Source organism: Chelonoidis abingdonii, chromosome 2, assembly GCF_003597395.2.
Source record: "Chelonoidis abingdonii isolate Lonesome George chromosome 2, CheloAbing_2.0, whole genome shotgun sequence".
Taxonomy (NCBI): domain Eukaryota; kingdom Metazoa; phylum Chordata; order Testudines; family Testudinidae; genus Chelonoidis; species Chelonoidis abingdonii.
The window spans coordinates 12832603-12976292 of NC_133770.1; the positions used below are offsets into that span (position 1 = coordinate 12832603).

The 143690-nt window shown below is 48.9% G+C and overlaps 4 protein-coding genes across 4 annotated transcripts in view; 3 read left to right on the forward strand and 1 right to left on the reverse strand.

The window, feature by feature from the left end:
* Positions 1-5916, forward strand: part of LOC116833243 (uncharacterized) — an 8807-nt gene extending 2891 nt beyond the window's left edge. The window contains 1 exon segment of the mRNA XM_032794643.2: positions 267-5916. Coding sequence (XP_032650534.2) covers positions 684-2642 — 1959 coding nt within the window. The 5' untranslated portion in view covers positions 267-683 and the 3' untranslated portion in view covers positions 2643-5916.
* Positions 5917-26009: 20093 nt separating this feature from the next.
* On the forward strand, positions 26010-28489 carry LOC116833244 (uncharacterized). Its single transcript, XM_032794644.2, has one exon. It carries the CDS (start codon positions 26270-26272, stop codon positions 27485-27487), a length of 1218 nt encoding a protein of 405 aa, XP_032650535.1. The 5' UTR covers positions 26010-26269; the 3' UTR covers positions 27488-28489.
* Positions 28490-34370: 5881 nt separating this feature from the next.
* LOC116833242 (uncharacterized) lies at positions 34371-51290 on the forward strand. The gene is given in 2 exon segments (XM_075062171.1): positions 34371-34622; positions 43087-51290. A coding segment is annotated over 1 exon segment (2739 nt). The 5' UTR covers positions 34371-34622; positions 43087-43217; the 3' UTR covers positions 45957-51290.
* Positions 51291-75463: 24173 nt separating this feature from the next.
* GARS1 (glycyl-tRNA synthetase 1) lies at positions 75464-109890 on the reverse strand. The gene is made up of 16 exons (XM_075062172.1): positions 109762-109890; positions 105415-105517; positions 102557-102698; positions 101229-101317; positions 99611-99687; positions 97410-97555; positions 96119-96268; positions 93194-93356; positions 91173-91337; positions 87783-87891; positions 86686-86830; positions 83741-83826; positions 81131-81240; positions 79883-79976; positions 78466-78656; positions 75464-75795 (listed from the first exon to the last, which is right to left on the reverse strand). The coding sequence occupies exons 1-16, from the start codon at positions 109819-109821 to the stop codon at positions 75655-75657; spliced, it is 1971 nt and encodes a 656-aa protein (XP_074918273.1). The 5' UTR covers positions 109822-109890; the 3' UTR covers positions 75464-75654.
* Positions 109891-143690: the final 33800 nt, after the last annotated feature.

Below are 143690 nucleotides of genomic sequence, written 5' to 3' on the forward strand. Positions count from 1 at the left end.
GGATTATTCTTACTGTAACTCACTGGTGAGTGTGTGTTACACATCCCTCTTGGTGCCTGATCCACAGAGGAGAGGAATCTGTTTCAGCTGCACCTCCAGAGCCTTTGCTCTTTAATGTAAGCTGTAGTAGCTCAGGCTTTTAGCTCTAGAGGTTCCTGGTTCAGTCCCTGGTGTGTCAGCCAAGATGGCAGCCATCACATTAGCACAAGCAGTGTTATCAGTAACACATGGAATAATATCTGGACTTTCTTTTTGCTTTAATCCAGCATGTTGAACCTCCAGGACTGACTGAAGTGTACAACGAGAACAGGAGCCCCATCGCAATGATCAGGGAAAGGAAGTTCTGAATGTTAAGAGAATAGCCCTGCTGTTGGGTTGAACGAAAAAACTCCATGAGAAAAATACAACCCAAGGAAGAACCAGAGCCATCCAGTTAGCTGCACGACCCTTGGCCACTCAGTATCTGTGCTGCATGTTGTCAACCTCTCCTCCTGGTCAGCAGAGCAACCAGAGCCCATCAGCTGCAGTTTGACTATTGCATCATTGACTTTTTTATAACCACCCCTTGCCAACCTTCCAACCATCCCTCCCCATCCCCTCCACTGGCTCCCTAGCAGCTGCCTGGCCTACCAGAGAGAAGCCAGACACAGAAGAATCACATTCACGTGCTGTGTGGCGCCACCATGAAAGACCCTGCAAAGCGCGCGGCCCAGAAGACGCATATGTGCCCAGAGTGTGGGAAATCCTTCAGCAAGAAGGGAAATCTGAAGAGACACCAGAGGATCCACACAGCAGAGGAGCTCTACCCGTGCGGTGAGTGCGGGAGGCGCTTCACCACGAGGGGACACCTTACCACCCACCAGAGCATCCACACCGGAGAGAGGCCTTTCCAGTGTGACGAGTGTGGACGGTGCTTCCGGCTGGAGATATGCCTGGCTGCCCATCAGAAGACACACACCAAAGGCGGGCCCTATATCTGTGTCCACTGTGGGAAGAGCCTGAGCACACGCATCTACTTCAGCATCCACATGAGAACCCACAAGGAAAAGCGGCCATACGCCTGCACCGAGTGTGGGAAGAGCTTTGTGAAGAAGGGGACGCTGACGGCACACAAGGAGATACACAAACGGGATAAGCCTTTCAAGTGCTCCGACTGCAGCCGATGCTTTGGCCAGAGCGCAACACTGGTGGCTCACCAGAAAATCCATCTCCGCGGGGGGCCATTCATTTGCACCGAGTGCGGGAAAAGTTTGAGCACCAAGAGGTATTTTAATGTCCACCAGAGGAACCACGCAAAGCAGAGGCTACAGGAAGCCACTAGGCAAGTAAATGGCATGCCTCTCCGGGTCATCCAGATTAAAGAGGAACCGGACGTGGCCTTCAAACAGGAGGATAGTTTTAGCCTGGGGAAGAACGTTACAATACCAGGAGCTCACTCAGAGGACGGACCCCAGGAAGGTACTGATTGTGGAACCCAATCCAACCCAAAGATCCTTGTTAGCACTCCGTGGGGAATCCAGACTAAGGAGGAACCAGACATATACCCCGAACATGAGAGAAACATTACAGTAGCTGACCAGAACTTTTACATCAAGGAAGAACCACAGGCCAGCCCCGGCTATGACAACCAATTCAATCCAAAGATGCCTCTCTTTCCTCCATGGGGAATCCAGGCTACAAAGGAAGCTGGGGTGGACAACGAACACCAGAGGGTTGTCACTATGATCGGCAATCATGCAGCATGCCAGAAACCCCACATCAAGGAAGAACCACAGGAGAGCACCGACCACGGAAGCAACTTCAGTCAAAAGACATCTCTTGGCACCATCCAGAGGATCCAGATTAAAGAGGGAGCCGGGGCGGATGGTGAACATGGGGAAAGCTGCAGCCCAAAGAAAAAACATAGAAAACGCCAGAGAACCAGCGAAGAGGGGACTCCTGGTGCATGTACCGAGAGCCGAGCAAACACAAAATGCAAGAAAAATCCCTTGACGAAGGACAGTCCCAAAGCGGAGAGGATATTTCCATGTCCCGAGTGTGGGAAAAGCTTCAACCAGAAGTCAAATCTTACTAGGCATCGGAAGATCCACACCAGTGAGGGCCCTTATAAGTGAAACGAATGCGGGGAGAGTTTCCGGATGAACAGGAAGCTCATCAGGCATCAGAGGATCCACATGAGCGAGCCCTTTAAATGCACCGAGTGTGGAAAAAGTTTCACCCAGAGGTCAAACCTTGTGAGGCACCAGCGGATCCACACCAGGGAGGAGCCATACAAATGTCCCGAATGCGAGAAGACCTTCAATCAGAAGGCCAACCTCTTCAGGCACCAGACGATCCACATCAGGATGGGACCATGCAAATGCACCAAGTGTGGGAAATGCTTCACTCAGAAGAAAAACCTTATTAGACACCAGACGCTGCACTCCAGAGGCGGGGCTTATAAATGCACGGTGTGTGGGAAACGGTACAGACTGAAGAAATATCTGAGGAGGCACCAGAAAATCCATATGAGGGAGGGACCCACCGGGCGTGCAAAACGGGGGGAAAAACTGGGGGTACCAATGAGCATTAGCAACCACCCCCAGACCCACCCAGAACAAAGAGAGCTCCCGGCTGTGAAAAGTGAGGAGAGCAACCTCTAGCCACAGAGCAAAGCCCACAAAGGAAGGTGATAAGCATGGACCAAATTCTGCAGTCTTTAGTGGAGCAAACTCCTACTGTAAACAGGAGGAGGCAGTGTGGCTGGGATTCAGGAGACCTGCGTCCAGTTCCTGGGTCTGTCACTTGGGCAAGTCAGTTTCCCTCCCCATGCCTCAGTTTCCTCATCTGTAAAATGGGGTTAAGGATACTGACCTTCTTGGTAAAGAGCAAGGTAGTATTATTATTAACCAGAGATTTGCTCCACTGAAGAATGCGGAGTTTAGCCCAATCAGCCTCAACTCTTAAACAGGCTGAATGTATTCAGGTGCAAAGTATTGATTTTGATTGTACCATTTTGCTTCTGGAAGAGAAGTGGGGAATGTATCTGCTGAGTCTGGCTCTGAGAAATGTGCATCGCCCACGTAGTTCTAACACGGACATCGCTCCCATCGATATCAGAGGTCAGCTCTGGGACTGAAACTCAGGATGAAATGCAGCAGACGTAAAGGCCAGCATTTTCAAACCGGGGTGGGGGTGGGGGTGAGATTAGGCTGCAGAAAGAAAGATGTCTCAGGCTGGGTACCTAACGTGGAGATACTCAAACTCTATGGCCACTTTTGAAAATTTGGCTGGCAGTGAGCAAATGCTGCTCTCCCAGTATATCTACACTGAAGTTGGATGTGTACTTTCCAGCCTGGGTAGATGTACACACACTAGCTTTGAGAGAATAGGAGTCCCCTGCCAGCTGGGAGACCAGCCAGAGACTCCATGAAACACACAGTTCTCTTAATCCCAGAAGAAACACTACTGGACAATCCCTGCACTTGTTCAGTACCAACCAGGTCCTTCCTAGTTCAAAGACAAGGCCTGGCTGAAAGTTAATACATGAGCAGGGACAGGTGGTCACAATGAGGTGGGGAAGAGTCACAGGAGTTAGTGACACACCAGCCACATAATGCAATGAGACTAAAGGCTTGTCTACACTTGAAATGCTACAGTACTCCCATTGGCATAAGTGATCCATATCCCCGAGAGGCGCTAGCTAGGTCAACGGAAGGTAGTGCTGTCTACACCAGGGGTTAGGGCAGCATAACTATGTTGCTCAGGAGGGGTTTTTTTCACACCCCTGAAGGATGTAGCTAGGTCGACCTTATTTTTTGGGGTAGATTGCGGCTGAGCTAGCATGCTAACCACAGCAGTGTAGCCACAACAACATGGATCTCAGAGAGGGTTGTGCTCTGGTGGTTAGCTCGTGCTGCCGGCCACTTCCTAAAAATATTGCTGTAGCTCAGTCAGAGCTAGCACATGCACACACCTCCCCGAGCTGGAGCTGACACCTTCGCTGCAGTGTAGACATCCCCTCGGCCATATCCATGAGAAGCTGGTACCTGAGCGTAAGCGAGAGCGGCCATCTCGGTCTAGCATCTTGCTATATCTGTGACTAGAGGAAATAGAAGATGCTCCAGAAGCATCAATAGCTTCAGCAGCTCAGGATAGGTGCTCTTTCGTACTATTTTTTTTTCCCCAGAAAGTGATGGTGAAGGTCACTACAGGATTTTGAATTTATTGGGCATTATTTAGGGATTAAAGAAAGAAGCAATCAAAATCTCTGGGACAGGCTGCACCCCTTCTGACTGGGGCTTCCATGGACTAGAAGAACAGAAGCCCTTTATCCTTTAGATAGGTCTAGTTTCATTGTGTTGTGTGATGAGAGCTGCGAAGTGGCTTGGGGGCAAGTAACAGAGTTCACCACTCTTTCTTGCTCTTTGCTACTTGTTATAATGGTGTGTATTCCTCAGACTATGGGATCTTTAATGTGGCTGGCAGGGGTCACCACTGGATCTTGAAGAACATTGGCAAACCAGAGATCTGGAGGGAGCCTGAGACCACCACAGCCAGACACTCTGCCCAACCAACCCAGAGTGCTCTCAGCAACGTTGCTTATGTGACTGAAGTGAACACAGCAGCTGAGGGACGTGCACTAAGGATCACTGCGTAGCTGGAATTCTTCTAGGAGTAGAGTCAAGTCAAGTAGTGGTCAGTTATTAGGCATTAGTTCTACAGCTTGATTTTGTATATGAAAAGCTTCTCCTTCATCTCATCATCCCAAGAGAGGTTGCACACGATGGGCTTTGATTTACCCCCATGGCATAGGTGTTACAGCGATCATTGAGCCCAAGGGCGAGGAGTCATGTCTGGGCAGGAATGGGGGTGGCTGCGGAGGGAAGGACAATTTTAATCTCTGCCTGGGGTCTCCATAGGAACCACACTGGAGGAGATGGCCTAGGAAATAAGCTGAATCAGTCCATCTCCTGGATGGTAGTGCCCAGTCCCTTGGGACTCGATCCACTCCTGGTAGACTGTCAACCTAGTACCCGGTGGAACGCAGGCAATGAATCTAGGACAATATACTAGGTCTCACAGTGAGGAATATTCCAGAGCTCCTCACTTGAGGGCCCAAGTGTGTAACCAAGAGAAGAATTATTTATCCTCCCATTCTTTGGATGTAATCGTTTTCTTCTCCTTAGACTAGTTTTGTGGCCTAGAGATTTACCCCGGAGGAAGCAGCTATGTTTGAGGATTTTGTTTTGTATGTCGATACTTCTTTTATCAAGATACATAGAACAATAAACTGCCCTCAATCCATCTACTCTGCTTTCCCAGGCATCACTGGGCATTGCACCATGGACCGAGGGCAGCAGCCAGACCTCAGCTCATGGGGGAAACCAATACTGACAGATTATACAGTCTCCTCAATAAAGTAAGTATTTTAAAAAACCAAACAAAAATCAAGCCTCCATTCTGCTTTGTACCACTGGTCCCTAATTGCAGAATTGGACTGCCCCGTGGCCCCAGCACATGAATATTTGAGTTAAATGAATTTCTGGTGTCAATGATACATTGCCCTGTATTGTTCTTCTTGCATACTGCAATGCTTTGTGATAGCCTGTGTTATGTAAGACTCATCCATTGCAGAGCTAAAGATCTGGGGGAATTCTGCGCTCTAAAAAGGCATTTTCCAAGCTGTATAATGCTGTCATTTGGTTGTGCTGACATTTCCATAGCCTGACTCAGCAGCCAGTGGACAGGACAAAACTTGACAGAGAACATGGTGGACTTATGGAAGTGCTGCTGCTGTGGCCTGGCTAAAGCATTGGGCTGGGACTCAGCTGACATAGGTTCTGTTCCTAGCTCTGCCCTTACTCTGCTTGGAGAACTTGGGCAAGTCACATCGCTGCTCTGTGCCTCAGTTTTCCTGCTCTGTAAAATGGGGATAAATGTATAAAGCACTTATATAGCACTTCTCACTACTAGATCTCTAAGAGCAGAGCTAAGTATTAGTATACTGGTACTTCTCCAGGACTTCATGGCGGCCTCTCTGTGGATATATCCCCCAGGAGGGAGTAGAATCAAGGACCAGTGCTCACTGTGGCATTGCACTCGTCGGGCGCTCCAGAGAGGTAGGCCAAGGGGACATCCCATGAGTAGCAAGCACTCTGCCAATGGGAGTACAGGTCCGGGGGAATCAGGTCAGGAGCCAGCACTGTACTACGTGGCAGTTCCATTCCCTGGGCATCTCCAGGATCTGCAGGAATGAGCAATCCCACTCTCTATCCACTCTGTGCCCTCTCCAAGGATTGCTTCCTGGGTCCTGCAGCCGGTCAGCCTCAGAGCCCCTCTCACAGCAGAGACACACATGGCAGCTGCTGCTGGCACTGGGTGCTTGCCCCATTGTATTCTGACCTCCTGCCCTTGAGCTTAATGGGCTATAGGCCCTCAGTGAGGCCTGGCTGGTTTGTCAGGGGAAAAGTCACAAAACTGCAGGGAACACAAATGCAAAAAGTCACACCACTTAATAAAATTGCCTTCATTCTGCAACAAAACCACTTTACTAAAATCCCGCTCACGCTCCCCTCCCCTCCCCTCCAGCACTGAAGGCAGACAAAGGCAAATGCACAGCGCAGTGAGTGAGAAGAGGCTGTGGGTGTGACTGTGCTCTCTAGGGTCAAAGGTGGGGCTGACGCTGCTGGAGTCCAGGCCCTTACGGCAGAGTAAAACGAGGGGTAAGGAGGAGGAGAAGAATCAAGCCAGCTGACTTCTAAAAAGAAACCTCCGAGTAGGGTGACCAGATGTCCCGATTTTATAGGGACAGTCCTGATTTTGGGGTCTTTTTCTTATATAGGCTTCTATTACTCCCTACCCCCTTTTTCACATTTGCTGCCTGGTCACCTTACTCTGGCAGTCCCATGTTTGGCCATGTTACCTCATGGCTGCACTGCCTTATCGTCAGCCGCGTGGCACATTCATCGCTCCCCTCGGTTTCAGTTGGCTGCTCGGCCCTTGAATCAGACCCATTGGTACCAATGGGCCTAAGGGATAGGCCACAAGCATCTGGAAAGGAAGCAGATCATGGCAAGAGCATTTGGGTGGGGGGGGTCTGGATGGAGGAGAGAGGCCTGATACCTTTCATCTCCGGCTAGGGTGACCAGACAGCAAGTGTGAAAAATCGGGACAGGAGGTGGGGGGTAATAGGTTCCTACATACGACAGCCCCAAATATCAGGACTGTCTCATAAAATCAGGACATCTGGTCACCAGAGCCTGCTCTAGGTGTTTTGCTGCCCCAAGCAAAGGAGAAGGAAAAAAAAAAAACACACCTCCAAGAGAGCAAGTATTGAAGCAAAAAAAAATAAAAAGTCTGGAATGCCGCCCCTGAAATTGTGCCACCCCAAGCACGTTCTTGGTTTGCTGGTGCCCAGAGCTGGCCCTGCTGGTCATCCTATCTCTGGGGGAACCCTACGTGTTTCACATGCTCTAAACACCAAGCAGCACTATCATACGCTCACCTTACTGCTGGAAGTTCTGGCAACTGGCTGGCACACAGGACGTGACATAAGGAAGGAGGGAAAATTTAGGCCAAGGACACCAGGGCAAACATCTGCTCTTACAAAAAGTCCCCTGGGATGTTTACCGCCCACGTGAAGCACTGGTGGTTCCATAAGGTCTGATCCGAAAAAGCCAAGCCCAGTAGACTGCACGGAACTCAACTCCTGAAGGATGGAATTGATCCTACCATGACCAGTGGCTCAGGAGTTGCTCCAGTGAAGTCAGTGGGACTGGACCAGTGCTTAATTTGTGCTAGGGCTGAGCCCCGGCCCCTCTGGGCTTGGCTGTTCAGAGCCCCGGACCCCGCTGGGCTTGGCTGTGTCAGTTATGAAAGTAAAAAATTTGCTTGAGCCCCGGCACCTAATTGTTTGAGTCCTGGCATCTCTTCCATTACAGATTAAACACTGGTCTGCAGCACCAGCACAAAAGCTGGGTGAGCCGAGAATCAGGCACTACAGTTGCAGCATCAGCTGCTTCGGCTACTAAAATGTCTCCTCCAGTTTACTGCAGGTGAAGTGATTGTGCCACCGATTTACTAGTCCGCATAGGGTTATGTTAGTCCCATTGAACATTTTACTGAACAGGATCACAAGAAAAAAATCCTCCTTTCCCAATTGTAGGAGCCATTCAATGAACAAAGGACAAGGCTAAGGGCACACTGATCTTCCCTCATGCAGCAGGCTAGATGGCATTCATTGCTTTGTTTCTGAGCAGCAGTAATCGCAGGCCATGGAATCCTTTGGAGGAAGGACTTCCTCCCCCAGCAGCACATTGCACAAAGCAGTTTCTTACTTCCCATCCCCTCCTCCCTCTTCCCAGCCAGCTTTTGTCTCTCCGATTTCTATTTTGCTCCCTCCTCCTCTAGCTTCGACTACAGCACTGAAGCAGACTTTCCCTGAGTCCGCAGAGCAGGCCATAGGAGATGACCAGACGGAAGAAGAATAGTAAGATCCAGAGATCTGGATTTCATTATCTGTCAAGTGACAGCTGAGTAGCCACGCTTTCCTCTGGTTAATGCTAAAGGGAAGAGAAATATGCTTGCAGCAGTGTTTGCTCGGGTAAGACATTTTCCATTCAGCTGCCTGTGTGTTTGCTGCCTCTGGCTAAGAGACGCTGGCGGGTGAACACGGAAAGCATCTTCTGTCAGGAAAATAACTGCTGTGTTTTAAGTTAAGGAACGATCTCGTTCCATGTCTACTGGGATTTTCTTTCACGTTGACATCTCCATAAGAAAGGTACCAGTGCAGGTGGTTAGGCTAGGAAGAGCATCTCTAGCAATTCCTTAATGATCTGTGCTCAGCTTGGGGAGAATTTGGCAACTAAAAATTGTGCTGACCTGACCTGACCGGATCTGACCTGACGCAGCACGTTCATTTTGCTGCTTTGCAAACGGCGGAGGACACAAACAATACCAAAGACTGTTTATTCCAAATGAACCCTTACAGAGCTGACTTGTGCTAACACAAGCTGCTTCTATACCTTAAAACTACAGCTGCGTTGCACAGCTAGATACTCCTGACAGTGTGTCATTGGACATGTATGCACAGTCCAGGCTCTTAATCCCGGTTGTGGCAAACGGTTCAATCGTTTCTGTTACCTGGGTGGATATTATGCAGTTGAATCTTTCCAATTTGAGCATGCTCCTGCATGTTGGGTTCCCAGAAGAACATGGGATGTGTGTAAGCATAGATCCAAGCATATCTAACTTTGAATGTGCTGTGCCACTAGTTTCCAGCTCATCTTTATGGCTCCTTTATTGGTTCATAAATTACAAAGCCATGCTGATCTCCTAGTCTGCCTTCCTGCATAACACGCGTGTGACAGGAGAGTGCTCTTCTACCATTCTGGCACCTCCTAATAGCCCATCTGAGGATTAGCTACTACAGGGTCTGGTGCCCTGTCCTGGTGATCCTCAGCCCATCATCCCACTCACTCACTCCAGGCTTCTCTCATGCTCACGGAGCCGCAGCATTTTCCTCTTCATGGCTTATCCCTTCTGCCAAGTCATATTGAAGTTCCCCCACTTCTGGGGTGTTATCAAAGTCTCCTTCCAAACTGTCCCCAGCTGTCCCCAAACAGGCTGCCCCTAGTGTGCCATTCCCACAGTGGGTGGTAGGGGAACCCAGGCCTGCTCTTTGCACTGGGTTCCAAACCAGGGACCTCGACCCAGCAGCTCAGGGCTTTATTCCCTCAGCCCTCACTGCTCCTTCCCTGGGCTGCTTCCTACACTGCCTATTCTAGGCTCCTACTCTCCCTTCTCATATCAGGAAGTGCAACTACAGGCCTTCTCTCTGTTGCCAACTCCCTGGCTTTCTAGATAGAGCCCTGCATGGATATAAAAATGTGTATCTGCATCCAACCTGTGAGCCGCAAAAATTGTCTGCGGACAACTGCAGATTTGCAGGGCTCTACTTACCATGGCCGGGCTGAGGCACCCCCCACCAGAACCCGGTCAGGGAGAGCTGCGTGGGTAGCTATGGGAAGTCCGCACAGAGTCATGGACCCTCCACTTGCCCTCAGCCAGGCGGGGAGTCTGGGGGGACAGAGACATGACTGGGGGCTGCCCTCAGTCCTCCTCTGCACCGCGGGCAGATGGAGGGTCAGCTGCGGCTCCCCACGCCTCTCCGACTGGGCTCCACACTGGCCTAGCCTGGGTGTGGGGGTGGACCCGTGGAGCTTCCCGGGGGGCTGCTCAGGCCCCCAACGCAGGGCAGGGAGGGACCCAGGCTCCTCACAGCTGCCAGCAGGGCTCTCCAGCTCTGGCTAGGGGTAGCGGGGGTGGAGGATGTCAGCTCAGAGCCACAGTCCGGCCACAGTAAGGGCCGGGTGGGCAACTCTGAGGAGCCACAGCCGACCCTCCATCTGCCCTGGGTGGGGGCTCCGAGCACCTCCCGGCCCATGTCCCTGCCCCCCAGACCTCCCACCCAGGACAGCTGGAGGGTCTGCGCCGCAGTTCCTCACGGCTGCCTGCCTGGCTCTTATCCACAAAGATGGTCCCTGGATATAAAACAGATATTCTTGGATTTGCAGGGCTCTGTTTTTAGATGCCCTTCCTGATTCTGCCCAGGTGAGCTTCAGCCCCAATTAAGCCTCATTGTGTCTTAGGTCCCCGTGGGCGCAGCCTCTTGCTAATTGGCCTCTCTTGCCTATAGCAACACCCACCCCAGGGCCAGTGTGGGGCGTGTGCCCCATCACAACACGCCATAGAATTTCACCCCATGGTCCCTTCATCTAGCCCAACTCTCTGTGATTGAACTAGAGTATATCTTTTAGAAAGACCTCCCTCCATCCAATCTTGATTGATAGACTCCAAGTGAGGGTGAAATTACTGCAGCCCTTGGGCCAATGGTTAATTACCCGCCCTGAGAAAAATGTTCATCTTATTTCCAGTTGGTTAAAGTACTGGAGTAAAATGTATTACAAATTGCTGATGGAATGGAGTCCATGTGCAATCAGACTTTAGAATTTTGGAGGCTATAAAAAAAGGAAGGAGATTGGAGAGGCGACCTTACCCTTAGCACCCAGGAGCCCCAGTCACGGATCAGGACCCCACTGTGCTAAGCTTTGAACAAACACAGACCCAAAAGATAGTCCCTGCCCCACAGAGCTCGCAAGCTATGTGCAACAGCACTTTGCACTTTCTAACCCCCTTTCTGGGATGGCCTTTAACAGTAATACATTAAGCTCATCAACGGGTAGGGAATTATTATGCCGATTTCCCACATGGATAATAAATTGAGCCACAGAGAGAGGGGACCAAACATGTCCATACTTGGACAACTAGTCAGCATGGTAGAATTGGAACTGCAGTCTTGGTTCATCTCTCTTAGTTCCTTCTTCTAGCCATCAGCCAAACAAACACGCTCTGCCTTGAGCAGTATTTATACACAGCATCTGAAGACGTGATGGCTGCATAATTCACCCCCCAGGGATTTATCTGCACCCAGCTTTTGTCCTTTCCTTAACTGTACTTTTTTGATATTTATTTTTTGGCAAAGGTATTTAGATGCCTGCATTTTTCTAAGAGGACAATGCCTGATTTCCTTGGAAAATCCCAAACTAAATATAAAACCCCAGCTCTCCAGGGGAGGAATAAATTAATGACATGACCCACCCCCACTGCTTCCAGAGTGTAATATTCCCCATGCTGATATTCAGGGCCGGCTGCAGGCCCCAGTGTGCCAAGCGCGTGCTTGGGGCGGTGAAATTGCTAGAGCTGACCCTGCTGATATTCACACACCATCAATATGAACACTCCAATGTCATTCTAGTTGGTGCAGTGGCACCAGCATTACCGTTGCCCGAATGGTGTATTACGTACCTGGCCAGACATTACATTTAGAAAGGGTCTCACTCTCCCCCATGCAGACTTTCGTTTGTAAATATCTCAAAAGTATTTTTCCCCTCTTACATTTGTAATGTGTTTTGCATGTGGTGGGAAAGTAGCTGCTCAATAGCCCTGACGAAGGATGGGAGAGAAAAGAGAGAGAAAGGTGGATTCCTATCCACTGAGAACTTGACTCAGATCACCCAGGCCCTGATCAGGCCTCAGAATAGCAATAGATAGCTCAGTGGTTTGAGCATTAGCTGCCTAAATCCAGAGTTGTGAATTCAATCCTTGAGGGGTTCCATGCAGAGAACTGGGGTAAAAATTTGTCTGGGGATTGGTCCTGCTTTGAGGTCCCTTCCAACACTGATATTCTGTGGGGGAGGGATAGCTCAGTGGTTTGAGTATTGGCCTGCTAAACCCAGGGTTGTGAGTTCAATTCTTGAGGGGGCTACTTAGGGATCTGGGGCAAAAACTGGTCCTGCTAGTGAAGGCAGGGGGCTGGACTCAATGATCTTTCAGTTCTAGGAGATAGGTAATAATTGGAGATATACCAAATAGACATTAGGTGGTGACTGTTTAATCCTCATAGATACAGAGACCCACAGGTTCCACTGTTCTTTATAAGCGACTCCTGTCCCAGACCTGACAAACTCACTACACCCAATACTCCATTTTCATGGTATTTACCCATAAAGGATAGCATGTGAGGTCTCTATGGAAAGCTTGTAACTTATTGATGCTCATAATTACCATGAGATATGTGGCAGGGTAATATTTAAGGAACAACGTAACTACATTGAAAATGATGCCCTTATGGTCTTGGGGTAAAAGTGAGTCGCCAGGGAATTGTAGGCTTTGATGATGGCCCATGCAAGCCAGAGGGAGTTGTCACCTTTCCCTGGCTAGCCAATTATGTCAGGTATTGCTCCATTGTCCACCACTGCACCAACCCAAAAGAGCCAGCAAATAAACATCAAAGACAAACTATAAACATGGAAACCACTTGGCAGTGAAATGGAAGGACAGGGCACTGAGGGGATCTCTGGTGAATAAAGACAAGAGGCAGATTCAGTATATCACAGGGTGGAGGAAGACCCTCTGGACCCATTCACTGAGGAGGTACTTTGATCTGTGGTGGTGCGTCATGCAAGACTGGTCCCAATGCTGCAAGAGGCTTTGTGGTGGGAATCTACTTTATTAGACAGAAAAGGTGATGAGTCATAAACGCAGGCCCTAATTCACGTTTGATGGTTTTGTTTCATATGTAACCCTTTGTTTCCATTGTTTCTGTTTGAATCTCTGTTCTTTCTTCAGTAAATTCCCTCATGTTTTACTATCACTCGAGTGCTGTGTGTGATGCATGCATGGTAATCTAGGGTAAAACTGATTAAGTGGAGTACATTCTGGGAATGGAGGATCTGGGATTTCTGTGGGTAGCCAGTGGCTGGACACCATGGGGGGACACTTTGAAGGGATTCAGGGACAGGGGTGCATCTCCAGGAGTGCAAAGCAGTGCTGGAGATGAGTGCCTGAGTGGCTGACAGGCCAGTTGTTTTAGGGAGCTAATGCCCAGCTAACATAGGCAAGACTCTCTCACGCTGCAGGCCGATGGCAACAAGGTGACTTACAAACCCTCGGTGGCCCGAAAAGCATCAGAACCTCCCCTACTAAAATCTGATGGGCTAGGATTTAGGGTGGGATTTTCAACAGCCTTCAGCACTGGCCTCACTCTGCTCCCAGGGGAGTCAGCGGGAGCTCTCCCATCAACTGCAAGGGGCATAGAGTAAGGCCAATGCTCAGTGCTTTTGAAAATCTCTGTGTAGCAATCATGCCAGGCACCAGCCTTTGAACTAAAGCAAGATTTCCTTTTCTGTGCAGCATGTGACCGTGGCACAAACAAAGAGGAACAAAACAGGAACAGCCCAAGGAAGGACCAGGCCATAAATTAAAGAGAGCAAAGACAATGCTTCCAAGGGTTTTAACAAACCAACTGCAACTTCCCCTTGGCTCAGGGAAAACCGCGAAGGAAGGAAACACACCAGACTGGGGAAGGAGTGAGAGGAGTGGTGCCAAACTCAGCAGGGAGAATTGGAATAAACCTGGACCTGATGTGAGAAGAGTCATTACCATGGAGAGCTCTCTAGTACCTACCTCGCAGAGACTGTACAAATGTCCTGAGTGCAGGAAAAGGTTCAGGAAGACTCCCCTGGAGAGCCACATGGGAGAGAGGCCATTCGTGTGTAATGACTGCAGGAAAGGATTCATCGAGAAGATAACCCTCACTGTCCAGCCAAGGCCCCAGATGGGCAAGAGACCTTACACCTCCTTGCAGTGAGGGAGGTGCTTCAGCCAGAAGATCACTCTGGTCACCCACCAGAAGATCCACTCCGGGACAGCGCCCTACATCTGCACTGACTGCGGGAAGAGCGTCATCGCCAACAGGAGCATGCCACACACAGGAGGAGGTACATGGGCAAGCAGCTGTAAGTCCGCGCCCAGTATGGGAAGAGCTTCACCTGGAAGGAGAACTTCACGATGCACCAGAGGAGCCACACAGGCCAGAGGCCCTATGGCTGCAGGGAGCACTTTGTGCACAAAAAGAGCCTTAAGACACATCAGCTGGTCCAGCTTCAGGAGACTTCTCCATAGATGCAGCAGCCAGTGTGGGAAGTGGTTTGTTAAGGTCTCCCTGGCCATGCCCCAGAGGATACACCAGGACGAACAGCCCTACATGTGCCCCAGATAAAGCGAAAGCTTCCTGCATAAAAAAAACCCTCAAGGTGCACCAGGGATTGCCATGGGAGACAGGCCACACCAACACCCCAGCCGGCTCTTATGCCACTGTCGAGAATCCACATGAAAGAGCTGGATGCACATGATGGCATGAAGGCTCAGCTCAGTGAGGGTGAGTCCCACAGCACTGAGAACAACTTCAGTCCCACCATAGCAGGAATCCACCCAGCAGGAGGCTCCTACGTATGCACTGAGCATGGGGAACGGTTCCAGACTGCTGAAAACCTCGCAGCCCACCAGACAGCTCACCCAGCCAGGAGGCCACATGAGATCAGGGACTGTGGAGTTACTCGGGTCAAGCAGTAGCTCAGCCAATCAAGTGGTGCACTGGGGAAAATCACTGGCCAAGAACGGGGAAGGGCTGGCTCTCACAGGAAGTCGTTAGACCTGGAAGAAAGCCCAGGTGGGGAAGAGGGTGTACATGTGCACCAGCATGGGGAGAAGTTCACCTCACCAGACATGCACTGACCCACAGGCAGGACAGGCCCCACGAAGGCAGCACCTGCAGTGAAGGCTTTGTTGAGAGGTCACGGCTCATGATACACCAGCAGAGCCACACTGCCGAGACACCTGATTGGTGCAACGTGCGAGAGAAGAGCTTCAACCAGACAATGAACATCACTCCAGTGCAGCCTGCCCAGGAGAGGCCTTTTTCCTGTCTTCAGTGTGGGAGGGGCTCACAGAAGGACTGCATGGGCGAACTGCCACCCCCGGCTGCCGAATAAAGGAAGAGCTTCAGTTAGGAGATGACCAGAGGCTCCATACTAGGGCAGAGGCTGTTCATACGCACGGACCCCTTGGGGAGTCTAAAGACACCCAGCAGCCCAACAGAGGGCGAGGCCTCACATAGGTCTGGCGTGTGGGAGAAGCGTCGCTCAGAAATCGAGCTTCAAGAGGCACCAAGAGTGCAGTATCAAGTAGTGATGACAAAGATCATTGCCATTGTTTCTGATGTCCTGCAGAGCCTGGTTGCTCTGGTGAGATCCCTCCCAGGGGGTTAGGATGCATTGTAGCAGAGATCTCTGCAATGGACATCCCCCCTTTGGGCTCTCATCAAAGCAGCAAGTTACTCAGTGTGAAATTGCACTGTGCCGTGATTTCCACTGCATATGAACCAGATAACTGAGACCCAGTACAGAACTAGGGACCTCCACAGGGCATTGGTATTTTGTATCTGTGAGGTTTTCCTGAACTCCTATAATAAAATGTAACATATTTCTCTCAGCGTCTGCTGCTTAAATATGGTGTAAATACAATGTAAAATTAACATGGCACACATTCAATGGATTAAAGACTGGCTAACTGATAGGTCTCAAAATAAAATTGTAAATGGGGAATCATCATCAAGTGGGCTTGTTTCCAGTGGGGTCCCGCAGTGATCGGTTTTTGGCCCTATGCTACTTAACATTTTTATCAATGAGCTGGAATTAAACATAAATTCATCACTGGTGAAGTTTGCAGAGGATATAAAAATTGGGGGAGTGGTAAATAATGAAAAGTGATCTTGATTGCTTGGTAAACTGGGCACAAGCAAATAATATGCATTTTAATATGACTAAATAGAAATGTCTCTAGCTAGGAACAACGAATGTAGGCCATTCTTACAGGATGGAGCAACTCTCTCCTGGGAAGCAGTGACAATGAAAAAGATTTGAGGGTCATGGTGGATAATCATAGAATCACAGAAGATTAGGGTTAGAAGAGCCCTCAGGAGGTCATCTCGTCCAATCCCCTGCTCAAAGCAGGACCAACACCAACTAAATCATCCCAGCCAAGGCTTTGTCAAGCTGGGCCTTAAAAATCTCTAAGGATGGAGATTCCACCACCTCCCTAGGGAACCCATTTCAGTGCTTCACCACCCTCCTAGTGAAATAGTTTTTTCCTAATATCCAACCTAGACTTCTCGCACTGCAACTTGAGACCATTACTCCTTTTTCTGTCATCTGCCACCACTGAGAACAGCCAAGCTCCATCCTCTTTGGCACTCCCCTTCAGGTAGTGAAGGCCGCTATCAAATCCCCCCTCACTCGTCTCTTTTGCAGACTAAATAACCCCAATTCCCTCAGCCTCTCCTCGTAAGTCATGTGCCCCAGCCCCTAATCATTTTCCTTGCTCTCCGCTGGACTCTCTCCAATTTGTTCACATCCCTTCTGTAGTGGGGGGCCCAAAACTGGACACAATACTCCAGGTGTGGCCTCACCAGTGCTGAATAGAGGGCAATCTTCGTGTCCCTTGATCTGCTGGCAATGCTCCTACTAATACAGCCCAATATGCCATTAGCCTTCTTGGCAACAAGGGCACACTGCTGACTCATATCCAGCTTCTGGTCCACTGTAATCCCCAGGTCCTTTTCAGCTGAACATGAGCTCCCAATGCAACATGGTGACCAAAGAAGCTAATATGATCCCGGGATGCATAAACAGTGGAAACTCGAGTAGAAGTTGAGAGGTTAATTCACTTCTGTATTTGGCTCAGGTGCTGGAATAGTGTCCAGTTCTGATGCCCACCATTCAAGAAGGAAGTTGACAAATTTGAGAGGGTTCAGAGAAGAGCCACAAACACGTTTAAAGGATTAGAAAACATGCCCTATCGTGATTGAGTTAATTGAGTCTATCCAAGAGAAGGTTAAGAGATGATTTGATCACAGTCTATAAGTATCTATATGGCAACAAATATTTAATAATGGGCTCTTCAGTATAGCAGAAAATGATCTAACACAATCCAATGGTTGGTAGTTGACGCTAGACAAATTCAGACTAGAGATAAGACACACATTTTTTACAGTGAGAGTAATTAACCATTGGAACAATTTACCAAAGGTTGTGATGGAGTCTCCATCACCGACCACTTTTGAATCAAGATTGGGTGTTTTCCTAAAAGATCTGCCGTAGGAATTATTTGGGGGATGTTCTCTGGCATCTGTTATACAGGAGGTCAGACTAGATGACCACAGTGGTCCCTTCGTGCCTTGGAATATACAACTCCATGGATGCAGGTACAACACATCGGCCTCAACCCAGTGAAATCAGTGGGACTATCCAGGAGCATAATATTAGAGCTGGTCAAAAAATTAAATGTCCATCCCATGGAAAATGCTGTTCTTTCAACATTTATTTTCATCCTGAATTGGGATGAAGAGCCAAAACATCATGTTTTCACAGAATGAAAAGTTCCAAAAAAATTCAGCTTGGAAGCCTCAAAATGCAACATTTCAACATTGTCAACTGAAACAAAGTATCAACTCGGAATATTTCATTGTAAATGGGCATTTTGAAAGGAAACACTGCCATTCATTTTGAAATGCTGTCTCGGAAACATCAAAAAGTTTCATTGAAAAACATTCATGTTTTCCTTCAGAAGAGTTTGATTTCAGCTAAGTCACATTTTGCAAAATATACACATGCTCACACAAACCAAAACCTTTGAAAATGTTTGACCAGCTCCACTTCCAGTTTAGCCCATGCCTAAGTGTTTTTCTGGATTGGGTCCACATAGGCAAAGAAGTACAAGGAGGAGAAATAGACCAGACTGAAACAGAAGGAGCCACATGGACAAGCAGCTGTTCTTTGCATTAAGGGCTTCTTGAATTCCACCACCTCTACCTTGGCCATTTCTTCTGCCTCTCTCTTTTCCTGTCCCTTTCTGCATATAACAGTCCTAAGTAGTACTAATCCTTCAGGGATCCATCCAAAACAATTGACATTTTATCTTCTGAGCCATCCATTTAACATGGTGATGGGCCTTCCACATTTTGTCCTGTGGGATTTTGTCTAATCACACTCCTCAGTAGACACCGACTGTCCTGGTATCACTTTGGGACAGGAGAATATCCCTGAGTCCCTTTAAAAGAATTTAATTGATTCCCCCATTCTTACCCACACCCTCACTCCCTTCACATCAGGTTCTCCATCTGAGCACCAACAAGAAGAGAGAGGAACTGGGTCAGGGAATATTTACATGGATAAGATGGGTGACTTGGCAAGAGTTTGAGGGCGGGACTTAGGGAAAAAGTGTTCAGTGGTGAGCTAGTCAGTGGTCAAACTCCCCCTGGCTGCAGAGCTTAGCCAGCACCGAGTGCTTTTGAAAATCCAACTGTAAGTATTGAGCAGAAGATCAGTTTGAAGGTTACATTAGTTCTGTGCTAGGAATCAGACTAGAATGAAACAAACCAGAGAGAGGCCGAAGACTAAAATAACAGAATGAGATAAGTGCATACACTGAATGAACATGAATTAATGTGTGGAGAGCCCCCAAGCCCCCAGCACGCCTGGTTAAGTCAATGACAGCTGTTATGCAGGTAGGTGTCAGTATCTGAAAGCTCTCAATAAGGACACAACTGTCAATGGTACTGAGTAGGAGAAGATTTTGGGGGTACAGATTGAAAATGAGTGCAGGAGATATTAGGGCCAATTAACAATCTTACCACTGAACTTTCCTGTGATTTTCGTGTTTTAGTTTTTTCAATGAAAAGTCAAAATTATACTGAAGGGTGGAGAAAGAGTGAAGCCATTTTCTAACCAGCTCAATATACATATACACACACAGGCAATTTTCATTCCATCCCTCCAAAAAGATACATAATATGCCTTATGTGTTGTGACAAAGTTTCTCCTCTACCTTGGTGGCGCCTGCTCTTATTGGTGGATTTGCTCGCCTCAGAGATCTTCCCCTCTGGTGGAACTCAGTGTGGGTCAACTCCTCCCGTGTCTGATCAGGAGTTGGGAGGTTTGGGGAGGAACCCCGGCCCGCCCCCCACTCCAGGTTCCAGCCCAGGGCCTTGTGGATCGCAGCTGTTTATAGTGTCTCCTGTAACAGCTGTGTGACAGCTACAACTCCCTGGGCTACTTCCCCATGGCCTCCTCCAAACACCTTCTTTATCCTCACCACAGGACCTTCCACGCTTGTCCTCCTCAGTCCTCCAGCAGTACACTCTCTCACTCACAGCTCCTTGAGCCTCTTGCTCCCAGCTCCTCACACACGCACCACAAACTGAAGTGAGCTCCTCTTTAAACCCGTCTGCCCTGATTAGCCTGCCTTAATTGATTCTAGCAGCTTCTTCATTGGCTGCAGGTGTTCTAATCAGCCTGTCTGCCTTAATTGTTTCCAGAAAACTCCTGATTGTTCTGGAACCTTCTGTTACCTTAACCAGGGAAAGGGGACCTACTTAACCTAGGGCTAATATATCTGCCTTCTATCACTCTCCTGTAGGGGAGGTCCTTTAGAAGAGCCCGCCCACCTTCTGGATACCAATAGGATCACTCTCCTGTAGCCATTTTGCCTGCCCCTGTCCCAGTGTAAAATACATGCACTAAAGCCACTACATTTATTATTAATATAATGAATAGTTCCTCCCATGCAGCATTACCTGGTGTGAGAGTTAGGGAAGTTGGTGGAATATTTTCCAGTGTTTTAATTGTTGCCCATAAGGGGGTTCCCTCTCTCATCTCCTCTGCTTCCTGACCCCTCTCTCTCAAACACACTCTCTCACTCTTTCAAACCCGGCATTCAAATATTATCATGAACTGTGCAGCAATTCGTTATGTGCAGCCCAGTACTTCCATTCTATTTCCATTGTGTACCTGTACTGTGTGCTGCTGAGATTTGCAGAGGGGCAGTTGTTTTCCTGTTTTGCTGGGACTCCCTGCCTGGCTACATCGCTGTGCCTCAGTTTCCCTTCTTTGAGGAAAGCCAGCTCCACCCAGTGGCTGCATGTAAAATGAGCAACTCCCCTCCCAGGGTCATGCCCCCATACAGAGCATTCACCCTCCACCTCACATCCCGGCTCTCCCTGAGATTTCGCAGCCTCCAGAATTCACCAGCTTGTCCCACCAGAGCCTCTAACTGATCTCTCTTCCCTGGCTCATCACAACCCCCTTGGCTTTCCCTGTCCTCACACCAAAGCCTTGTCTATTATGGCTTTCCCTGCCAGTTCAGCTTTCTGCTGCCCTGCAGTGCGGCACCTCCCTCCACTGCTTTAACTAGTCCCAACAGGCAGGCCCCTGGCTCCTCCTAAATGCCCTTGCACTGATTGCAGCCAGCTGCCGCTCTTCCAAGGCCAAAAATATTAACTCCTTCCTGCCAGGCTAGGGATGGCGTCCGCACACTCCGGCAGGCACAAAGGGCCTGCAAATTGTGGCTCTGCATTTGCAGATCACACTAACTTGCAAGCTGGCTGACCAGCTCTGCCCTCCAAGCTGACAGCAACAAGAACAAAGATTCTGTCCCAAGCTAAAATGTTAGCCCCAATCAGGAGCTACATTTTGTTCCTGATGAACATCCCAGCAGGTAGCCCTAACAGCAGCAGCATAAGAATTAAGGAGAAGATGGAAAACAAAGTTTGTTGGCGTGATTAAGTAGCTGGACCGGGACTTTGTTTATTATACATCTTCAATGTATAGGTCAACCACATGCAGCCTGACCAACTTCTCCACCTCGCTGCCTTGCCACATGCCCCCAGAATAAAGGAAAAGTGTTCCTGGAAAAAATTCTCCCTAAGGCTCTGCAGTAGCTGCTCTTTATTCTCCTTAATTACAGCCCCAGGGACACTGCTTCCCTTGAGGTCATGCTAAATGTTCCGCCCAAGGGAGTAAATAACTGTATTCAAAGCAGGTGACTCATTTTAAAAAGAAACATTAGTCATTGTTTGCTGCTCACTCAGGAGGACTACAACTCCCAGCAAGGCACTGGAAATCCCCTAGAATAGGAGCTGTGCAGCTAATGCCCAGGGTGACCTAATATTGATTGCATCCTCAGGAGAACTGATGGGGCTGGCCATGCCAGGGTGCGTAGGCTCTGCCCGTATGCCAGCTGTCTTCCAAATCCACCAGCATTTCCCGGCCTCTTTCTCTCCCCCTGCCCTGCTGGCTTTGTTTCTCTGCCTTGTGTTTTACCCTTTCCCCGGTAGCTTTTAGAGCCCTGACACAGACTTCCTGTGAGTCAGCACAGCAGACATTTGGAGGAGAATAACTGATGGGCAGAGCCACAGTGTGTTCGGGTGACAAAAAGCGAGTGGTCTGGACTCTGAGTTAGTTGCCAAGTTACCTCTGACCGAAAAATCCTCATCTGACTAATTCTTAGAGAACAAAGGTAAATGCCGGAAGGGGATGCTTTCCCGCAGCTAAGATAGCATCAGTGAATGTCTTTTGTGTCTGTATATGGTCCACGTTTCATCACTGGAGACAGACTAAACTAGGAAGAAGTGAAAGATTGATACGTGGAAATATTTCTTGAAAATTTCTGATCAACTTAATATTATATTTCTCGCAGTTATTGATGTTGAATCTCCCTTTGATCAGAATCAAATATGTATTCTTTTGGGTGCCACCTGCTTGTTTCTTTAAACCCAAGCACTGGGGACAATATGATCACAGCTGATAAATTTACAAGGTATACAGGGATATTTGCTGATGAGAGGAATGGGACCAAAATCTTTTATGTTTGAAGGTCCTTTTATTTAACAGCTGACATGTCAAAGTTGCTCCATGTCAAAGAAAATAATTGTCTGTGTTTAATTTTAAAAACTGTACGAAAATAACAGGCCCAAACTGACTTGATGAGGCCATGTGTTGAGGCTCATATCCTGGTTGTGTGTGCGCGTGTAGGTGTGTGAGTGTATTTATCTTAGAGCATCAACTCCTTATCTGATGCTGGGGCACAGAGCAGTTTCTCTCTGATGGCAGCACTCAGCCCGGTTACATTCTTTTACACTATTTATTTAACTTGCCATCTTAAGTCTATTGCCACTGCACTAGATCATCAGTGCATTGAATATGCAAAGTCTTATTGTTAATGATGGGTATCTGTTGGATAATTCATAAGGTCCCTGATCCAGAAAAGCACTTAAGCATATGCTTAACATTAAGCACAGGAGTCCCATTGGCTTCAATAGAGCTGCTCACATGCTTAGGGTTTATCTACATGGGAAACTGACCAGAAGAACTACAGCTGTATAATTATGTCTATTATACCAGCATAATGTCACTTTTATTCCAGAATAGGAGTGTCCATAAAAGGAGTTATACTGACCTAGCTATAAGGGTATAAATATACTGCTACCATTCTGCTAATTTCCCCAGGTAAACCAGTCTTTAAAGTTTAGCATGTGCTTTGCTGAATCAGAGCCATATAGACTATGAACAATGGTTATGTCTGTGAAAATGTCAGCCAGGCAAAGTGTTCGTAGGTGTTTGGATTTTAAAGCAAGACTAATTTTTTATGCCAGCATCACAATACATTGTTGTGCTTTAAGTCATCCTCATTCTTTATTAATTATTACCGATTGTCATTATCATCAGCTCTCTTCCGCAGCTGTCACCGAGTTGTCCCTTCAGGCCTGGATCCTGAAATCACTGGGGCTTCTCGTGGGAATAAAGTTAAGACCGGCCATGTGTGTTTGCAGGACTGGGTCCTAACTCTTCACCCAGAAACTTCACTATGGCCCAAGAGTGCTGCAGCTTGTAAAAGCAGGGCAACATCCTTTTAAGCTGTGTGTGAACCCTCCAGTGGTGCTGACTGTGTCCTTGGTGTTAGAAGGTGCCTGAAACCAGCCAGAGCAGCAATGTGTACATAGCCATGCCTGGCACATTTAGTAAAAATAGTTACTTGGGTCTCACCTGTGCCCTTATGGTGTCTTCATATTATTGTTGTACAAAGAGCAAAGGTCAGAGCAAGTATTCAGTGCAGTGCAAATCTATGTTATACCAGCTTCCACTGGTTCCTAGGGGCCAGATGCAGCCAGGAATCAGCAAGGAACAGGGCACCCAGGCCATTCCCTCTTTCCTCTGGCCATGCCTCCATACTCATCCTCCCTTGTCTGGCTACACTGGTTTGAAGGCCAGAATGCATCAGAGGTGCAGTGCAAAGTGGCCTCACCACACCTTGGGGCAGGGGTCGGCAACCTTTCAGAAGTGCTGTGCCGAGTCTTCGTTTATTCACTCTGATTTAAGCTTCTGTGTGCCAGTAATACATTTTAACGTTTTTAGAAGGTCTCTTTCTATAAGTCTATAATATATAACTAAACTATGTTGTCTGTAAAGTAAATAAGGTTTTTTAAATGTTTAAGAAGCTTCATTTAAAATTAAATTAAAATGCAGAGCCCCCAAACGGGTGTCCAGGACCCGGGCAGTGTGAGTGCCACTGAAAATCAGCTCACGTGCCGCCTTCGGCACCTGTGCCATAGGTTGCCTACCCCTGCCTCAGGGGCTGGCCATGCTCCGTCCCATTTAAGTGCCCATCTGCACTGCGCTGTATTCTAATATGTGCATTTCTTGGTTCTCCAGCAGTGTTAGGGAACAGTGTTTTAGTCCTTAGGCAGATCAAGCCTAGTTTAAAGCACTTTTCCTTCAAATGGTTAGTCAACCCTATTTCCACCCCATTGAAAACAGATGGCTTAGTGGCCATTTCTTTTTGTAGTGCAACGAGACTGTCATAAACAGATAGCTAAGGGTTAACGTCTCTTTCACCTGTAAAGGGTTAACAAACAGTGACCTGCAACACCTGACCAGAGAACCAATCAGGAGACAAAATATTTTCAAATCTGGGTGGAGGGAAGCTTGGGTGTGTGTTCTTTGTTCTGTCTGCTGTTCTCTCTAGGTTCTGAGAGTGACCACACGTACCTACAGGCTCTCTAATCTTCTATTCCAATTTTGTAAGTACAAAGGTAGAAAGGTGGTATAGTCTTTTTAATTGTTTTTTTTTATTTGCAAATGTGTAGTTTTCTGGAAGTATTTTAAATTGTATTTCTGTTGGAGGAGGCTTTTTCTCCAGTTTCTATAAGCTGAAAGACCCTGTAATATCACATCTTCAAATTACAGAGATTTCTTACTTTTTCTTTATTTTATTAAAAGCTTTTTCTTTTAAAATACCTAATTGATTTTTTTCCTCTGGTTCAGGCCGAGGTATTGAGTCTGTACTCACCAGGGAAGTGGTGGGAGACAGGGAGAAAGAAGGGAGGGGGAGAGGGGGAATCCCTTTGTTTAGATTCACGGAGCTTGAATCTGTATTGCCTCTGGGTGGGGAAGAGGGGAGGGGTAGAGGTGAAAAGCCTCTGTTTTATGATTCAAGAAGTTTGAATCACAGTATCCTCCAGGGTAACCCAGGGAGGGAAAGCCTAGGAAAGGCACTGGTGAGGGAAAGAGTTTACTTTCCTTGTGTTAAGATCCAGGCGGTCTGGATCTTGGGGGTCCCCAGGGAAGGTTTTGGGGAGTCCAGAGTTTATCAGGCACTCAAAGTCCTGATTGGTGGCAGCATATCAGATCTAAGCTGGTAATTAAACTTAGAGGAATTCATGCTAGTACCCCATCTTTGGACCCTAAAGTTCAGATTGGGAATAGAATACTATGACAGACACCCTCAAAGTCAATAGGCTGAATTCATCCTTGACGTGAGTTTGACTTTAACCATTTCCAAAGGATGTGATTTAAAATGGGTGAACAAAGTAGACTGCAAGGTTGCTTTTTGGCATGAGTAACTGGTTGCACACTTCCACATGTACCAGGGTTTTGCTAGAGAGAGGGAAGAAACCGGATGTGGCGGAGTCTGTTACAATCTCTCATGCTGCTCTCATCAGATCACCAGGTCAGAGCAGGAACAACAAGAGATGGAAACAGGCTATGAAAACAAGCAGCCCTAACAACTGAAAATGAAATAAATGACAAAACTTTATTGTAATAATGATGGGCAATATCCTTGTTTGAATGGGAATTAGGGAAAGGGGAAGGCTGGTGGGTAGGCGAAAGGCAACAGAAGCTGTTCTCTCTGTGGCTGATTCTGGACTCACATCGGTTTCACATCAGTGTAACTCCAGGACCTCCTCTGGAGTTACTCCTGATTTTTCTTCACTAGTAAACACTGATGTCGTGGCAGAGGAATATGGACCTGTGGTTACAGTAATGGGCTGGGGTTTCAGCCTCAGCTCCCAGTTCTGCCACACACCAGCGGTGTGACTCGTGACTCCATTGAAGCCAAACCCCATTAACTTCAGTAGGGCTGCAATTTCATCCTTCAATCTTTCTGTGCCTCTGTTGTCTATCTGCCACATAGGGATAGTGATATTGCCTTTCTCCAACCCTCGGTCTGGGTTGTCCAGCTCACAGATAGGGAAGCAGAGGTACCTGGAGCATGAATTAACTGCCACGGTCACAAGCAAGCCAATGGCCAAGATGGCCCCCTCAGGACCAGAAGTCCTGAGACTTAGTCCCCTGCTCTAAGCTTTACATAACAATGCCCGCAGTCCCTGGGCTTCAACTTAGCTGTGATCATTCCAAGATTTTCTCCAAAATTAACAGCCCTGACTATGGCCTTTCTTCTGTCATCAGCCTCTGAACTAATGCCTGATTGTATTTGATTGTTCATCCAGCAGATGAAAGCCCAACGGTTTCAAATAAGGAGAAGCATCCGCAGGAGAGGACTAAAAACAGGAGCCCCCTCAGGAAACAAAATGAGGAAGGAGAAGTGGGAGTACGCCGAGGCAAGGTAGAAATCTTCATGAGTCAGGATAAAGCCAAGAAAGTAAAACGTAGCCGGAAACAGATGCGACACATCCATTCCCTGAGAATGAAGCTTCCATAACATCCCAGCAGCCTGGTCCGCCAGGGCAGCCTGGGAGCAGAGCAGCGGTACAATGGAAATCCTTAAACTAGACGCACCAGAGAGACGGGGGCCATGCACTGAATATGGGGAAAGCACTGATCAGATGGTAGATCTGGCAGCCCAACGGAGAGCCCAGCATGGCAAGCATGATGGAGATGAGAAAAGTACCATGCAGCCGGGAGAGAGAGCACGTGAGTCTGTCAAATGTGGGAAATGCTTTGTCAAGAAGGGGAATCTCACAGCCCGTCAGAGATCTCACAGGAGACAGGGCCCTGAGGAAGCCAGTGAGTGTGAGGGAAATCCAGCAGCAACAGGAGATCTCACAGCCCATCAGAGACCTCTCAGGAGACAAGGCCCACAGGAACCCAATGAGTGTGAGGGAAATCTGACAGGAGATCTCGTAAGACACAAGACAAGCACCACAAAAGCAGAACCATCCCTTGGCGTGGAAGTTGAGGAAAGCCACCAGGGAGCGCTCTGCACCCCAAGGGGAGGCCTGAGGAGAAAGCGGACTCACACGTGCTCTGAATGTGGGAAGAAGTTCAGCAAGAAAGGTAACCTCACCAAGCATCAGCGCACCCACCGGGACGAGCAGCTGTTCAAGTGCAACCAGTGCCAGAAGAGTTTCTTTGTGAGGTCCCAGCTCTCTCAGCATGAGAGGATCCACACGGGGGAGCGGCCGTACAAGTGCACCGAGTGTGGCAAGCGCTTCACCCAGAAGTCCAACATCATCATCCACCAGAGGATCCACACGGGGGAGCGGCCCTTTAAATGCGCTGACTGTGGGAAGAGCTTCATCGACAAGTCGCAGCTCATCACGCACCGTCGGACCCACACGGGGGAGCGACCCTTCGCATGCAGCGAGTGTGGGAAGGGGTTCCGGCAGAAGATCACCCTGATCACGCACCAGAGAATCCACACCAGGGAGGAGCCCTACACCTGTCCTCAGTGCAGCAAGAGCTTCAGCCAGAAGGCCAACCTCATGAGGCACCAGCTGATCCACACACGGGAGGGGCCATACATATGCACCGAGTGCGGGGAGAGCTACAGTGCCATCAGGCACCTGAAGAGACACCAGTTGAGCCACGCCGGGGAAAGGCCCCACGTGTGCACCAAATGTGGGAAGAACTTCACCCGCAAATCAAGCCTCAACAGGCACCAAGAGATCCATGCCAATGACAGGCCATATGCAGTGGTGGCAGCAGAAAACCTCACCATAGTCTATGAGATAATGCAGGTCCCCCTCTAGCAGTAGGAGTGGGGTGGGGGATGTTGAGTTGCAGTGAAAATTTGCTCCGTGTCACCTGTAGGAGGTGCTCAGAAGCTCCCTGGAGGCTGCTTTCTCTCTTCAGTTGCAATGGAGTCTAAAATACCTGAAAATCTAGCAGAGGACAAAGAGCATGGGCTGGGTCCTTGCCGCTGTTTTAATTTGTGTTTATCTTGCACGGTAATAAATAATCAGTCTGTGCATTGCTTTTGGAGGGAGAGTTAGAGGAGAAGGAGGTAAGAGAAGCACTGTCCCTCCCTCTGAAGGAATCAAGATGACCCTCTGCAGTCTGTAGAAAACACGTTGGTCCCTAGACACCATGGCTGCATGAGACACAAAGATGGGGGTCAGGCCTGGGGTGACTAAATATTCAGCCTCATGCCATGGCTCCTACCCAGAGTTACAGTCTGAGCACACAGCCTCTTCTCTGCATTGGCAGAAAGGTTCTTGAGCACTTTCCCACCAAGGCTTCCTTGGTGGAGGAAGGAGGGTGTCTTTGTTTAATATATCGTGTTAGCTTCTGGGCTCACGTAGCTGGTTTTCTCTTGCCGTCCTTGTTCTTGCTCTCATTTCCCACATCGCCCACACCTGCCCCAAACCCTATTGTTCAGGCCACTCTCCAGATGTGTCTGAAAATAGCCCTCCTTCATACAGCTCCCCAGTGGATGTCCAGGCCTCATTAGCGTGTGCTGTCTGCTGATTGACATATGCTAATATGCGCCTAGTGGATGTTTCTGCTTAGCCCTGAGCACCCAAGAAATTTGCATGGGCCCTTCTGAAAACCCCACAGAGCACTGGGTACAAGGCAGGTCCAAAACCCACCTTAAGAAATCCCTTAATCACCCTAAATCCTACCGGAGTCCCTTGGATGGGGCCCCAAATGGCTATTGGCAACTGCCCTGGCTTTTGAAAATTGTCCAGTGCTCCTTAGCAAGAAAGCTGGGATTGGAACTCTGCAACTGGTAGCATGAATTAGATGGGGATTGGTCCTGCTTTGAGCAGGGGGTTGGACTAGACACCTCCTGAGGTCCCTTCCAACCCTGAGATTTCACTAGTCCTCACTGTAGTGCCAGTTAGAGCCAGTTATCACTAAAGCTGTCCTCTCTTTGCATTAAAATGCCTTGCTTGCAGGTCGCACAAGATCAGCGATTTGGCTTCCATGCACTGATTTAGGAACCAAAATGTTGTTAGGGTAGCTGAGAGAGACTGATGGTCACACAGCGATTTTCCAGCTGATCCTTCCATCAGGTTACACTGTATGCTTCCATTCCTTTTGGCAACCCTTAAACCTCTCCCACAGCCAGCTTTGTGCAAACCTCTGCTCGTGCAACTCCACTTGCAAAAGAAAGGGGCTTTTCTAATAAACATTCCCAGGTTACTGTTTTAGGCCTTGTCAAGCTGTGTTGTGTGAACAATACTAATATAACAACAGCAGCCGTGTTAGTCTGTATCCGCAAAAAGAATAGGAGTGCTTGCAGCACCTTAGAGACTAACAAATTTATTTGGGCACAAGCTTTTGTGGGCTCAGCCCACTTCATTGGATGCATAGAATGGAACATATAGTAAGGAGATATATATACATACAGAGAACATGAAAAGGTGGGAATCCCTCTACCCACTCTAAGAGGCTAATTACTTAAGATAAGCAATTATCAGCAGGAGAAAAAAACTTTTGTAGTGATAATCAAGATAGCCCATTTCAGACAGCTTGACAAGGTGTGAGGATACTTACCATGGGGGAATAGATTCAGTGTGTATAATGGTTCAGCCATTTCCAGTTTCTATCTTAATTAATTAGCCTCTTAGAGTGGTAGGGCAACTCCCACCTTTTCATGTTCTCTGTATGTGTATATATATCTCCTTACTATATGTTCCAGTCTATGCAACCGATGAAGTGGGCTGTAGCCCACGAAAGCTTATGCTCAAATAAATTTGCTAGTCTCTAAGGTGCCACAAGTACTCCTGTTCTTTTTGCAAATACTGGTATAGTTATTGCCGTATGACCTAGTGAGGAGGATGCAGTCCAATTGGTATGATCGTGCTTTATACCAGTATATGGAAAGGGGAATAAATTGTACCAATACAAGGTACCTTTATGCCCGTTTAACTGCATCCACACCAGGGACACTGTACTGGCGTGACTATGTTTGTACAAAATCACACCCTTTCCAACACAGTGAAACTGGTATAACTTTCCAGTGTAGACCCGGCCTAATGCAGCTCTTGCTGGTACAGCCTGTGCTGTGTGTGATTGTGACTTAGGGGGATAAAAAAATATCATCAGAATGTGCTGGCTAGCTTGAAACAAAAATGGAAGAACTGAAACTGCATTCACCTGCCCGCCCCCTTCCAGGCACTCCATGCTGATCTGTGCCGCTGCTGCCCGGCTGAGATGCCAGCAGTGGGAAAGATGACAGGCCTAGTTCTTCACTGGCTAGGCATTTACACCTGTCCAAAGCAGGTGTACAAATGCCACTTAATCAGCCTGCTCCACTCACAGTGCTGGGAGCATTATACAAGGGCCTTTTCTATACTGGGGATTTGCCCTTGTACAACCGTTGGTGACCTGGTCCCAGTGTCACTGCACCACTGCAAACTCCTAGCACAGACGGGAAAAGCTGCTATTTGCACCCAAGCCACTTTCCCTGGCGTGGAGTCAGACTGAGTACCATGGCACAGGAAGGCTATTCTTCCATTAGAGCAGGGATAGGCAACCTAGATGATCATAATGGTCCCTTCTGACCTTAAAGTCTATGAGTCTATGGCACATGTGCCGAAGGCGGCACGTAAGCTGATTTTCAGTGGCACCCACACTGCCCGGGTCCTGGCCACCGGTTCTGGGAGCTCTGCATTTTAATTTAATTTTAAATGAAGCTTCTTAAATTAGAAGGAATAAATGAGGACTCGGCAAACCACTTCTGAAGGTTGCCGACCCCTGCATTAGAGGGTAGCATCATACAGCAAAAGAGATGACAGGAGATTTCAAGAATCTAAGGCACATGGGAAGAGGAAAGGCTGGTGAGTACGTCAAAGGAACAATAAGCCGTTTTCTCTGATCATGGTTCTGCACTCACATGGGTTTTACAGCAGTGTAACTCCAGGGATTTCATCTTTGCTTAAAGAACTGGGTCACCAGCTCTAGGTTCAATTCCTCCCTGCCTCCAACTTCCTTTGTGACTTTAGGGAAGTCGTTTTACTCTCTGGGCCTTAATTCCCCTATAGGTGGGGAAACAGGCACAGACCACGTACAATGACTTGCCCAAGGTCATGCAGCAGTTTTACGGATGAGGGAAACTGAGGCTTGGAATTGGCTCTGCACAAGATCACACAGGATGTGTGTGTCAGAGCGAGGCATGGAAGCCATTTCTTCGGATTATGTATTATTAATTATTTGTATGATCGTGGCACCTAGGAACCCTGCTCATGGTCCAGGACCCCACTGTGCTAGGAGCTCTCCATACACAGAATGAAAAGATGAGGCAGCGCATAGGGGAGGCATGGGGGGGGGTCAAATGCACCCCTAAATTGGCCTGCCAGGGAGAGAGAAGGGCTCTGTCCTTCTCTCTCTGCATCTGCCCCCCAGCGTGTTTGACTGGTCTCCCTGGCAGCCAGGCGGGGAGCAGAATGGAGTCACTTCTGTCTGAGAGGACCTGGCTGGGAGGCAGCGGTGGCCCACTCTCTGCCTGGGCTCAATGCTGGGGACAGAGGCTGAGTATGCCAGGGGGTTAGGGGAGCAGAGCTCAGCCCACTGCCACCCCAGCTGCCAGGGACAGGGGCCGAGCGAGTTGGAGGCCACCCCTCACAGGTAACATGGGGTGGGGAGAGCACCGCAGTCCCAGGCTGGGTGCAGGGTGGGGGGTCACTAGGCAGAGGAGATACACGGGGCAGTCACGTGTGTGTCCTCCTCTTTAGATTGTGCCCTGCCAGTATGGGGAGGTCCAAGTCATCTATCCCAAGGGGCTTAGGAGAGTTTGGAGGAGCAAGTTGAAGGAAGATATTGAGGTAACTTTGTGGGTGGTTATGGGGAGCACCTCCCAAGCATGTGCACCAAAAAGGAAGAAAACATAATGGTGTTTAAAAATTTAAGAAGTGGGCAGTGGCGGGTGGCATCATGAGCCCTGTGCTCTCAAACCAAAACATCCTGACCCTGAGATCATGGAAACATTTGATAAAAATGACTCAGTCCTAGCCAAGAGGTTGGATGGGGGGTTGTTTGTGTGTTTGTTTGTTTGAAATAACTCCAGAATGCATGGTCCAAAATTAGGGAATGAAAAGGAAACAGAGAACTTTGGCAAAAGTATTTCTTACAAAGGATATGTGGAGTCATTAACAAAAGAAGAAAGCAAATGATTGGAGTCTTTCCTACCAGCTGACCCCCCTTTTCGTTAAAGGCACACCACCAACTTAAAATCATAATTCTGTCTCAAAACATGTCCCCACCACACATCCCTCCTGCTCACTAGCACTGGAAGAAATTAGCAAAAAAAAAACCCAACTCACACCAATATTGGCTTGGAATACAAGACAACCACATAGACTGAAATCAGTAACATCAGGCATTTTTCTAGCTGTCTATCTGAACATGCCTTAGAGCAGTGGTTCTCAAAGTTGGGCCACCGCTTGTTCAGAGAAAGCCCCTGGTGGGCTGGGCCGATTTGCTTACCTCCCGCGTTCGCAGGTTCAGCTGATTGTGGCTCCCACTGGCCGCAGTTCGCCGCTCCAGGGGCTGCGGGAAGCGGCGCAGGTCGAGGGATGTGCTCGCCACCCTTTCCGCAGCCCCCATTGGCCTGAAGTGGTGAACCGCGGCAAGAGGGAGCTGCGATCAGCCGAACGTGCAGACGTGGCAGGTAAACGAACCATCCTGTCCCGCCAGGGGCTTTCCCTGAACAAACGGCAGACCTGCTTTGAGAACCACTGCCTTAGAGGCAGGGCCGGCTTTAGATAGTGCGGGGCCCAATTCAAACAGTTTCGACGGGGCCCCAGCAGGGATGACTTAAGAAAAAAAAACACGTGAAAAAACACATGGGGTTTATATTCACCAGGCGGTGCTCTGAGTCTTTGGTGGCACTTCGGCAGTGGGTCCTTCACTCACTCCAGGTCTTCAGTGGCACTGATGGACCCGCTGCCGAAGTGCCGAAGACCCAGAGTAGGCGAAGGACTCGCCGCTGATGTGCCGCCGAAGACCCGGAGCGAGCGAAGGACCAGCCGCTGAAGACCAGGAGCGCTGCCAGGTGAGTAAAAATTAAAAAGACACCTCTAGCCAGGGAAGGGATTCTCACTGGGCACGGGGCCCAATTCAAGGGAATTGGTGGACTAGGCCTAAAGCTGGCCCTGCTTAAAGGAGGTCAGAACCACTAGCCCTGTTTTACAGATGCAGACCCTTGAGGTGAAATGGCTTGGTCTAAGGCCGTTTAGCAGGCTAGGAATAGAACCCAGGATTTCTGAGTCCTAAGTCAGTGGCTAGGCCATTAGGCCACGGAGTTACAGTCATCATTAGTCACCCAATTACATATATTAAAAGCAACACATTAGGTCTTTCTGGCCATCTAGCCACATTTGTAGCTGTAATTACACAAACCAGACTCACAAGGCTGGCAACTTACACACAAGTGGCCCCGCTGGCTTCAGTGGCAGTTAGCATTACGAGTGCCAAGCATACAAAAATCATGCATAGGGCCTCAGGAAATCATGAGATTGGTTTAATAATCATGAGATTTGTTTTTTTTAAAGAACAAATGAGGGGGTCTTTCTATGTGCCTTCCGGTCAAGCTTGCTCCAGGCTTTCCTCAGCCACCATGAGAATGAGAAACTTGCTTATTTAATGGAAGCTCAGATGCTTCTGGAAAGCCCCTGCGATGGCCATTGCAGGACTGTGGCCTAGCGCTCACCAGTGTGAGGAAAGGGGGCACAATCAGGCCTGCGCTGTTTTGTCTTTCCACTCAGGGCCTGCTCCAAAGCCCATTGAGATTAATGGGGGGGGGGGGTCTTTCCATGCACTAGGCTTCAGAGGAGGTCCTTAGAGAGCAGTTTTAGAAACCACAGAAGCAGTGTGGGCTAGTGGGCAGAGCACTGTACTAGGACTTCTAGGATTAGCCCCTTCTAAGAAATGATGTTCTAGGTATACGTGGCACTGTGATGCGATGCCCCCGCCTTGTCCAGCGGATAAGGCTCAGGACCAGGGCTCTGGGTGACTTGCCCATCTCACTTAACCTCAGTTTTCCCACCTGTCAAATGGGGACAATGATACTGATGACCAGCCTTTGTAAAGTGCTTTGAGTTCTCTGGATGAAAAGCGCTACCTGGGAGCGAGGAAGGAGCCACGTGACTTTGATGGGATTACTCACAGGAGTAAGACTTGGTAGGATCGCACCCCAATGAATTCCCTTTGGCAGGGACAGCGCCGGCCTCTGTCTTTTGCCCAGCACTGGGCAGGCTGCCGGGGTTTAACAAATCCGAACAACTTGCTACAAAGTGAGGTTTTTCACGCTCCTTTGTGTCACCCAAAGCCACAAACAGCTCATTCAACACACACGTTCCAGCCCTGTAGGGTGACCAGATGTTCTAATTTTATAGGGACAGTCCAAATTTTGGGGTCTTTTTCTTATATAGGCTCCTATTACCCCCCACCCCTTGTCCCAGTTTTTCACATTTGCTGTCTGGCCACCCTACAGCCCCTGACACCTGCACAGCACCAAGCCAAGACTCCAAATCGAAACTGCAAGCAGCCCCAGCCCTGCCTCCCCAAGACTACAACTCCCAGCAGGACCTTGCCCAGCCGCAGGGAGCATGCAAGCCTCTGCGGAACAGGAGCCCTGCATGCAAGGCAGCAGCAGTACCAAGGGGTGGCTAAGAGAATCAGGGGGCCTGGATCTCGGGGGTTTCAGAGCCCACCAGCCTTTCCTAAGCTCCTCTCCTCCCTGAACCAGGTTTTGTTTCTCTGCCTTCCCTCCCCCGGTAGTTTTTATATCCCCGACACAGACTTCCTGTGAGTCATCACAGCAGACATTAGAGAAGTAACTGGAAGAAGAGAGCAAGTGTGGTGATGGGGTATGCGGCAAGTGACAGCTGATGAATTAAACCCTTCTCCCTGTCCAGTCCTGAGGGCAATGAGAGAAAGGTAAGTCAGTGGCTGATTTGGGATCTTAGGGGCTAGGCTCTCAGGGAGCAACTCTGTGCCCAGAGTCACCAGAGCGAACCAGGAAATGGCTGGAAGTTTTGATTGTTGTGAAACTGAAGTGTTTGAAAATGGTTGGTTTTAAGATCAGAAACATTTCGCAGGTTTAAAGAAATCTTGGGACTCCAGGGCTGGGGCGGTTCTTAGCCTGCGACTGACACCGTGCAAAGGTGAACTGCAAGTGCATGTACAAAGCGCGTTCAGTCCCGGCTTCGGTCACAGCAAAAAGTGCAAATAAAAACCACAGGAAGGGAAGGTGATTTTTTTAAAAGCTTGCCTAAAACGACGCCTCTGAGAAATCCCCTCCTGCCTTTACTGTGGCATCACAGAATGACCTTTGTGCCAGCCTCAGTTGTCACGACCCGACCCTGGGAGGTGTGTGTGTGTAAATGGATCAGGGCCCTTTTCCAGGAAAGGGGAGTTGAGCAAGGATTCAGCAGCTGAGAATGCAGCTTGGATCTTATTTTCCACTGAACAGATTCACACACTAAACACATTCAGTGCCACTGAAATGCAGCCACCTCTGAGGTGGAGGGGAGCAGCCAGCATGCTGTACGAAAAGTCCTAAGAGGAAAGTTTGGCCACGGTCACCTCTGTAATTCTGAAGAGTGCCAGGGATCTCTTAGGGCCGTGCGGAGCGGAGGGACCCTAGTTTTTAAGGTCTCATCAGAAAAGTCTGCAACAGAACAACCTGCATGCAGTGGCACTGGTACACTTTTTATAATGGGGGTGTTGTGTCCCTGCCCATGGCCTCCGCCATCCCCTAGAGGTAGGGCTGGGAGCAGGGCCGTGGCTCCAGGATGGGGGGACGTGGCCAGGGGGCCACACTGAGGTCACAGTTGGGGTCAGGCGCAGGGCCAAAGAGTGCAGCCCCAGGTGCGGGGCCAGCAGCCAGGACCCCAGGCATGGGACCCACAGCGGGACCCCGGGCGCAGGGCAAGGACCATGAGCAGAGTGCTGCAGTGCCCCCTGCACTCCTAGTTCCCGCACCTACGGCTGCATGGTACTGGGTTTATCTACTCACGATGATTAAACAGGCAGCAAGACAGTTCCGTGCTTAGGGAAGAAGGGTTCTAGAGCAGAGACAGAGTAAGCACTGGCAGCGGGAAGGGAGGGCTGGATCAGGGCTCTTTTTGCTTGGCAGGAGGTTTCAATAATCAGGAGAGGGGTCACTGTGGGAAGTGGCCACGTAGCGGTCTTGTCTCTCTCTAGGACTGGAGTGGCTCCCGCAAGGTCTCACTGGGTTTTTGCCTCTGGAAACCCTACTGGGGGCAGGAACTCATTCCAGGATGTGGTCCCTGTTTGCCCCCCTGATTCAGCATGTGCAGATCCCCCTGTAGTACCAGCTGGTCCACCTATGAGGATAAAAGCTTACTACAGCCAGCGAATGGGGTTACTCCTTCAGCTCAAGTAGTGGAGGCCTATGCTTTTAGCACCAAAGCAGATGATGACCCATGAGGGCTCCATCTTTTACATTAAGCCTTTATCTAGGGATGTCAGATCAGTCTGAGCCAGACATATACCCCACCCATCTGCCAGGAGGGAGTAGGACCCCCAAGACCTCTGAGGGAGCAACTTCTCAGCTTCCTCCAGGTTCCTCCGCTCCCTTGAGTAACTAGGGTGCCAGGCCACAGATCAACAGAGATGTAGCTGTCAGTTTCACTTCTGCCACAGAAGGGTAGGAATGGTAGCTGGGCCCAACCGTGCTTTGGTGCTGGAGACTTTCAGACTTTAGCCGCTTTCCGATACATTTACTAAAAACTAATCAGGCACCCCAGGATGTTGTGTCATAAACAGATAGCTAAGGGTTAATGTTTCTTTTACCTGTAAAGGGTTAACAAAGGGAACCACACACCTGACCAGAGGACCAATCAGAAAACCGGATTTTTCAAAGCTCAGGAAGGGAAGTTTTTGGGTGTGTGTCTTTTGTCTGTGCTCTCTCGGCTATGAGAGGGATTTCTGTCTCCAGGCTTTTCTAATCTTCTGTTTCCAAGTGTAAGTACAAAAGGTAGAAGACAATAGGTTTTTATATTGTTTTTGCATTTACATGCGTGTAGTTTGCTGGAATGTTCTAAATTGGGGATCTTTTTGAATAAGGCTGTTTATTCATTTCTCTTTTAAGAAACTGACCCTGTATATTGTCAACTTGTCAAAACATTTTTATGTCTTTCTTTCTTTTTATATAAAGCTTACTTTAAGACTTTGATTTTTCTCTTCTAGCTACTTTCATATGCACAGATCTAACTAGTAAAAGCCACTTTATTATGCATGTGTGTTCTGCTGGTACTTACCACAGCCTGAATTTTCTGTTGTTTAACAAAAGACCCTTTTTGTCACCTGTTAAGGTCTCTTGCTAAAATGCAAGCCAAACTGCACAAACTAATGTCCTTGCTATAATGCAAGCAAACTGAGCAAAACTTAATGTTCCTTGCTTAAAATAGCCAACTGGCGAGAGAAAAGAAATATTTTTTTCTCTCTGCTCCTTTTAAACAAACCCTCTTCTCTCTGCTAAAACCCTAGCAGAGAAAAAAAGAAAAATAATGTTTCCTATCGGTCTGGATTCTTATTCTGTATCCCAACCGCTACCATTCAATCATAAGCAATAACCCCAATTCTGACCTTACGTCCAAAGTGGGTGCCAGCATAACCTCCAAGCTTATTACCCAGCTGTGACGACTTACGCTGCCACCAGACAGGTTTAGCACCTTGCCTCATCTTGCTCCCCAAAACTTCGCCTGGGAGCCCCAAGACTCAGATTGCGAGTTTACCACAAAGGGATATGAACCCCTCCCTATGGTCTTCTCTTTACTTCCTCCCAGGGTCCCCTCGTGGGTTATCTGGAAGATTACTGTACTTGAACTCCGTGATTAAAAACAGAGGACAATTACCTTCCCCCTCCTTCTTTTCCCTCCCACCAATTCCTGGTGAGCTCAGGCTCAATCCCTCTGAGTCCCCCACTAGAAAAAAAATTCAAGGTCTTAAAGAAAGAAAGACATAAAATGTTTCTGTATCAAGGTTGAACAAATATTACAGGTAGTTTTCTTAAAAGAGAAATGAATAAACAGCCTTATTCAAAAAGATCCCCAATTTAAAACATTCCAGCAAACTACACGCATGTAAATGAAAAACAATATAAAAACCTATTGTCTTCTACCGTTTGTACTTACACTTGGAAACAGAAGATTAGAAAAGCCTGGAGATAGAAATCCCTCTCATAGCCGAGAGAGCACAGACAAAAGACACACACCCAAAAACTTCCCTCTCTGAGCTTTGAAAAATTCGGTTTTCTGGTTGGTCCTCTGGTCAGGTGTGTGGATCTCTTTGTTAACCCTTTACAGGTAAAAGAAACATTAACCCTTAGCTATCTGTTTATGACAGGGCTCTGAGCTAATACTCCAGGTTAATCCTGGGATAAGGCCATATGGGATTCCACTGGGATCTTGAGATAGGCAGGGTTCCTGCAATTTGCCACTGCCAGGAGCAGCTGCTGAGAGCTGGCAGCATCTGACATATTCTGCAAACTTTCCCCTCAAATACAAGGCTGAAGGGCATCTTAGCAGAACATGTAATAAACTGTAACAATAGCGAGTGAGTGACCGGATCCTGTAATTGTTCCCATGAATTGGTGCTGCTGCCCTGTCCCCCTGAGCAAGCACAGGGTACGGCTATGCTGCCTCAGAGGTGTGATAGCTGCACGTGGACTTAGGCCTTGTCTACACTACACAGTTTGTCAACAAAAGTCCACCAACAAAACGCTGGAGGTGTACACGCTGCTGTGCTCCTCCTGCTAATGTAACTCCCCTGCTGTGATGACACAATTACACCACCTGGACAAGAGGCGTAAGGCTTATGTCAGTGTAGTTAGTGTAGACATTACGTTCCTCACATCAGCTCTTGGATCCCTTAGAGCCGTGAAATTGACATGAAAGCGGCTCCCGGCTCCCTAGCCAGACTGCTGCAGGATCTCTGCTCCAAGCTGGGCTGCTACCCAGGCTCCCGGCTTGGACTACTGCCCGCAGGTTCCCTGCTCCCCGCTGGGAGTCCTGCAGCTCCCTGGGGTCCTGGTTCCCTGCTCCCTGCTGGGAGCACAGCAGCCAAACAGACTCCGGGTACACATCTCCCCGCCAGAGGCAAGAAGCCTGGGAGCATGGAGGTGAGAAGCCCTGGGCGGTAGCTGGGCTCCCCATGAAGAGCTGCATGGAGCTGAGAGGACGCACACCACGGACAGGAGGGTAGTGTGGACATCAGCCATCGCAGTGATTACTGTAGTGTAGAGGTAGCCATACCCAAACGAGCTTTGCTCTAGCTAGTGGAAGCACCAATAGCAGGGAAGCTGCAGCCACACAGGATTCAGCATGTCTGTACAAGCCTGCCTGGAACCCTGGGTAATTCCTCAGGCGGTTGGCCGAGGCTGAACCAGCGCTGCCGTGGCTCTGGGACCAGAGCTGGCCAGGTTAACGTTAGCCTGGATGTGTCAACCTGGGCTGCAGTCACACCTCTGATTTCAGTGCCCGAGACCCACAGAGGTGCGCGGAGGACCAGGTAGCAGGGCTGAGCGCAGCAGGGAGAAGGGTCACCTCCAGCTCAGAGAGCAGCAGCAGAGCTGTTCCCTGGAGGCTCCGTCAGTACAAGAGCCAGAGCAACTGGGAGGGAGGGCCCAGCAGCACATCCTCTGACCACACCAGCCCCCCTTGCATACTGCCCAGGAGCCTGGATAGCTGGGCTGCCAGCTGGGCTGCCCCGGTCACCCAAACAGCATAATGGGGTGAGTTCCGCTACCAGTTGTAAGGCTGACTACACTGTCCCCGGTGCAGGCGTGCTGTTCCTGTAGCAACGCCACGGTCAGCACAGGCCCGGTTTAACGAACTGGGTACAAATCGGCCCTCTGCTTCAGGCCTGCAGAGTGCAGCATGCTGAGCTCCTGCACTGGGAGGAGAGGGGGCATTGAGCAAAGTGCCCCTCATGCATAACAAACCCCACACGGACTCCCGAAGGCCCCTCACACTGCAACCTGTATACAGGCCCATACACACCTCATGTGTACCCAACATTCTACCACCAGCCCCCCATCCCAGCAGCCCTGACATTCACCGTGCCCCCCAAACCCTACATTCTGGCCCCCAACCCCCACAACCCTACATCCCACATAGCCCCACCTGCTCTCAATGTCCCCCAAAACCCTACATCCCCCTAGCCCCGTCTGCTCCCAATGTCCCCCCAAAACCCAATATCCCAGCCCCACTTGCTCCCAATGGTCCCCCCAAACCATAAACTCCAGCTCCATCTTCTCCCACTGTCCGCCCCAAACCCTACATTCCAGCCGCACCTGCTCCAATGTCCCCCTAAAACCCTACACCTCCCCAATGCCACCTGCTCCTAACATCCCCCCCCCAAAACCTACATCCCGGCCCCCCCAGCCCCACCTGCTTCCAACACGCCCCCTAAAATCCTTCACCCCCCCAGCCCACCTGCTCCCATCTCCCCAAAACCCTACACCTCAATCCCCCTGACCCACCTGCCCCCAACATCCCGCCAAAAAATACTACATCCCGACCCCCCAAAACCACTTGCTCCCAACATCCCCACCCCGCAGCCCCACCTGCTTCCAACATGCCCCCTAAATCTACATCTCAACCCCCCAGCCCCACCTGCTCCCAACATCCCCCCTNTTAAAAAGGAGGCAATAAAACATTTCAAATCAAATAAAACATTATAATCCCCCAAGAGCCTGCATTCACTGTTCTCTCATCAGTAGGTATATCGTCATTGTTCCTCTGGTCCTGCTCATCACTGTGGATTCATGGAGAGTCCTTATTACCTAAGTACTTCCCATTGTGGCAAGAGTAATGCAAGATCTTTTGGGATAGGATAGGCACTCATATGAGGTTATAAGAAGAGGAGGATGAATTTGCTCCTGGAATCAAAATTTTCTGATGGCATAGCAAATTATAGTTTGGGACTGAAGCGCACCAGAGCTCAGAAGCAGCTGTGGCCAGTTTTTCCTTACATTAAAGGAGCATGTAACTGAAAACTTGTTTTAGTAGTTTAAGATTTGTGCAGGGTTTGGGTCTTTTTTTAAAACCACCAGAACACAATGCATTTCTCACCCTTAACAACACCCTTATTTCTTGCTGGAACTATAGTTTAAAAAAGTTTAACTGTTGCTTTTTTAAAGATATTGTGTATTTTGGTTCATTTGCAACTGAGATTTATTCTTAGAGGAATGGGGATGAACAGAAATAATCTGTTCACCTACCAATGAAATTTTTGTATGCAAACTAAACTGTTAGAGAGCATTACTTGGGATCTTTAAATTTTATTTCCATACATATTGGCTGTATGTTCATAAGTGTTATTCACTTGAGATTTCTTTGCAATGAGCAACGTGTTTTTGTCCTACTTCCCACTGGAGCTATTATTCTGTTTATTTGGAGAACAAATAAGGTTGTGACACTCATCAATTTTCTAAGTTGTAAGACCCTATTCAGTTTTTGGACTGAAAGCTTGTGTTTTGTAACATGGACAAAGTTCTTATTCAGATATATATTAGACTGAAATATTGTATTTATCGCTAAATACCTGAACAAAAGTAGTATGTAAATTATGGTAGATTACCATACAGATTAGATAGGACACCCCTATGTTTCCTCAAGAGCTACATTAGAACCCTGTTAAGAGAACAAAGTTAAAGAATCTGATCTTTAAAGTGAGGATGAGTTAACCAGGAAATTAGATACAAAAACTAAACAGTAATCAATTTCAAAATGGTATTACATTCCCAGCTTATATACTTTTATTCAAGTAAAATTCTGACTTAGTCTTTTGAATTTTGTAAACAAATGCAGTTTATGTAGATATTGTCTGAGCTGCAGTGACCCAATTATCTGGTCAAAGGGCTGCATGGAACTGAGAGATAGGGTGAGTTAAAATTTAACCTGCAGGGACTGTAAACCAAGCTGAGGCTGCTGAACCTTTGGAGTTTGATATGATGATTAGAGAATAACCAGAGTGACACGTCGCAAATTCCCCATAATCAAGGACAACTTTTCCGGGTGGTGATCTCTGAAATTGCTCAGGTACAGTCCATGTTGTTTGGTTTTTCCATCTTAAGTTTCTAAAAAGAGGGAATATTGTTATCTAGCTAAAAGCAGGTTTCATCGCTATCTGCTTTCTCAGACTTGTAAGGAGTATTTTAATTACAGCTTGCTTGCTTTCTACAAAGGAGCCATTGGAAAATTTTAATGCACATGTTAGAGAATATGGGAAGCACAGGCATTCACAATTTTCACATGTTCTGGTTATTTCTTGAGTTAATTTCTCTAACTCACAAACAATGAGGGCGTGAGCACTCGGGGGAAGCTTACCACCACTGAACATCACAGGCTGTGCTAGATTGCTCATTGTTGTGTCAGACAAAAAGTACTGAAGCAGACTTGGTAGTGACAACAACTAGAGACTGTACTTCTTGCTCTAGATTAGATTTCACATCAATTTACAGTCTTTATGCCCCACGCTTTTCAGCTGGTGCCCCGCAAAGCTTTTGCAAGCCCCAGAAAGCAAGATGGGGCATTTCAAAGAACTCCACCTGCCCAATGTTGCCATCATTTCTGTATGGATAGTGAAAAGGTGATCCCTGTTCCGAACAGGAGCAAAATGTGGTTGGTCGCTTTCATCTATTAAGAAGTTAGACTGACAGGGACAGAAGGGAGATTTTACCCAAGACAATTAACTTTTGATTTGTTAAATCACAGCTTTCCATTGCTAATCATTAAGGACATTGGACCTTTTCACCAAGAAGCTGGGTATATCTCCCAAGATCTATTTTTACAATATTTCTTCATCCTTTTATAAAATGTTACTCTCCATTTTATAGGAAATCACTGCTCCAAAATACCTGATTTCATATACACAACTTCATCAAAACAGGAAAAAACGTATAATGTTTAATATATTAAGCTTCTCAAATAGTTTCTCCTTCCCCCCCCACCCCCAAAATACTACATGCCGACGCCCTAGAACTACCTGCTCTCAACATTGCCCCAAAACCTACATCCTGACCCCCCCAGCTCCACCTGCTCCCAACATCCCCCACAAAACCCTGCATCCCAGCCCCCCAGTACAACACAGGCCATAGGACTTCCTGGAATTCCTGTGTGAACTAGACCAGGGCTTTTAGAAAAACATTGGGTCTTGAATGAACAATGACCTGTGATGGAGAATCCACCATGACCCTCGGTAAGTTATTCCAGTAGTTCATTCCCTTCACTGTTAAATGTGTCTCATTTCCAATCTGAATTTGACCTAGCTTCCACCTCCAGCCGTTGGCTCTTGCTATAAATAGGAGTTTTCCTTCCTCATTGGCCTTTGAAATAAAGCCTGACTGTCTTTTTATTTCTGAACCCAGCAGATGAAGGGAAATGAGAATTACCGCCCAAAAGGGAGTCATGAAAATTGGCATCAGCGCCTTTGTAGGCTCAGAAGCTCCCCTGAGCCTCGGCAGGCCAAGAAAATTGGAAGACATGGCAATAAAGACCCCAGATGATCAGTCTTCTTGTGCATGAGCTTCCTGCCAGCTCAGCCCCGGGAAACCGGACAATGGAGAAGCTGACAGTTATTAAGGTGGAAGTGGAAAATCTCCTCAAGCAACCCCGGGAGAAGATGTACACTTGCACGATCTGCGGGGACAGTTTTAATCACAAGGGCGTCCTAGCCACACACCAGAAGACCCACAAGGAGGAGATGCTGGTGGAGCACCATGAGCAGGACGGAAGTACCATCACAGCAGGAAAGCCAGTGAGCCAGCAAGCCAGCAGAAGGGCAGAGGATGCCAGCCAGGAAGGCGTGAACCAGCAGGGAGATCTCTCAGCGCAGAAGGAATCCCTGCAGAAAGCAAAGCCCTACTCTTGCACAGACTGTGAGAAGAGCTTCAAGATGAAGGTGGACCTCACCAAGCACCTCAGGACACACACAGGGGAGAGGCCTTTCCCGTGCATGGAGTGTGGGAAGAGGTTCATCACCAAGTCGCAGCTGAAGGAGCACCAGAGGATCCACACAGGGGAGCGACCTTACCAGTGCTCTGAGTGCGGGAAATGCTTCACGCAGAAGTCACAGCTCATTGTTCACCGGAGGATCCACACTGGCGAGAAGCCCTACAAGTGCAGCAGCTGCCAGAAGAGCTTTGTGGACAAGTCGCAGCTGGTCGCCCACCACCGTATCCACACAGGTGACCGTCCCTTCAAGTGCGGGTTGTGTGCCAGGGGTTTCCGCCAGAAGATCACCCTCATTAAACACCAGAGGGTCCACACTGGGGAGGGGGCGCGGCGGCATGGCGGGCCCCATACTGGCAATGCCTCACAGCTCATTGTTCCAGAGTCGACGCCGGATGGGGAGAAGATATTCCGATGCGACACGTGTGGAAAGGAGTTCAAGAAGAAGTCGATCCTGGTGACCCACCAGAGGATCCACACCGGGGAGGAACCCTACCATTGTGCCGAGTGCGGGAAGCGCTTCCGGCAGAAGATCCACCTGATTCGTCATCAGAGGACCCACGCCAGGGAAGAGGCCCACATGTGTGTTGAGTGCGGGGATGGCTTCAGCAGCAAGGGGCAGCTGCTGAGGCACCAGCGGTGCCAGCACCAGAGCGAAGGACCCCACATGTGTCCCGAGTGTGGGAGAAACTTTAGCCAGAAAGTAGGCCTCATGGCGCACCAGAGAGTCCATGAGAGGGAGAAGGGAGATGGGAGCATGGCCGCCAGCGAGGAGAGCGCTGGTGAGGCGGCAGACAGGAGGCTGCCTGCCAAAAACGGCAAAGGCAGCAGCCATCCGAGGGACCTGATGGTGCCTCGTAAGAGCCAGGTCTATACCTGCACCCAGTGTGGCAAGACATTCACCAAGAAAGGGAACTTTGCCAACCACCAGCGAGCCCACACGGAGGAACGGGCGCATCGGTGTGGCGTCTGCGGCAAAAAGTTCACCAAGAGAGGAGAGCTGACCAAGCACGAGCGGATCCACACGGGCGAGAGACCATATGTCTGCGAAGACTGCGGCAAGCGCTTCACCCAGCGCACCCAGCTGGTCACCCACCAGCGCATCCACACTGGCGAGAAGCCCTACCCCTGCGCTGACTGCGGCAAGCGCTTCATTGACAAGTCCCGGCTGACTGTGCACCGGCGTATCCACACTGGCGACCGACCCTTCCAGTGAACTGCCTGCGGCAAGGGCTTCCGCCAGAAGATTGCCCTCATCAAGCACCACCGAGTCCACGAGAGGGGCCATCTGGATGGGGAGGTCTCAGGGCGGAAGGAGCACGAATGCCCCCAGTGCGGGAAAGGCTTTGGCACCAAGGAGAACCTAGCCAGCCATCAGCGGCTCCACGCCACTGAGAGGCCCTTCAAGTGCGGCGAGTGCGGGAAGAGCTTCACACAGAAAGCCCAGCTGGTGGTGCATCAGCGCATCCACACCGGGGAGCGCCCCTTCCGCTGCACTGACTGCCACAAGGGCTTCATCGACAAGTCCCGGCTCATCGTCCACCGCCGGATCCACACCGGCGAGCGGCCCTTCAAGTGCACGGCCTGCGGGAGGGCCTTCACCCAGAAAATCGCCCTGACCACCCACCAGCGAGTCCACATGAGGGAGCACGAGGCCACCCGGGAGCCCAGCAAATACTCTAAGCACGGGGAGAATGACTCAGGCAAGGCCCAGCCAAGCGAGGAGTGGCCCTTCCCCTGCAACGTGTGCGGCCGGGGCTTTCGCAAGGAGATAGCCCTCATTACCCACCAGCGGGTCCACACCAAGTACGAACCCAACAGGTGCAGCAAGTGCGGCCAGGTCTTCCCTGACAAGGCCCAGCTGCTCCTGCATCAGCCCTCCCATGCGGAGGACCGGCCCTTTAAATGCAACACCTGCGGAAAAGATTTCAAGCGAAAAGAGATCCTGATCACCCACCAGAGAATCCACACGGGAGAGGTGCCTTTCAAATGCACTGAATGCGGGAAAAGCTTCTCCCAGAAGGCCAACCTCATGAAACACCAGCTCACCCACACCCGCAGGGGCCCCTTCATCTGCTCTGAGTGTGGGCAGAGCTACACCACCTTGGGGCATTTTAAAAGGCACCAGAGGAACCATCTGAGAAAGCGAGCCCCTTCTGGGGAGGGGAAGGACTTGGCAGAGGAGCAGGACGCAGACGGGCTGCCGGAGACGGGTGTGCACAACGGGCCCATTATCGTGGTAAAGACGGAAGTCAATACAGATGACTATGAGGTCCTGCAGGTCCCATGAAACCTCCCTCAGCAGGGAGTGGTGCGTGTGTAAAGGGATCCTCCAGAGGCAATACAGGAGTAAGGGCCCTGGTGCTGCCAAACCCTAGCGTTCAAAGAATCCCAGATCAAGCTGCCCTCTCCAGTCATGAGATTTCTCAAATCTCATGACATTTTAGCCAAAAAATAATACGTGAGGTTCTTTTTATGAGCCTTTGCAGGGTCACGTTTTCAAGGTTTTCTCTGCAACCACATGGGCTAGAAACTTACTTTTTCAATGAAATCTGTGATTTTGGATGTCTTCACGTGACTCCTGGAGCTGAGGCTTTAAGGAAAAAACACCAAATATCCCAAGAGCTGGCAACACTGACTCTGCTGTAGATCGGTATCCAGCACTCAGCAGCACCAAATATCAATATTAAGCTGACCTGGGTTGCAGGTGGTCTGGGAGAGCATCAGCGATTCACTGCAGTGTAAAACGTCACCAGTCATCATTCCATACGACAGTAAGAGAGGCAGATATCATCACAGGGCTCCACGTGGATGGACTGGTGGGCCCATGCAGAGCCCCGTTGAAGTCAATAGGCTCCCCATGGGATGCAGACATCCACTTGTGTGGAAGGGTTACCTGGATCAGGGCCAATGTACCTAGAAAGAGAGCACCTACTTGAAGAGGAGATAGGTCCAGATCCTCAAAGGTATTTAGGTGCCTAATTCCCATTGGCATCCACAGGGAGTTAGATGCCTAAATACCTTTGAGGATCTGGGCCATAGTGTTTACTTCAAAGTCTGATCTTTTTTGATGATCACACTTTAAAATATGCTCACAGACGATTTTATTTCGCTATGTGATCACCAGTTTTATTGTTTCAATACAGGACATTCACTGCAAAAGCACCGTTCTGGTTGAGGATTGAAACACACAGGTTGCCTGATTCACAACTACATTATTCCAGTTTAAATCTGCTGATTCCAGTGGTGTAAAACTGGAAGAATGGAGCAAGAAATCAGGCCCAAGCTAGTTCCAGTTTTGCTATAAGCTCCTCAGCTGCCGCACATCGGCAGAACTCAACTGAAGTCACTGGACATACCCCAACTTGCATCAGCCGAGAAGCAGGTCCGTGATTCTCACAAGAGGCATTTCTCCCACACTCTTGTATCTATATAGTCCAGCAGTTCGGTGTCCAGGAGCCCAGAGTATGACATGTATACAAGGGGATGACATTAGGAAGAAACTGTAACTTTGACTATCCTCTGTTTGGCATTTAAATCCTTAACCATAGCATTGTCCTGGCCTAAGGCCCTTCCCCCTCTGTAGAAAATCCATATGAGAGGGATACATGGGCCATGATCCTGAGAACCTGTAACTCCCATGACTTCCCAACAGTATGATCCAGGAGGACTTGTGTCCCAAGCCTGCCAGTCCAAGGACATTTGCAGGGCAGGGTTGTCTACCTCTTCCCATTCACTCCTTGCTCGCTGGCTGTAAATCTCGCTAAGGCCTTATACGGCTATGGGTTCCCAGCTCCCCTGGGTTAAAGCTGCTGGGATTGCTATGTAAAGTGGCTCTCTCCTGACTCCGCCCTGCACAACCCCATGAAAAGCCACTGAGCCCCAGTCACATGGAGGCTTAGGGATGAAGAGAGCAATGGCAGCTGTAGTGGCAGCCAAGCACTGCAGCTCCATCCATCCCATCTGGCCCTGAGCGGCCGGGAGGATGGCAGGACTCAGACATGGTTTGAAATAAACATTGGAACCATTTCATCAATACCTGCCGCCTTCTGCTCTCTCTCCCCTTCCCAAGCAGTCAGGCTTTGCATTACAGACAGGATCTCGGTTCCTCCAGGGCATGTCTCCACTGTGGCAGGGAGCAAGCCGCCCAGCCTGGGGAGACAGCCTTGTGTTAGCAGGGCTCACACTAGCATGCTACAAAATAGTTGTGTGGACATTATGGCGTCGGCAGATGTTCAGGCGAGCCACGTGGTCTGAGACCCACCCTACCTAGCCTGAGCCTCCACCCAGGGCCGCAACATCCACTCTGCTATGTTTGAGCATGCCAGCCCAAGTCCTGCTAGCAGGAGTCTGGCTCACCAGACTCCTTGCTGCAGCGGAGACAAGCCCAAAGAGTTCACAGATCCCTCCTGGGACCTGCTTTCTGAAGTCAGCGCGCTCCATTTGCGACAACAGAGACACGTGGGAGTTAGAGGTGGAAAAGCCTCATTCGGTCATTTCCTTTCCAATGCAAGATTCCCTACCTTGTCCCAACTTTTGTCTAGGGTGACCAGATATCCCAATTTTATAGAGACAGTCCCAATTTTTGGGTCTTTTTCTTATATAGGCTCCTATTATGCCCCATCCCCTGTCCCGATTTTTCACATTTGCTGTCTGGTCACCCTGCTTTTGTCCAGTCATTAAATGTCCCAAAGGAAAATGGCTGCCCCGATTTCCCTGGGGAGACCATTCCACAGCCTAATAGCTATTGAAAAAGTTCCACTTATATTCATCTTAAATGCTCCCTTTCTCAGATTCCTTCCATTGCCCTGCATATCACACCAAGAATGAGGCCCAGTGTTTTACTGCACAGGGTCTGCTGAAATCCAGGTCTGGATCATGCAATATGGAAGTGCATCACTGCTTGCAGTGAGTGCCAAGAGGAGCAGCATTAACTAAACAATGATGGAGTTTTTAATAAGTCTATGACTGTCTGAATGCTGTGGACACCAAAGAGGGAGAGGAATGATTTAGGCCCTGATCCTGCAAACGCTTTTACATGTGCATAACTTTTAGCACATATATACACCCATCGACTTCAACAGGACTATTTGCATGCTTGAAGTTCAGCACGTTTAAGGGCCTTAATAATTTCCTCTCCCTCTTCGGTGTACACAGCATTCAGATAGTTATAGACTTCTTGTGCTTGCTGTCATTATTTAGCTCATGCTGCTCTTCTCTGAGTGCCCCCCACTCAGCAATTTAGGAGGGAGGGATAGCTCAGTGGTTTGAGCATTAGCCTGCTAAACCCAGGGTTGTGAGTTCAATCCTTGAGGGGGCCAGTTGGGGATTAGTCCTGCTTTGAGCAGGGGGTTGGATTAGATGATCTTCTGAGGTCCCTTCCAACCCTAATAATCTATGATTCCCATAATCCAAACCAGGATTTAGGCAGACCCCGTGGGGTAAAACAGCCATACAAATTGGGGTCCAGAGCTGACCAAAAAAAAAAAAATTGCAAAACTTTAACTCTTTCATTTTGCTTTTTTTTCCAAAACTAAATTTTCTCAGTTTTGGAAATTTCATCCAAACATTTTTTTAAAATTGACCTTTTTCGCTCCCCCCCCCCCCCAAAAATAATTTTTAGAATGTGGAAGTAGAAAATGTTTGGTTTAGGCAAAACTTCACCTGTAATTAACCCAGGCAGTCAAAATTGGTGCCAGAACATGTAAAGGGTAAACAAAAACAAATACATGGAAAAAAATCATTAAAAAAAAAGAACAATGTTGAAAAATCAAGCTGTTTATCAATATTTCGGGGGGGGGTGTTCCCTAAAAGGGTAATTTTTTTTTGGTCCAGTATATTATTTTTTCCGCATTTTTTGGCCAGTTCTACTGGGTTTCTCTGTCTGCGAGCTAGAGCACAACACCGACCTCAGTAAACAATCCCACGTTAACTACATATGAGTCCTAGCTCCTGAGCTACACGGCACTTCAAATAAGTTATCCAGCAAATGCAACCCTTTATTCGGTGTCTCGTTTTCAAACTGATCCTATTTTCTGACACTCAGTCAGCAACATGCAAGTATGCCCCAATTTATATGAACAAATGTAAGTCATGGTGAGTTTGGGAACTGTCCATTTGGTGATGTGTGACTGGTCACCCGAATCACATGGCTTTGTTTCTATCACCGACTGGATGACTAGCTTCTCAGACAGGAAAACAACAAATGAAATAGCCTATGTTGTTTGCAGGCAAATACAACTATGCAAATAAGGCCTAGAAATTCCTCAAACATCCATGCCAACAAAAACCCATGCAAAACTTCAAGAATAACCAATAATAAGAAGCATGACCATGGCCCAGCCCCAAACTCTTTGGAAGCTGACTGGACATTCATTAACTCTGTTTTGGCAATTGTCAAGTCAGCGCTCCAGAAAAGTGTGACTTCAGAGGGGGATCTGGTAATGTGAACAGATGAGTTTGAGAGAACAAAAGATCCTGTTTTCTTGCAAATACTCCTAGGAATAAACATAAAATGGAACAGAAATTTTAAAACTGATGCCTGCAGTAGTCAAATGCTCAGTTTTCTATGTGACATCTGGGCTCTGTCAAGCCACATTGGCCAGTGCATCCTGGAAATGAGAGAACAGTAGGAAAGCATTTGAGAGTGAGAGGGAAAACAGTAGAAATGGGTTGGGAAAGTATCCAGAGAAGGAGTTTTCATAAACAGGTCAGCAAAACAAAAAATGTACCACTCCTGCTGAATAGCATCAGAACAGAGCAACCTTTCAGCTTCAACTGGACTCCCCAGACACTGAGGAGAGATGAACTGGAACGATTCAAAACAAACGCCACTTGTATCAGTTGCTTTTCTTGATCTGTTTAAATGGACAACAGTACCTTAAGGTGCCTTGACTCATAACAGCGGCCCACTTGTGTCTCACAGGTTTGCCTTTCCAATCATGGTTTGTAGTAAGGACCATCTGACAGTTTTGCACAAGGAGTATAGGTTTCTATTTATACATAACCAGTCCGAAGTGAAGCCAGAGCTTGAGGAAGAACTGCAAGAGGCAAGGATCTGTTTGCTTTGCAGTGTGCTGTAACCTACTCTGTATCTACCATCCCGTTTTGATCCCTAGATGTCACTAGAGGTAGCTACACCTCTTGAAAAAGAAGAGAAGACCATTGAGATTGGGAGATGTTTTGCAGAGAAGGGAGGTTTGTGAAAAGGCCAGTACAGTCAGCACAGATGGGGATTTCAATTTCCCAGATATATTTTTACACTTTCTTATTTATTATAATACAGAATGTATTACTGCAGAATATTAATGAACTCGCAAGACCCATGGACCTCACCTGTTATTCACGTTGGGAACATGTGTGTTTTCTCAGCAATGTAACATACAATGCATTGATCTTCTTTGCCAGTTTTCTTCGCTGGGCTTCTTTTATTTTGAAATTAGTTTAATTCTCTCCGTTTATTATTGTTTTTTAAATTCAATCCTTTCTGGCACTTGCTGTGTTGTATGCAATATGATCCTTAAGCTTATCCACCTCCTTAGCTGAAATTTTTACTGTAATCCTCTCATTTTTGAGGTGTTTTGTTTTTATTTTTCTGAGTAAAAAGCTTTATTAAACAAATAGATGCAATGTCCCTGTTGTACCTAAATCATCCTTCCCTGAACAGAAGGGGGCAGGGGAGTTCCAGGGGTAAGAGCATAGAACTGGGGAGCAGGACTCTAGTGCCCAGCCCCTGGTATACCTCTGAGCAGTATACCTCATTGAAGTCAGGGTGGAGTTCACTGTAAGACTAGGGCCTTCCTGCCACGACCCTGGGCAAACCCCTGAGCCTCGCTGTGCCTAAGTTTACACATTTGTAAAATAGATCTAACACGTACCTCAGACAATATGGCAATAATGCTGCTGTGAGAGGCATCATGTAATCACTAAGCATGATTATTTTAGCAGGAGCATGGGGTAGCTTCATCAGTGACCACTTGTCACGTGCGTTAAGATCCTTTGATGGAAGGCAGTATAGAAGTGCACTAGTCCAGACTCCAGTTTCCAGCAAGGCTGCAGATGCTGCTTCAGAGGATGGTGCAAGAAATGCTGCCATGGACAAGTAGGAAATAACTGTTCATAGGACAAGACTCCTCTTAGCTCCAGCCAGTTAGGCCCTGATCTACAACTTCCAGGCAGGCAGAGCCCTCTGCCCTGTCAGCTCACACACCCAAGGCTTTAGTGACTAAGCTCTGGCCTTAAAGAGGAGGTGCAAACCTGTAGGGCTGCTGGCCTGTCTCCTCAGCCCTGGAGGAATAGCTCCACACCCACAGCCTGTTCAGCCCCTCTTCAGGGCAATTTCATGCTTTAGACATAAAACTCACAGTGTAACACCAAATCACAGCCAATTCCTCTGAACAACGCAGGCTGCAGGTTCCACAGGCCTTTCCCCATGAGAACCTGGGGCCTGCCACAGGAACCAGCTTCTTCCAGGCAGCTCTTCAGCAGCGCTCTCTCAGCCCTTTATAGGAACCACCTGACCCCTTCCCAGCTGGGCCTGGTCATCCCGTCTGCCAGGCCCAACTACCTGATCTTAGCAGGACTCCAGCTCTGAACAGGACTGTCTAGCACCAGATCCTATTACCCTGTTACAAGACCTCAGATCCTTTTAATCCTACTTAGCTGCGACTTTCACTTTATTGTACCTTGTGTGATGGGGCTCAGATTCAGTGACAAGCAAAAGTTTAGGTTCCCCAGAAAGAAATGTCTCTCTTTCCTAGGTTGTTTCAATCACCCATCTCGCGCTCCCCCCCACCCCGCCCAGGTCTGCTGCATTAACTAGTGTATCTGTTTTGATCTGATCTGACCCACCTGGGGCCTCCCAGGCCAGCGGATCTCAACCAGGAGTCCGGGGCCTCTTGGGGGGCCATGAGCAGGTTTCAAGGGTCCACCAAGCAGGACCAGTGTTAGACTCACTGGGGTCCAGGTCAGAAAGCCTAAGCCCTGCTGTGCAGGGCTGAAGCCCAGAGCCCTGAGCCCGTCACTTGGGGCTGAAGCAGAAGCCTGAGCAATTTAGCATTGTGGAATGCCCTGTGGCGTGGGGCCCTGGGCAGTGGCCCTGCTTGCTATTCCTTACCGTCGGCCCTGGCTTTTATATGTAGAAAACAATTGTTGTGGCACAGGTGGGCTGTGGAGTTTTGACAGCTTGTGAGGCAGGGGCTCAGAAGAGAAAAGGTTGAGAACTCCTGTCCTAGCCCTTTGGGATAAGGAGAGGCTCATCCCTTCATATTGATTCTAGACATCTTCTCAAGCAGCTACTGATGCAAACCTGCCACCTCCTCCTCAAGGGAAAACCCATCATGGGCATTCAGAACGCTCACTGGCTAGGAGAGAGGCAGAGCCCATTGCAGTCGATGGACAAGTGATGGAGGTCAAAGACCTGCTCCAACAGATTGAGGGCGGAGAGGGCTAGCTCAGTGGTTTGAGCATTGGCCTGCTAAACCCAGGGTTGTGAGTTCAGCCCTTGAGAGGTCCATTTAGGGAACTGAGGTAAAAATCTGTCTGGGGATTGGTCCTGCTTTAAGCAGGGGGTTGGACTAGATGACCTCCTGAGGTCCCTTCCAACCCTAATATCCTATGAGGTAAAGAACAGCCCTGGCTAGGCATGTGCGGCCCAGTTCATACAGCCAAAAAAACAAAGGTGGCCTGTTCCAAGCAGCAGGTCCTATGCAGGAGAAGGCTGTCTCACCCCCAATGGTAAGGCTGTGTGACCAGAGAGAAGAGTCCAGTGCTGGACAAGTGGAGGAGCTGGGGTGAGTACTAGTGGAAGAGGAAAGCTCCATGAGGCAGGATGGCTCATGCCCATCGACAGCTCTGAAAACAAGGATGTAGATTTGAACTAAATCCTGAATGGAGTGAGGAAGTTTTCTGGGGATGAGGACCGGTGTTGTTCTTTGTGCACAAGGTGGTGGGCAGCAGCTGGGTCTTGGGAGAACCCTGGGTGAGGCAGTGGCAATGGGAAGTGCAGGCAAGGTTGAGGATCTCTCCAGAAGTGGAAATCTAGGCACTGGGGTGATGTTAGGAGCTGGTGACAGGCAGATTGGCAGATCTGAGGTATATGGGAATGGATGGAGGAAGCCAAGCTTACAGAAAGTGGATGGAAATGGGAGAGCCGTGGCAATACAAGAGACAGGGGCAAAGCTGCTCCTATACAAGCACTTCTGGTTTAGAGACATGGAACTGAGAGAAGCAGCGACAAAGTGGCAAATTTAGTTGGGCAGGGAGAGTGGACTTTGTCCAACAGTAATGAGCTCTACAGCTGAGTGTCATCCATGGAAAATACAACTGCCAGGCTCCATAACTGGTGTCAATACAAACATTTAATCCACCCATTCTAACAAGCATCCTTGGGATTTCTGGGTTCCACACACAGCAATTTTGTCTCCAAATTAGCAATCCGTCCACCGGGATTACTTGTGTTCCCACTGTGACACTTCCTAGATCCCGTGTGCCCTCTCGAACGGCACGGCCTCTGACCCAGCAATACAGGGAGGGAAAAGGAAGAGAACTTGCAGGAAGTGAGGAGCTCTTCAAGATTAAATGCAACAACCCTAGAAGTGACATTCCAGAAGGCACCACAATGTCCCCTCTGTTTGCGACCTTGAGGGTGCCAGCAAAAGGAATCAAACTGAAAAAGATGAGAGGTTCATGGAAAGGAAACTGGTCATGAAATGCTGGGAGATCAGCTGTCCACAGCGTGAAAGAGCAGCTGGCACCAGCTGGAAAGCTTTGGAACATCTGTTTATCAATAGCAATTCTTCGTGCCACTTGTCTGTGTTTCCTTTCCTTTTCCAGTAAGTGGGCTTGGATTTATATGGAAATAAGATCCCCTCCACTGGGGAGGGGGTTGTTGTTTTACCAGCCCAGCTTTCTCCTCAGCTGGGCCCGCAGGGAATCCCTCTTCTTTTGCACGCTCTCCAGTGCAAGGAGCAGCTAGCTCCCTTCCTCCAGAGTTTGGGTTCCCATGGTAGCCTTTTCAGCTCTCCCATGGGATCCCCGGTTTGTCTGGGGCATCTCTGGCCCTGCCAATACCCTCTTTTCAGCCTTGGTCATCACCACCCCCTCCTTTCGGGCAGTCTCGGACTTGGCCTGGTCCTCTGGCCTCCCCCTCTATCTCTGGGGGCTAGACCATTTTCCCTGATGCCCCTTGTGGCAGAGGCGACACGGCCAGTGCCCACCCCTGACCGCCTCAGGGCTAGCCTGGGCCCTGCAAGTTCCATGAGGACACTCCCTCTTCTTGTTCCCCAGCTCCCCACAGGCCCAACAAGTTAGGAGCCCCCGTTAACTTCACAGCGGGCACTCTCGTCTGTCCACGGTCTGTCTCTGGCGTAGCCCTCCCTTTAGTCCTGTGAGTCCTGTATCGGCAGGACTTCTTCTGGTGCCCCGGCCACCCAGAGGCCCAACAAGTCTGGGCCCCCTCGTTACCCTCACAAGGGGCACCTTTTCTGGGCAGGGCCTTCTTGCTCTCTCCCGATAGGGGCACTCCCTTTTCAAGTGCCCTTGTCACACACAGGCAAAACAGTCTTTAAGTCCAGGCCCTGGCTTCTCGCCCCCAGCGCCTGGTCTCTTATAGGGTCCGGGTGGACCGCTCATGCCCGCATTCTCCACCACGTGTAGAGGAGTAGATTCACCCATGCAGCGCCTCCTGCTGGTGACTTCCAGGAATTAGCTCATTCCAGCTCTGGAGCACCCTCTGCAGGCCGGTGATCTGCCTGTCCTCTGGCCCTCGTGTCCCTCCCTGGACCCCGGTGCCCCCTGTTATCTGGGGTGCTGCCCCTGACAGAAACCCCTCAGTCTTAGAGTCTCCTCTCTCCAGGGACCCCCACCTACTATCTCCACTTTGCCTCAGTATAAGGCTACTGCCAGTCATTGTCTAGCCCCACACCCTGGGGCAGACTGCAGTATCAGCCTACTCATCACTGGCAAGGCTGGGTTTGGACCAGCTGCCTTGGCTTACCCCTAGCCTGCCCTCTGCAACACCCAGTACCCATTAGCCCAATGCTAGGCCACAGCCTGGGGCTTTCCCAGGCTGTGGGAGGGAGTTTGGGTGCTGGCTGCGGGTTCTGGGCTGGGACAGGCGGTTGGGGTGTGGGAGAGAGTGTGGGGTGCAGGCTCTGGGAGGGAGTTTGGGTGCTGAGTGCAGGCTCTGGGCTGGGGCAGAGGGTTGAGGGGTGGGAGGGGGGTGGCACTTATCTCAGACAGCATGGCTTCCAAAGAGATTGGCACACACACACACCCCTCCAGCAGCGGCTCCTAGGCGAGGGCTACAGGGGGTCTCCACGCTCTGCTACCTGCAGGCGCCATCTCCACAGCTCCCATTGGCCTCAGTTCCCAGCCAATGGGAGCTGCAGAGTAGGCACTCAGGGCGGGGGCAGTGTGTGGAGACACACACACATGCACACACAGGGGCCGCAGGGACATGCCAGGAGTGAAGCAGTGTGGAAGGAGGGAGGCAGAGTGGGCAGGGAGCCACCTTAGCCCTGCTGCTGGCACATCTTTGCACGTCCCTTGAGGGGAGAGGGACAGCAGGTCTCTGTGTGCTGCCCAGAGCGGAGGCAGCGCGTGGAGCCTCCTGCTTCCGCCCCCCTCCCTCGGGAGGCACAGAGACGTGCCAGCAGCCAGCCTCTTCTGGGAGTGGCATGGGGCCACCACCAGCCATGGCATGCAGGCAACCTGCTTGCCTGAGCCCTGCTTCACTGCCGGCTGGGACTTGGGGGCAGGTTGTCAGGTATTTCTCCTGCATTTTGGTGGCCCCCTGTCATTGAGGGTCCCGTGTCACCACACAGTTTGTTTCATGGTAAATCCACTCCTGAGCAGCAGCATACCCCCTCTCTGGCTCCTTCACGGAGGCACAGCCAGGCGGCTCTGCCCGCTGACCTGTCCACAGGCATCACCGCTGTAGCTCCCATTGACCACCCTCTCTTTGCCTGAAATCGGTATCCAGCACAGCAGGAGGACAGAGTGCCCCCCCCCCCGGTAACATAGGATGGGGAGAGTGCAGGGGCCCAGGCTGGAGGCAGGGAGGAGTCACGTGGGGAGGTCAAGTGGGGAGGTCGTGTGCCCCCCCCTTTAGCTGGTCTCCCCCCTTGTGTCCCTTTCATGAGTCACCCATGGGCAGGTGTGAAAAATCCACACACCCAAGCAACAGTTAAACCAACCGAACGGCTGATGCAGCCAGCACTAGGTCGATGGGAGAATTCTCAGGGAGGCGAATTACCTAGGGGAGCGATTGGCAAACCCCTCCCGCCAGCGTAGGCAGCGTCTTCACTGAAGCGCTGCAGCATTTTAAGTGTGGACCTGCCCTTATGTTACTGTCACCCCCATGATAGCAATTGAAAGTTGGTTTATAGAGGCTTAGCTGGGGTGAGTAAATCTGCACATTGGGTGCTGGGCAGGGGCTCTGGAACGAGGGCGGGGGATGGGCCATGGTCCCATCACTTTTAAAAGAACAAGGGCAGGGGAAGAGATGGCGTGAGGGTGGGGGCTCGAAGCGTGAGGGCTTGGGGAGAAAGGGCAACACAGGAGGGACAGGGCCCCAACACTTTTAGGGGGCTTCCCCCACTCCTCGTACTAGGCTTTTTTGAGACTCTGGCTCTGAGAGTCACACTGGGAGGCACTGAATGCTGAACACGGAGGATCTGTTTACACTGCAATAAGAGACCCACAACTGGCCCAGGGCAGCTGACTCAGGCCATGTCTACACAGGAGCGCTGGATTGGACTGTCCTGTGGGGCATTGTGGGACAGCTCCTGAAAGCCAGTAACAGTCGATGGAATCAACACCGGGTCTCCACTGACACTGCATCGACTTCACTCCACCTCCATGGGCATCGTAGAGTCAATGAAGTCGGCGTAGCAGAGCAGTTACGTCAGCGAGAGTGACATTTTAGTGTAGACACTTCCATAGTGAGGTCAACGTATCTGCCTTGCATCAACCTAACTCTGTAGTGTAGACCAGGCCTCAGGCTTACGGACTCTAAAACTGCAGAATAGCTGTTCAGGCTTGGGCTGAAGCCTAGCCTCTGATACACTGCGAGGAGGGTAGGTCCCAGAGGCCGGACATTTACACTGCAATTTTATAGCCCCACAGCCGAGTTAAATGACCTGGTCCAGGTGCGGTCTTCTACTGCAGCTTAGACGTACCCTTCGGCAAACCCAGCCCCTGTTTAGGTGCCCAACAGAAAACTGAGCTCTTCTGAACATTCAGCCTCCTTGGTGGGAGTTGGACACTTGCAAATCTGGTCTGGAATCAGAACGCCTAGTAGCAGTCCTAGGCAGCCTCCTTTTTCAGAAGGTGGGAACAGACTAACAACAGCCCAACTCATTTAGGAGTCCATCTCCAGCAGTGGCTAATGCCGGGTGCCTCAGGAGAAGCTGTAGCCAGACTGGCCCATGGCTGCAGCTCTGAAATCATTGTACAACCACAATCCTTTTGAGCAGGTGATTGATTATGGCTCCGCCTCCTCAACCTCTCAGGCGCTCTCTACGTATCTGAAAAATGGGGATTACATCCAATGGCAAATAACTCACTCCCTTAGCGCCAGAGACCATGGGGATAAGCATAGCCTAAACATATAATTAGAAAGCAGGTCCTGGGTTTCCCAGCTGACTTGATTTCCCTTTTCGTAGCTTTAGCCAGATTAAAATGGAACGAATGAAAAATATTTCCCCATGTACTCAAAGGGGAGAGAGCAGCAGACTAAAGCAGACAACAGCGCGTTACATGATCAGCTAGGACATGAACATGGAAATGCGTGTGGCAGAAGGATGAATTAGAAGCATATTCTGTAGCCTTTACCTACAAATATTTAAGCATCGTTATCTCCTTTGAAAGGTGAATTGCAGGTCACAGCAAAGATACGAGTCCGAAGGGATTAAGCTGAATTTCCAAAGTACATTTGTCCGTTTTACCTCTGTTCTTAATGATCCCTTAAGCAGCCCACCTGTTTTTCAGCATCGAACTTTGCTCCGTTCCTCAGGAAAGCAAATCCTGGCACTACACAGACCAGGTCAAAGGTTTGCTAAATTCTTTCCCTTCACTCTGGTACTCTCCGAAGGTAGGGGGCATTTTACAACCTTCCTGCCATGTTCATTTCACTAGGCCCCTCCTGATCCAGCGCCTACCGAAGCCATCGCAAACACTCCCATTGATTTCTATAGCAGATGGTTTGGACCGTTAGCACATAACACGTGGGGCCAGGTGTAGCTAGGCAATGGACACTTCCTGGGAGGTACAGAACGCCATCGATTCCCACTAAAGTCAATGGTATTGAAGGGAGCTCAGCTCAGTGCAGGATCCGGCCTTTTAAGGAAAAAAATCCACATTGGTACCTTTTTTATGCTCTGTCTCTCTTCTCTACTAGATGTTGCCTGTCACCTGCTGCAGTGATGGGTCTTGGCCCCCTGGGGCCCATATACCACTGCTTGGGGAGGGGATCCCATTCTAGACACAGATCTCTCTAATTCCAGACATGGGGCTTGTGCTGGGCCTCCAACAGTCGTAGACTGGAACCAGTTCTCAGTGACACCAATGCACATCTGGAGTCTTTCCACTGACCTCATGGAGTTATTCCAGATTTACACCAGCACCACAAAGAGCAGACTCGGCCCTGCCGTGTTTCTCTGTCAGCCCCGCACATGGTCAACCTCGTCCTTCCCTCAGTGCTCAACAAGAGGCTCGGCTGGTGTTAAAACGTTATTAATTAAAGAACCCCCATACAAAAAAAACAAACTGCCTGCTTGAGATTCAGATCTGACTCTGTGCTATCAGGGAATCAGGGCTGGACTCCATGGTGAGGGGGTGGAAGGATGGGAAGAGGGGAAAACAGCCATCACATAGGGCATCTCAATGAAAATTAACATTTCTACTGCAAGTCCTGCATACTGGTTGGAGACGAGTTGGCAGTCAGGCCTAGTGGTCAAAGCCAGCATCAAGAGCCAGCACTGAGATGTAGAGGCAGGAATCTGGAAAAAATGCAGGAGGGCAGAAACCAGGACCCAAACAGGACTCAGGAGTTAGACAGGAAGACAGGGACCAATGCAGCTGCTAACCAGGGAATTCCCCGGGTTTCTCAGGTAACTTCCTGTGCCTCCTTCTGGCTTAAATAGTGAGGCTGAGCCAATTGGGAGCTTTGGGGAGGGATGCCTGTGGTGAGCTAGGGTGCGCCCACCCCCACTTCTTGCTGGTACTAGCACACTGCTGGCTGAAGCCTGACTGCAGACTTGGGTTCAAGCCCCCGGCCCCCTCCCAGTACTCCATGGAAGCTGAACCAGATTCCTGTGTTAAGGGCCCTTGATTTGGGGCTACTCTGGAAATATTACAGCAGCTTAGCTGAAAGTTATTAATGAATTCAATGCTGTTCTTGAACTAATGGGTAGGAGGTGCTGGGAGCAGGGACCCAGCCACATCGGGAAAAGAAAGGGATTTAAAATGATGGTTTGTTTATCAAAGGATTTCTATCCTTATCAATAATGCAACCTCAGCTGGGCTTGCTATTTTCTTATTCACCGCGCCCTCTTGTGGTGAGATGGTGAAGCACAGTGTAAACGCCCCCTAGTTCAAAATTAAAAGCTTGGGGCCAGATTAATTGGTACTTTATGGCTGCTTTGGGCTTCTCTGGTGACTCAAAACAGCTGTGAATCCAGCTCAGCTAGCAGTTTAAACCTGGCTCTTGGCTGATTTGCATTCCTAGAGCTGCACAAAGCAGTTGGAGCATGCTAATGAACATGGCCCTTACAGTCAGACTAATACGCCTCTTAGGTCATGATCCAGCTTTTTTCTTTAATTCTCTTAATAAATAGTTGAGGTCCTGACTTTGCGTGAATTGCTTTGATTTTACAGGCATAGATGTAAATCAAGGGAAGAATATGCACAATTAGCTACTTTTCTCTTAATGTGTCTAAAACAATGAAGTCTGCAGAGACAATCGTTCTTCATTGCCGAGATTCTTAAGGTACATCCGACGAAGTGGGTATTTACCCACAAAAGCTCATGCTCCAAAACGTCTGTTAGTCTATAAGGTGCCACAGGACTCTTTGCTGCTTTTGAGGTTCTGGGATGTCTTGCAGGACACAGGGAGGGGCTATGCAATCTTTACATTTGCACAGAGCAGCTATTCCGTTATCTTCAATACTGTACATTCCACCCTATTGCCCTGCATCTCTGGCAATAATGTTGCTTAGCTATGAAAAATGTTAATAATGCTCCGGACTGGGATAGCTTTGCCAGGGTCCCACCCAAACTAGCACAGTAGTGTAGCTGAATCCACTGTTTGAAGCAACACCTGATAAACCAATTCAAATGTAACCCTTATTTAGAGCTGTCATAAACAGATAGCTAAGGGTTAATGTCTCTTTCACCAGCAAAGGGGTAACAAACAACACCTGACCAAAGGACCAATCAGGAAACAAAATACTTTCAAATCTCAAGGGAAGGAAGTTTTTGGGTGTGGGTCCTTTGTTCTGCTGCTTCCGCTAGCTCTGAGGTGACACACAGTCTCCAGCTTCTCAATCTTCTGGTTCCAAGTTGTAAGTACAGAAGAAAAACAAGAAGGTTTTTACAATGTCTCTGTAAAATTGGCAAAGGTTATTGCTGGAAAATGTGAAACTGTATCTTTTCTGAATAAGCGTTACATTTTTATAAACACAGACCCGTAAATTTTCATCGATTACAGAGAGATTTACGTCTTTTCTTATTTATTAAAAAGCTTCCTATGTTTAGAACTGTTGATTTCTTTTCTAGTTGAAGGCTCAAAAGGGGATAGAATCCTCTGGCAGGATACTGTCTCCCAGGGAAAGACGGGAGGGGAAAAAGAAAGAGTGGGGAAGGTAACTTGTCCCCGTAATTCAAGGAGTTTAAGTACAGTACTCTTCCAGGGTAACCCAGGGAGGGGAAGCCTGGGAGGAGGTAAAGAGGGGGGAAGGGAAGTGGGTTATTTCCCTTTGTTGTGAGACTCAAGGCATCTGAGTCTTGGGGTCCCCAGGGAAGGTTTTGGGGAGACCAGAGTGTACCAGGCACTGGAATTCCTGGTTGGGGGCAGCGCTATAGGATCTAAGCTGGTAATTAAGCTTAGAGGTTTCATGCAGGTATCCAAATTTTGGACGCTAAGGTTCAGATTTGGGAATTATACCTTATGACAAGAGCCCATGTCATTTGCCCTTTCAAACAAATTTGAAGAAGTTGAGAAACAGACAGTAGCCTAATTAGTTCTGCAGGCATGGATTCCCGTTGGTGGTTCCAACAAGAAATTTGAAATGACACATTTACTTGCAGTGTATTATTCCACCACTAGATATCACAATATAGCATATAGCATTGATGGTTGCTGGCAAACAAGAAAAACCAAACTGGAACTTGAGCTGTGTGGAAAGATGTTTGTGTTGGTCTATATAGTTGTAGCTGTTTTCTATGAGAAATGCTTCTTGTGTAAGAAAGACTGTGGTTCTCTGCATCGTGCTGGTATTATGGACTATAGGTTAAAGTTTGGATACTGACTTAACTAGGAGCAAGATTTGACCCACAGTATCCCTCTGTCTGGAGAATCTCATCAGCTCTGGACATGCATTAGATACACCAGCTCTAACCAGGACAACCAGCAGTGTCTTGGACACCACAGCTCACTCAGGTGTTGCACATTTAGAGACAAGACAAAGCGAGTAGAAAAACCAGGCATCCCTGGGCTAGAAGCAAGAAGATGGTGGGGGAAGGGGGTGGAAGAGGGCAGAACATAAGAACCTACAAAGTCCTTTTAAATTAAAATAAATCCCACTTGCAAAGCCCCTGTTCTTGTAACTGTCAAGTTGTGTTGCATTAGCAAGGCTGTTATTATTGTTAGTGTATTGAAATGAGAGCTGAGACCTGACACTGACTGAGCAAAGCCTCTCCTCTTTCTGGCTTCAGATGAGCTGAAGTGGCAGCTGAGGAGGGAACAATAAACACCTTTTCATTGCAGACTCTTTTTTTTTTTTCCACCCCCTGCCAAGCAGCAGGAGAAAAGAAGCCTCCTGATGGAAGCACAAGCACCTGGAGAAGGCAGACAGGTCAGGGGAGGTAGAACTATGCAAAGAGCAGGCACTAAATTCCAAGTCTCTGCCAGCTTCCAGAAGGGAAAAGTTTAGGGTCAAGAGCTGCCAGAAATGACTAGCAATTTTGAGTGTCCAACTTGAGGTGCCTTAAAAAGGCCTGGTTTGCAGAAAGCGGGTGCTTAGCACTTTCTATAACTCAGATCCCCCAAAAACCTGATGCATCCCAAATCACTAGTCACATTTGAACCCCGTGCCCTTTGTTACTCTTTCTCCACTGTTAGTGCAACTTCTACCCTGGTTTTACAGCACTGTGGGGTCTGGGGACTCAGGACTGGGGCTGCTATGCACTCCTGCCATATGCATAATAAATAATACTTCAAGCCTCAGCACTTGTCCTCCATAGAGCTCGACGCTATTTGTAAAGGGCGGCAAATATCATTATTGCCAGGTAGGGAAACTGAGGCATGAAGTGGTGCAATGACTCACACAAAGTGAATCACCACTGTGATTATTTATATTGCAGTAGCAGCTAACAGTGCTAGGCACTAGGCAAGTGGGTAACACAGACAGTCCCTGCCCTGGAGCTCACAGTCTAGGATCATGACAGGATGCAACAGGTTTATAATCCAACAGGCTTGGAAAGGCCACAGGAAGGATGGGTCCGTTCTTGTGAGTAAGGAATCTCAGAGGTCAAAGCAGCCGGAGGATCAATCTGTATAAGCAACTGGCACCAGTTTGAGTATGCCAGGTAGTTATCCAGCCCCCATCAGCCTGGGCACCTCACCATCTGTGATGTATTTTCCTTCCCAGCAACCCTGTGCATGAAGGAAGTGCAATTTTCACCCTTTCATGGGTGAGGAATTGAGGCCCAGATCCTACAGATTGCAGCAGAAGTTAGGAGCCTAAATACTGTTGAGGATCTAGACCAGAGGGACTAAGGCAAAGGTCCCCAAATTGTGGGGTGTGCCCCCCTAGGGGGCAGGGAGGGAATTGGAGAGTATCAGGGTTGGAAGGGACCTCAGGAGGTCATCTAGTCCAACCTCCCGCTCAAAGCAGGACCAATCCCCAACTAAATCATCCCAGCTAGGGCTTTGTCAAGCCTGGCCTTAAAAACCTCTAAGGAAGGAGATTCCACCACCTCCCTAGGTAATCCATTTCAGTGCTTCACCACCATCCTCGTGAAAATCTTTTTCCTAATATCCAACCTAGACCTTCCCCACTGCAACTTGAGATCATTACTCCTTGTTCTGTCATCTGCCACCACTGAGAACAGCCTAGATCCATCCTCTTTGGAACCCCCCCTTTCAGGTAGTTGAAAGCAGTCCAGCTCCTCTCCCAGCTCTGCTGCCAGCATTGTGCCCAGCCTCAGCCCCCCGACCACAGCCTGGCCATGGCTCCGCATGCAGCCTCGGCCCCCTTACCCCTGTACGACCCCCATCCAGCAGAAGGGTATGGCTAGCAGTAAAGGGGGCATGACCCTGAGAAGTTTGGGGACCGTTGGACTCAGGAGTGTCCTTACCTCTAGTTAGCTGACCAAGCAGTGAAGACAGAGCAACTTGGCTTTTAAGCTGGGTTAACAGCTCCAGTTAACACCTATAGAGGAGCTGGAATTTGGGAGGTGATGAGTCATCCCTGAGCTAGGGCCTGATTAGCCAGAAGCCCAAGGAAGTCTGTGACCGAGTAGAAAATTGTACCCAGCTCTCCACAGCACCAGGTTCACTCCCTCCCCAGTGGACCATCCTTCCTGCAAGCTGATTTAGTTAAACCAGTGTAAAAAGGTGTGTGGATGCACTTCTTTGGGTTTAAGCCAAAATATTGGCCCCACCACAGCCTTGTTTTATGTAGATTCTTAGCCAAGGGAACAATTTGGAAGCTTCCAAGTTTTGTCCCTTTCACTAAGATAATGGACACGGGACAGTCAGGAGATGCCACCTGCACTAGCAATTCTCAGAAGCGGGTTTAAATGGACAGGGAGGTAGAAGTGGCTCTTGAGAAGGAGAGGGTAGTGGCTGTGTGCATTGATTTGGAGAGGTGGCTCCATGAGCTCAGGGAAGTGCAGAAGATGGTTGAAAAGATCTTGTGGGGGAAGCAGCTAGAAGCTGAAGACAAACTCAAACTGCCAATGTATAACAGTGAGGGTCATTAACCCCCACTGGCACAATTTACAAAGGTTGTGGTGGATTCTCCATTGCTGTGTTAGTCTGTATCCACAAAAAGGAGTCCGGTGGCACCTTAAAGACTAACAGATTTATTTGGGCACAAGCCATGTTAGTCTGTATAGACGCTGTGTTGTCTCTGTAGTTGGCAATTTTTAAATCAAGACTCAAGGTTTTTCAAAGAGGAATGAATTCAGGATGGGTCTGTGGCCCGTTTTCCACAGAAGGTCCGACTAGATGATCAGAATGATCCGTTCTGGCCTTAGAATCTATGAACAAATCTATGGAAAAAGCAAAAAGGTGAGCTAAAGAGACTGCTGTCGGTGGCAAAGCAAAGGGAAATGCACAATATAAGTCTCCACCTATCAAGAGAGGAATAGCCTGTTCTTGTTTAGTCCAGTGCAGGCTCTCCTATGGCCAGGGTTGACCAGACATCCTGATTTTATCGGGGCTGTCGCAATATTTACTTGTTTGTCCCGATATTTGCACTCCAGCATACAGGCAGAGGGGGCTAGTGCCCCCAACTCAGCCCTGGCCCAGCCCTGACTCTGCCCCCTCCCTGTCCCATTGGATCCCTCCCCAAATCCCCACCCTGGCCCCACCTCTTCCCCAAGTGCGCCTCATTCCTTCTTCTCCCCCCTCTCTCCCAGGTTTGCACAAATCAGCTGTATGGTGGTGTAAGCGCTGGGAGGAGGGGGGAGAAGCAGGATGCGGCAGCCCACTCAGGGAAGGCGAAGGTGAGCTGGTGCGGTGGGGGGCGGGGCGGGGAGCTGCCGGTGGGTGCTCAGCCCCCACCAATTTTTCCTATGCTCCGGCAGCTCTTTTATTTTTTGATCCACTGGCGGCGGACCCCCCACAATGTCCTGATATTTCATGTCTCTTATCTGGTCACCCTACTATGGCCTGATCCAAAGCCCATCCCAAAGTTAAAGGACTGGTGCCCATTGCCTTCAATGGATTTTGGCTCAGCCCTTAAATGCCAGATTAGTATGTTATAACAGAACTGATGTGAAGCGCTGGCTGTTCTCACCCGCACAGAATGGCTAGAGAGGAAGAGATAATTTTGTACTTAGGAACTGCCAGCTCGCCACTAAAGGCTTTGGCAAACGCAGAACCAGATGCTCTGAATAAATGGGCGAGCAGCAGCACATTCTGTGACAGAGAGCCATTTCCTGCAATAGCCTGGGTAAACCTCATTGAATCAGGTTAATACCTACAGGGTCCACTGTATTCAAATGCAACTGTGTATTTGTTCTTGGAGCACTGTACAGTCCTATGTAACTGGTCTGGGAGACAGACGAACGTAAACCATGGGGTGATATTAGGATCTTTGAAGAACTGTTTGGGATGACACGTGCAATGTGGGTTTCCGAGGCGATACTTGGGGGGGGCCTTTTGTAGCTCGGCCCTGGGGAGAACAACCCATCGTTTACCGATCCCCTGGTCCTGGGAACTCCAGGTCAAAGACCCCTGAAGTGTATAAAGGAGGAGTTAAAAGGTTCCATGCACGGGAGCTGAGGCTGTCTTGTGGCCATAGAAGAGACCCCTTCCTGGGGTATGACCAGGCCAGAGCCCCTGTCAGAGTTGGGGTGATCTCTGGTAAGATATTAGCATGTATGCAGCTTTTTTAGTAGGTTTTCTCACAACAAATGTGCTTGCTTAGAAACAGTCGTGTGGTAGCTTAATTGTGACCAGTTACACTGGTGCTAGGCAGACTGTTTCCTGGGCATAACGCAGCAAAGGCTGGGAACCGGGTTCATGATCAGACTGGAGAGAGAGAGAGAGAGAGAGAGAGACATGTCTCTGCCCAAAAGAGGTGACAGCCAAAGGAGGTGGAAACTGGTGAGTGGATGGCATTTGCTGGAGCCCTGAGGGGAGATACAGGGGCTGTTACCCAGAACTGAGACATGGTGCATCTCTGCAGGCATTTCTTGGGCAATCGTTGCTTTAAGATTCCAGTGGCAAAGATACAACAACGTGGCGAAGCTGACTAAGGCAGCACAGCCATGACAGTAAGCACCCCGCTAATAACTGAGCAGAAGGTGCTGTTTACCTGCCTTGTTTGGACCACATACAAGGCGCCGTGCGAAAGCAATTGCAATTGTTTTCGGCTAGGAGGGATGCTATTAAAGCTGAGCTACTTCAACCCAGGGCATCCACCAGACTCTCTGGCCAAACGCAGCTGACTGCATTTTGTCAGCACTCATGTGGCTTCATGCAAATTATTCCCTGAAAACAAAACTAAATAACCAGGGGGGATTATTTGAGTGGCTCCACTAAGCAAACTTCTATTCGCTAACAGGTGCACTCTGACTCATGCTGTGCTCACCAAAACCTTTGTCAAGCTGGTGCTTTTCCGCCCTCCCCCACACCCTCTTCCCCATTTACTTGTGCACAGGTTTAATTCAATACAAAGAAAATTATTCAGAAGCCTTTGTTAGTCATTATTTAGCTGCCAAGCCACAGAACCCAGCAACAGCTATTGCAGGGGAGCCGGCTTCTGGTCTCGCACTGAAACAGAATTTCCAGGCGCCTTCCTTTGCGTTTCTTTTAAAAGCATTCCTCGTTGAACAGTGGTGCCTATTCAGGCGAGGGACTAGGGTCTGTCACACTACTCAGAGCAAGTGTACCCAACATGTTGTTCAAAACAGCAGTGACTGCAGGAGTCTTGGCTACACTAGGGCCTAGGCTCCACCAGGGATTAGCTCCAATTTTGGCCAGCAGATGCTAGCTGCCAGGGCAGGCAGGATAAATTGCACTCTGCACCTAGGCAGCTCAGTGTCAAGCAGGGGAAAACTCCTCCAGTGCAAGTCGCAGCTTTGGCTCTGTACCCTAGCAGGTTGTGCTGGTGCAGTTATGTCAGTAGCTGCTAACCAGTGGCTGTAATTCAGACAGATCCCCAGTGGAGGTAAGGCATAGGGCTCCCACTCTTGCTAGCATGGACAGGATTGTCTCTCAAAAAGCCCACATGGCGCTGTCAGATTTCTCTGCTTTCCTCCAGGGTGACATTTACGAGGACGCCACCATGGCAAAGGAGATGCTATCAAATGGAACAGCTCAGCACTTCATCTGTCCATTCAGCGAGGGATCTGTGACAATGCCTTCTAGGTTTAATTCGAGTTTCAGCAATGCAGAAAGTGGCCCAGAGCCATGGAAAAGAGGGGAAGCAGCAAGTACTGTCGTGTTGTAGTCTGTGATCCTTAAAGATTTTCCTGGATCCTACATCAGGAAAAGAAAGCAGGGCAGGAAAACCTGGTGGGACACCCGTGCTTAGTAAAGTTGGGCCAAATTGATCCCGGGCATAACTCCGTTGAGCAGATACATTAGACTGTCACTCTGTGGGATGGGGACTGCCTCTCACCAGGAGTCCGTACAGCACCTAGCACAATGGGGTACTGCTCTTGACTGGGGCCTCTAGATGCTACAATACATATAAACAATGCCAATACTGCTAGCTCCAGCCATCTGAAAACCAAGAGCCAAAACATGAAACTGACTTAAAAATCATGAGATATAAAGTTACAGTCATGTTGGGTTCTCTTTATTTACCCATGGGTTTTTAAGCAGTTGCTGTTCATGTTTTCAAGCTTTTCTCTAAATGAATGAGGGCTAGAAACATATTTTTAAATTTAATTGAAAGCTGGGAGTCTCCTGTAATCACCCGACTCCAGGAGCTGGGGCTTTTTAAAAAGCACCAAATATTGCAAGATTTAGCCGGACTTCACAATCTCTATTACTAGGGGACAAGATCCTTGGCACCTGGGTGCTGACTGTATTCCCAAATGACCGACAGCATTTTCAGGGTGAGTTATAGAGCAACAGCTCCTTCAGGTGGTGAAAACAAGCCATGCACCTCGTGTAGCCAATCAGCCGCACAGGTTCTGAATGATCTGATTTAAACCAATCAACCAACCAACCAACTCTGTTTTGAATGATCACCAAAAAGGCCTTGAAAAATGGGATCCCTAGCAGGCATGATCCTTAGGGCATGCTGCAGAACAGTGCCTCAAGGCTAGGACTGGCCTAGCACAGGCACTTCTTGTAAGATATTTCATTGTATTTGGTTATTTACCCTCAACTGGAAAGCCACTGAACAATGTATTGGTCAACCTAACCATATGCTGCACTGCACTGTAGCTGGCTAAAAACATCAAGATGGTTGATATATTATATTACAGTACAACTGTATTGAATTCAGTCAGTAAGATGTGGTACGCTCATTTCAGAGCATTTCGTCTGAGCATACACGTTGTCTTCTGGTTTGAATGCATGGGGAGCAGATCCTTGCACAGCTCCCTCCGTTGGCTCAATTGACTGCGGTATCCCCCAAAGTACCTTTGTGCTAGGAATCCCATTGACTTCAATAGTAGTGGCTCTGATTCACATCAGCTGGCCACAATTTGCCACCTGAAATGCAGACAGGATTTTATGTTTCTTATAAGGCCACTGTGATACCTTAATGATAATTAACTGCTGTCAGATTCACTCACTTGAGCATCAGAAGCAGCATCTTATTGGGGACAGGGAGGTAAATCAGATGTGATTCTTTTGGGTGGTTGGAGTGTTTCTGCATTTTCCAGCTTCATTCTAGCTCTGCTACCCTGTGTCTCACTACAAATCTGTCTAATCTCCTAATGCAGGCGCAGGGGGAGAAACCCCAGTGAATTCATGTTATGCATTTCACTAAAGATCCTGAGCAATTTTGCCTGCATGTTCCATGACTTCAGGTATTGGTGGGAATGGGGCTGGAGTCAGGTCCGGTGCTTCCATTTAGGCGACCTAGGCAGTCGCCCCCTAGGATTTGGGGGGGGTGACATTTTGCCGCCCTCGGTGGCAATTCAGTGGCGGGGGGTCCTTCCGCACTCCGGGTCTTTGGCGGCAATTCTGTGGTGGGTCCTTCACTCACGCTGGGACCTGCTGCCGAAGTGCCTCAAAGACCGAGAGCGTGGAAGGACCCCCCCACCGCAGAATTACCACCAATGACCGGGAGTGCGGAAGACCCCAGCCTAGGGTGCCAAAAACCCTGGCACCGCTCCTGGCTGGAGTATTTCTCCTGAGCCAATAGGAAGTTGCTCTCCCTGCCATGATCCACTGAACAGCATAATGAAAACCCATCAATACAACAGTTGGAATAAAGAGCAACAATTCCAGGTTTCTTTGCTTTTTGAATTTGGCCTGCACCCAGTCTCACAACTCTGCCATTGGCTGACAGAGCGGCTGGAGCTTCAAGCATAACCCTGCGACTGCTGCCCTACGAAGCGGAAGAGGTGAGTGTTTCAGTAGCTGGTGCTCTTCTTTCCCCATCAGCAGTAAACTGAGGACCTGGCATGGTGTTCAAGGGGCCCTGAGGCCACTGGCCAAAATCTTCCAAAGTGACTTGTGATATTGAGTGCCTGATTTGAGACATTTTTAAGGGCTCTGAATCTCAGAAAGGTGCTGAGCACTTGTGCTGCAGAAACCAGGCTCCTTTTAGGTGCATCGAGCTGGGCACCCAAAACAAGAAGCCATCCAGAATCACCTGTCGCTCTGGAAAATGTTGGCCTAATGAATTACAGTCATGAAATAATCCAGACTTTGGAGTCTTGTCCTAACCTGCTGTGCCCTGTTAAACAGCCTCAGGCTGCCCTACTATCTGTGTCATTTCCCTGTGTCCCCCAAGAATTGCAGCAAAGGGATTCAGACACATGCTCCTGGCGGCTTTTCTCCTTCCCCCGCGCTTCATGAAAAGCACACACAGCAGGGACACTTTCATTCTTGGGCCCTCTCCTCAGATGACAAGGTAGTCCCTGGATCGTTAATGTTCAGGCATTTCACTTAGGATCACAAGTCCTATTTAAAGTCAGTGGGACTTGCGTGGCTATGTCCTACAGGCTTTTTTCCTCTAAATCCCACCCTAATGGTTTTGATACTATAATCAATTCTCCACTGTGTGGGCACCTTAGGAAATTTAACTCAGCTGCATGAGAGGTCTGGTTATTTGAACTGTTGCTTTCGTCATGTTGATAAACCCAGCTTTGGCCACTCCTCTTCTATGTTCGATAAAGTTCTCTTCTACTCCCGGTTTTACAAATGATCAAGTGAACGACGTCTTGCCTAAATCTGAGCTGTTTGTGAGATGTGGGGAATCAGGCCAAAAGAAGAAAAATAATATTCATCTTGATTTGAAAATTCTTCCAGGGTGTAGCGGGGGGTGGTTTTGTTAGCTCAAATGTGGCTTTTCCTAGAAAGTTCAAATGAGATTTTGTTTAAAAGCTCTGGGCAAGCTCAGGGGCCCAGGAGCCACTGTAAGATGAGGGAGCCGAGTTAGACACAGCTGGCAAGTTATTTCATGAGGAATCTGGAATTGCAAGATGGGTGTCAGGTCTCTGCAGACTTTTAAGATGCAACAGCAAAAGCCTGAAGGTTATTGATAGCCCCTTTTCCACAGCTCAGACTTCCTGGTACTAACAGCCCCTATAGTCTGCTGCCATCATCTTCTCCATGGCTACCATGGCTGGAAGAGTGCTTCCTGCAGACTATTTCTGAAGTCCTTACAAAGTCCATACTAGGAACCATGATTCCTATTGACGTAAAGAGATCAGTAAAAGGTCCATAGGTGGGAGGAGTCAAGGTTTGGAGCTCAGAGGAGCAAGCTTGGGAAAACAGCCAGGGAGTCTGTGAAGATCTCAGGCTCTGCAGAATTCCAACTCCCTGCCTTCAGGTGCCCTCCTATGGAAACCCTGCTTTGTTCACCCAACCATCCTTAACTCTGCTCCCCCTGGGATGCCCATCTCCCATCCTTTGCAAGATGCGTTGGTTTCAGATCAAAGACTTTCTTTGGGCTTAAAGAAAATTCCACTCTCCCACTGGGAACAACTTGGATTTGGAAAGTCAGCGTATTGGTAAAGTAACTTCCTGTCTCACACGCCAGTTTGTCACTGCACTAACCTTTGCTCTTTCCGGCGTAATGACTCACTGTCACAGTCTCAGTACATAATACCAGCTGCAGCTTATGCTATTTGTGCAGTCAATGGCCCCTGATCTTTGTGAATAGGGTGAATTGCCTTCAATAGGCTGTGTCTACTTAGAAATTGGTAGAGTGCATCTTTGTACTGTATATTGCTGTAAATAAAGGGGTCTCCACTCAGCCAATATCATCAGAAGGGTGGAATTCTAATGTCAGTCTCTGCTGAAGTGACCCTGTTGTAGATGCATAATGGGTGATTTAGAGCTATGGTTCTCTGCCTCTTTCCTACTAAGGCCTCTCAAGTGTTTAGCAGTATGAGAAAGGCAGGGTAGTTGCAACCATCTGAAACCTGTTTGTGACTCACAGGCTGAGCAACTGTAGCTTGAAGTGCTGACTTGTCTCAGGGTGTTGGTATTAAAGAGTTAAAGGTTATCTGGGAGGGTTTGCAGAGCAGAGCTGCACTTAGTTACAATGGCATTGTGGGGTTCTGTGCTCACTGCCCTGTGACAGTTACCATGTCACATGTGCTTTACAGAGCTGTTCAGGAACTTTTCCCACAAATCCTTTCGTCAGATATGGATTTGTCAAACCTGAGTTTGTTCAGTAACAGGGTCTGTTTAGACAAATTTCCAAAACAAAAAATGTTGAAAAATGTCCATTGTCAAAGTGTGTGTTTTGACATTTTTTAAATGACAACTTCTGGTCTAATGACTTCTTGTTTCAAAATGTAACCTAACTGAACTGGTTACATTTTCTTCCACTGGTAACTGAAAATACCAGTGGAAGAAAAAAAAAAAAAGGGTGAAATCAAACTGATGTTTTGATTGACCCAAAACAAAATTCTGTTTCAGTCTGCGAACATTTTTTAAGGCTCATTTTTTGGCCCCACTTGAGGATGACAAAATTTCACTCTTAAAAGTATTTGAGGGATGGGAAGTTTCTGGGTTGGTTCAGTTTACATGTGAAAAGATGTTTACTAACTGCTAGGGCTACACTCCGCTTGTTCTCTGTCAGCCAAGCGGATTTATTTCCCTTTTGCGCTTCGTCCGCAAAGGTAATGGTTCTGCAGGCTTCTATGCCATCTATGCAGCCTTATTACTGTCAACGGGGCTGGACAGGTGCACCTGACATTTGTAAACCATACTGTGAACACCCAACCCTGTGCCACTGAAGTCAACAGGAGTATTGCCATTCACATCTATCGGGGAAAATCAAGCCCTCTCTTGTACAAGGACCAGTCCAACTCTCTTGCTTAGCAATGTCGGCTGTGCAAGGCTAGCAGGAGTAATGGCACTTAACTTGAGACACAAAGCACATCAAACTCTCCAGTGGGAGAGAGCAAAACACCACTATTAGAGGTTAGGCTTTGTGGCTTGAGGCTACTCGGCACTCCGTGAAGTTTCAGAAATACCCACTCCTGCCATACAACAAATCATTGGTTTGTTTTCTCTCTCCAGAAAAGGTGAAGGAGTTCCTTCTGGCACAAGGCCAAATTCAGCCCACAACTGAGTCTATCTGAAGTACTTACATCCCCCATAATATCTGAGTGCTTCATACCTCAGTGTATTTATCCTCCCAACGCCATTTTACAGAGGGGGAAGTGAGGTACAGAGTAACTTGTGCAAAATCACACTGGAATCTATGGTAGACCAGGGGCTTGAACCCATGTCTAACAACTGGACTAGCCTTCTTTTATATCAGGAGTCGGCAACCTTTCAGAAGCGGTGTGCCGAGTCTTCATTTATTCACTCTAATTTATGGTTTCATGCGCCGTTAATACATTTTAACGTTTTTTAGAAGGTCTCTCTCTATAAATCTATATATTATATAACTAAACTAGTGTTGTATTGTAAAATAAGGTTTCAAAAATGTTTAAGAAGCTTCACTTAAAATTAAATTGTTGATCTTACACACCGGCCCGCTCAGCCCACTGCTCTCTGGGGTTCTGTTCACCTAGGCCAGCAGTGGGCTGAGTGGGCTCGCGGACGGGACCCAGCTGAGAAGGGTCTGGCAGCCAGAACTCCAGACTGCAGTGGGCTGTGCGGGGCTGGCAGCAGGGGACCCCGACCGCAGTGGGCTGAGCGGTCAGTCCACTGCCGCTCAGGAGTTCCATCCACTGGCTCCTGCCAGCCAGGATCCGGCTGCCGGACCAACTCAATTCGCTGCTGATCTGGGGTCCCGGCCCTGCCCACATACAGTGGCTACCTACCTTCTCCCTGGTTCTGGCCCGTTCTCTTCCTCTCTCTGTACTGAGCTGAGGATGGGAGTGCACTGAGCACAGGGCTGGGGTGAAGGTCTGGCCAGGAGCTAGAATAAGGGAGGGGCTCAGGGTTGGGGGCAGGATGTTTGGATGTGGGGCACTTACCTAGGCAGCTCATTGGTGTGAGGGTGCAGGTGGAATGGGGGGTGGTGCAGGAGCTCCCATCTGGTGCGCAGGGTGGGGATTGGAGGGTTGCGAGTCAGGGCAGAGGGCATGTGGGGGGTGCAGGTGTCAGGGCAGGGGACTAGGTATGTGTGAGGGTGCAGTCCAGGTCAGGCTGGGTCGCGGGGGTGTGTGAAGGAGTTCAGAAGGCTGGTGTGTATGAGGGAGGTACAGGGCTCAGGCAGCGGCCTGGTGGTGTTGTGGGCAGCAGGGCAGGGGGCTGGGTAACTGCCCCCTCAGAACCCCAACCCCCTCTGCTCTTTATCCCTGACCACCCCTCCTCGGACCTCTGCCCTAACTACCCCCAGGACCCCATCCAAGCCTCCCGCTCCTTCTCCTGACTGCCCCCCAAAGACCCTAGCCCTACCTGTCCCCTGACTCTTATCCACACCTCCACCCCCAGACAGACCCCGGCACTCCCATGCCTATCAACCGCTCCCCACCCCCTGACAGGACCCCCAGAACTCCAGACCCATACAACCCCCGCCCCAACCCCTCTTCCACACCCCTGCCTCCTGACAGCCCCCTCCCCACAATTGCCTGACTCATCCAACCTCCCCAGCTCCTTGGCCCTTGACCACCCCTTCAGACCCCCCCACCCCCCCAGGACCCTCCTTGCTCCCTGTCCCCTGACTGCCCTGACCCTATCCACCCACACCCCCTAACAGACCCCAGGACTCCCATGCCTCATCCACCCCTCCTGCTCACTGACTTCCCCCTCCAGAGACCCCCACCCCTAGCCATCCCCCCTCAGGATCCCACCCCCTATCCAACCCACCATGCTCCCTGTCCTGACTGCCCCCCCGCCCAGACCTCTTAACTTGAGGCTCCAAGCAGAGCCAAATACACTACCCCACGGGAGCACGCAGCTCCGGCCCCCAGAGCGCTGTGCGCACGGTGGCAGGGCTCCAGGGGAAGGGGGGGGGAAGGTAGGGGAGGGGGCAGCTTGCTGCGCTCGGCTGGATGCTCCGGCACTGGAGCGTGGACCCTGCGGCTTGCCGCACGGGCAGGATTTTTAATGGCACACTGGAGTCCTGGCAGGGAACAGCGTGCCATTAAAAAATCGGCTCGCATGCTGTCTTTGGCAAGCGTGCCATAGGTTGCCGACCCGTTTTATACACTCACAATTCCCATTTGGACTCACAAGAACTAACAAAACAAGTGGGTGATAAAGTCAAAGGTCTCAAAGTACAAGGCTGCACGAACACAGAAAAGCAAGCAAATGCAATGGCTTTTTTATTCATAACACCATTAATTGCCATTATTTCAGTTTAAAGTTAAAATCAGGCAGCAATTGAGGAAAAAACATAGTCCCTGGGTGCACAAACAATGCAGCTTTGAATAATACACGATAGTTTATTTCATATTAATATGAACAGTAAAAAGTGGACATCATCTGGGGCTTATTTCAGGTAATTGTCTTCCTCTATTGTCTCTTTTTTGCCAGTCTCTTGTCCCTCAAAGAGTGGATACTTTACCTCCACGTCAGCCCAAGTTAGGCAGCCATTTGCCAGGTCACGGATTATGGTAGGAAGTTCAGAGACCTAGGAGGAGAGTGCACAGAAAGAGGCAAGACATGAGACCACACCACCACCAAGTTGATTTCTTTCATTCTACATGTACATCAGAGGTTCTCAAACTGGGGGTCAGGACCCCTCAGAGGGTTGTGAGGTTATGTGGGCGGTGGGGGGGTTTGAGAGCTGTCAGCCTCCATGCTAAACCCCACTTTGCCTCCAGCATTTATAATAGTGTTAAATAGATTTAAAAGTGTTTTTAATTTATAAGGGGGGAGGGGTCACACTCGAAGACTTGCTATGTGAAAGGGGTCACCAGTAAAAAAAAGTTTGAGGGCCACTGGCGTACATGGATAATGTTTAGCACAGTATTACAAATACTGCCACATGATCAACTGTTACCATCTGATGAGAGCAGATCTGTCCAACATTTTCATGTAATATTTTTACAGCCATAAACTCTTCCTCAAACTCTGGGACATCAAGTGGTCGTGTCTCCAAGCAACAGGGCATTTTAATTCTAGATCACTTTTCACCATAGCGAATACTGATCAGCTACTCATAGCATGGAGATTCACTAGTGAAATGCAGCCATCACTTGGGTGGGGCACTGTCATACAACACTTTGGGACAGACAGAGAAGAATGGACTGGTTCAAATGAACCTGCAAGCAGGGGATTTTGACAGGCCCTGGGGCAATGTAACATGAGTACAAACGGTGGCTGCCTCGAGACCTGCTGAGTTTTCTCTCTGCTATTGTGAATGTGTGCTCATAGGGGCAGTTTGAGAATCACAGAGACCATGTATGAATTGATTGAAGGGTCAATGGGAAAAAAACAGACATACCAGTCACACTGGGGCCAGCGCACATTGATATCAATGGGGGTCATTCCAGTGTCTTCAATGGAGTTTGGATCAGGCCCAGGACAGCTACTGTGCTGCCTGTCTGAGGGGCCCATCAAGCGATTGCTCCTCACAATGCATGCAGGGCAGTCCCCCTTTAGGCCTGTGACCAACAGGAGACTCCTCCAATGCAGGTCCCATAGATCATCTGTGGCCACCATTTTGGCTCCCTTCATTCTGGAGAATCCCAAGGATGTCACGGTGACGTTGGCCTGGATGCTCTTGAATGATTAGCAGTATAGGCTGCAGCTGTCTCAGGTGTCTGTGCCATATCGTGGTGTGTGTGAATATTTCATCACGGGGACAGTCTGGGGAGCCGAGCCTACCCACCTCAGGAAAGGGGGAGGAGACCCTTTCTAACAGCCTCCTAACAGCTTGCACTAAGGTTACTAAGAGCAAATAGCTTGAATGGCTCTCGCCCACTCTCCTTTGAACAGGTGATGGGTCAGACAGACAGACCCCCAGGCCTGGTCTATACTTAAACCCTAGATCGACCTAGAGAGATGTAGTTAAGCCAAGCTAAGTCCCGGTATAGTCAAGTTATGTTGATGGAAGAATTCTTCTGTCAGCCTAGCTACTGCCTCTCAAGGGGCTGGAATCACTACAGTGATGGAAACCCCCCTTCTGTCGCTGCAGCAAGTGTTTACACCAAGGTGCTACAGCAGCACAGCTGCGCTGCTGTAGCATCTGCAGTGTCGACCAACCCCGAGAGACCCAGACAGACTCCCAGAAACACGGAAAATCTGGGCGTGCTGGGAGAGCGTACACTGGTTCTGTTCTGCTCCTGTACTTTGAGAAGTCGTCCTATGTAATCAAGGGCTTGTCTACACAGGGAAATTTACCAGCAGAACTATACTGGTATAGTTTCACTGCTATAGTTATACTGGTATAGGTCTGCTGGTAAATCTCCCCATGTAGATAAACCCTTAGTTTGTAGTGAAGGCTAAGATCAGACTAGCTATGTGTGTTGGCTGTTTGAAAATCTTTTTTCTCTAATGTTTTCTTCCAACTGCTGAATAAAAATCCTGCATTTCAAAAATGCTGTTGGTCAGTATCATTAAATGCAGGTGCCTGAAGCCCAGTTGGACCGGCAGGACGGTAAGTGGCCTATGTACACAGGGTGGCGGGCCCAGGTCCTGGTCTGAGTGCAAGGACTCAGATTCCTCCCTGAGAGACACCCAAGAGCTCAGAGTTTGCACTCAGACTAGAGAGGGGCCAGCTGGCAGTAGGATCAGCTGTCACTTGAAAAGGTCTATCTGAGCAAGTGAAAACTGGGCTTTTAAAGCACCTCGAGAGACCACAGGGGTTAGTTCACCAGAAGGAGAGGGTCCAAGATGGTCACTTCTATGTCACAGCTCACTGAACAGCCTGCAAAAACGGCCTGCAGAGACACCATGCTAAGGCCTCAGGGAGGCCTACTTCTCCCCCAGTAACAGTGACAGGTCACCACAGGACTGTCTGGAGGACAGCTCAGCGCTACATACACAAGTCAGCAACTACACCCACAATGGCCCACGCTCACAGTGAACAGGTCGGCCTTCTAGCCGGGGCCTAAACGGCTCAAGGCTCCTTTCAGGGTAACCTCTCCCTCTGGCTATTGAAAGCAACTCCTCTGTTCGTTTCACTGGCAGGCTGGTGGGTAACACCCCCTCACCTTCAGAACACACGGCTTGCATATGAGTCCTGCACGGGTCACAGCAAGGCCAGTATGCCCACAGGTTCAGAGGCAGCAGGCCCAGACCCTGCTCTAGTTAAATACATTTAACTCCTTCCCTCACACACATGCATGCATTTTACCTCGGCTCGTATCTGACGCATGGAGTCACGGTCCCTTAGAGTGGCTGTGTGAGGCACCTTGTTCACTGTGTCAAAGTCTATCGTGATGCCGAAAGCCACGCCAATCTCGTCGGTCCTGGCGTAGCGCCGGCCAATGGATCCGGAGGAGTCGTCCACTTTGTGGGAGACGCCGTTCCTGGTGAGCGCCTCAGCTGGAAGAAGCAGAGAGTCCTAGGGTTAGCAACAGCCCCACTGGGCAGGAGGATCGGAAGGACACAGAACCACAGGGTGACAAACAGAAAGGGCGAGGGAAGTATGAAGGGACAGGCATTACTATCCCAGCAAGGTGGACCCACAACCACTCCCGAAGCCGGTTATTTGCTGCTGGACCCAACTCTTAACAGCAAGCTGTTCATACAGGGTGCAGTGTCGCCACCTGGCTGCAGTCACGAAGCAAGGCTGGGAGATTCTGGCCCTTACGTTTTAAGCTCCTCAGGATAAGGACTGGTCCCCTTTTCTATGTTTATAAAGCACCTAGTGCAATTCAGGTACAGCATTAATAACTAGGGGGGAGGCTGTGTGTGTTTGAGGGCTAAAAAGTAAAAAGTGACCATTCTGACAGAAGGTTTTGGGTTCGAGGCCCACACAAGAGTTCAGGCTCTAACCCAGGCGCCAGGCAGACACTATAGTGCAGGGTTAGCACTCTATGATGCATTGCTAAGTCTCTTCTGAAAGATGACACTGAATCACAGGTCTCTCAAGCCTGACATTAAAGGTCAGTAGCGATACACTAACTGAAGAAGCAGTTCATCTCGGTGTCTGGGCCCAGACATGTTATCTCAAAGAGCTGAAAACAAAAAGCTGCAAGCAAGCCCTGATTATAACATTGCAGCTGTCCCACTGACTTACACGGCAACTGCTACTGTGCTCTCCTGTACCATTTTGCAAAGTGCTTTGACATACCCAGAGGGGCAGGACTGGGCACGAGGAGGTCTGGGTTTTATTCAGAGGCTATGTGGCAAGCGAGTGGCCGAGCTGGGAACAGGACGCAGCAGTCTGGACTCCTGCCTTGCCCTAAGCAATAAACACATTACTCACCACAGCCATTCCATGGGCAGGGTGAGTCACTTTTTTGATATGCAAGTAAATAATAGTTTTTTTCATCAGGACACACGGTATAGAGCACAGGAGCAGATTTTGTGCCTACACTGACAAGCTGAATATGACAGATTTGCAAGACTGGCTCATATCAATGCGGCGGTCTCAAATGACAGAAGCTTCTGAAAGCTTTGGAGTTCCCTCTACCTCAGGTGTGTGCAACTAAAAAAGCAATGTGAAAAGACCCAACACTCTTGGGTCTTTCCGATCTTCCTGAAAAAGAAAAGTCATCTTTCCAATCCGCGGTCACGTGGGTATCTGTGGCATTGCATTTACTCACATAGCTCCTTGACGAACGGCATGAATTCCTGATTCTGGCTCAGAGGAAGGACAGAGCATTTGAAGGGTGCTACAACAGCAGGGAAGCTGAAGAACTACACAAATAGAGTCAAAACAAACACACACCAATGTAACTATTAAGCAGCTACAATTTGGGCCAGGTTCTTAGCTGGGGTAAGTCAGCACAACTCCAGTGAAATCAGGAATGCTAGGCCAATTTCTTCCCGCTGAGGAGCTGGCCCTCTGTAAATCATTAAAGCGGCTAAACCCGAAACACCTGAAAATGAAGGGGTGTGTCGGGGGGGCTAAAATATTTAGTCCCAATGCATCTCCCTCAATGGTGGTGCTTAGGATCTAGGACACCCCCTGGCCAATTCAAACAGAGACTTGATTAACATAGTGGAACAGATACAGCAATGGTCCCTGAGATTTAGTTCATTATTAACAAAGTTAACAAAAAAAAACTGTTCCAAAGGGAGGGGAATTGAGAGGAAGATTCTTTCCCCAGTCTTCATGCTCTCATCTTACTCCACCTCATCCCATCCCTTCCTACTGCACACAGCACAGGGTCCCAAGTATTTGTACAGGTGGATAACATCTTAACAGAGAGACTAGATAATGGACAATTTCTTCCTTCCCCCGCCCACTTGTAATCCCATCACAGTAGCAACCTCAGCTGGAAAAGGAAATGTAGCTGCTTTAAAAGCAACCTAGCAATGGGAAACAAGGAAAGGGAGCTGGCACCAGGTCCTAGATAGCTCTCCATGGACCATCAGAGTGTGCTCTGTGGATTCCAGTGTGGGCATTAATGACATCACCACAGTCTGACATATAACATGCACTCTTTCCCTCTGACCTCAGGCTGCAGGGAGATCTCACAAGCCAGGATTGTGAGTCTGCCTGCATGGTACTGAGACTGTGGAAGAGCACAGCCAAATCATTTAAAAGGACTTCACTCCCCTAGGGGGAGACCTGCCAAGTTTCAGCCCACAGGGAAAAGTTCTCCCCTTCAAAGTAGTACCGTTGGAGCTTAGAGTGCAAACCGTCCCAGATCATTATAAGTGCCTGGGAACAACTCACACCTGCCCTGGTAGGGAGAGGAACTAGGTGACCTGACAGGGTTTTCCCATATCTGTTGTGTATTTCACTGTGTAATTTAAATCCCACAGCTGTATCTGGTGGTAGAAGTCAATGGAATCAAACGCCCACAGCTGCTTCTCAACTAACCCAAAGACACATGGAGGCTCACCGTTCGTTGTTCATCTCCCTCCCGGACACGGAATGTGTGTTCAAACACTGTATACATGATCCTTCCAATGCCGAATGAGGGCTCAATCACATTCGGAACTATTTCTTCCACTAGAGCACAAAACACATTGCATTCAGAAAGGCAGTTTACAAAAGCACCGTTCTTTGATTGAACCTGCACTCCTTCACACAAGTCTGGATTTACTGCAGCTGAATGTATAAAGAGACGGGTTTAAATAGCTCTGCATCCAATGAGACTACTTGGAGATCAAGATTTGGACTACACGTGGTTATATGGGTGCTGTCATTATACTATGAATCTATTAGTCTGAGCAAAGGAGAGGGGGAGAGAAACTCTTCGATTCCAACCTGAGCTCCATCAATGACTCCCTTTGAGTTCTCCATTTATCTGCCTCAATGTCCCCATATGTAAAATGCCAGCAGAGGTGGCACGTGGATTAGTTTGTATTTGTAAAGCCCTTTGAAGATGAAACGTCCCATGTAAGCATTACTACACTCTACAGAATGCAATTCAACACAGTTCAGCTCTCACCAAAGTACTATTTAAAAGGATTCGCCCCCCACCCGCTGTCCTCCTGGTTTGTATAGGAGCTTTCACGGCCTAGCCCAGCTAATGCCTGCCTTGGCTAGAGACGGCATGTTTAAAAAAGCCTTGGCAGCCAAAATGAGAAACTACAGTTTGTTAGAAGCATAAGCTGGTTCTAGAAACTAAGCAACAATTATTTTGTTTAAATGCTGAAAAGCCATTTCTGATGTACTAGCCTCATGTTCCCATCTCCACTGGTTAGAAAGATAACTGTTCTCTGAAAAAGGCCAGTTCTGCTCTGCCAGCCACTTTGCCACAAAACCTTCTCCCCCCGGGATTATATTTACAGGACATCTTATGCCATTTTAAAATTTGTTTCTCAGAGCCATAGCCCTATGGAATGTGAATACAGAACATCAGATTCCTTCTCTCTGGCTACGCCACCCCTTCCAGCCCTGGATAAGCTGAACTCTGAGTCTGTACTAATACAAATTAAGTGACCAGCGACCAAAACTCCAACTGACTGCTCTGAGACAGTAAAAAGAGATGGACTACAAATGTAATTACTTTCTATCACTGACTGACAGGCACTTAGAGACCTTGCTAATGCCAGCAGACTCCGAGGCGGAGTAAGAGTTAAGGATGCTCTGCAACTAGCAGAAGCACTTAGAATCTTGCAGGACTGGCTCTTAAATGATTTTAAAAAATGGTCAGGAAGGATAATGGTCCAGTGGTTAGGATGCTTACCTGGATCTCTGGGTTAGAAAATGGGTTAAATTTCTAACTAGACCACGGACTTCCCATGTGACCTCAGTCAAGTTATTAATAGAGCTGGCTGACAAAACAAAGTTCACTTCCACAAAAGTTGTCAAGATTTTGGAAAAATTGGGACAAAGCCAAATCCTCAAAAAATGTTGCAGAACTGAAAACCTGCAATATTTCCTTTCGGATACATGGTATTTCCAAAGTGACATTTGCCCCCTGGGATCCCCAGCCACCTGCTTGGCAGGCTGCAGTGAGGCCAGGCACCCTGGAAGCTTCTGACTAAAATTGACTGTCAGTGTTCACTACTGTCCATCACTGAATGGCAGCAATGAAAGTGACCAAACTCGTGTCTTCAACCTGGTGGGGAATCAGGAGCCTGGAAGCCCTGGGAGCACAGGCCCTGCCGCAGCCCCATCTCATGGTGGGCTGCTGAGGAGCAGGGAGCTGTAACACTCACAGCTTCACAACTCCTACAGCAGACTGAGGAGCCAGCTGGCCCAAGAGTTTGGAAGCCCAGGGTCCCTGACTCTGAGGCCATCCTCATGGCGAGCCATCCTGGAGCCGTAGGCCCTGGAAGCCCAGGTGGGAGAGCTGTCAGGAGACCAAGCCTGGGTTGTGTCAGAAGTCTGTCAAAACTGAATAGTTTCGTGAAACATTTTGAAGACTCAGCAAACAAAAAAAAATGTTTTGGGGGAATTTTTCCAACCGGCTCTAGTCACGTAAGACTTTGGGCCTCAGTCCCCATATGTAAAATGGAGAGAACAGCACTACTGTACCTCACAGAGATGTTATGAGGCTAAATACATTGAATTTTGTGAGTGCCTCACCTATAGTGTTAATGGGGACCATGTAAGTACCATAGATAGGAAGACTGACTGTCTACCGTTAAAGTACAGAAATGATTCTTTCATAAGACGGAATCCTATAAATAATTGTCTGATCAACTTTAATCCTGTGCTGGAACTTATCCTGAAAGGAAATAATTCATCTGAAGACAGAGGAAACATTTCTTAAAAAAACATTAGCCACAAAGCTTAGTACCTAAACTTAGGCATTGTAATAAAAATGGCTTGATTGACCAAGGTGCTTCCATTGAAGTCAATGAAAGCAGCAGATTCTCAGCACCTCTGGGATTGAGCCAGTTACTTAGGAACCTATATACTGGTTTAGGTGCTTAATTTTATGCACCTAAGTCTCAATATTTTGGCCACAACTTTCAGATTTGCTTAACTCTCCTGCATTCAAAATGTATTGTGATCAGCTTCCCATCTCTAAGATTAAAAAGTAAATAAAAGTTACCATGCAGTGTTTTCTGGAATCTCTTCACACTGACCATGTCCTTTGTTAATTGAAAAGTTTTCCCTTCAGTTTCAACAGTGAATTCCCTGTAAAGAAAATACCAGTGCTTTAGTATTAGTCAACAAAACCAGTTATGTCACTTTCCCTTAGGTGGTTTTGCTGGTTTAATACTTCCCCCTCTCCCGAAAGAAAGAAAAACTGGTTTGGGGGCTATACAGAAAAGTCCGCTCAAACTCCAGGGATCGAAGGAAGAAACATGTAGCATGTCTTTTTTTTTTTTTTTTTTTTTTAAATACTCAAAGTTTTTATCTAGCATTTTTATTATTGTTGTAAAATAATTTTTTTCATAACCATTGATGAACATAAAAGCAATGTGGTTAATAGCCAGGAGCAAATTCAATTACAATATGGAAGGGTTCCAGGGTGAAATACATAAAGGAAAATTAACCACAAGACAACCAGACATTCATTTGCTCACTACAAACTTTTCATGTATTGTAACACACACATACTTTTTGTGTCAATTTAGTTCTGATAGCGAGTACCTGACTTCTGCATCGGAACTGGAAAAATCAAAGATATTTTTGATCTGTTAAAGCTTCCCAAACAAGTTGATGGGCCCAGATCCATTTTTGACTGATTCCTCCAGCTTTTGGTGTTGCTCTCTCTTAACATGGACAAAAAAGTTAACCCACAGCTGCTACAAGGCCAAATCAGTAACAGAGTCAGAGTATGAGGCCAGAACGGACAACCAGATCAACTGATCTGACCTCCTGTACAGCACAGGCCATCACCAAACCACCACCCAGCACTCACACATTAAACTCAACAACCTAACTTACGCCAAGTTATTTCAGCCCACAGGAGACTAGACATGTGCCACAGGCAGAGAATAGGAGGGACCAGTCTGAGGCCCCCGCTATGGCAGGGAAAGGAGTGAGATACAGCCAGCTAATCCTGGCAAGTGACCTACACTCATATGCTGCAGAGGAAGGCAACAACAAAAAAAACCCTCAGGTCACTGCCAAACTGACCTGTGCTGTGAAAATTCCCTTCCAATCTCACATATGGTGCTCAGTTATACCCTTAGCATCTGAGCAAGAACCAGGCAGCCAAGCACCTGAGAGACTGATGGTGCCACCTCAGAGCCCTGGCCTTCCCCACCCATGTCCTGTCTCCAGCCATGGCTATCCCTGATGCTTCAGAAGGAGATTTAAAAAACCCCCACAAACCCCCAAAATACATTGAGGGACGGGGAGCAAATCCCTTCCTGACCCCCAAGCTGTCCTCAGTCAGGCAGAATTCCTACTGATGTCAACCTGGCCCTAAATATCCTGCTCACAAAGAACGAAGATTTATTTTATTAAACTTCCAGCTGGCAATTTGCTGCTGAAATACAAATTCTGCCTCATTTTGTATGGCAGCCACCTACAGAATAGTCATCTAAACTTGACCTGTTTTACGGATGGTTTAGCCACAGGCACTTCGGCACACAGCCAGCTGAGTGCACCCATGCTGGTGAATCAGTAGTGGTGTCTCAGGTATACTAAACTGATGGCTTCCAGGAGTGTGAGTAATACAGGAATGGGTGCATTTATGAAAGGCTACGTGCCAAGCTGCCTGCATTGAGACCTATTTCCCAGAGGAGATTACGTTTATGGAGGCACATCCTGAATGTGGATATATCAGGGAGTCGAGTTTGGACTACTGCCATCATTTGCCACAAAAGCTACATAGACTGAAAAATGCTGCTATTGCTTTGCTTAAGGAACTGGGTTAACTTTCTTCTGGTTTGGACTTCTGTAGGACCAATGCCCCCAGTGATCATTTCTCAGTCTCGTAGGCCTGGTTTGGATGCATTACAAGTACTGTTTTTCTTGCACTTTGGTTACTTTGACACTCATAAAACACTTAAACTGGATCTAATACAGAGGGAAAAACTGCACAGTGTATCAGTTACTTGGTCAGGACTTGGTCTGCACAAGCTATTTCAAACAACATAGAAGCAACAGCTTTATTTATTTATTTTTTTAAGCTAACACTGCTCGGAAATGTAACAAAGCTTTTTTTTTGAAGCCAGGCAGAGAATCCGAACTCACCAACTGGAAAACCTACTTAAAACGTGGCTGTGCTCGGCTCCTCCATATTCATAGTTCTCTAGCACCGCAATAATCCAAACGGCACCTAAAGTCAGACTGACTGCTGCTGCCTGTGCTACTCCCACTGGTGTTTTACCAAACGGTAGTTCGACAAGCCTCTGTTTGCCAGATGCTGGAACTGGACAGGGGAAAGATTCGTTGATAATTGCCCTGTTCTGTTCTTTCCCTTTGAAGCATCTGGCAGGATACTGGGCTAGGTGGACCATTGGTCTCACCCAGACTGGCCAGTCTTATGTTCTTATTCTTATGAGCCTATTGATGAACCAAGCCATACTGGGCATGAATCATTCCTATGTGAATGTCTATTTCGAAATAGACCTGACTGCCTTTGTAAGCACTGGCCAGCTCATGAGCCCCAACCCACAAGTCGCTGAACAGCCTCATCTCCCAGAAAACTCTGTGGGAGCTGAGGGCTCTCACCCCCTTACAGGTGACATTCGGTACCTTGCAGGACTGGCTCCTACGTGACACAAAGGGCAGCTTGCCAGGAGCCAGCAGGCTGCACCTAGTTTGCATGTAAATGCACATACCTTTTAAAACCAAAGCATAAAACACACAAAACCCTAATAGTTACATGTAACTGTATTGTGTCCATCAGTGAAGAACTGCCTCTCAGCTGAGCCACCAGCAGTAAAAACTGCAGATGATCCATTTTATCATGGCCTTCATTTACTGGCAAGGCTGGTGCAGGATGCACTGAGATTACTCAAGCGGTTTTGTGGGTATCCCTGGCACAGGTAATTGCTAAGAGAATCTTATTCAGCCCCACACCCAGTGTCTTCTCACCCTTTCTCATTCAGCAGCTTCTCCATCTCGCTGATGTAACACTCATCGCAGATGGAAAGGTATTCCAGCACCAGCTTCGCATCCTTCTTGTAGGCCTTGCCAATGGCTCCCTTATTTGCCTCAAACTGAACAACGCTGGCTGTTTTGTACAGAGCAGTTAAGGAAACCGAGATCACAGGCCACTGTGACCTGCCACTTTCATTAGTTAATACTGGATAACAAATGTAATTACTGCAGCACCTACAGAATCTGGGTCCGTGTTTTGTCATTGTATCTTATTCAGCGCTGACGCCGGTTTGAGTAACTTACCTCAAAGCAGGAAGTAAATAGTCCCTATCAGTACTTTAGATCAGCATATACATGCAGCTAATATGGTCGCTATTAGAGCAAGAATAAGACTTTTACACACTAGGCTGGTTTCTGATCTCAGTTACACCCGAGTAATCTGGAGTGACACCAATTGCTTCAGTGTAGTTACTCCAGATTTACACTGGTGCACCCAAGAACGGAATCTAATCCAATATCTTTAAGAAAAGGCCCCCCAGGCCTTCCCCACCGACCCAGAGCCAGTTGCCGCTCATCAACTGAGTGGAAACGCACAGGACGGGTACCAGGGCAATCTGGGAAGCAGTCCCTCTCAATCCCCTGTAGGGGACAAAGGTGAGGGAAGGGGGCAGGAAATCAGTGGTCCTGAGCCAGCAGAGAAACTGGCAGGTTGAATCCTCTGAGCAGACCACATCCGTTTACTTTTTAATGGGTTCACACCCTTCTTAAATGCTCCAAAGTTCTTTTGCAAGTAACTCGCGTAATGTTTAAACTGTGTTTATGAAAATAAACAAATTGAAAACAAGGAGCCAGGAAACAAACTTTGGCCTGTATTTCCTTTACTCACCTGAGTAAAGTTACTCATATGCTGAAGTCTTTGCTGGGTAAGCCCCAAAGATATTCTTTACACTGCTATGAGCATCAAGGTCGCCTGATTTAACCTAGATACTCACTCAAAAGTCTAACTTTGAACAGACCTGGACAGGCCTTAGGACATTTCAGTTTCAGATGCTACCTGGCTTTAGGGAGAACTGTTTTATTCACAAAGGATATGGGTTCTTTCAGAGGCTTCTCAGCTACAAGAGGAACTTTGGTGGCTCTGGCGTGGCAGGAGAGGTCGTAACAGGCGCGATCAGCACAACCAACAATCTCAATCCAACCCTAGAAAAGCAAAAGTGGAAGCTTTTAACAGTCTGTCTTTTTGTTCGCTTAACCATCAAACATGTTTGTTTGCCCCTAAGCCCGCTATGCTCCCAGGGCTGGTTTTTCTACCTAATTAGCTCTGTTATGATAAGCAGCATTAGTTCCACCAGCTCCTCTCTAATCTGAATGTGCCTCCGTTTGCTTCGAGAAGTAACTAGTTATGTAAAATACAAGGTGCATATACACCGCTACCTTGATATAACGTCACCCAATAGAACACGAACTTGGATGTAACGTGGTAAAGCAGTGCTCCGGGGGGGGGCGGGGCTGCGCACTCTGGTGGATCAAAGCAAGTTCAATATAACACAGTTTCACCTATAAGGCGGTAAGATTTTTTGGCTCCCCAGGACAGCGTTATATCGAGGTAGAGGTAGACATGCACAGCCAGGTTCTCTAGTGAGGCTGGTGGAACTACACAGACTTTTGCCAGCTGAGGACCTGGGTAACAGCATACGTTTTTTACATTCACATTAGCGTGCATGAGATGGGCTGAGTAACTCTGTATCATTGGGGATTTTATCACTTCATGATCCTGGGGAAGAGTAACCAACTCGCCTCTTTATAACGGTCAAAGACGCATGCTTAAGAGCTAAGTAGCACATGATTCACAATTGACTGAAACATTTCCTTGCATACGTTCATATCTGTGGAAAGGAAGAGTCTGTAAACAAATTAATTCGCATGAAGCACTGCCCATGAATTCCAAATCTTTTTAGCAAAACCAGTGAGCTGTTTGGTTTACAACGTGGCCATACATGAGAAAAGGTGCGTTGGTCTTCTCCATTCATTCTGTTGTGCTAGTGTGTGTGTATGCACATGTACATGCAGTCAAAACCTGCTTGCATGAAATTCCAATTGGCAAGAGAAGGACTCAAAGGGCATGTCTATGCTGCAATCACAGGTATGAATACAGCATGTGCACACATACCCAAGCAGGCTCGGAAGATAGCCCAGATACCACCTCAGCACAGGCTAGCCATTCAAGTATGTATTAGGGTAGGCTTGTGCAGCTTCACTGCTATTGTTATTTGACCTAGCTAGCTCAAAGCTTGCTTGGGTATGTCTAAGTGTGCTGCATGCAGTGTTGCTGTATCTGTGTTGGCCCCAGAATATTCGAGACACAAGGTGGGTGAGGTAATGCATTTTATTGGACCAACTTCAGTTGGTGAGAGAGATGCTTTTGTGCTTACACAAAGCTCTTCTGCAGTGTAGGAATACCCAAAGAGGATGTGTGTACAGGAAACATCCCTGTGCTCCAACACATTCCATGCAGCAAAGTCCTACAGAATTTCACAGGGAGGAAACCAGTAGAGTATGACAGAAAAACCTATTAGCCCTACTAGACAATGATAACCTTTCTACAGAATTTTTAAACCATCCTGTAGAATTATACTACTGCTATACAATTCTGTAAGTTGGTTTAAACATTCTGTAGGAACAGAGAAATCCTTCTCTCTTCAGTTCTACAGGATTTTTCTATGAAGGGATGATTCAGTTTCAGGCAAGCTCCAGTGTGATTCTTGAACTTAAAAGTTTGGTACAACCTTACACATAGTAACAACATCCATTAGTGGGCTGTGATGACACACCATTGATGGTCAACCCCACAGCTATTTCAATAAGGAGTTGAGATGATTAACGTTCAGCCAGAACACTTGAATTTTTACCTATACAGATCCAAACCTGGAGATCCTTACTCATACCTTAAACTAAAGCAAACTCCTAATTAACGGAACCATCTATCCAACCCTAGTATCAGAAGGGTAGCAGTGAGTCTGGATCTGTAAAAGCAGCAAAGAATCCTGTGGCATCTTATAGACTAACAGACGTATTGGAGCATGAGCTTTCATGGGTGAATACCTACTTCATCAGATGCATCCAACGAAGTGGGTATTCACCCACGAAAGCTCATGCTCCAATACGTCTGTTAGTTTATAAGGTGCCACAGGACTCTTTGCTGCTCATCCAACCCTAGAAGAGCAGAGGACTGGATTCCATGACCGAGGAGGTCCCTTCTGGTACTATGTTCCTAAAGTCACCATCCTGTAATGAGCTCTACAGGGGCCTTCCTTTGGGCATGCAGAAACCACAGAGTTTGGCCCTCTTGACTTCAATGGAGCCTCTCGCAGGGATCTGCCATGAGAAGCTCACTGCGATAGTAAGGTCTACGTTCGTAGTGGCTGGTAGAATCCCATCGGCCTTCTGACCCCTCTTGTGATTCAGTTCCATGGAGTTCTCAAAGCAGTTTCAGCAGTCTGAGAATTAGTGGACCCCGTCCCACTTGAAAAGACTAGTCAGGTGCAAAGAGGGCTTTCCTTTATGGGAAAACTGCTCATTCTCCCTACCCAATTCCAGCCAAAGGATTTGATCTGATTCTCTTACACGTGAGGCTTCTTGTCTTTCTATTTGCCATAACTGATCAATAGGAGAACCCCCTAAGAAGCTTCCATTCAAAAATATCACTGCTGACTAATATAAAGACCGCCATCGGGATTTTTAGAAGTAGCAATAAGCTCTCTAAAAACATGCAATAAGGAGGGTGTAAACATCTGCTACACCCTTAACAAACCTTCCTGGTCACTTAAAAAAAAACAAACATATACACATCAGATCTTAAAAGCCCAAACAAACAATTAGAGGAAAGCACAGTGTACACTAAGTCCTGACATCACAAAATTCTTCAAGCAGTGAAGGGGGAGAGGGGGTGGAGTTGGAAAAGAGGTGCTGGGAAAACAGCTCCTGTAGCACTAGCTGGCCCAGCAGCAGGGAGTCCTTTTTTCAGCCCTCATAGGCAAAGCGGGGCTGGGGATGAAGCAGGAAGGAAGCTGCCTTGGGCAAACAGTTCCAGTAGTACTGTCTCTTCCACCACTGATTTTATTGGGGTAACAAGCAGGAAGCCACAGGGGCCTAATTCTCTTCTCACTAGGGTGCAGTTCATCCACATGCCACTTGTGTCCTCTGACTAGGGTTTACATCACATATTCCTTTTGCACAGCGGTGAATATTCCCGTTACAGCAGTCGTAAATCAGGAGTGACTCCACTGTAGTCAATGGAGCTGTGCAAGCATGCAGCTGAACAGACAGGAGAGCCAGCTTTAAGCCTACCTGTTTAATTTCTTCACTTTAATAAACAGAGTTGGGAGGCCATCTTACTAGTGGCGTGCCAGGCTAGGAACGTATCAGTGCACGGGGAAAGTGCAACTCAAGACCCTGCTGGTAGGTTTAATCCTGCAACTTACATAGGATGTTTTGGACTCTGCATCCCAGCAGTCACAGGCATAATGAGCCATCTCGTTCTCCATGTGCTGTCGGAAGCGCAGCTTATCCGGGGATACACCAACCTTTATAAGGTAGAGGTAGATTCTGCCAATGAAGTAACCTAATACAGAGTTATTGATCACACCCTAGAGAGAGAGAAAAAAAACCACTGCGTTAATTTCCACAACATCATTCTGTTGCCTCAGAAAGACTGGAGACAGCAGATATTACTTCCCTTTAGAGGGACAACTTCTTGCATGTGGTAAACTGAGATACAATATGTTTCCTGAAACCCACTGTCTCATGAGCTCACTACAGCAAAATCTCTGTACTGCACAGTAACATCTCCCAATGGAAGTGCTGCGAGCGCATCATTTGTGACTGAAACTACTGAACTTCCCATGTAGTAGAATACCACACAATGTCTTTGCACTGTACCCAGAGAAACAAATATTTGACAATGGGCTCTTTGGTCTAGCAGAGAGAGGTATAACACAAGCCAACGGCTGGAAGTTGAAACAAGATAAATTCAGACTGGAAACAAGGTGTAAATTTTTAACAGGGCGAGTAATTAACCATTGGAACAATTTACCAAGGGTTATGATGGAGTCTCCATCACGAGCACTTTTCAAATCAAGAGTGGATGTTTTGCTGAAAGAGGCACTCCAGAAATTACTTCAGGGAAGTTCTATGGTGTGTATTATACATGAAGTCAGAACCAGATGATCACAATGATACTTTCTGGTCTTGCAATCTTTGAAAAGGCCGCTTTCAAATACTGGAGTTCAGAAGTGTAGCTCTGTAGATTATGGAGGGAAGGTTTAATGATTAAGACAGGGAAACTGGGAGTCGGGACTCCTGGGTTCTGTTCCCGGTACTGCCTTTGCTTTGCTGTGGGACCTTGGGCAAGTCATTTGGCCTCTCTGCACTTGATTTTCCATCTCTAAAATGGGGTTTCTACAAAGCTACCTCAGGGGGTGTTTTGGAATGTCTGTAAGGCAGTTGGGAATCCATGCCTACCAGGCTCAATGCACAGGCCCCATAATGGGGAGAGTTCAAAGAAAAACCATTAACAGGATTAGAGGGTCTGGAGGAGCAAGTGTTTTTTTCAATCTAGCCCAGAACCTGAGTCCAAAGGATTTAGATCAGATCCTACAGAACAAAATATGTAGAGGCTAAGATGAAAAGGAGGGGATAGGGAAAGTTTTCTTACTCCCTCCCATCGCTTCTGGCCCCACCCCTCCAAAGAGGCATCACTTTGGGCTGCTGGGAATTTGAGCAGTGTTATTGAGAAATCATCTTTAATTATCGTATTGACAGTTTGTGTGAGGTTGTTTTGTTCTTTTTGCATTAATTTGCAAGACAAACCCCTCCCCATGTGCTACCAGTCATCTCATACCATCAATACAACATAGTCACCAACGTTCTGTTACGAACATCTTGTATCAACAAAGAATTGTACCAAAAAGTCTCCAACATGCACAGACATAACAGTATATTTTTATACAACAGTGCATGTTATTTACACTGCGGTAATGCTTATCAGCCTCAGTCATGGACTGGACCGCATTGTGCTAATCTCTGCACAGACAGAACACAAAGATGGCCCCCAACCTAAAGGATTTTCAGTCAAAATGCGTTTCTGTATTAGACCATTCAGTGTCTATTTTTCGGGATTCAAATCCAACACACGGTGTATTGGTGCCAGGTGATGCAAAAAGGGGGTCTGGATTCTCAGGCTGCCCCCAGCTTTTAGCAGGTCTTGTACCCCTAACGTGCTCCCTCTCCCAAAAACTAACCTGGAAGCCTAACCTATGCAACAGTGCTACCTGACTGTGTCCTTTCAGTACTGATGAAGGCCAGATTTTGATCTCACAGGTGCCCACGTGGAGTAATTCCACTGGATTCCATGAAGGTATCCTGATGTACAAGTTTGGAATTAATTTACCCCTGCAAGCATGCTACAGAATTAAGTTATGAATGGTCATGCGAGTAACATTACCTGCTCAACAGCATCTCCCAGACGCATCATGTGGGCGGACTGCCCACTGACCTGGGCTTTGGAGGAGTACAGGAGGATGTGGAGATCTGCCACACTCTGGAACTTGGGGTGATACTTCTCACTGGGATCCACAAAGTGCTCAATTTCTGCCATGGTGAATTCTCTAAGGAGAACACACAGAGCCACATGCTAGCATTAATGAACACTTCCCAGTAAGAATCTTCCCCACCAGGCTTTTAAATGTGCTCTAGCCTATTAAAAACGCAAATCAGGAGTTAACATACCACCAAGTGCAGTGCCAAGGGAACAGACAGATTAGATAGCACACCACTTTTCTTCAGATGTTGGAGGGTTTCCCCACCTCCTTTAGCTTCTATTAAAAGGTACCTACAAATTCTCTTGGAAGCCTTTATGCCAGGGGTTCTCAAACTGGGGGTTGGGACCCCTTAGGGGGTCGCAAATTGTCAGCCTCCACCACAAACCACGCTTCACTCTAGCATTTATAATAGTGTTAAATATTTTAAAAACAGGTTTTTAATTCATAAGGGGGGGGGGGTCACACTCAGAGGCTTCCTGTGCGAAAGGGGTCACCAGTACAAAAGTTTGAGAACCACTGCTTTAGACCTTGGTTATCACATCACTGACTCAGAGGGAAGAATGTCACCTACTGAAATACCCAAATCCTTTCCTAAATCATGTGTATCCTCTGGAGGTCTCCCACCCAAGTTATGACCTGGCCTCACCCTGATAACCTTGTGAAATCTAGTTAGAAAGCTTTATGGGGGGGGGGGGGGGGAGGGAGAGAACCACTCATGGTACATCTTTAAATATGCAATACTGGAAGCTCCAGCACTATTCTGTTTAACGGCATAGATGAGATTTAAAACTGCAAGGTTTTCCAGTATTCAACGCAGGCCATCTAACAGGAAACATTTGTTTACCTACTTCGCTTTACTGCAAACAAGCAAACAGATGGCAAAAGTATTCTGCATGGCATCATAAACACAGAAATTAAGAAATAGTCCATGATCCCCCATCCAACAAGCCAAATTTTAACTGCATGACATTGAGATGGCTGTGCCAGGGGAACGACTCAGTGACACAGGACAACATTTTCAGAAGTGGGAGACTAAAGTTGGGCACCTAAATCCATATTTACATCCCTAAATAGCCTGACTTCTGGTGGTAATGGGAGATGTGGGAGCTCAGTGACTTCAGCAGACATTGCAGCTGGCTCCCCCCTCTGAAAACCAGGCCTTCTGTCTGAGTGTTTACAACGAAGGCTCTTGTCATGCAAGATACTTTTGCAATTGGTTTGCCTGCAGTAAAACAGAGTCAATACATTAACAGGCACTCATGGTGGAAAATGCTGGCTATATTTCCCCAGAGGTGGATCTCATCGTTTTTCCTCAGAGATCGTGTTTACGTGAAAGAGCCTCAGACAACAGAAGCACTAAGATAGCAACACGTTAGCAAACCCACCTCCTCAAGGGTATAGGGATAGCTCAGTGGTTTGAGCATTGGCCTGCTAAACCCAGGGCTGTGAGTTCAATCCTTGAGGGGGCCATTTAGGGATCAGGGGCAAAAAATCTGTCAGGGACAGTACTTGGCCCTGCTGTGAAGGCAGGGGACTGGACTCAATGACCTTATAAGGTCCCTTCCAGCTCTATGAGCTGGGTGTATCTCCATATTAAACAATGGTGCATGTTCTCTTCTACATTATTGCTTCACTAGGTCTTTCTTAACTTCAGTACCTCAAATTGCTTAGCAGTGAGTTACTCTGTGATCAGGAACCTTAAAGAGAGAGTTTTGTATAATCACTAAAGATTTTAAGTTTATTTTGCAAGCACCAGGATGTTATTCTATTGCAGAAAATTACAGTACAATTTCCTATGAAAGTATCACAACTCTATAATTTATATTGTATTGGATAAGGGTTTCGGTGACAAGAACCGCCAGTTTACAGATGTAATTAGGAGAACAGGAGGGCTGAAAAAACCTTAGTGCCAGTAATGCCACCGCACTCTGCTAATGCCATAAAACGTCATGATGTTAATCAGTTATCAATTTTACAACATGCACTGTGTGTAACTGCAGAGTAACTCCACTGACATCAATCAGAAGCTAAAGAAGTTTCAATCAGAGATCAAAATCTGGGTCTGCGAACCAGAGCTGCAATGCCAAACATACCAGGGGACCAGATATCTACATAGAAAAGACTGTTTCAATACTAAGACCAGCATTAAAAAGTGAAATAGGTCCCTTTTTGGTTTCTTGACCAAGCTTTTATGAGCTCTGTCAGGTGGGCAGGTTTCTTTTTTTCCCCCCCAACTAGCCACACACAAAACGATCAGCTTACAGGTAAATTCCTCAGAGTTTTAGCTGCACAATCTCTCACTCACTGAAGTCTGTGGAAACTCCATGAACATTTTAGGAGGTACTCCTAGTGCATTCTAGGGCAGGGAAACTGAATATTGTACCCACTTCAGATGCCATGTATCATAAGCAGAAGGCTTTGAAGATCTGATGGTCTCTTGCTTGACTAATGTCCCGTAGCACCTGATCTAAGAGATAAAGTCCCTGTTTGTTCTTTGTCACATGATCTAAGGTTGGAGTAGTTTTTTCTGTCTCAAGGTCTAACCAGGTTTTAATGCCAAGTTTTCATGCCCAATACAAATTCTTATCAATGTTTCTGAAGCAAGAGTCTCATAATCGAGATACTTTTTGCCAGTGAACTCTGATTACTTTAAGGAGTTTATTATGCAGCTACTCGGAGCCTTTTACAACGCACACGACATTCTCCCAAAGAGCAGGGTGGACGGGAAAATCAGTGAAATGGACACTCAGGCTAGATGGAGCTTTGATTTCCCGAGAGGCAGCTGATCACCTGCCAGATGTTCTGGTGAGGGAGAAGGTTTGCAGTACCTGACTCGGATGAGGCCAGAACGGGGTGAGATCTCGTTCCTGAAGGAATTTCCAATCTGGGCAGCAGCGAAAGGCAGTTTGCCTTGATTAAATTCCAAAAGGCGTTTGAAGTTGAGGAAAATTCCCTGTGCAGTTTCTGGCCTCAGATAGCTAAAAGAAAAACAAGACATACGTGGGTGAATGGAGGGGAAGCAAGACAAACTTTGTTTCGATGCATAAAATGAGGTGGCCTTGTTTTATCTCAGGTCTCTAATTCCAGGCACAAAACATCAAGGCAACATGCTCTGTAGTTCTCAGTAGCAGCAACCATGCGGAGTTCAACAGGAAACCACATATTATCAACAAGCACCAGGACTTGCTTTCTTTAGAGCAGCAAAGGCGGATTCAGGTGCTGCACCTAGGGTTCAAGGAGAGCAAGGGATGGTCCACTCACCTTTCTGATTGCAGCTCTTCTTATAAATTCAGGGGCCATGTTTATCCTCTTCGTACCCCGCCAATAGTGGCACATATGGAGGTGAAGCAAGTCCAGCAATGCTGCCCTTATGAAACCAGCAATTCTAGAACCCTCCCAGGGTAATTATATACACAGAGTAGCCATGGCCTCATCTTTTTCTAAGCTCATTTAAGGCTTCCAGTGCTAATGCTTACATAGCCCAGAGGTGAGTGGGTGTTCCATGTCCTACTCTGGGCCAGTCCACAGAGGAGGAGTCTGTTACAGCCTCAGCTAGACAGCCTGGATCTTTACCCCAAGCCATAGCAACCCATGCTTTTAGCTCCAGAGGTCCCCAGGTCAATCTTTGGAGCATCAACCAAGATGGCAGCCACGGACCACACATGATGGCTACCTTTGCTACGTAACTAACGTTACGACAGACTAGCTTCACGCCCCTTCCTGCTTAGCCACAGAGGTCACCTGTGGAACCAATAATGTTCTGCTGCATGGGGAACAGGAGTCTAGGGCCTTGCTGCCCTGTGCCACACAATCTAGCCTACAATGACATACAGCTGCCAGCCACTACAGCCTCTCAAATAGAGCAAGCGCACAAGAACTGCCTGGGCGACTATAGCCATGATGGTCCTTCTCATCATAAGAGTCCATAGTATTTCGCAATAGCAGCTCTAGAGCAGCCTGGGGAAAAGACTAGGCAGGAGCGAATTGCAGAGAGAAGGCTGCCCGAGTAGTTTGTTTCAGTTTCGTATAGATCTCATTTCCAATCCTGGGCAGTGGAAAATTACAGTCACTCATAGCCACATGCCAAAAGAAAATGGGCAGCATGAGGCTGCTACCTACCCCGGCATGTTTCCTCCAGGCCCAATGGAGGTCTTGAACATCAGATTGAAAGACACAGGAGGGGACAGGTCATTCCCTGTGACAGGAGACTTCACATTGTAATTCACAAAGAGATCCGCGAGCTCTTGCTGACTGTAGTTGTCCAGCTAGCAACAAAACACAAGGATGGTTATTTTAAAATTACAAGACAAGGTTAAAGCAGTGATGGTTCGCCCTCTTCCCATCTATTATTAAACATGGGATCAGGGAACACACTGGAAGAGATTGTTATAGGACTGGAACCCTGTGTTTTATTTGGGGTCAGGGCTAAGGTTTGTAGCAGGGATGGAAGAACATGTTTTGAAAAACTATGGGCCCAAGTTAATCTTGGGGGTCTATGGCTCAGATGCAGGCCAGAGCCTTTCACGTCCTGTAATCTTTTTAGAGGTACAAGCTCTGAGGTTGGGTATGAAGTGGCAACAGAGTCACTAGGATGGCACCACCACCTACAGAGAACCTCCTTCTGAACAGTTCCAATCAAACCAGCCAGGGCAGGAAGGAGGCAGAAAAAAAGGAATTGCTGGGAGGGAAAAGAAGAAAGTCAACTACAATTTCTGTAATGTTTTGCCTCTTTTCATGTCTTCTTCCTTCCACAACCCTGTAATTACCTGCTGCGCCAGACACAACCCATGCCAAGCATCACACCTTGCATGACAACGCTGCCAAGCAGATCTGCAGCAGAGAAGCTGACTGCAGCAGTAAAGCGGCTCTACAAGCATACTGCGCACTAGCTCTAACAGCAATTTGTTAACTGGAGGTTTCCATGAGTGAGATGTCGCCACCCTTACAAGGCCCTGCCTCCTCGTCCACCCTATAAATCAGAGCAGAAGGAGATCCCAGACAGCTGTGTGAGAGAGACTGATTTAAAAGAACTGCTGAACTACTACAGTTTAACCTGTAGTGTTCAATATTAGATAGGTCCTCTATCAAGGTAACCACACCTCACAGTGGCAGAGATCATTGAGAATTGGACTTGGTGATCAAACAGGCTTTGTCCAACCCTAACTTCTATGATCCCTGGCATATCAGAGAGAGCTCCCCAACCAGAAGCAGACAGGAAGATTCCCATATTAATAGTGTCTAACGCTGTGAAAGCAGTGCCAGCTTTACATCAAGTTTCCAGCTACAGCAAGGGACAGCACAAAGGGACAAATGTAAAAGGGTCAAAGTTCAGTACTGTACTGTGGGAGAGTTACTGACCAGGACTCTGTGATGCGATACACTGAGATACACAGTACTATATCTGGAGAGAGCCATCTGCACTGTACGCGGCTGTGAAAGCACTTATTCTAAAAGCCATGGGAACGAACATCAAAAACAAACAACTAAATGAAAACAAATCTCTACATACTGCAGCCCAGGAATGTTAGCCTGCAGCACTAACCATGCTAATGGTAAACAGGAGCAACTGCACACTAAGAATCTTATAGAGTGAAACAATTCAAGTGTCGAGAGACATCACCACAGGTTTCGATCCAGTGCAAAAGTTATTTAAAAAGCTTACACCAACCCTTACAGATATAATTCTTGTTCCTTGCATACAGCCCAAATGGCTGTGCCTTGCGTATGACTGGGTGTTGGGAGGCTCAACAGGGATGCAATCCTCCTCACGAGGCTGGCCACAGAGATGCTCTCTGGACAGATCTGCAACCGTCTGGCTGCAGAAGCATGCATGAAACCAGTCTCTGTCTGAAGAGTAATAGGTGGTGGATCTGCTTAACCAAAAAACCTCCTGTACACAGTGGCACAGTGAGCCCAGTGAGGTAATGGGTACATGGGGTGCAGACATCTGAGCAAGGTTCACAAATTCTGCCCCTGGTCACAAAGTGATGCTATAGCAGCTTTGATGCCGACAGGGCCCTCTAAGTTGTTTTTCCAAAAGAATATTTCCTTTAAGGAAAGCGGCATCTTAAGTATATTTAGAAGACTGATGGGCATATAGGGGGATGTGCTTGTTTTGGACATTTACATCTAATGCTAAAGCCTTCATGTCTGCTTGAAAAAACGGTGCCCAGTGGAAAGTTAATAACAGACATGGGAAGTGGCATGTGATTCTTCTCTTAGGGAGACGGGACAGGATGCCACTCTTGGATGTTTGTACCGCACCTTATCTCTGCCACGTCATCTATCAAGTTTTCATCATCCTCTGTTCAAGCACTGACCTGTGTTAAAACGTTTTCCATTTCTGTCTTTTTCTCAGCTGTACATTTCTTGTCAGACATCAGCTTCTGCAAGTGAGCTGTAAGAATTGGAAGTAGGGAATCAGTTCACATTTGAGCAATATCACTGAACCACTCTAACCCTAAAACTATATAATCCTCTTGATTCATAAAGCATGAGAGTACATATACTTTCCCACCAGACAAAATGCAATGGGCCAGATTCTCAGCTCATATGAATCACTGTAGCTCCACTGAAGTCAGTGGGGTTATGATGATTTACACCAGCTGAGGATGTGGCCCAGTGTTTCCAATTTGTCATTTCTGACATTCTCTAGTTTCCTGTTGAGAGAGAACAATGGGATATGTTGTGTATATTTAGCAAACAGGACCTGTGTCACTCTTTCCTCCCCCGCCCCTTATTTTAAACCCACTCTGGGTAAGGCACTGGAAGCGAGAGAGTGAAATCTATTCCCATTTCAGAAAGGCTTTTCCTTCTATCGTGTGTTCATGCACATACATACGAATTCACTGTTATTGGCTTGCACAGCGCTTTTTTTCTTATTAAGTGTAGCGACCCTCCACAGGACAAGTGATCAGTGCGGAGTTGAACCCAGGACCTCTAGATCTAAAGTACAGATCTCTTCCACTTGAACAAAACCATTTGGTCCACTAGCAGATAGTAACATAAGTGGCTTTCCTCTGTGGGTCAGCCATAGAGGGGACATACACATTCTTGGTTAGTATGTTACATAAAGGCAAAGAAAATATTAAGTTGAATATTCTGAGACCACTTCTTAATGCTAATATCTATTAGATGCAGAACAGTATCACCAGGGGAATGATGGAAGCCCCTTTGGCATGGACCATTTAAAGCTAGACTGCACCCATCCTACGTCTTGTCCATCCCTTGGTCAAGTGAAGATCTGTTCCATCTCTAATGTCTAGGATTCCATGGTTTGTTTAATACAAATCAATGTAAAGAATCACACTGATTTTGCAACCTGAGAAGATGCCCAGGGTACATGTTTAAAACCTCCAATGTAGGCTAGATTCTGAGCATATAAAGCTCAGCAGTACCCTTGAAATGCCTCTACCATGAAACAAGTCCAGTCCAGCAGCTTTGTCTTGCAACCATCTCTCTAGTAAATTTAACCTGAGATTCGATCAAAAAGCAAGCTTCAGCCAACACCAGAACAATAAGAAAAATAAGACCAAAGCATGGCCTTTGTGTGCTTTGTTTAGATTTGTTAGATGGAAGGTCAGGCTTGTTATGCAGGAAGCCAGACTAGATGATCCAATGATCCCTTGTGACTTAATCTATGAATTACTAGAAAATAAAAATGAGATCTTTGTTGTACACTATTTCTATTAGGTGAAAGTCACTCCACTGCAGGGGTCCCATGCATTACTTCAGACCTTTAACACAATGTTTAAATGGGGTGGAGGGCTTGCAAGGGTCACCTATGCTGGGGTGAATGTCTCCCTTACTGAACCATAGACATTAATATGCAAGAGATTTACTAGATCATCTTGTCTATCCTCTTAAGCAGGGCATTCCCCTACGGAGCAAAAAACACTCACAAGGAATGTCTCAGCCAGTCCTGCCCTCAGAATGTACCTTTTAAGAGATGATCAGCACGAAAACACTCCCCATTTTTCACATCTTTCACCATGAAGTCAGCAAATTTTTCTACATGGCCAGAGGTCCTGGAATGGAAGACACTACTTCAGAAACACATATGGTCACTTGACAGCTCCAGAGCAGCATGTGAGCCCACAATGAAGACCGACATTAAAGAGATCTCCTCTAAACCGAGCAACCAAAGTGCAGGCTCATTCTTGCTTCAGTTTACAGACCTGTATTTAGTAGTTTCCTCATTTAGAAATCGTCTGTGGCCATAAGGATCCTTGAGAAAGCCTGGATACCCCCCTCACCCCAAATCCATTTTAGGTTTATACATTGGGCGAGTAAAATAGCACCACGTTCTCTTTTGTTTACTGCATAATTACTGGAGCAAGATAAGGATGCATTTGGGGGGGGAACTCGATGGGTCAGGTGACTAGCGGTGGCATTTGGACACTCATTCTTCCGTCACTGGTTTGAGTGTGACCCAAGCTGTTACCAGGTGAAAGTCTTTACTATCCAATGCTGGCTCACTGACCCATCTCTGTGATCTCAGTCCAAATCCCAGAAAGCACCCACACCACACCATACAGCCAGAGCACACTAAGCACCCTGGCTGCCAGTTGAGCAGAGGTGCTAGGGACGGGAGAGGGATGGAGACTGAATTACACTCTCACCCTTCGAGGTGTTGCCTCCAGGGCAGGGCTGAGGCACACTTCAGGAGCTGTATGAGGCCTATTGCTTTGCTGCTTTCTCTGCCCTACCTGTGCTGTGAATAAACAAAGGACTTCAGTCTCCACAGCTGGTACCATTCACTAGTACTATAGCTGGACCGTTAATTGATGGTGGGGGTTTCTGACAGGCTTCCACATGGAAAGGAAGCAATGTGCAGTGATTAGGACAGTAGTCTAAAACTTAGGAGATCTGAGTTCAAGTCCCTGCTCTGCCACACTTCCTGTGAGACCCTGAGGCAAGTCACAGTCTCGGTGACTCAGTTCCTCCATCTGTAAAATGGGGATATGAGCACCACCTTAACTCACAGGGGGATTATGAGGATAAATCCATTACAGACTGTGGGGCTCTGAGCTATTATGATAATGGGGCCCATATACAAACCTTTGGTAGAGATCTACTTGAACAGCAGCTTCCAAGACCTACCTAGCTATGTGCAACCACCTAGATATTCTGCATTGCTACAAGGTAACAGGGTAGCAAACTGGGTGACCTAGCCTCATATTCCTGTGGTTATTTTTACAAGTGTTTGCAAAGAAATGTATCACTACCAGAAATGAACACACACTGCAAGAAGGGCCCATATTTACTTCAGAATTGGCTCTGGGGTGAGCATAGTGCAGTCTATCTCCAGAATCTGATCCTCCTGTATAAAGTGCAGCCTCCAAGCTTGGATAATGTTGTTCTTCAAAGCACATCCAACAGGCCCAAAGTCATACAGGCCACTAACACCTATGAGAGAAGTAAAATATGGTTCACATCATCTTACACAGCAGTTTGGTTTTGATTAAAAAAAACAAAGCCCGCAAACTACAATGTTTCAAATTTTAGGTGTCATTCCAAGGTTATTTATTGGCACCCTCTGAGTACAAGTTGCTTTGTACAAACCAGAGTGAAACAGGCTCTGCCTTCGAAAACTTACAAATGGAAGGATCGATCCTGCCAAGTGTTGGAAGTGGTCAGTACCTACAAGAATTGGGCCCTAGGTGAGAAAGTTAATACAGTTCAGTTCCACAATGCACTGGGTGATCAGCTTGCGGCCAAAACTCAACCAGATTCAGATATATGGTCTATAAATAGACAAACCACACTTCCTCCTCCAGTGGGGAGTGCGTGGAAGAAAATGTATTTGGAGGAGGGAGCTGCATATAGAGAGAAGATGGACACTTGTATACTCTGCAGGGAAGCTATACTGTAACAGAATGCATCCTACGTACACCCACCAGTTTATACTTAAATGATGAAAGGAGAGTAGCAAATACGTTACACTACAATGAAAGAAAAGAGCAGGAAGGCCCAGACTGTCAGCCTGTAAACGCGACACTGAAAATTTATTCTAGAATTTGAGGTCATACCACAGGAAAGACACGCAGCCTGACAGACAGCGCTACTCTAATGCAGTGGCTCTCAACTGTTCCAAACTACTGTACCCCTTGCAGGAGTCTGATTCGTCTCGAGTATCTCAAGTTTCACCTCACTTAAAAACTACTTGCTTACAAAATCAAACATAAAAATACAAAAGTGTTACAGCACACTAGTACTGGAAAATTGCTGACTTTCTCACTCTTACCATATACTGTATATACTTGTTCATAAGCCGAATATTTTTGGTAAAAAGAAGTGATGCATCAAAGAGTGGGGGTCGGCTTATAAACGGGTCTACACCAAAATTTGATGATTTAAAACTTGATGGAATCATTGAATTGAATATCTAATACAGGGATCGGAAACCTTTGGCACGCAGCCTGCCAGGGGCTGGTTTATTTACCTGCCGCATCCGCAGGTTTGGCTGATCGCCGCTTCAGGCCAATGGGGGCAACGGGAAGCGGCGCGGGCCGAGGGATGTGCTGGCTGCTGCTTCCTGCCAGCCCCATTGGCCTGGAGCGGTGAACCGCAGTCAGTGGGAGCGGCGATCGGCCAAACCTGTGGACACAGCAGGTAAACAAACTGACCCAGACAGCCAGGGTGCTTACCCTGGTGGGCCGCAGGCCAAAGGTTGCCAATCCCTGATCTAATACATTGTTGTTTTGTTTACCTGGAGTGTCTGCAGGCATGGAGCCCTAACTGGGCTGGGAACGGCAAACTGTGGCCACTGGGAGCTGAGGGGCTCCATGCCTGCAGACGCTCCAAATAAACAAAAAGTCCCGACCTGCCAGCGGCTTACCCTGACTGGCCAGGAGCCAAATCTTCCAACCCCTGAAATATAGGGTCAGCTAATGAAAGGGTCATTCAGTTTTTACTATTTTTACCCAGCTATTTTGGGAGGTTGGCTTATAAACGAACAGGCTAAGGAACGAGTATATATGGTAATTAAAAATATATCAATTGGAATATAAATATTGTACTTACATTGCAGTGTATAGTATATAGAGAAGCATAAACAAGTCATTGTCTGCATGAAATTTTAGTTTGTATTGACTTGGTTAGTGCTTTTTATTTAGCCTGCTGTAAAACTAGGCAAATCTCTATTAGATGGGTTGATGTACCCCTTCTGCATGCCCTACACATACCCCTGGTTGAGAACCACATCTGGTTATCTGAAAAGGTTTGGCTGCCATATTTAACCACTTTCAGTGCAACTCCTTGACAAGAGTTTCACCACAGTAACAGGACCGAGAGCAGCAGCAGAATCTGGTATTTGAGTGATGTTAACATTAACTTGGTCAGGAAAGTTCAGAGAAAGACGTGTGGATATTAGGAAAGAAGGTAAACACTTGGCTTTTAAAAAATTCCCCACCCACCCTATTTCCATTAGTTCCCTGGACAGCATACATCCTCTCTGATCTTCCTACTTGCATTCCGAAAGCACAAGATGGAACTTGCACCCACACATACTTGAAAGAAGTTTCGAGACAGGGTAAAGCCAACTTTCCAAAAACCCACTGATGTTTCATAGTATTATTATTATTAAGGCTACGATTTAGTCACGGGTATTTTTACTAAAAGTCACGGACAGGTCAAAGGCAATAAACAAACATTCACACCCATGACCTATCCATAACTTTTACTATAAATATCCAACTAAATCTTGGGAGGGCTGCTGCAGAGGGGGACGCCCCAGGGGGCTGCTACTGGGGCCAGACGCAGCACCAGCAGCTGGGGACCGCCAGAGCAGTGGCTGCTCCGGCCGCCTGAGGGACCGCTGCACAGTCTGGCCCCAGGGCCACTCCAGCAGCAGCCAGTGTGGCTAGCTGTGGGGCCGCCCGAACGGCTGGCTGCAGAGCCAGTCCAGCTGCTTGGTGGCCTGGGATCCCCACTGGCCTCTGCAGAAGTCACGGAAGTTGTGGAAAGTTATGGAATCCATGACTTCAGCGACCTCCATGACAGACACAGAGCCCTAACTATCGTCATCAGCAACGTAACATGTCAGGTGAACATGGCACTTCATAATCGTGTACAGACACTCTACCCTAAAGTGACTAGAATTTAAATTTGTTTAAGCTTCTACCTCCATAAATAGCAAAAGCTTGATCATAGAAAAACCTCCGCTTCAGAGTGTCCTCCATTTTCATTCTGTCCACAATGTCATCCTTGGGCTGTAAAGCCAGCTCCTGTAAAACAGGCAGGGAGAAAATAAACAATGGTTCCAGTTACTGGCAGTAAAATGAGTCCTTCCTCAATCACCATTATGGGACAAAATGACCTCTGTTCGAAAGTAGCCTTCACAGGCACCTCCCAGATAGAGATGTTCAAATTGGAGGGTACGTGCCTAACTGCTAAGGTGAATGTCCAAATGTCAGATTTAGCCACCAAGTTTGAAAAGTGAGCTCTGCGAGCTTAAACACTTGCACAACTATTGAGAGGTTCTGGATGCTACTGGGATTTTGATAATGAGGATTATGAAGAGCATCCATGTTGAAACATGTTGAGGAGAAATTTCCTAGCCATCTGTACAACGAGCAAAGACTATTTCTAAAGCACACTTCCTCTGAGATACTTGGGGTTTCTGTATAACATAATATAAGCTACAGGTATCAGATGTCTAATGGTAGCATTTGACTGAAGACTAGGAATGTGTTTTATATCATCCTCTTGTGATCTGAATCCAAATATCAGACAAAGCAAATACAAATCTATGTATTCCACGTGATTACTGTAAAACAATGCTGGTAATAAAACCGATAGTTTAGACTCAGAACATATGCGTTAGATGTCACCTTCCCCATTAAGTTTTAATAACTATTATCAACACACATTATGACAAAAGATATGCAGAGACAACACCTACTTTTCACTAAACAAGTGTATAGGAATTTCAGTCTACTCACCAAATATAGATTCTTATACAAAGCACATTGCTGTGATATCTGATCACCGACCCCATTCATTATTGGCAGTGTTTTTTCCGCTCATTAAGACATTTGAGCAACTGAATCTATTCTGACAAATGACTTACAGAATTTTTTGTTTCTAAAACAACTATATAAAGTGGACTAAGGTACTCTGGCAAGGTTAAACTAAAACCTTTTACTCTGAATCTACTTTGGCTTATATCACTAACTTAAAGAGCTATGGCCAATGTTTTAAAATTTGGGTGCTTGCAGTTAGGTACCTAAACCCACATTTAAGCATATAAACAAAAGAGGCCTGATTTTCAGGAATGCTAAAGTATCTGCAGCTCTCATTACCTTCAGGCCAATAAGTAGGGCCCTATCAAATTCACGTCCATGAAAAGTGCATCACGGACCATAGCATCTGGTCTTTTGTGCACCTTTACCCTATACTATACAGATTTCACAGAGGACACCAGCGTTTCTCAACTAGGGGTCCAGACCCAAAAGGAGGTTATAGGGGGAGGGGAGGGAGGTTGCAGGTTATTGTAATGGGTTGTGATATTACCACCCTTACTTCTGCGCTGCCTTCAGAGCTGGGTGGCTGGAGAATGGCAAGCGCTGGCCAGGTGCCCAGACCTGAAGGCACTGCCGCTGTCAGCAGCAGTGCAAAAGTAAGGGTGGCAATACCATACCACGCCACCCTAATTTCTGCACTGCTGCCTTCAGAGCTGGGCTCCTGGCTAGCAGCCGCTGCTTTCTGGCTGCCCAGTTCTGAAGGCAGCGCTGCCACCAGACGCAGAGCAGAAGGGTGGCAATACTGCGATCCCCCTACAATAACCTTGCGACCCACCTCCTTTTGGCCAGGACCCCTACAGTTACAGTGAAATTTCAGATTTTAATATCTGAAATCAAGAAATTTATTATTTTTAAAATCCTATGACCATGAAATTGACCAAAATGGACCATAAATTTGGTATGGTCCTACCAATAAGTAAATCTGCCTGAATAAATTGATTTTTCTTTTCTTTTTTTTAAAAAGAAAGATAGTTGACAGTGCCAAAACAATAGCTTTAAAGTACAGACTGAGGAAGGAGAGAAGTACACTCTGTAAGGACTAGAGGCATCTCAAAACTGCCAGGACTTCTCAGCAGGAGGAATGAGTTTCTGACAAGGAGATGGGGGAAGAGGGAAATGATAGAGACATGGCCTGACATTGAATGGCAAAAAATGGTTAGCGCTTCAGGAGAGATCTCAAACAATAGGAGAATATAGAGATTCCAGGCCCTACCACCAATAAGCGTTGGGTCACTATTAGAGATTCAGTGCTAAGCTGGCTATGTTGCAGTTACTCCAAGGAAGGAGTGGAGACTAACTATTTGGCTTCACTCTTTTTAAGAAGTGGAGAGGGGAGCATGTGATAGCTGCAAGGGGGATGTCTACATCTTTGGGCCCTGCATAAGGCTCAGTCATCTACTGACTTGAGAAAATGGAAACAAATTGGTATCTAAGACCAGCCTATACCCTCTCAGAGGAGCTCTCAAACACAGATGTGCCCTGCACCGTTATGGGTTTGGAAGCTGATTGTGCTCACTTAGAGCAACAGCTCCCCTTTACATGCAGCCAACGTGGAAGTCACAGGGCCAGCGTGATACTGTCTAGTGGCTCCAATCAGCAGGCATCCACGCTGCTGCGTTCCACTCAAGTTGCCACTGATGAACATTCATGGCTGGAAGCCTTGCCAAACAGGAATGAGAATAATCAACACTTTTGCTGACAAGGACACGTGACGGTATTGCACGGTCACCCTGGAATAAATATGAATACAGCCCACACATGTGTAACTGACAAACAAGCCTCTGCACCAGATCCTACACACGCCCTTCCCATGGAAAAGGAGTGGCTGCAAGGGGTGCCAAGACTCCTAACCTGACTCATGGCCTCTCTAAATGAAGTTTGCCAGCATTACAAGACATAACCAGAAAACAGATTTTAAAAAATTAGTCACTGTAACTGAGATTAGCCATGAGTAAATCGTGGGTTTTAAAGCATGGTTTCACTCTGAAAAGTGACTCAGTCTTACTCAGACTGCCTCCTTGTGCATCTCCAGTCATAGCTGCTGACTTAAGAGACAAATAACTTCTCACTCTGGCCTACTTTGAAGAACTAATTGAATTATTTAGATTTGATTCTGGTGCTCTAATTATTAGCTGAGTTCCAAGCACAGGAGCAGCCTCCGCCCTCTGAAGTGCACCACCACTGAAGACAATAAGGTTACCCAAATGTATCTAAACAACAGAATTTCCCTCCCCACCTTTTTTTTTTTTTTTTTTTTTAAATCTGGTTAATATACAAGCCAGAAAGTACCCAGAACCTGCTCTTAGATCTCAAGGTGAGTTTGCAGAGCTGGCTGGGGGGTGTGGGGAAGATACATTTTTACTCATATATTGAGCAAATCTGATCTGGAAATCAAGACAATAAACCTGGAATCCCACAATGTCATTTTTAGAGCCTCTTTTCAGAACAGTACTGTATTTTAAAAATGGACAACTTAAATTTGGCCTTCAATTTGGAAAAAAAAAAATATGGTCACTGGAAATATTTTTTAAAAAATTTGTTAAGTTACAGTGAACAGAATTGTTTTTAAACAAAAATCTCCCCTGCCAGGTTTGTAACTCAAACATTGTGTAAAGAATTTGAAAGTGAAACATATAAAGTGACTTTACAGGGGTTTCATTCTGCTAGCTGACAGAAATGTAAAAAGTAAACAAAGAATAGTGACATGCACATTGGATTTTAAAAATTCTTTCACTTTTGATAATCTAACCTCTTATCAGCAATGTAGGGAAGAAATATATTTGTTTAGAACATTTGATTTTTAAAGTTGACTACAAGTTATAAAACAACTCTACTGGCTGGAAAGGAGTCAGGGGCATCCAAACTGACAACAGTGACTGGCTCTTGAATCCCCATGGCACAAACAGCAAGGAAGAAAAGAAAAAGCGAGGGGGGCCAAGGAAGAACTGTCCGAAGACAGCGACAGAGAATACTGAATGTGCTGGCATCACCTGGAAAGAAGCAGCACAACTAGTCAGCGACCATAATCAGTGGAGGAACTGGACTGCTTGATGTGTCAGCCAAACAGGAGGAACTAAGGCAAGGGAAGTTAACAAGTGTTCTCAATCACTACCTTTGCCATCTGTGCCACTGAACTGACCATTTTATAATTAAAGGTAAGAGAGTACATAGTCCTATGCTGACATAACAACATTAATCCTAGGTTAAAAAAGTAGATTGGAACATAGCATCTACTGGTCAAGACAGTCTAGCATAAACATAGAGACAAAGTGGGTGAGGAAATATCTTTTATTAACAAACTTCTGTTGGTGAGATAAACAAGCTTTCCCTGAGCTCCACTTCCTCTTTTAAATATATGCATTTAAAAAACACCACCACTTGACTGCAGGAATTCAAGTATGCTCATGCAAAACCCTCTAGACCACAGATCTAATTCTCAAACTCACCTTGGCTTCTAGGATCCTCTTCCGAGCCTTGAGCTCTGCTACAGCTCTGTCTACATCCATCTGGGGAGCCTTCTCTTCTTTCAGCTTTCTTACCAGTTCCCCCTGAGGAAGAACACAGGACAATCTAAGATATGGATTCCATTCTGAAAGGCAGAGGTGAGGGACATTCTGCAGTAGAGGCTGCCTGAGAGTTTCTACAACCCCGTGGAAACTGGCCAAGATACTGGACGTGGGGGAACACTTTGAAATTGGAAAGTGAGCATCAGCTGAGATTGATAGAATTAAAGAACCACAGAAGTAACTGTTTCTCACTCACTTGCAATTATATTTATCTCAATATGTGACTACACCCCCATTAAAAAAAGTCTATTTGAATAGACACAAGCGTTTCTCTGATGTTCATGCTTTTTTCAGGACAGCAGGTTATCAAAGCAGTGTAGGAAATGAACACAACTTTACGAGAAAGCAAGACACAGCAGGGCCCTGGAACCAGACTAGTTACCGTCATCTTGCAAGAGTTATAAAAGGGTTTCCCTACCCCACATGGTAAGGATTCCAGTCCCTCATGACCCAGGAAATGTGACAGGCAAACAATCATGTGGAATTATTAACCCCTACATACGCTATAATATGGCTTTACAATATTTTTTGGGACTATGTCAACACTTCAGAGCCTATTTAGCATAGCCCCTTAGCGCGATCCTGCTGACACCAACAAAAGGAGTTTTTCTACCATTGTAGGAACACCACCTCCCTGAACAACATTAGCTACCTCGACAGAAACACTCTTCTGTTGTCAATAGCTGCATCTAGGCAGAGAGGTTTGTTGGCATAACTACGTCGATCAGGGATATGTTTTTTTCACACCCTTGACCAACACAGCTGCATCAGTATAAACTGTAAGCAGTGGCTGTAGATAACTTAGTTCTGCTTCTTGCCTGCGTTGGCTTTAAGTGAATGAACAGTCTTTCCCTTCATTCCCAAAAAGAAATTATCTAGCCAAAAAAACCTGTTTATCTTGAATTACTGAGGGAGAAACGTTGAGAGGCAAGGAACAAGAGAATAGAGACAGCTACAGATGTGAAGTACATGCAGAAAATCAGTAACTTTCCTAGTTTAATGCTCCCAGTTTAGCATCTTTCCTGTACCTACTCTTCTTTCATTTAAAAATGATGTGAACCTGATTTTTACTTTTTCTACACTGCCAGCTTTGTTTACATTCTACTTCTACTGCATGGTGCTCAGCCCTAGTGAAATCACTGCACAAAGGCAATGAGACAGGAAACAGGCTGCAGCTAGGATTTCATGTTTCAGGTTGGGAAAAGAGGGGGGCTGACTTTATAATAGGAGAGAACTGACAGTAAGTGAATTAAATAAAAAGAACAAAAAATGTGACCGGCTGGGCTAATAAACTTCACATGTCAGCTACTATAACACAGTGGATAAAGAAAGTTGGCAACTGCACTTGACTGCTTCCTTCCTGTTAACCAGTGTAATCAAAATGTGAAAATTTCACTCCAGGGCTGCTGGGTTGAACTGCAATTCCAGGCTAACGTGGCAGAGGGAGGGATCTGAAGGAGAAAAAAACAGTAGTAAACCAAACCCCTCTTTGTTGAGTTAGGGGATCTGGAAGGAAAGAAAGTCAAGACAGAGTCCAGGGAACTGCTGCAGACTCAGAAGAGTTCATCACACTGCTTTGCATTCAGCACCAAAAAAGTGGTATGCAGTGGCTCTTTGTTCCGTACGACAAGGACTCGGGGACACAGGGCAGAAAAAAAAAAAATGAAGCAAACAATTATGCTTGCTGACTGGACACAATTTAATTAAAGACATGAGCCCAGCCCAGAGGAGGAGCAGCACACAGCACTATTTGATGTGGCAGATTTTGCTGCAGCTTTGTCCCAAACAACAGTGAAGCAGAGAGGGATCCACCCCTGGATCACAGCAGCTTATTGCATCAGGCACTGCTGCAGGAAGAAACACCGGCTTGGTCGCGTGGGGACAATCTCTCTCTCTCTAGGTCAAGGCTCCTTCAGGTTTAATTAAATTGCATCTACCCTCCATTTGGATTGGACGAGAGCATCTATCTTCCTTATTCTATTTCTATTAAGACACTTTAAACACCCTCCTTTTATTATTACCATAGCATGTCACGCCATGGAAGGCTGCACCTGCATCATTCATCCCCCTCCCCCAAACCTCTCTCTTACACCCCACATTTCTGTCCCATTCCCAAGAGCATGAGGAAAGGGACATTCATGTATTTCTGTTTTAAAGGCAGGTGGCAACTCCCAAATTACTGGCATGGGGAGAAAGTGAGTCAGCTGGGTTTAGCTATTATAATTGCAATTACTCGGAGATTCCCTACCAAGGCACTCAGTTTGCTGTATAATGAGTCATAACAAAAACTCACTGAAGTAGTGGTGTAAGTTAAAAAAAATAGATCCATTTACATAACGGAAAGGGGCAAACACACACACAGATCCAGCAGTATATAGGGAATACACACGTGTGTGGACTAAACAGGGAGACTATATAGAACTAGCTATGCTAAGAAGGCATGAAGGGCAACCCAGGCACATGGAGATCTAGGTCTAGCTATGAAAAGGTGTGGAGAATCCACAAGCCGTAAGAGGTATATGCAGACATAGATAGAGATGAGAAGGGTGCACAGAGAGAGATCAAGCTGTGTAAGGAGAAGGGGAATACACAGATCCCTCTAGATGAGGAAGAAAACACAGACACAGATCAGCTATAACTGGGATAGAAGGGCACAGTCATAATTCCAGCTTTATTACAAGAGATATATGCACCTATATGCCCAGCTATAAAAGGGAGGAGAGCTAGAGCAACACATTCTTATTTAAAATGGAACCGTGAAGCCCCACCGTCACATTGGGGACATACACATATACAGATCTAGCTCTCTAAATTGGGGCAGGGGGAATGCCACAGAGACCCAGCTCTATGGAATGGAAGGGGAGATAACCCACAGACCCACCTCTGAACAGGGGAAAGTGAGCCTATACAGACCAACTCTATACAGGGAGAGACACCATGCTGCTCTATGGGGGAAAAGATACCCTATATACCTAACTCATATGGACACAGTCCTGTAGGGCAGAGGGAACTATAGAGACCAAGTCTAAAGGGGAGTCACCACCTCATACAGACCCAGTTTCATTGGTAAAGGAGAAGCTATGGAGCTCAAGGAGACACTCCCCCCATAAGGGCCTCATTGCAGGGGGATGCTATAGAGCCCAAGGACACACACACCCCATACAGACCCAGTCCTATAGGGCAGAGGAGAAGCTATAGAGCCCTGATCTGTAGGGGGACACCCACCCATACAGACCCAGTTCCATAGGAGATGGTATAAGGCCCAGCTCTATAGAGGAGACACCTCCCCATACAGACCCAGTTCCATAGGAGATGCTATAGAGCCCCGCTCTATAGGGGAGACACCCCCGTACAGACCCAGTTCCACGGGGGATGCTACAGAGCCCAGCTCTACAGGGGAGACACCTCCCCATGAAGACCCAGTTCCACAGGGGATGCTATAGAGCCCCGCTCTATAGGGGAGACACCGCCATACAGACCCAGTTCCACAGGGGATGCTATAGAGCCCCGCTCTATAGGGGAGACACCCCCGTACAGACCCAGTTCCACAGGGGATGCTATAGAGCCCCGCTCTATAGGGGAGACACCCCCATACAGACCCAGTTCCACAGGGGATGCTATAGAGCCCCGCTCTATAGGGGGACACCCCCGTACACGACAGTTCACAGGGGAATCATAGAGCCCGCTCTATAGAGACCCTCCCCATACAGACCAGTTCCACAGGGATGCTTATAGAGCCCCCGCTCTATAGGGAGCACCTCCCCATACATACCCAAGTTCCACAGGGGATGCTATAAGCCCGGCCTATAGGGAGACACGCCATACCAGACCCACCCAGGCTATTAGGCCCCGCTCTATAGGGGAGACACCCCCGTAAGACCCATTCCACGGGGATGCTATAGAGCCAGCTCTATTAGGGTGAGGACAACCTCGCCTACAGACCCAGTTTCACAGGGGATGCTATAGAGCCGCTCTATAGGGGAGAACACCCCGCTAGACAGACCCAGTTTCCACGGGGGATGCTATAGAGCCCCGCTCTATAGGGGAGGACAACCTCCCTACAGGACCTCAGGTCCACAGGGGGATGCTAAGAGCTCCCGCTCATAGGGTGACAACCCCCGTACAGATCCCAGTTCCACAGGGGATGTATAGAGCCCGCTCTATAGGGGAGACACCCCCATACAGACCCAGTTTCCAGGGGATGCTTAGAGCCCGCTCTATAGGGGAGACACCCCATACAGACCCAGTTCACAGGGATGCTACAGAGCCCGCTCTATAGGGGGACACCCCGTTACAGACCCATTCCACAGGGGATGCTAAAGAGCCCGCCTCTATAGGGGAGACACTCCCCATACAGACCCAGTTCACAGGGGATGCTTATAGCCCCGCTCTATTAGGAACGACCTCCCCATACAGACCCAGTCCACAGGTATGCTAAGAGCCCCGGTCTATAGGGGGACACCCCGTACAGACCAGTTCCACAGGGGATGCTATAGAGCCGCGCTTTAGGGGAGAACCTGCACCCATGACAGGACCCAGGTTTCCACAGGGGATGCTATAGAGCCCGCTCTATAGGGAGCCACACCCCCGTTACAGAGACCCAGTTCCCAGGGATGCTATAAGCCCGCTCTATAGGGGAGGACACCTCCCCAGACAGACCCAGTTCACAGGGGATGCTAAGAGCCCCGCTCTATAGGGGAGACACTCCCCTACAAGACGCCAGTTCCACAGGGGATGCTATAGAGCCCGCTCTATAGGGGAGACACCTCCCCCTACAGACCACGTTCCACGGGAGCAAGAGCCTCATAGGGGACACCCATACAGCCAGTTCACAGGGCTTATAGAGCCCCGCTCTATAGGGGGACACCCGTACAGACCCAGTTCACAGGGGTGCTATAGAGCCCGCTCTATTAGGGGAGACACCTCCCTACAGACCAGTTCCACAGGGGAGATAGACAGACGCTCTATAGGGAGGACACCCATACATGACCCAGTTTCCACAGGGGATGCTTATAGGCCCCGTCATAGGGAGCCCTCCCCATACAGACCAGTTCACAGGTGAATGCTAAGAGCCCCGCTCTATTAGGGGCACCCCCGTAGACCCGTCCACAGGGGATGTATAGAGCCCGCCAGAGGGAGACACCCCGTACAGACCAGTTCACGGGGATGCTATAGAGCCCCGCTCTATGGGGAGACACCTCCCCGATACAGACCAGTTCCACAGGGGATTGCTACAGAGCCCGCTCTTATGTGGGGACACCCCCGTACCAGACCAGATTCCACAGGGATCTATAGAGCCTCCGCTCTATAGGGAGACACCTCCCCTACAGACCAGTTCCACAGGGATGCTAAGACCCGCTCATATTAGGGGAGATCACCCTCATACCCTACAGACCAGTTCCACAGGGGATGCTATAGAGCCCCGCTCTTAGGGGAGACACCTCCCCATGACAGACCAGTTCCACAGGGATGCTAAGAGCCCGCTCTATAGGGGACACCCCCACAGACCCAGTTCCACAGGGATGCTATAGAGCCCGCTCTATAGGGGAGACACCCCCTACAGACCCAGTTTCCAAGGGGATGCTATAGAGCCCGCTCTATAGGCGGAGACACTCCCATACAGACCCAGTTCCTACAGGGGATGTACAGTAGCCCCCTCTATAGGGGAGACACCCCCTACAACCCAGTTCCACAGGGGCCTCACGAGAGCCGCGTGAATCGGGGACAGAGCGTAGCATTCATGGCGGTTCTTTTAAAGGGCGAAAGACCCCGTTCTTAAGCCGTCTAAGGGACTGGAAGGAGCCCTAGGGGACCATTACAGACAGCCAAGGGTGCAGCCGCTCTGGATGCGGAGAGCACTGCGGCGGGTCGCCATGAGACCGTCGCTCCACGGGCGGGGGGCCTGCTACAAGAGCCCGGGTAGGAGTGGGCGCCATCCAGGCGTCAGCCAGCCAGGCGCAGTCGTGACCCGTCAGAGCGGCGGGCAGACAGCGTTCAACAGCAGTTCACGGCGATGTAGCAGCGCCGTCTCGAGCACTCGCCCTACGCCGAGTCCATAGGGATGCAACGGAGCGTCCCTAGGCGCCGCAGCCCCGTAAGCAGTGCCAAGGGGCATGCTACCGAGCAGCCCGGCAGGACTCACGCCGGGAAGCTGCGCCGCGACTGGCAGGCGACCGGACGCCGCCAGCCTGCGCGATGAGCGCGCCGCGCGTCTGCCGCCTGGGGCGGGCGGGGCCGCGAGTGGCCGCAGCGGGGCAGGCGGCATGGCCCGGGGCTGCAGCGTGGGCTAAGGGCGCTATGGAGCAGGATCGCGCCGGTGATGAATGGGCGCTAGGCCTCACTCGCGCACGCGGCATTCCGACGCGCGGCAGTCGCTCCGATGCACCCGCGGGAGGTGCGCCGGGCCCAGCGCGGGCATTCGCGGTGGACGTCGCTGCCGGGATCCGAGCGTGGGGTGCTGTGCCCCGCCGCGGGGAACCGAGGGGGGGGGCCTGGGGACGATGCCCGCGATCCGAAGCTGGGGTGTCTGTGCCCCGCCGGGACCAGCCTGGGGTGGCTGTGCCCTGCCGGGATCCCGAGCTCTGCGGGCTGTCTGTGCTGCCCTCCCGGATCCGAGCCTGGGGGTCCTCCGTGCCGCCGGGATTCGAGCCTGGGGTGTCTGTGCCTTCCCCGGATCGAGCCTGGGTGTCTGTGCCCCGCCGGGACCGAGCCTGGGTGGTGTGCGCCTGTCGGGATCCGGCCTGGGGTCTGTGCTGCTTCTCCCGGGATCCGAGCCTGGGGTGTCTGTGCCCGCCGGGATCCGAGCTGGGGTGGCTGCTGCCCTGCCGGGTATCCGAGCCGGGTTCTGGTCTCTCCCGGGATCGAGCCTGGGGGTCTCCGTGCCCGCCGGGATCCGAGCCTGGGGTGGCTGTGCCTCGGATCCGGCTGGGGTGTCTGTGCCTCTCCCCGGGATCCGAGCCTGGGGGTTCCGTGCCCGCCGGAACCGAGCCTGGGGTCTGTGCCGCCGAGAACCGAGCCTGGGGTGTCTGTGCCTCTCCCGGGATCCGAGCCTGGGGGTCTCCGTGCCCGCCGGGATCCGAGCCTGGGTGCTGTGCCTGCCGGGATCGAGCGTGGGTGTCTGTGCCGCCGGGACCGAGCCTGGGGTGTCTGTGCCTCTCCGGATACCGAGCGTGGGTGTCTGTGCCCCGCCGGGACCGAGCCTGGGGGTGTCTGTGCTCTCCCCGGGATCCGAGCCTTGGGGTGTCTGTGCTCTCCCGGATCCGAGCCTGGGGTGTCTGTGCCCGCCGGACCGAGGCCTGGTGGCTGTGGCCCTGCCGGGATCCGGCGTGGGTGTCTGTGCCCGCCGGGACCGAAGCCTGGGGTGTTGTGCCCTGCCGGGATCCGAGCGTGGGTGTCTGTGCCCCGCCGGACGAGCCTGGGGGGCTGTGCCTGCCGGGATCGGCTTGGGGTGTCTTGCTTCCCCGGATCCGAGCCTGGGGGTCTCCGTGCCCCCCGGAACCGAGCCTGGGGTGTCTGGCCCTGCCGGGATCGAGGCCTGGGGTCTGGTCCCGCCGGAACCGAGCTAGGGGGTCTGTGCCTCTCCCGGATCCGAGTCGGGGTCTCCGTGCCCCGCCGGGATCGAGCCTGGGGGGCTGTGCCCTGCCGGGATCCGAGCGTGGGGTGTCTGTGCCCTGCGGGACCGACTGGGGTGGCTGGTGCCCTGCGGGATCGAGCCTGGGGTGTCTGTGCCCCGCCGGGACCGAGCCTGGGTGGCTGTGCCCTGCCGGATCCGAGCTGGGTGTTCTGTGCCTCTCCCGGATCGAGCCTGGGGTCTCCGTGCCCCCGGACCGGCCTGGGTGTCTGTGCCCTGCCGGGACGCGACTTGGGGTGTCTGTGCCCGCCGGAACCGAGCCTGGGGTGTCTGGTGCTCTCCCCGGGAATCCAGCCTTGGGGTCGTCTGTGCCTCTCCCGGGATCCGAGCCTGGGGTGTCTTGGCCCGCCGGGACCGAGCCGGTGGTGTCTGTGCCCCCGGAACCGAGCCTGGGGGTGTCTGTGCCTCTCCCGGGATCCGAGCCTGGGGGTTCTCGTGCCCCGCCGGATCCGAGCCTGGGGTGTCTGTGCCCCGCCGGGACGAGCCTGGGGTGGCTTGCTGCCTGCCGGGGATCCGAGCGTGGGGTGTCTGTGCCTCTCCCCGGGATCCGAGCCTGGGGTCTCCGTGCCCCCCCGGAACGAGCCTGGGTGTCTGTGCCCTGCCGGGATCCGGCCTTGGGTGTCTGTGCCCGCCGGAACCGACCTGGGGGTGTCTGTGCCTCTCCCGGGATCCGAGCCTGGGGTGTCTGTGCTCTTCCCGGGATCGAGCCTGGGGTGTCTGTGCCCCGCGCGGACCGAGCCTGCAGGTTCTGTGCCCTGCCGGGATCCGAGCGTGGGTGTCTGTGCCCCGCCGGGACCGAGCCTGGGGTGTCTGTGCCCCCCCGGAACCGAGCCTGGGGGTGTCTGTGCCTCTCCCCGGGATCCGAGCCTGGGGGTCTCCGTGCCCCGCCGGGATCCGAGCCTGGGGTGTCTGTGCCCCCCCGGAACCGAGCCTGGGGTGTCTGTGCCTCTCCCCGGGATCCGAGCCTTGGGGTGTCTCTGCCCCCCCGGAACCGAGCCTGGCGTGTCTTTGCCCCCCCGGGATCCGAGTCTTGGGGTGTCTCTGACCCCCCGGAACCGAGCCTGGCATGTCTTTGCCCCCCCGGGATCTGAGCCTGGGGTGTCTGTGCCCCCCCACCGGAACTGAGCCTGGGGTGTCTGTGCCCCCCCGGGATCCGAGCCTGGGTGTCTGTGCCCGCCCCCCAGGATGTGAGCCTGGGGGTGTCCGTGCCTCCCCCCAGGATCCGAGCCTTGGGATGTCTATGCCCGCCCCCGGAACCGAGTCTGTGCTCCCCCCCGGGATCTGAGGCTGGGGGTGTCTGTGCCCCCCCGGGATTCAAGTCTGGGGGCATCTGTGCCCATGTCTGAGCTTGGGATGTCTGTGCCCCCTCTCTGGGGTAAGACCCAGGGGGTGTCTGTGCCCTCCCCCAGGCAGGGGCAGCTCTAGGGATTTTGCCACCCCAAGCACGGAGGCAGCCGGTTTGCCTGTGAGAGGTCCTCCGAAGCCGCAGGACCAGTGGACCCTCCGCAGGCAAGTCCCTGGAGGCAGCCTGCTTGCTGCCCTGGCGGCGCCGGCAGAGCGCCCCCCGCGGCTTGCCACCCCAAGCACGTGCTTGGCATGCTGGGGCCTGGAGCAGCCCCTGCCCCCAGGATCCAAGCCCCACAGCCTGAGGGTGTCTGTGCTCCCACTCACAATCTGAGCCCAGTGGTGTCTCTTTCCCCCAGGGGTCCTAGCCCCACAGCCTGATGGTGTCTGTGACCTCCCCCCAACCCCTGGGCTCTGAGCCCTGAGCCTGGTGTGTCTGTGCCAGACATACAACAGGTCTGAGCTCCACATTTGGGGGATGTCTGTCATGGGTGCTGGAACTAGGGGTGCTGGGGATGCTACCACACCCTCTGGCTTGAAGTGGTTTCCATCATATCCAGGGTTTGCCATTTGGTTCAGTGGCTTTCAGCACCCCTACTATACAAATTGTTCCAGTGCCCCAATGTCTGTGTCCTCCCCCCCACACACACACACTGTGGGCATACACACACTGTAGGGTCTGATCACCACAGTCTGAGCATGTCTGTGCCCCCCTCACATATACACACCAAGGTCTCAGCCACATGACCTGTCCCTCATAGACACACACTGCAGGGTCTGAGTCCCACATTCTGGGGGTGCCTGTGCCAGGCTCCCAACACAACATGTGCACTGCAAAGCCCTGAGTCCTCTATTCTGGGCAGGGGCGGCTCTAGGCATTTTGCCGCCCCAAGCACGGCACAGGCAGGCTGCGCTCAGCGGCTTGCCTGCTGGAGGTCCACTGAAGCCGCGGGACCAGCAGACCTCCCGCAGGCAAGCCACCGAAGGCACCCTGCCTGCCACCTCCGCAGCGCCAGCAGAGCGCCCCCCGCGACTTGCTGCCCCAAGCACGCGCTTGGCATGCTAGGGCCTGGAGCTGTCCCTGATTCTGGGAGCGTGTGCCCCTCACACACATTCCCTAAGCCCCATAGATTATGCATATCTGATCCCTCCCACCCCATGCACACATACACTAAGGGTTGAGCCCCACATTTGGGGGTTTCTAGCCCTCCATTTACACCCAAGGGGGTCTGAGCCCCACGTTCGGAAGACGACTGCACTGTCAAACACACAGAGAGACTTCAATTGCTGGATCAAGCCTTTGTGAAAGAAGCATGGTTTTGTGAGCAAGGTAGTGGACTGGGATTCAGAAGAAGTGTGATCATTTCCCAGCACCTTGCTACCTCTGTGACCTTGGAGAAGCTGCTTAATCTCTCTAGCCCTGACAGTTTTAGAGCACTCATCCCTAAGTCCATTCCTATTCAGGACAGCACTTAAGCACATGCTTAAAAGTTAAGCCCCAAATTGATGCCACTATGCCTCAGCTTCCCTATCTGCACAATGGGAGATAATCTCATTTCTTTGTCATGTCTATTTTGACTGCATGCCCTTTGGGGCAGAGACTCTCTTTTATTATCTGCACGCACAGTGCTCTGATCTCATTTGGGCCCTCTCGCGGGTACTGTAATAAATTATAATAATAAATCTAAGAACCTGATTTGCAGGTATAGAGCAAACATACAGGCATACACACATACATGTCTAGCTGTCCTCAAGTGTGAGCACAAGAAGAGAGGCCTTGGTTGTGCATGTTATAATGACATACCATTAACATTTTACAGAGAAACGTTTTTAAAAATTAAAATGACTGGTCTTAAAATTGAGCATAGAACCTGCTTGCAAGACAGGAGCAGGACCCTGTTGATTCATAATGCCGTCCCTGCTTCTGACACCACCGTTCCTGTGCAGGATGGCTATTGGAGAAGATCAGTGAAGCGTTAAAGACGAAAGGGGGAACCTGTTATTTTTTTCAATCTGCTGTAGTAGTGGAGCTCAGGTAGCTGTGTAGCTTTTTAGAATTTATGGTGTTTTGCTTTTCATTGATCCTTGGCCCGTCCTCTCTTTCAGCCGGCTATCTGCTGACCCCAAACGTGAGCGCATTCCCATGGGAAATCACTGCATGGGCTCTGACAAAATCATCTTTTAGAAATCATCTCCACACCCCATCATGTATAAATACATACAAATGGAGGGCCTGATCCTGCTCACCAATTCCCTGGGCCAGTAGGGTGACCAGACAGCAAGTGTGAAAAATCAGGACAGGGGTGGGGGGGTAATAGGAGCCTATGTAGAGAAAAAGACCCAAAAATTGGGACTGTCCTATAAAATCGGGACAACTGGTCACCCACTAGGGGCCAGGTCTCCACTGCCGCGCCACCTCTGCCTCCCAGGGGCCTCCCTGCCTGCGCCCTGGGCAGCAGGCTGTTGCCTCCTGCAGCTCTGTGCCACACTGTGCTCAGGTCTGCTGGCTCCCTGCATCAACTGTCGCCTCGGGGTCCTAGCGTCCCGCTCACTCCACTAGTGCCAGGGCAGGCTGACCCTGCCCCCTGCCCTTCTGCTCTGCCTGGATGGACAGACCCTTCCCTTTTCCGGCGGGACCCTCCACCAGCACGCCCCCTCCCTGCAGTCACCACTCCTGCCCCAAGCTGGGCAAGGGGCAGCCCCATCCTCCACCCAAGGGAGGCTAACAGTGAGGGCAGCAGCAGGGGAGGGGGCGCACACCCGTGATGGCAGCCAGTGATGAGCCTCCCAAATCGTAAGAACCGGTTCCCTACCAGGTCCTTGGCGTACTTCGGTGGCGGCGACCGTTCTTCACTCGCTCCGGGTTTTTGGCGGCATTTCAGGGGCGGGTCCTTCCACCTGGAGCAAGTGAAGGACCTGTTTGCTGAAGTGCGCTCAAGACCCAGTAGGAACTGCATGGTGAATACAAGCCCCACATGCCTGTCTGCCCCCCCCGCCACACCCAACCCCAACCCATGTCTGCCCTGACTGCCCAACACCATCAACCCTCCCGCTTCTTGTCCCTTGATCATCCCATCCAAGACCCCTACACACACCCTATCTGCCCATCCAGGACCCCACCCCCCTAACCCAACTCGCCCTGCTTCCTGACCCCTGACTGCCCCAACCCCATCCACCATCACCTCGATAGACTCCTGGAATGCCACGCCTACACACACACCCCGTTCCCACGTGCCCCTGACTGCCTCCCCAGAACCTCTGCCCCATCCACCCTTCTGCCCTATCCCAGCTTCCTGTCCATGGGACTCCCTACCCCTTATCCAACCCCCTGGCCCCGGCCCCAGCCCTTACCATACCGCTTACCCCCAGGTCCGGCGCTTCCATTTAGGGCGACCTAGGCGGTCGCCTAGGGTGCCAGGATTTGGGGGGGCAACATTTTGCTGCCCTCGGTGGCAATTCGGTGGTGGGGAGGTCTTTCCGCACTCAGGTCTTTGGCGGCAATTCTGCGATGGGTCCCTTCACTCACTGTGGGATCCGCCGCCGAAGTGCCCCAAAGACCGAGAGCGTGGAAGGACCCCCCCCGCCGCAGAATTGCCGCCAATGACTGGGAGTGCGGAAGACCCCTGCCTAGGGTGCCAAAAACCCTGGCGCCGCTCCTGCTTACCCCACCTCCCCGCTCTCCCAGAGCCTCAGCGCGTCACATCCAGGAGCGGCCCTGGACAGTGCTGCAGCAGTGTGGCTCCAGCGGAACTGTTGTGGGCAGATAAACTGCTGAGGCAAACAACAACAGTGGTAGTAGTCCGTTGCCCGGAGTGCTTCAGCTCCAATAAACACACCGAGTGGGAGAAAACAGCAAGGTTTATTTGAGATCTCAAAGTGGTGCTGGGAGACTTGACATGCCTCAAATCCAGCACACCTAAAACAAGCAGTCTGTTCCTTTATATCCATGAGAACTTTTCTCGCTGACAAGCAAGCCCCCTTTTCCCCTCCCTCTTCCCCTTGTAGAGTTACATTGAACAGTTGATTAAAGCTGGCGTGAATTACGACCTTGTCTTTGTAAACCATTTATCTCCCCTCCCTTGACCAAAAGTATGCAGGCTTCATTATTTCTGCTCCATATCAGTCTGAGCAGCTTACAACAGATAAGGCTGCGGACACCTGGCCTTTTGTTTATTTATTGGCCTGCTAGGTCAATTAGAGTTTAACATGGACGGACTCTTGCTCATGAGAGGTCTAAGGGAAAACTCCATTCTTATAGCCTTTACCTTTTAAAATTACTTAGAATAATGCTTAGTGACACTTAGTGGCCTCAACAGACCTGAGCTCCCACCCGGTCGGCCCAGAGCTCGCAGCCCCACCCCCTTACCACGCGGCTCTGAGCGGAGGAGCTCAGGTCCCGCTGGAGCCACACTGCTGCAGCGCTGTCCAGCTCGCTCCTGGACGCGGCACACTGAGGCTCCGGGAGAGGGGAGAGACTGGGTAAGCGGCATGGTAAGGGGCTGGGGCCGGGGGGGTTGGATAAGGGGTAGGGAGTCCCAGGGACAGGAAGCGGGAGGGGGTTGGATGGGGCAGAGGTTCTGTGGGGGGCGTTAGGGGACGGAGAATGGGGTGTGGGGAGGAAAAGTGGAGGCGGGCCCGTTGGGAAGCCTCAGAGATTCTGCCAACCCCTGCTCCAGCCGCCCCTTACCATGCCGCTCAAAGGGCAGGAGATGCAGAGCTGTGCTGGCACCAGCAGGTCGGACACGCCTCAGCCCCAGTGTGTATCGGGGGGGGGGTAGGGGCGCCTCCCCAACTGGGAGCTCAGGCGGGCCGGACAGGATAGTCCCACGGGCCAGTCGGATGTGGCCCATGGACTGGAGTTTGTGTCCACCGACCCACCCTTTTAGCAATGGATTTCTACACCGGTTTCTAAATTTAACAACTGGTTCTTGTTAACTGGTGCAAACTGGCTCCAGCTCACCACTGATGGCAGCCCCCTCTTCATCCACCATAGAGGAGCCGAGGGGGGCTTCTGGACCTGAGAGGGGCCCTAGGAGCATGTGCAGTAAACAGTGGTGTGAGGTGAATGCGCTGCTGGGGGGAGGGTTCGGAGAGTCCTCCTCTCTGGCCCCAGCTGGGAGCAGCCTTCCTGCACCCAAACTACTCATTCCTGGCCCTGCCCCACCACAGAGGCTGTACCCCAGCCAGAGCCCTCACCCCAACTGTCTGCCCCAGCCGTGAGCCCCTCCTGGCACCATGAACCCCTCATCCCCAGCCTCACTCTGCAGCCCTCACCCCCACACTCCAACCCTCTGCCCAAGCACCTTCCACACTCCAAACCCCTCATCCTCAGCCCTACCCCAGAGCCCTCACATTTTTACATTATTTTAAAAACTATATATTGGCTTACAAGGCAGGTGGGGTGGGGACTTGGACCCATTCTGGGCACTGACAAAAATTATACAAACCTGCTGATTTGATTACATACAAAACAAAACTGCCACAGGCTTTCCAGAGACTAACTAACAAAGCATTCCCCTATCTCCTACAAGTTAGTTTATCCCAAGTCCCTTTCCCAGCATCAACCAGTTTGGCTGAGATACACTTGCCATAAGATCAAGCTGCTGGTGGCTTATCCTCACAGATTGAGGGAACAAGGATATACCTCTGAACCACTTCATTATACCCGCAAAAGTTCAGTGTCCTGACTAGTAAACAGGGTTTCCCCTGTTGGTTCACGCCTTCCTGTACATTTCCCTTCTTAGAAGATATCACAGTCCTTTAGCATCCAGCTCAGACTGTAAATCGATGCCCATTGTGAACCATACAATACATAATTTACATATAACTAGATAGAGAAATTTCTTGCCTGAAAGAAAAACTGCTTTTCACCTTTCTGGTGACCAGTCAATAGTCACAGATCTTCAGAATATCTATCTATCTATCTGTCTATAAACATCTGTATATGTGTTTTGCAATAGTTACAATGACCAGCGTGACAAGTTTTCATTAAAGACCTAGTGACCCCTTTTGGTGAACCCAGGGGATCTCTGTATCCTATGTACCCAAGTGCCCTCTGCCAGTTGATGTGCAGAGGTTCTTGGGTCACAACCTTCCTCCTGGACAAAGCCTTTTGCTCACAATTTGAACACCCCTTTTATTTTAAAACTCTTTCCAACCCCCCCCCCCCCGCCCCACCAAAAAGCCTACCCTCAAGCAGAATCCTGACCCTGCAAAAGGAGAAATGCCCAAGACTCCATGAAGTCGACGAGGTCAGGAATGTCACTGTTGCTACTGATTTAACATGGCAGGGGCTCCGATATTACAGTGATGGACAGCAGTATATGATTGATAGATATTTGGGAAAAGAAAAGAAAAATGGAGAATGTTGACTGCAAATCTAGATTCATTATAGACAGCCTGGCAGAAGTGCATCTTTAAGAGGGAATTGCAGAGCACCTATCAGACCCTGTGGACTTTATCTAGCCCCTATTGCTAGATCAAGCGATAAGGCCACTTTCTGTAAATAAATCCTTAACAACATTTTAACCTAGCCCTAGGTGCCCCAGCTTTTCATGTGATTTAACTGTACGTTGAGTCTGAAGTTCTACAGTTGAGTTGTCTTTAAATAATGAATTCAGAAAAAACTGTGTGAAGTTAAGGTGAGTGATTTATAGTGAAATCCTGGTTGTAGCCTCTAGTGTGGAATTGCTACTGAGTAGCATTGTAGTTATGGTACATTTTAATGGTGTCTAACCCTAAAACAGATTGACTAATTGTCTTTAGATTTTACAGGAAAAAAATAAAAGTTGGACACCATTCTGTGACAGATCAATTGTCATAAACAAACCACACCATTAAAAGATAAACCACACATCTGCAAAGCTGGGATTAGAAACCTGCTCCTTAGTTTCAGATAGACCAGGCGTCAAATATCTGAGTTAAAGGCAAACCTTTGTGTCAGTGCTGAACTGTATAGAAGGACCTTTACTGTTTTCTCTCATCTGAAACCAGCCATCAGAGGGCAAGCTGGTTATAAGGATGAGAACAGTTCTCAGCCACAGGTGGTCTGATTCCTCCCACCCTTCCATGTTTCTGGGAGGTGGCTCGACTTGCAAATCAATCTGGATGCAAAAAGCCTAGGCATAGCCATATTAGTGGAGTTGGCAGGGGTTTCCAATTAGTCTGACACCATGGCTTGTTTCAGCAGGCTAGAAGGATACAGTGTGTCAGTAGGATTCCTTTCGTTTTCAGCAGTTCATGCTGACTTCAAACATAAGGCTGCAACTTTAGGGTGCGGTTCAGGAGGGGAGTGACATTAAAACGACTTGTAAGCTTCATGCACAGGTCAGGGACACATTCTGCTGGAAGCGTCCATCACTCAGTGCAGCCTCAGCTCTCCCTGTCACACCCAGACCGGATGTATCTCACTGTTAATTGCTGCAAATCATTCCCCTGTGAAACTGTGGTGAATGATAAGAACCCAGTGAAGCGCATTACCTCCATTAGTTCTGTCTGGGGATATGCAAGTTTCAGTAGCTGTTTCTTTTACTGCTTGATCTTTGGGTGACCTTCCTGTGTCCCACCTTGTTCTGCATCAGGAGGCTCCCGCACTGAGATGTAGCATCCCATTTCAGGGGCAAGGAGAAGAAGCACTGATGGCAGGCACTCCAGAGTGAAAGCTGCACTTGAGTTTCCACTGTATATCCAGTATTGGTCCCAACCTCCAGAGCCACAAAGAAAGTCACCAGGGCTCCAGAATAGGGAGACCGGGGTTGTCAAGGTTTTTTCCCCCACTTTGAACTTTAGCGTCCAAAAAGTGGGGACCTGCATGATCACTTTTAAGCTTAATTACCAGCTTAAATTTAGTACACTGCCTCCAGCCAGAAATCTGTGTCTGGCACACTTCTGTTCCCCCAAAACCTTCCCTGGGGAACACAAGACCCAAACCCCTTGGGTCTTAAAACAAGGAGAAATTAACCATCCCCCTCTTCCCCCCTCCCAGATTCTCCCCCTCCCTAGGTTACCCTGAGAGGCTACACAGATCCAAACTCCTTGGATCTTAAAACAAAGAGGAATTAACCCTCCCCCTTCCTTTCCCCCCACCAATCCCTGGTGATTTTAGACTCAAGCCCTTGGATTCTAAAACAAGGAAAAAATCAATCAGGTTCTTAAAAAGAAAGCTTTTAATTAAAGAAAGAAAAGTAAAAAATATCTCTGTAAAATCAGGATGGAAAATGCTTTACAGGGTACTCAGATTCATATAGACTAGAGGGACTCCCCACCACCACCCCAGCCTGAGATTCAAAGTTACAGCAAACAGAGGTAAAAATCCTTCCAGCAAAAGACACATTTACAAGTTAAGAAAACAAATATAAGACTCATCCGCCTTGCCTGGCTATACTTTCAATTTTGAAACATGAGAGACTGATTCAGAAAGATTGGGAACACCTGGGTGTACATCTGGTCCCTCTTAGCCCCAAGAGTGAACAACGAACAAAACAAACAACACAAACAAAGACTTCCCTCCACCAAGATTTTTAAGTATCTTGTCCCCCTATTGGTCCTCTGGTCAGGTGTCAGCCAGGTTCACTGGGCTTCTTAACCCTTTACAGGTAAAAGAGGCATTAACCCTTAACCATCTGTTTATGACAGGGATCCTGAGCCTAGTGAGAGGACGAGTTTGGTGGCTTCCACAAGGGGAGAGGGCGTTAAAGGATAGGGTGGGCCAGATCCCAGCAAGATCTCCATTTCCCACAGGACTTCTAGGGGTGGGCTGGAGGTCTCGTGAGACTTGGCATGAGATTTGGAGCCATAATTAAAGGAGCCCTGTGCTCAGGGCTACCTACTGTTTGCCAATTTGTCCAGCAGCCTAGTTGGGCATGGATCATAGACACTGTCCAAATCCTGCTCACTTCTGCTGGAATGTAGCCAGCTGGCTGCAGGACTGGGACAGCACAACTACCAGGGCTGGGCTACATGAGCTTGAAGGGCAGCCATACCCTGTGATGCCTCAAGACCCGGCAGGGCAGCAGGGCTGGCTAACCGACCCCTTCCAACCGCTTGACGCAGGGGCTGGTGTGCTGCAGCTCTCAGACCAGGAGGCAGACGAAGGGTCAGGAAGCAGAGACAAAAGAGCAAGAAGACAGGAGGGGAGTGGTGACAGGGATAGAGGCACTCAGGAAGATGACACAGTCCATTTGAGATTGGCTTGGAGCCCTGGAAGACAGTGGTTGAGCGCAACAGAAGCCCCCCAGTCCCTGCAGCAGGGCGATTTCACAAATAGTCAGGGCCCAAAGGGAGAGCAGGGGGCAGGCCCTGGTGGTCTGGTCCCCTCAGGCAGAGGTGGGACTTAGCACATTTCTTGCAATGTGTCTTCAGGGTCTCAGGCAGGCAGTGCTGGTGGGAGCAATGGTGGAGCTCTGGGTATCCTCAGAGTCCGGCCCATGGGGGAGCACAGGGAACACATGAAGGATGGGGGGAATCACAGAACAAGCCGAGTATCTACAGGTATGGAGTGGGGGAGCCCAGACCCCCCAGGCATCGGCACTCTGGCTCTTCAGCTGATGGCCTTCCAGCTTCCAGTGTGCGAGCTGTTGGCCCCACAGCCTTTACTGCAGCAATATAGCTGGTGTAGCTATTTTGGCCTTCATGTGGTTTCATATTCAGCTGCTTCTGATGAGTTGGGGGCCCATCTTCTCCGGTCAATGCATGAGAAGATATGGCAGGTGGAACACATGGATGTGTCTTCCCTGCTGTTCAGGAGGAGAGGGCTAAGGCCAAGAGAAGAGAAAAAGATAAGATGTCCTGAGAGAAAGGAGCTGGGACACCTGTCTTGGAGCCTGCATCACCTATGTGGGGTAAAGGCACAGTTATATCTGGTAGCGTATGGGCCCCTGCTCAGGGGCAAAGCCAGAGTTTTTGGCGCCCTAAGCAGAGGTCCTTCCGTGCTCCCAGCAATTCTGAGGCGGGGGATCCTTCCGCGCTCCCGGTCTTCTGGGCACTTCGGTGGCGGGTCCCAGAGCGAGTGAAGGACCCACCACAGAATTGCCGCCGCCGCCCCAGAGCGCGGAAGGACCCCCCACCGTCGAATTGCCGCCGAGGGCAGCAAAATGCCGCCCTCCCAAATCCTGGCGCCCTAGGTGACCGCCTAGGTCTCCTAAATGGAAGCGCCGGCCCTGCCCCTGCTGAGGTACCTGGATATCATAGGTAGAGCATATAATTCAGTTCCTGGCTCTCGTACAATGAGCGCTTTAGAATGAGGGCAGCCTGAATCTCTCCCAGTCCTGGGATAAAATTGAGCAGGAACTATGGCTGGAGTGCATGGCTTGGGGGCACCCTCTGACGGGACCCCACTCCGATAGCGGCCTTACAGTGGTAAAGTCAGGGTGTGAAAGGAGGGATGGGGGCTCGTGCCACCTGACCAGCCAAGGCTTTCGTGCTAGGAATACAATGGGATAGGGAAATGTTTGTGTGCATCCTTTGGGTTTTGGTGTGAGTCAGGGCCAGCTCCAGGCACCAGCGAAGAAAGCAGGTGCCTGGGGTGGCCAATACAAAGGGGCGGCAATTCGGCAGCGGGGACATCCAGGTCTTCGGCGGCAGGTCCTTCAGTCCCTCTCTTCCTCTTCGGCGGCACTTTGGCGGCAGCTCAATCAGGTTTTTCTTTTTTTTTCTTTTTTTCCACTTAGGGCATCAAAAAAAGCTGGAGCCGACCCTGGTGTGAGTGTGGGCATGGTAGAGGTGGGCACGCATCTTCTGGTCACCCATGTGTTAAGCATACCTTCCCCTGGGAGGCATGGGCTCCTGCTCCATGTGGAGTAGGACTGGGGCTGACCCAGCTGACCAAGGCAACGTCTCCAATTAACTGGGGTGTCTTAGCCCCCCCCTTTTAGGGGAGTCTCCCAAGAAGGAGAATGTGATATACTTGTGGGATGGTTTTGTTCAGGGTTTTAGGATCCTGTATGAAGGGGAGATGGTGAATGTCATGGCAAATAACTTCAGATGGGTTAAGGGCATGGAGGGTCTGGCCAGGGATAAGATCCAAAAGGAGGTTCGTTTAAGCTGGGTTGTGGGTCCTTTCTGGCAAATGCCATTGCCTAATCTCCATATCTCCCCCTTGGGCCTTGTACCATGAGAAAGTGTGTGATGAGTATTGCCCCATTCACCATCTCTTGTGCCCTACAGGGGGTATCGCTGAACGAGGCAACTAACCTCGAGCTGCACACCGTTGTCAAGGCTGATTCCCCACTCTGGCATTTCGAGTGCAGAAGATGGGGCCCACGTGGATTCTAAAAATTAATACTGGCCATTCCAGGCTTGTATTAAACTCCCAAGATTACAGCTTCTCTCTGACCTTGGATGAGTAGATGCTGCCACCACCCAAGTGCAAAAAACCCCATTGGGATCCAGGAATGCACACTGGTGAATTCCTCCTTGTGGGGTACCCTCGAGCCCTTTCACACACACACACACACCCTGCCCCCCAGGGAAGAGCTAAGAAAGAAAAGAAAGGAAATCAGCTGTTGCCACCAGCTAATTAAATGACCTATGCACACCTCTTAGGAGACAAAAATTCAATCCTGTTGTTAGAAAAAGGTAAATTTTATTCAAAACGAAAAAGAAGAAAATACATTTGGAACTTAGGCTTTTTGCCTGGTTTAAAAAGAACCAGTCATAAGGATTACACATCAAAATAACTTTCTTGAGGTCCAGCTTAAAGGTTACAAGCAAAACAAAAGCATTAGCACAATGGAGTCCACAAGCCAATAAGAAATAAAAGAAATAACCCTAATCGTGTCTTCCTAGACATTCCCTGATTTACTTACATATCTGGGGTTTTAAACGAGTAGTTCTAGGTATGATCTAACGATTTTCCATACCTGGCTTAAAGCTTCTTATAGCACTGCTGTTCTGTGTCTCCTTTCTCCGGAGAACAACAACAGATAGACAAAGGGAAAGTTTTTTCCCAATTTTAAAAAGTTCTAGCCCTCCCATTGGCTCTTTTGGTCAGGTGCCCACTCCCTTCCTTTTACCTGTGGACTTGTTAACTCTTTACAGGTAAAGCGAGTAGAGAACAGTTACTAACTGGGATTTTATAGCTAACTGGCTGGCTGGGTCCATAAAAAGGAGCTACTCTTCCCCCTTCATTATCACAACTGTGCACGATGCATCATTTGACACATGATTCACTCATGAGGCCCTGCTGCTTGGCTATCAAAAAGCGCCATAAAGTTGGCCTCTTGCTTCCTCCCAGTCCATGCAACAGACTTTAACCTCTTGGGCTTTTCCTTTGATGGCCAGATTGATGTGGACAAAGCAATGTCCCTGGGCTTTGCAATTTTGTTTACAGCCTTTGAACAATTCAGTACAACATTGGACTGGGCAGCCAGGAGGTGCTCAGGATGCCAATACATGATGTACTACGTGGACCATTTCTGCGTTGTGGTCAAGACCTGGGTGTGGAAGTGTGAGCAGCTACTTCGGGTTCTTCTGGAGCTGATGGGCTCATTGAGTGTTCCCCTCTCCAATTTATAAACTGAGGACATTGCCACCACTTTGACATACCTAAGCATTGAGCCTGGCATGGTGCAGGGGCAATCCTGCCTTCCTCGAAACAAGCTTATGGTGCTAACCCATAGGGTTGTCAGCATCAGCAGGCCCCCCCAAAATTCATCTAAGGGGTCTCCAATCCCTGCTGGGCCACTTGGACTTTCCTGCAAAGTCCTAGCCTCCAGTGCACCTTCTGTGCACAGTTCGCTACTGGGTACAGAAGGGTACAGGCCCTGAACCACTTTATAAGGGTCACTACGGAGATGAAGGAAGACCCCTGGCACTGTTTCCTCACTCAATATAATGGGGTGTCCATATGGAGGAATGTTTATATGCTCAAGGTTGACCTGCAGGTCCACTCAGATGCAGCAGGTGGGATAGATTTCAGTGTGTATTTCAGAAGGCATTGGCATGTCAACAAGTGGCCCTGGGAATGGGAGGAGGCTGGAATAGTAAAGGACCTAATATTTCTGGAGTTCTTCCCATTCTGGGGGTGGTCACACTCTGGGGTAGGGAGTGTAGGGAGAAGAGAGTCAGGTTTTGGTGCAACAATCAAACAATTGTCCTGGTGGTGAATTCTCAGTCCGCTAAATCTCCCAGGGTAATGAAGCTGGTGAGGCCTTTCCTACTCTGTTGCCCTGAATGCACTGTTCATTTCATTGACAATCACAAGCCTAAGCTTAACAATGGCATAGCCCAGTAGTTCTCAAACTTTAGCAACTTGAAGACCCCCATTTTGATTTACAATTTTTCATGGACCCCCAAACCACCTGCTCAGCCCCAGGCTCTGCCCCCTCTCCACTCCTTACCCCAAGGCCACACCCCTTCCCCCAAGTACGCCCCATCCCCGCTCCACCATCTCCCTCCCAATGCCTCCTGCATGCGGTGGAACAGCTCTTCAGCGGCATGCAGGAGGCACTGGGAGGGAGGGGGAGGATTTGATCTGCGGGCCAGCGGCTCTGGGCATGACTCACGGACCCCCTGGAGTACCTTTGTGGACCCTAGTTGGAGAAACCCTGGCATAGCCCATGCTCTCTCTCAATTGTTGACCAACCGATTCTGAGCACTAGCACCAGACAGCAAGGAAGTGCCCGAACAGGTGCTGGCAGCCCTATAGAAACTTGGTTGCTAGAAGCCGTATCTGCCGCCAAGGCACAACTTGCACCACACACCTTTTTAGGTTACACAACAGTATTTGAGGTGTTTCAGGCATTCAGATGAGGGTGGGTCTACTCAGGGTCTGGCTTATACCAGAACCCCAAATGTGGTGGTTCATGGGCTCATTACACAGGTGGGGGGTGCTATGATTTACAATAGGTGACTGGTTCACCGAGGTGGCCTTTGACTGCAGGTATGTGGGTCATCTAGACCCCTGTTGGGGATTCATGGTCCGCAGAAGATGTTGGAGGGTTGGGCCCGGACAGCTGAGACATGGAGTGATGTCAGGAAGCTAGTTACCTTGCAGGTCCTTATGCAGTTAGTCAAGGTCCTTCCTCCAATCTGCCATTTGCAGTGACGTTAGGCTGTATTCTTCACTGCAGCCTGTCAGTTGGCTTTCTTCATAGCCTTCTGAGTCCCTTCGACCAGGCAGACACTTAGGGGCAGCTCTCAAATGACAGGACGGCAGTGGGAGGGTGACTCTCTCCATCTCAGTCTGTGGGTCAAAAACAGATCAAACCGGGTTTGGTAAAGCTATTGCTCTGCACTGCTCTGGTGAGACGGACCTGTGTCCTGGATTGGCACTGTGGGCTTATGTGGCTGGATGGCCACCGGGTGAGGGTCCCCTGTTTCTGCCTGGGGGACTGGTCCTGCCAAACCAATTTCCAGTCTGTGGGAGTATTTAGGAAGGGGCTGTCCTTCTTGGGCTTGCTACCAGGAGAGTCTGGCTCCTACAGATTCCACACAGGATGCTGGCGATTCAGGGTGCCTGATGGGGGCCAGTGCTGGTGGTGGGCTGTAGGCATCACAGGTTTTAACCTTCCCCGTGTCTATCACATAGAATGTATCAGAGTATGCCCACCGCTGAGGATATGGATTTGCAGGCACAGTGTTGTGCATTGGGCTTACAAGAGAGAGTGTAATTCAATGAAAAGCTCACAGCTTTGCCTCAGCCAGGATGCACTTTTGTCTTGAGGGATATTGGATTGCTGGTGAATGTTTCTTGGTGTGGGGATAGTTTGGTTGGAGATAGTAGTCTGCAGGATTTGGCAGACTGCAGTACACCCACAAAAGATAGAGGGTGCCTGGAGGAAGGCCAGCCGGAAAGTATCAACATGGCTGAAGTCGCAAGGTGGCTCAGTTATTGGACATGGCTGCACAGCCCAGAGCGTGGTTGAGCTTTATCGAAAGGATGGCGCACACCTCTCTGATATGGGTGTCATTTGTTACTGGATGAGCTCAGTATTGGTTTGCCAAACTCCTAGGTAGTCCATGTGGGGTGGGATGAAGGCAAACAAGTTGATGCTGGCACCTCTTTGTGGCATGTGCCCAGTGTAGGAACTTGCTGATTTATGTTCCAGATTCCCAAAAGGTAACACAGTAGGTGTGACCCTAACAGCCTCTTTGTGCCAATTGGCAAAGGACACACCTAGCACATTGTTGTCAGAATACTTAGCCAAAGGGTGTCTCATAAGGTATTGTATGGACATTGGTGATATGCTGGTCATGAATATAATGATGTGGTTTATGTACAGGTTGTGTACAAAGAGTTAACTATGTGTGCTGGAAATATGTTCTTAAAATATGTTCTAGAGGCACTTGATACCCAAGCCTGCTCTAGACCAAGGATGGTTGTTTTGCTGTGTCTCCAATGCAAAGTGAGCAAGATCAGGAATGGAAATACATTTACATCTAAGGTAAACAAAGTGATTAAGCTAACAAATTCAGCAGTCATGGGATAAGATGGCAGATCCTCTCACAGACTGGTAACTGGTTAAAAGATAGGAAACAAGGGGTAGGAATAAATAGTTTTCAGAATGGAGAGAGGTAAATAATGGTGTTCCCCAGGGGTCTGTACTGGGCCCAGTCCTATTCAACATATTCATAAACGATCTGAAAAAAGGGGTAAACAGCGAGATGGCAAAATTTGCAGATGATACAAAACTACTCAAGATAGTTCAGTCCCAGGCAGACTGCAAAGAGCTACAAAAGGATCTCTCAAAACTTGGTGACTGCGCAACAAAATGGTAGATGAAATTCAATGCTGATAAATGCAAAGTAATGCACATTGGAAAACATAATCCCAACTATACATATAAAATGGTGGGGTCTAAATTAGCTGTTACCACTCAAGAAAGAGATCTTGGAGTCATTGTGTATAGTTCTCTGAAAACATCCACTCAATGTGCAGCGGCAGTCAAAAAGTGAACAGAATGTTGGGAATAATAGAGAAAGGGATAGATAATGAGGCAGAAAATATCATATTGCCTCTATATAAATCCATGCTATGCCCACATCTTGAATACGGCATGCAGATCTGGTCGTCACTTTTCAAAAAAGCTATATTGGAATTGGAAAAGGTCCAGAAAAGGGCAACAAAAATTATTAGGGATATGGAACAGCCGCCATAGGAAGAGAGATTAATAAGACTGGGAATTTTCAGCTTGGAAAAGAGACGACTAAAGGGAGGATATGATAGAGGTCTATAAAATCATGACTGATGTGGAGAAAGTAAATAAGGAAATGTTATTTACTCCTTCTTATAACACAAGAACTAGGGGTCATCAAATGAAATTAATAGGCAGCAGATATAAAACAAACAAAAAAGTATTTTTTTCACACAACGCACAGTCAACCTGTGGAACTCTTTGCCAGAGGATGTTGTGCAGGCCAAGACTATAACAGAGTTCAAAAAAGAATTAGATAAATTCATGGAGGATAGGTTCATCAGTGGCTATTAGCCAGGATTGGCAGGGATGGTGTCCCTAGCCTCTGTTTGCCAGAAGCCAGGAATGGGGGACAAGGAATGGATCACTTAATGAGCACCTATTCTGTTCATTCCCTCTGGGGCACCTGGTATTGGCCACTGTTGAAAGACAGGATACTGGGCTGGATGGACCTTTGGTCTGACCCAGTATGGCCGTTCTTGTGTTCTTATGTTCTAGAGGAGCAACTTGACCAGAGGAGGATGGAGACAGCACAAGCAGCAGGAGAGAAAACCTTTATTTGGGGTTAAGAGTCATGGGATAAGAGGGAATTCAAAGGAATACATTTCAAAGGTTCACTGGACTATACAAAGAAGGGGGGAGAACCCCAGGGAACAGCACTCTCTGAGCCTGTGAATGGTGGATCTTCTTGGTGTGAGGGTAGAAGCTGTTGATAACTTGCTGTGAGTGAGAAACAGTTTTAGGCAAAGCTTTAGCTTGCAAAGGGAAGTCTGAGGCATGTTGTTTTTTGTTTCTTTGTAACCCTTTTCTGCCTCTTTGATTCTTGCCTGGTATCACATAAATCTGTGTTCTTTGTTAATAAACCTATTCTTGTTGTATTACAAAACTATCTCAGAGCTGTTAGATTGAATTGCTGTGTGAATCTTCAGCCAAACTAAGAGGCTGGCGTATGCTCTGGCTCTTTGGAGAGAGTGAACTTAACTTTTATGAGTGTCCAGCGAGAGGGACTGGACACTGCAGGGAGACGTCTCTTGGAGCTAAGGAACAGGGCTTCACTGACTGGTACCTGCAAGTGCAAGGCAAGGTTTGGACTGGCAGAGATACAAGGAGTTTGCTGGCAAGCAGGGCTGGCTCCAGGCACCAGCTGAGCAAGCTTGTGCTTGGGGCGGCAGATTCTACGGAGCGGCATTTCACTCAATCCTAGGGCGGCATGGCTGCTTTTTTTGTTTGTTCATTTGCTGCTCCGGCCTCCCTGTAGGGAGCAGCGACGCAGAGGAGGGGAGCGCCCCACAGCAAACTCAGCAGGGCAGCCCGCGTCCTTCTCTCCCTGCCGATCGGAGCAGAGCCCTCCTGACAGGTGGCGCAGCAATTGGGGCCGTGGGCTGAGTGCCCCGCTGAAGCACTGGCCGCCCCGTTTCTCTCTCTCCCCCCCTCTCCCTCCCCTTCCCCCCCATTAGACCTGGTGGACACTGCAGCACAGGAAGTTCCCTGGCTCCGGTCGCCCTGTAGGGTTTTTTGTTTTGTTTTCCTCCTGCTTTGCTGGTCGTGCCATTGCTTCTCCCCTGACCCCGCTGCTCCAGCCGCGCCGTTTTTGTGTTGTCCCTCTCCCTGCTTTGCCGCTCCAGCTGTGCCGTTTTCCCCCCTTTTGCTGCTCCCGTGGCCCCGCCCCCCCATTTTTTTTTTTGCTTGGGGCAGCAAAAAAGACAGAGCTGGCCCTGCTGGCAAGGCAGAGAGGCTGGCGTGGCAGGAGGCTGACACACAGCTTAGAAGCAACAAAGTTCTCACGTGGTGAGGCATTGACGTAATGTAGTGGCTTACAGTTTTGAGGCAAGCGGCACAGTGGGCATCCCGATGGCATCTCCTTGCAAGATGGGAGGCAGCGTGTTTAACCCCCTGGTGGGAAATGCAAACCAGGAGCCAGGACACTACCCCCAGGCAGACCGTCTCCACCAAAGGGCTGTTTGATGGTACTGGCTGGGTGTTGAGGTCAGCTCTCGTCTCAACCTCTGAAAGAGGGAGGGATGCTAGCGAGTGGGTGGAGATTCCCAGAGACTCTCCTAGTGTGATGATTGGCTCCCCTTGAAGTGGGAGCTCCCAAAGAATTGGCCAAAAAATGGGGTGCAAATGACAATGCTGGGCTGTCCCCGGATGGGAACCTTGGATGTAATTTGACTAATAAAGTTGTGGCCTGGCTAAAAATCTGCAGAGTGTGTCCTTGCCTTCTTCCGTACAGTGAGCACACCAGTAGAGCTGGGGCCTAGAGAACATTTCTTTTTCCTACATTTGAAGTGAACTAGATGAGACTGAAGCTGTTTATTGCAGAGTCGTAGATCCCAAGGCCCGAAGGGAACACTGTGATCATCTAGTACAGGGACGGGCAAACTTTTTGGCCTGAGGGCCGCATCGGGTTTCCAAAACTGTAGGAAGGGCTAGTTAGGGGAGGCTGTGCCTCCCCAAACAGCAAGGTATGGCCCGGCTCCGCCCCCATCTGCCCTCACCGCTTCTTGCCCCCTAACAGCCCCCCCGTGACAGCCCCCGGAACCCCTGCCCGTGACTGCCCCCGACTGCCCCCACTGCTCCATCCAACCCCCCCATCATTCCTGACTGCCCCCCGGGACCCCTGCCTCCATTCAACCCCCCTGTTCCCTGCCCTCTCACTGCCCTGCCCCCTATCCACACCCCTGCCCCCGACCACCACCCCAAACTCCCCTGCCCTCTATCCAACCCCTCCTGCTCCCTGCCCCCTTACCACACTGCCTGAAGCACCAGGCGGCGCTACAGCCGCACTTCCCGGCTGGAGCCAGCCACACCACTGCGCAGCACAGAGCACCGGGTCAGGCTGGGCTCTACAGCTGCACTGCCCCAAGCGCTCACAGCCCCACCACCCAAAGCATTGTTCCAGCGGCAGAGAGAGCTGAGGCTGCGGGGGAAGGGAACCACAGGAGAGGGGCCGGGGACTAGCCTCCCACGACAGGAGCTCAGGGGCCAGACAGGAGGGTCTCACGGGCCATAGTTTGCCCACCTCTGATCTAGTCGGACCTCCTGTATAACATAGGCTAGAGAACTTCCCTGAATTCATTCCTGTTTGAAGTAGAGCAGATCTTTTAGAAAAACATCTGGTCTTGACTGAAAAATTGCCACTGATGGAAAATCCACCACAACCCTCCATGAATTATTCCAATTGTTAATTACCTTTGCTGATAAAAATTCACATCTTATTTCCAATCTAGCTTCAACTTCCAGCCATTGGATCTTGTTAGAGCCTTGTCTGATAGACTGAAGAGCCTATTATGAAATATTTGTTCCCTAGGTAGGTACTTATCAACTGTGATCAAGTCAAGTTTAGTTAAAGAGATTGGGCTTCTTGACTCTATCATTAAGAGAGGAAATTAATAGGATGGAACAAGATAAAGGTAGACAGGATATTGAATGGTACAGAGACAGTAACCTGGGCACTTGTCCTTTCCAGCAACGAAAAAAATAAGTTTCAGTGAAGCTGAAAGGCAGCAAATTTGAGACAGGTAAAAGGAAATACTTTCCAGTATAGCACACAATTAGCTGGTGGAACTCATTGCCATTGTATCATTGAAGTCAACAGCTTAGCATGACTTTAAAAAATAAAGATTGTACATTTCTATGGATAGCAAGAACATCTAGTGTTGTAATAATAAGGATTTAAAACAAAAAACCAAAAAACAACCCAGTAGGTCTGGAAGGGATATAAACTCTCATGCTTCAGGATATAGGCCAACCTCCAACTATTGTGGGTCAGGAAGAAACATCTTGAAGGCAGGTTATTCCAGAACTCCCTCCTCAAGAGTTTGTTGCATGCTCGTCAGAAACATCTTGCACTTACCAGAAACAAGATACTGTACTAGATGGACCTCAGGCCTGGCAATTCCTATGCAGGGTTCCTGCATCCTGATGCCCTAAAAATAGAGTTGTTCACCCCCTTTTTTTTTCTTCTTTTTTTACAAGTAGGTCTCTTCTCCTCCATGGGTGCTTTCCCCCTCCCCCCACCCCTAGCAATGGGCAGAGGGAAGCCAGCTATGTCTCCTCCTTCCCAGGATGTTGCATTGTCTGATTGTAATAGACCGGGGTGTAAGGGGTCTGGCCTAGCAATCACAGCGGGGCTGGGATCCATATGTCAAGGATGGCCACCAGACAGTATTCAGGGAGCAGGGAGCAGAGGAATCACTTCAGCTAGGTTCAATAAGCAAGAGTCAGAATCAGACTAAGGTTGGAGACCAGAGGTCAGAAGCAGTTACCACGCTGGAGTCAGAAGGCAGGAGTCAGGCCGGGGCTGGAGACTGGCAATCAGAAGACAAGGCAAGGTCTGGAGTCACAGTAGTTGCCCAGACAACTTCCTGGGCCCCGCTCTAGGATTAAATAGTCCACTTGGCCAATCAGAGGGCCACAGGGTACTGTCACTCTGGATCCGCTGGGTCATACTTCCTGTGGTTCCTATTTCCCACAGTGCTCCCTAGCCAGTGGCATTGTGGGAAGGTCTGTAATTCCAGGATCTGAAGACCCAGATTCTAGTCCATGGTTCCTTACATTACAGGACCCTTCCTCCATGTTAGCACCTGGCCTGGTGTGTCTGAGTGGTCTTGATGAAACCTTTTTACCAGGACACGGGCAGCAGATTCCCAGGAGCACTCTTCAGGACCATAGCTCTCCCAATCCATTAGGTAGTACATTCTCCCCCTCTACAATTTTAGAGTCATGGACAACGTGGACTATATATCCCTCAAGCGCTTGGACCTGGCGCAGCAAGGGAGGCTGTTGGGACCGATCGGGAAAGGGGTCTTCTAAGTAAGGCATCAGGAGAGATACAGAGAAAACAGGATGTATGTTAAGAGATCGAGGGAGCTGCAATTTCAAGGTGATGGGGTTGACTTGCTGACAGATCTGGAAGGATCCAAGGAAGTGGTGGTCTAGCTTGTAAATCAGCCAGTTGGTACAGAGCCAACCTTTTTGATCCACTGTGAGAGATGGGCCTTTCTGGTGTCGGCAGTCTGCGTACCTCTTGTAGTCCCTTTTCATCTTTTCAAGATGATCCTTAAGCTCCCCCTGGATATGGGGAATCCATTGGATCCAGTTGGCAACTGCCAGTTGCAAGTCTATGGGGCAGTCATTATCCCAGTGCAGAGGTAGCGTATCTGCATTCTTCTTTACAAAAACATCTGCACAATCCCAATACTTATCAAGGAAATGGGGATTCAGGCTTGGGAGTGGTTTCTTCTGACTAGTAGTCACCACCACCTGGGATTCCCCCACAGATGCTGTTGCTTCTGATAGGCTGCACAAGCACCAGATCAAAAGGTTGGGGTCTGCCGCATGCAGGAAGACCCTTCTTTAGTATTCAGAGGGGAAGTTGATCCTCTTCTCTTGCCAGGAGATGCAAGGGTCATGCTGCTCCACATAGGTGATACCGAGAATTAGGGGGAAGTGTGGAGAATGGAACATTGAATTGTAATGCTTCCTGATGACTCTGGCATATACCCTCTAGGGATACTATTTCCTGTGTCACTGTCTTCAGGGAAAGGAGGGACCCATCTATCATCTCTCCAAAGATTGATGTAGACTTAAAACATCAGAGGGGGATTTGTAGTGCTTGAGTAGCTTTATCCTCTATGAAGTTATTGGTAGCCCCAGAATCAATCAGGGCCCCATCCACGGTACATAATTTTATTTGTCCTTGGAAGCATGGGGAGGGCCCACGTGTTATGGATTGGCTTTCCCTCAGGGGCTGGGAGGGTAGTTTAGGAGCATAGTGCCGGTGGTGGTGCCCAAGCTGCCCTCCTCCCACATGGCCTTGGCTCTCTTGTTTCCTGATTTCTTGGTAGGAAATGTCTGCGACTGGCAAGGGACATGGGCATGTCCTGTGTTAGAATATAGATATTCAGGCCTGCCTGTAAAGGCCTATACTATAAGAACTTAGGTGTATTTTTATCACTTAGATAGTTACAGGGGTATAAAAACAAAGAATCAAAATCACAGTCCGCCTGTGTATGTTGTGCCTTCTCTCACTAGGATAGTCTGAGGCCTTGTTCATAGGCTAAGGCCTTCAGCTAAGCAGCAGGGGCAGCCGTAAACTGGAAGGTGAAGGGTCACAAACCAGTCACATTGAATAAGGTGCTACTGGGCTGTTAAGAATACAATCCTGTCCTGAGAGTCCCCATCACCACCAGATAAAGAAACAGGTATTAAGATGGTTAAAGAAAATTTAGTTTGACAGCATCCTGCCTGGCAAGAATTCACTTATCAATGGGTGTGGTTGTGAAACCCTCGTTTCTGTATTTTTACCTTTATGGCCCCCACTTTTCTATTGTTACTTTGTCTGGTTCTCTAATTGTTTCTGCCTGCTGTATAATTAATTTTGCTAGGTCTAAGTTAATTTGGGTAGTGGGATAGAATTGGTTAGAGAATCATGCGAGGACTGGTTAGTTAAATTTCAGTAAAATGATTGGTTAAGGTATAGCTGAGAATATTAGTATATAAACTGAGATCAAACAGGAAGTGGGGGGAAGGGAAATTGGAATCGTGTTTGTTAAGGCGGGGAACAAGAACAGGGATTTGGGAACGTGGAACAAGAACACAGGAAGGCTCTGCAGCGTCCGAGTTGGGAAGGGAGACACAGGGTAAACACTCTGTGCTGTCAGAGCTGGGAAGGGGGATGTGGGGTAAACACTCTGCGGCATCAGAGCTGGGAAGGGAACACTGAGGAACAGACTCTTACCAGCGTACAGAGATAAGCCCGACTAGTATGAAGGGCTTCGGAATATGCTTGCTTGGAAACTAATCCCAATAAACATTGCATTGTCTGCACTTTGGACTTCTTGTCTTTTGCTGCTTGCTGTCTGCGTGACAAGAACTGGGGAAGTGGGAGGGTGAAGGGAAAGCCCTCTAACATCCTGGTGCTCTGCCACAAAAGCATAAGTTATTGTTCTGTCGCTGTTTCTCTTTTTCCAGGGTCAAGTATTGGTGGTCCAAATCAACTTGCACTGGTTCATGGTTGGGCCCTGGGATGTGGGCAAAGCAGTGGCATGGTGCCTCTTCTGTCCTCCTTTCGCTCATGCAGCCGGTTGTCAATACAGACAGAGAGGTCAATAAAGGCATGCAAGCTGGTCAAGGTCTCATCCTGGGGAAGGTGGTCCTTTCCTTCCTCACTAAGTCCACACTGAAAATGATGCAGTCGGGGTGCCTTGTTCCACTCAATGTCAGCTGCAAACTGCCAGAACTGGGCAGAGTATGAGGAATCTGGCCCTTGCTGGAGCCTTCATAGTGTGGCTTCCGCTGAGTGAGCACAATGAGAGTCATCAAAAATTGTGGAAAATGCTGGCAAGAAGACATTCAGTCCATTAACATTGGTCTGTCCTGCTGCTGCAGTGGGGAGGCCTAATCCAGTGCTTCTCTGGCCAGCAAACCCATGGCTAGTCCCACCCTGGCCTGTCAGTGGGGCCCATTCCAGGGAGAAGCAGGAAGAGGAGATGTCATTGGCTCAGGAACTCACTGAATTTCTGGTGCGTCCTATCAAAACATTCCGGTAGCGATACTGTGGGACCTTGTTCAGAAGGTAGTGGCCCAACCCAAGCCTGGAGTCTAGACTTCTCTTCCTGGGACACCCTAGCTGTTCTTGGGAGTGTCTGATTTTCTCCTAGGAGCTGTGTCCCTTGGGACCACAGCAGATGGTTCTTGGTTGGAGTTTTATGACCTGCACCTGCAGACCTGGTATTCCATGGGATCCAGTGGGTGGTGATGGACACACCCCTTCCATATCCCTGTTAAGGGTCTCCCACGGAGGGGATCAAAAGTGGATCTCAGCAAACTGCAAGGCATTCAGGCCTAGCAGTCACGGCTGGACGGGGGTCCACATGTCAAAGACGGCCATAGGATGGCAGTCTGTGAGCAAGGGTGGGAGAAATCACTAGCGCCAGGTTTGATAAGCGAGAGTCGGAATCAGGCCACACTCAGAGACGAGAGATAGTGCCAAGCTGGAATCAGGAGGCAAGAGTCAGTATCAGAGTCGGGCCAGGGTTGGAGACTGGAGATCAGAAGACAAGGTAAGGTCTGGAGTTGCAGCGAGTCAGAAGGTTGGATGGTTGCCCAGACAACTTCCTGGGCCACCCATCAGGTTTAAATAGTGTGGTTGGCCAATCAGAAGGCCATGGGTAGTGTCACGCTGGATCCTTTGGGCGGTACTTCCTGTGGCTTAGCAGACTCCCAGTGGCACGTGGGAATGTCAGTCATCCCCAACTCTGCAGACCTGGGTTCCACTCCATGGATCCTTACAATCCTGAGTATAAACTTGGACCTATATAAACTCCCTGATATATGGGGAGTCCCTTCTTATAAAAAGGAGCTACTAAGCAACATGAGGGGTGGGAGGCAAATGAAGAGGAGATCCAGGCTTTTCTCATCAATAATTTTCAGGTTTTTCCCAGGGACACCTCCCAAGGGGATGGGGGCTGCCACAGGGCTCTCTGCATATCCTGATGATTGTTGGGTTATTTTTAATGTGAAATTTAATGATCATGGCCTCAGTCTGGACAGCCTCGTGTCAAACCCTCTTCTGTCCTGTAACAGGACCTGTGAGCTAGTGATGGGAGAACCTTCAAAGGGCTGGGGTCCCAGAGGTTCGGATGTGTATCTGCAGCAATGGAGGCCACCATAAAACCCTGGCAATCCCCTCCTTCCAC

Bases quoted from the DNA above. Each gene is read 5' to 3' on its own strand.
- GARS1 (XM_075062172.1), bottom strand. From the start codon at position 109,821: ATGGATGTAGACAGAGCTGTAGCAGAGCTCAAGGCTCGGAAGAGGATC. The intron at 102,699-105,414 runs GTAGAAGCTTAA...CTTCTCTCATAG, and splicing joins AGCTTTTGCTATTTATGGAG to GTGTTAGTGGCCTGTATGAC. The intron at 96,269-97,409 runs GTAGGTAGCAGC...TTTTTCTTTTAG, and splicing joins CCTGGAGGAAACATGCCGGG to CTATCTGAGGCCAGAAACTG.
- LOC116833244 (XM_032794644.2), top strand. From the start codon at position 26,270: ATGGAAATCCTTAAACTAGACGCACCAGAGAGACGGGGGCCATGCACT.